This window comes from Gopherus evgoodei, unplaced genomic scaffold (assembly GCF_007399415.2).
Source record: "Gopherus evgoodei ecotype Sinaloan lineage unplaced genomic scaffold, rGopEvg1_v1.p scaffold_39_arrow_ctg1, whole genome shotgun sequence".
NCBI classification, from domain to species: Eukaryota; Metazoa; Chordata; order Testudines; family Testudinidae; genus Gopherus; species Gopherus evgoodei.
Genome location: NW_022060060.1, coordinates 798,918 through 943,096, shown reverse-complemented (window position 1 = coordinate 943,096; position 144,179 = coordinate 798,918). Strand labels below are relative to the sequence as shown.

Below are 144,179 nucleotides of genomic sequence, written 5' to 3'. Positions count from 1 at the left end.
ATTTCCCTTTTAAAAACAACCCAGGAAACTACAGACCAGTTAGTTTAACTTCTGTGCCAGGGAAGATAATGGAGCAGGTAATTACCATTGACATTAATTAGTTTTTGAAGCCTAGATGCTATTGAAAATCTCTCTGAGTGCCTAAATACCTTTAAAAATCTGGCCCTAAGGGCTCGGGTATCCTACACTTAACAGTAAGGCAACGTTTCCTGGGAAAGTTTACACTGAAGGGGAAGCAAGAGTCAGCAGGAGGACCAGCATGGTGGTTTCTTGCGGAGGGAGGCAGGAAAAGCAAAGCCAGGTCTTTTTCCCCACCTAATTCCCTGGGAACCGCTCCTAATGATCAACGGGGTTTTAGCTCTGTTTCCTTCTGATCTAGCCCGGGGGGGCAGACGTGGGGCGTGGAGTCACATTTGGAAGAGGATACAATAATAGGGGACTGTTTACACCCTAGACGCAGAAGCGCCGAGGGACACACCAGCACTGGGTAACTCCACATTCTCCATGAACACCCTTAAAAACAATCAAGAATTTCCACTTCCACGCAGCACGAGCCATCCCACGGTATCACTTACAGGGGGAGAATAGTTCTAACCTACCGCACAACTTCCGCCAGCGAGCCTCAACCCCCCTTAACAGTCTCTTTAATCGCTTATATCCTCCCTGGGAAACCCGCATGCAAATCCCTACCCCGGGAGGTTCCTGCTGAATACCAACCCCTGATTCTAGGAGCCTCAGTCTCCCCCCAGCCAGTGAACTTCTCGTTCCTACCTTCAGATGTCAAACCTGGGCCGTTACCTCTGGAATCATGATCTAACTATAGACACCTGAGTAAAGCGGCGCTCGGCCTGTGGACCAAAACCAGCCGCAAGTTCACAAAGGTGAAAGATTGCTGCAGCTCGCCCCCAAAAGGGAAGTGTCCTTTCAAGAGCGCAGAGAACAGCGGCTGCGTTCCCACTGGTTTCTTTGGAGGGACGTAGACTTGTTCTCCGTTGCTTTGCCTCCTTTGCAGTCATTTCCAAGTTGCAAACGAAGGGGAAGGTTTTACTGGCTCTTGCAATCAGTCAGCCAGTGACTCCATTCCCTCTGGTTTCTTTGTGGGAAATGGGGACCATAGATAGGAGAAAACTATCCTTTTAGGGAAAAAAAAAACCTAAGGCTCATAACTTTATCAAAACACAAAGGCAAGAAAACTGGCCCTATTCCTGCCAGCTGACCTAAATAGCTCTGCCTCCTGTAACATAATAGGTCAACAAATGCGGTAAATATATGTATGGGAAAAAATTAGGAGGTTCTTCAAAAATATGAGCACTTTTGTACGCGTCTGATTTTCCTTCCCTGTGTTATGTTGGAGGGCGGGGGGGGGGGGGGGAGAAATGTAGGGAAAGAAAGAGGAAGTGCCTTGAGTTTAGGCGCTAGGGGGCAGTAATGTTATTCACCAAAAAAACAAAGAGATGGTCTATGCAAAGCAGGAACCCGATAGTACATATGTGACTTTGCACTCTATGATTTTATAAAAATATGCTAATAAGTATGAATATAATATAACTATAATATGCTTCATGGAAAGGGTCTCTTGTAAGATATCATTACAAAGCTTATACTCTACTGAGCATGTTCATCCTATTTGTATGAATGTATCATTCTTGTATCTGAAACTAGAAATATGAAATATAACTCTGAGGGCCTATTGTAATTATGAAAAGCGTGGGCCATTAATGTGGGTTTGGAATCTTGATGGCTCCCATTAACCAAGGCAATTGACTGTAGAGGGCTCTGTTTACTTGTAAGTCTCCCTCTATAACAGGGTTTCTCAAACAGGGGTCACTGCTTGTGTAGAGAAAGCCCTTGGCTGGCCCGGCAGGTTTGCTTACCTGCCCCTTCCACAGGTCCAGCAGATCGCAGCTTCCATTGGCCCAAAGCAGCAATCTGCGGACAGTGGGAGCCGCGATCCGGTGGACCTGCGGACAAGGCAGGTAAACAAAGCCGCAGGGCCAGCCAGCGGTTTTCCCTACACAAGCAGTGACCCCTGTTTGAGAAACCCTGCAAAAGAGGGACTTGAGTGACATACAGGTGTGGGCACATGTGTGAATTTCACCCACAGTGAGAGGTCTTGGAGATTGTAGAAATGTCTCCCCAGTGGAAGGGGCAGGATGCCAGAGGTTCATAAACCTTTTTCCTGGTCTCCCTATCCATGAGTGAATGTCACCCTCACAGCTGCTAGCCTTCAGCTCCTTTTCATGTCTGACACAGAGGTGTGGAAATTTTCATGCAAATTCACCTCTCTGACTTCCCTGACTCAAATGGACACACACACACACCGCCGTCTGTTATAAATTACTGGACCTGCGCTGCCAACTCATACTTCCTTTGTGCTATATAATCTGGGGAAAATATGAAACAATTGCTGCTCATTTTAATTCCTTTCTTTACCCCGACTGCTTGTGAGTATCCAGTGCGGGCGGGGAGGACTGTGAGGAGGGTTATTACTCGAGGGGTGCCGGAAGGGGATGCACTTCTTCCAGAGTGACCTATTTATATGGGAGAAGCTGCAGTGCCATTGAGAAGGGAAATCAGGAAAGTAAAAGAAATACTTCTCTGGTGGTCTGTATTTACTGAGGAACAACAACTGCTGAGGGACAATCTCCACTCATTGTTATATCTGCTTGCTACAACCAACTCTCTGTGTAACTTTTCATGAGTGATGAACCCGAATATTTGGATGCTAATCCCTAAACTGTATCCTTAAATTTATTACTCTAAGTGTGAGTTGTTGCTGATTATGGACTATATGTATTGTATGACTTTCAAACCAAACTTTGTACTTTTGGATAATTTAAACCTTATTACACCCAGATGTACAGACACAGTTTCCTTAACCTGTATATTGTATAGTTTTGACATTAGCTTTAATACAGTTTTTAATCCGTGTCCCCTTTCTAGGTGTCCTCTCTGAAGTAAAGCTGGTTCAGTCTGGTCCTGGAACCGTGAAGCCCTCAGAATCTCTCCAGCTGACATGTGCCGCCTCTGGTTTCTCCATTGCCAGTAGCGGTTACGCTTGCCACTGGGTCCGACAGGCCCCTGGCAAAGGGCTGGAATGGCTGGGTTACATCAATGTGTATTACTCCACCTCCGGCTCCATCCCCTCCCTCCAGAGCCGAATCTCCATCACCACCGACGATTCCAAGAACGAACTGTTCCTGCAGCTCCGCTCGCTGACAGCTGCAGACAGCGGCCCCTATTACTGCGCCAGGCAGTGACACAGTGACACTAAGCCCAGCAGGGACCTGTACAAAAAGAGAAAGCAGATTCTCAGTGGTGTGGCTGATAGTTACATGCGCAGCCACCCCAAAAAACACCTCATGTATTGACTATGTAAGTGGCTTTGAAAGGGAGACAATGTAGGCAGTCGTGCCCACCTCTCTTCAGAACGGCTTTCCAAAGATCACTTCCCTTGTCCGTGTCCCTCTGCTCTTTTCATCCCTCTGCTGGATCCCTGTTCTCGCTGGCATCAAACTCACTTGTCTTCGGGAAAAGTTTCATTGTAAAGCTTTGCCCTATCAGTGGCGATAGAGGAGTAGCGATAAACGTCACCCAAGCATGTGCCCACAGAGAAATTCACCCAGAGAAAGTCTGAGAAATAAAATGAGTGTCTGGGGTTAAAGGATTTGTGGATCCCGGACTGACACTTTACTTTTCAGGGGGTGGGTAGGACAGGAACCTCCACGCTATAGAAACACAGTGAAACGCGGAGCAGGCAAGAGGATTGAAAAGCAGCTGTATCTGTCTTTCACACTCTGCCTGGTGAAGAATATTTGCCTTCCACCACTATTCAAAGCTTGTTACCTGCTTATACCCTGCACTTCTCACAGCTGCCATGTGGCGGCAGTGTTGGATCGATAATAAACCGCCGTCCTGCAGGGACATTCCTGAAATGGGAATAAATTCACGTTACCCCGAGAGGGTGTCTCTGGAGCTGGGGAATGAGCTTTTCTGAAAGGGCCGCGATCCTCTTTACCGCCTGGTTTCCGCTGGGCTTTGATATGCTGGAGCTAGAGAACCCCAGCACTGACTTTTGTGCGTACCCAGCGCTTGTATCCCCTGGCTCCAGAAAAAGTCTGTCCCCACTCAAAAGATACTAGTGTTCTTACGAGGTAGGAGTGGGATTTTTCAAGGGCACCTAAGAGAGATGGGTGCCCACATGGCATCCAAATCCAGTGGGAACAGGATATGGAATTTTCTTGGGGTTGTTTGAAAATCCCAGTCTAGAAGCTTCTCTCTTCACAGACACCATGAGAACAATCTCTGTCAGTGTGAGAAAGCAATTACAATGAGAAGAAACGCTGCTGATGGTGATTGTTTTAAATACTCTTCATCCCTGTGGATGTTACTAGAAATTATTTAAACAGTATGAGGAGGTGCTGCTGCTGCTGTGTATGTGTGTGTGATATTGGTCTGGCTGTGTATATCTCTTGTGGAGAGTGCTTTGTGCAGGTGCTGTATGTGTACCTCTGGTTGCTGTTGTTGGGATGCAGCTGTGTGTGTTAATACGAAGGGAGGCAGGGAGGACACCTGTGTAACAAAGTAGTCACCATCCTGCAGGAGAAAGGAGAGGAAGTCACCCCCAATGGGCAGGGCAGCTAACTGGGAGTCAGAAGATCTGTGTTCTAGTCTAGGCTTGGCACTAGAGATCAGGAGCCCTGGATTCCAGTCCTGACACTCATATTGCTGTGCTGCTTGGCTATGTTGTGTACATAGGGACGCTCGGGAAAATCCCCACTTAAGGGAATTCAGGTCACGTTTCTTCTGAATGAGAGCATCCACACGCAGAGCTTTAATGCATGTTCTCGTCACATCTTTAGTTAAATAACCTTAACTTTTCTGAACACCGTCATGTAGAAAGACCCTAGGGTCTTCTGTAAATCTCACCTTAGCTTCTAAGGGACTTGGATGTTTTGGAAAATACCACCCTAAACTAACTATAAAAATGGGACTAAGATGCATGCAGCACAAGATATGGCAGGGATTGTCAAAGCCTATGGGAATTAGGTGCCCAACTGCCCTTGACAGACCATTCCCTTATGCTCCATTCACACCCTCTCCAATTATTCTTTTTATCTCCTTATTCTCCTCCCAACGGAAGAATCTCATTCATTTCAAAGGGCCCAGTGTCCAGTCTTCGAAATACTGAGCCTGATTCTCCTCTCTCATACACAGGCGTAAGTCGGGACCAACTTCATTAAAGTCCAGGCAGTTCCACTGCTGTAAAACTGGTGTATGCAAGAGAAGAATCAGCCCCTTTATATTTTGCTCGTCATTTTTCTTTGTGCATTTTCCTCCTTTGTTTTCATGTTTGTTGTTAAAGTTTCAGCCTGAAATTTTCTAAGCCACCTAAAGGATTTGGACACCCACTTGTTTTCCAGAAGGGACTGAGCATTCAAAGCCTCTAGGCAGCTTCGTGAATCTCAACTTCTTTGTTTATCCTTGTCAGGGGAAGGATGTTCTGGTGCTGGTGACACTAGCTTGAGATATTGAAGAACAGGATTACATTTCATGTGACGAGGCCCAGATCTTCCTTGGATTCTGTACCATGGGGAAGATTTTCAGTAGAAAACTTAGAGCCAGATTTTCAAAGGCTTTTAGGTATCCAGAGGGATTTTTCTAAAGGCACCTAACTCCCATTGATTTCAAAAGATCTTAGGCTGCTCCATGCTTTTTCAAATACCACTAGGCACATATCTCCTTTTTTAATTGCCTAAATACATTTGAAAATCTGGCCCTTGATCTCTTTGGGACAGATGTTTACAAGGTATTTAGGCATCTAAAGATGGAGGTAGGAGCTTAGGTACTTTTGAAACTCCTGCTAGTTTCCTATCTTCATGCTCAGGTAACTAAATAGCCTTAAAATCTGGTCCTTTGTGCCTAGTTTTCCCTATCTGTATAAGGATAACATTATTTCGCTACCTCACAGAGATGATGTAAGATGAAATACATTGAAGTCTCTGATGAGCTCAGATACTACATTCATTGGGGCATATAAGTTCTATAGGTAAAATGCCCTATTCTCGTTCACCCCAATAAACCAGAATCCATGCCCAATTTTTACTTCTTTCTGTGTGGGACACTGGGTGAAATTAACTTTGGTGCAGAGAGCTAGTAAAAGTCCTGTGCATCACTTAAGCTCTCAAAATAGGGGTAAAGGAATAAATACTCTGCTGAATTAAGTAGACACTACTCCAGTGAATTTGTCCCTATGTGCATTGTGTTGTCCCTTTGCACTGGAGTCAGTTTCACCCATTGAGAGGTACACCCACAAGGAGGTGAGATTCTGGATTTACCCACCTGTTCCCCCGGTCCAGCCCCATTTGATGAGTTATACTCTGTTTGTGAAACCTCCATGCAAATTGCTTTTCTTTTTTAAAGAGAAACTCCAGAATCTCAGAACTTGAGTCTGTCCCAAGGAAATGAGCTGGTGATTTGTGGCAGAGAAGTCTCTCCAGTGAAGAAAAATATGAAACTATTATTGTTATGCATTTCCATCTCAGTCTTCCACACGTGTGAGTATTTGGGGGTTGACTATGGGAAATAATGACTTGGGCTGGGTTTCAGGGAATGAGGTGTCCAGTTCCCGTTCAGTCTCAGTGGGACCTTGGCTGTACATCTTTGAGAAAACCAGCCTTGATTGCTAGTTCATTACCTCTTTCATTAATGTATTTTCCCTTTCTTGCCAGGCCCCATCTTGGGGTTTAAGATGACCCAGTCCAGTTTAGGAGAGGTGACAGTCTCAGGGTCCCTCACTCTGACCTGTGCAGTCTCAGATTCTGCCCTCTCTACTGGTGGAGACTGGTGGCATTGGATCAGGCAGCCCCCAGGAAAAGGTCTGGTGTGGCTGGCATTGATAGACAGATATGGGAACACCCACTATCTCCCTGATATTCAAGATCAAACCACCATCACTGTGAACCCTTCCAAGGACGAGTTCTACCTGCGAGTGGACAGCCTGAGGCCACAAGACACAGCAACATATTACTGTGCTAGAAGCACCTACCGGATGTATAAACCACCATGATACATGGCAGCACAAAAAGGGGCCTCAGCCTTAGCCTCCAGACGAGATTTTATTTCAGAGTTACATACCTTTCAGAACCCAGCACTAAGTCACGTAGGGACTTTTGAGAATGTTTCCCTAAATCTTATGTGAAGTGAAGGGGATTTAAAATCCTAAATCCTAAAATCACTTTTGAAAAATGGGATGTAGGTTCCTAGGTCACTGAGTGCTCCTGAAAATCTCACCCCATGTCATTGCTGAAAATGGGATTTAGGCTTCTAATGTATTAGATGCTTTTGAGAACTTCAAATGACATTTATTTATGGGCAATCTCTTAACAGACACTCATTTCAGTCAACAGATTCCCTATTTACTTCAACGTCCATTGGTTTCAGCGGGCTAGATTCCTGCTTTAAATCCAGGTGCTGCAGAATGTGCTGCTTGGTCCAACAACTGAAAAGAAAAGAAAAGAAATTTCTGTGTATTTAAATATATAAATAATTCTCTCCTGGTGTAAATGGACATAACTCCAGTAATTTCTACTCCAGTTAATTTCTCTAGGTGGATGACAGACTGTTCATGTATATGTATAAGTTAACTGAAATTAATGCAAGAACAGAATCAGTCATAGCTGAAAGGGAAGGAAACAGAGGTGTTTCTAGTTTTGATCCAAGACAGTAAAAAATTGGCTATTTATACGACTTTCACTTGTATATTGAAAAAAAAATCCATTCTCTCTCTCTCTCTGCTTCTCTCTCACGTGCTCTCACACTGTCAAGGTTCCCTCCACCCCCAACCTTGCTTCAAGCAAAAGTAATCCTGAATTACAGGAGAATTTTACTGATTTCTGTGGCTCCCTGCAGTGCACATTGCTTGAGGCATTTGTACCTTCATATCATCCCCTTACCTTGAAGCACGGAGATATCTAAATGATCACAACCGTGTTTGAATTTCCAAGCAGATTTAGGGGAGTTAGGTGCCAGGTTTTCTGGGAGAACCCCCTGCCTGAAGTAATTGGAATGTTCAGTTCCTTGGAAAATCTTACTCTAGTGACAGTCACAAATAAAGTCAGTGCTTCAGTCAGGAGATGGGGAGCTTCATAACTGCCCTTTTCCTATTCTAATCACTTGACCCCACTCTCCCCTGAGAATTGGGGATAGAACCCTGGAGTGCTAACTTCCAGCCCTTTCTGCTTTATCCACTGTACACCAGTGTGCTTTCAAACCTGGGACAGAGCCCAGGCTCACAAAGTCCTCCTTCTGTAAGTCACTGGACCCAATTCCCTTCCCAGCTCTGGGATAGAACCCAGGAGTCCTGACTCCCAGAGTCACAGACACGCTGCACCCTAGTCTCTTCACAGAGCTGGGAATAGAAACCTGGATTCTTGGCTCCAATCTCTCCTGCTCTAACCCACTAAACTAGACTCTCTTCCCAAAAGTGAAAATAGAACCCAGGAGTCCACACTCTCCAGTACCCCCCCCCTTCTCTAATCACTGACTGCTCTGACTTGCTTTTAAATTCATTTCCTGAGCTACACAGATGCTTCCCCTGAAGAACAGAAGTGGGAGGAGAGAGATAGCAACAAAATAACACTTGATTGCTTTTATATCTTTCACTGAAGCACGTACACTTCTTGCAAATCAGGCATCTGCGTTTCTTGTTTAAATAGAAACTCTCAGAGGATTTTGTCCATCCGAATCTTGAATGGACAGTTTCATTACATAGACTCATAGGTCAGAAGGGACCAATCTGATCATCTAGTCTGACTTCCTGCACAAGGCAGGCCACAGAACCCCACCCATCCAATTTTATAACAACCCCTATCCCAGGATCGAGTTATTGAAATCTTCAAAAATGGTTTGAAGACCTCAAGCTGCAGAGAAACCACCAGCAAGCGACCCGTGCCCCACGCTGCAGGGGAAGGCAAAAAACCTCCAGGGCCCCTGCCAATCCGCCCTGGAGGAAAATTCCTTCCCGACCCCAAATATGGCGATCAGCTAAACCCTGAGCATGTGGGCAAGACTCACCAGCCAGCACCCAAGAAGGAATTCTCTGCAGTAACTCAGTTCCCATGCCATCCAACATCTCCCCGCAGATCATTGAGCAGACCTATCTGGTGGTAATCCAAGATCAATTCCCCAAATTAACAATCCTATCATAACATCCCCTCCATATACTTATCAAGCTTTGTCTTAAAGCCAGGAAAGTCTTTTGCCCCCACTACTTCCCTCGGAAGGCTGTTCCAGAATTTCACTCCCCTAATGGTTAGAAACCTTCGTCTAATTTCAAGTCTAAACTTCCTAATATCCAGTTTATACCCATTCGTCCTCGTGCCTACATTAGTACTAAACTTAAATAATTCCTCTCCCTCCCTAACGTTAACCCCCCTGATATATTTATATAGAGCAAGCATATCCCCCCGCAGCCTTCTTTTGGCCAGGCTAAACAAGCCAAGCTCTTTGAGTCTCCTTTCATAAGGCAGTTTTTCCATTCCTCGGATCATCCTTGTAGCCCGTCTCTGAACCTGTTCCAGTTTGAATTCATCCTTCTTGAACATGGGACACCAGAACTGCACACAGTATTCCAGATGGGGTCTCACCAACGCCTTGTATAACGGTACTAACACCTCCTTATCCTTGCAGGAAATACCCCGCCTGATGCATCCCAAAATCGCATTTGCTTTTTTAACAGCCGTATCACATTGGCGACTCATAGTCATCCTGCTATCAACCAGCACCCCAAGGTCCTTCTCCTCCTCCGTCGCTTCCAACTGATGCGCCCCCAACGTATATCCAAAATTCTTATTATTAATTCCTAAATGCATAACCTTGCACTTTTCACTATTGTATTTCATCCTATTTCTATTTCTTCTTGACTCTTCCCATAAAAGAACTATTAAAGCTTTGAATATTTCCCTTGACCTTGTCATCCTGTGGCCCTGTGAGTTTTGATGGGAGGCAGTGGGACGTAGGTATTTGTCTAACATCATTTTTGTGTGTGTGATGGATTCCTTCTTCCTTATGTATGGTTGCTTGTGCTTTCAATCCTCTCATCCCTGTTCTTCCCAGGTGTCCTTTCTCAGAAGCAATTGACACCGTCCTGGTTACAATCAGGATAGCAGGTTTAGAAACCCTCAGGATCACTCCGGCTGACTTGTGAAGTGGCTGATTCTTATGACTAGGGATGTATCTGTTGGACTCGACAGAGCCAACTGGAATGGATTGAATACATTAGTGGAGGTGGTGGTCCACATCCTTCCCGATCATTCCAGGACCGATTACTCATATCTAGGGACACTTCCAGAAATAGGTATTATCTCGTGTTGAATTCACTGACCACTGAAGACACCTCCTCTTATCACTGTGCTGTAAATACCACCCCACTGAGATTCATCCCATTTAAAAAAACATGTCACCAGGATGTTAAGGAATGGCAGTGTATTTCTCCACATTACACAGAGAGGGGACATGCTGTATTTTAAGCTTCTCTAACTAATTAAAACTGACTAGATAGATTTCAGGCTATTAATGAGATCTCTCTGTACATGTTTTTGATAGGAAAGAATGGATGGGTGGGTGGGTGGATGGATGGAGGATAGATGGTCAGTCACACCATTCTATTTTATTTTCAACTTTGGGTAGATGGATGGATGGTCATTTCATTATCTGAATTTAATATGCTGTGTGTGTGTGTGTGTGTGTGTGTGTGTGTGTGTGTGTGTGTGTGTGTGTGTGTGTGTGTGTGTGTGTTCTGACAAATAATTTCTATGATTGTACTTCAAGAAGAAATAGTTTCATGCTTTTTGACTGAAATATCCAAGAATTATATGATGGGCAGAACAGGAAAAAGAGGATCAGGTCTACATGCGGCCTAATTTGGTGTCACACCACAGGCTCAGCATTTCAAGCTTGTTCAAGCCGCAAACAGACAAAGATGGGCCTCCAGGTACATAGCACCGGCTCAATAAATATCTGTTCCCTACAACTCTGCCTGCTGCATCACTTACTGCTAACAAAACACACAAGAATGAAGGGTGGGATTTTCAAAAGCAACTAGGGGCCAGAGTTCAAAGTATTGAGGTACTTAGATGATTTTGAAAATTCTCACTGTGTGCCTAAATACCTTTACAAGTCTGGTCCCAAATATTTACAGGTGCAGATAGATACCTAGTAGCATTTACAACAGTAGGACTCAGGTACCTAACTCACTTAAGAACTTCTGTAAATCCCACTGGAGATCTGTGACAGAGCAGGGCAGATTTGACCTGGGAATGTTAAAAAATTTATTTCAATTAATCACTATTCTAACTGCACTGCTGTTGCAGGGAGGTTACATTGGGGATGAGAATTAATCTACCTGAGCTGTAACCTGAGTCAGGAGGGGAGTTGGGAAAAATCACACCTTCTGCCTGGGAGACTGAACAATGGAGAGGAGCAGTAGAGGGGAGGGGGAAGAGAGCTGCTGGAGGGATTTTTAGTTTTCAGTTTTTAGCTGGGTGGTGCAACGTAGGGAACCCCAAGCTGGGGTCTAAGCTCCCTGAACCCCCAGAAGGACTTGATTTCTGGGTCCTGGTTGTGCCTACAAGCTCTTCTGTAACCTGCATTCCTGTTCTCCAATAAACCTTCCATCTTACTGGCTGGCTGAGAGTCACCATAAATCCCAGGAAGAGGGGTGCAGGGCCCTGACTCCTCGACACTCCGTGACAACATCTATCAACATCTTTAGGCTCCTAAGTACCTTGTAGATATGTCTCAGTGATTTATGAGTTTAAATCTCATTGAAAGTCAAAGGAATTACTCCTAAATTACTCAGGTTCTTTATCAGGGGGTAGCTGTGTTAGCCTATATCCACAAAAACAACAAGGAGTCCAATGACACCTTAAAGACTAACAGATTTATTCGGGCATAAGCTTCGTGGGTAAAAAACCTCACTTCTTCAAATGCAACTGAAGAAGTGGTTTTTTTTAACCTACAAAAGCTTGTGCCCAAACAAATCTGTTAGTCTTTAAGGTGCCACCAGATTCCGTGTTATTTTTCAGGTTCTTTAGAAAATCCAACATGGAGAATTTTGTAGAAGTGCTGGTCATCCAATAAATCTCACTGAAACCAAGGGAAGCTGAAGGTGCCCAGTGCATTTGGGGCTGCATTTGTAAAGGTATCTAGGTGCCTAGTGGGATTTTCAAAACACAAACAGGTGCCTTTTCCCCATTGAAATCAAAGAGTGTTGGGTACCTAGGCGATTTTGAAGGCACCTCACAGGCACCATAGAAATCTAACTCTTCCTCTTTTTCAAAACTGACTTTGCAGAACATAATTGCCTCCATGTTTCTAAGGAAAAATGAAGGAAGGAAATAATTCTAGTGATAGGTTTAAATAGACCCACTTCTTTCTATTTGTAAAAGAATAAATATTGTCACTCAGTGGGACTGGAAAGGAAAGAAAAAAGAAAAACATAGGAAAAAGGAAAAGAAAAGACTGGACAGGAATGAATCAGCTGATTCAGACAATGTGATCTATAACAACAATAACACCTTTCATAGGGAACTTTTCATGATTTGTTATGGTAAAATGTAGATCTCTCAAAGTGCTTTACAAAAAGATAATTGTATAGATGGGGAAACTGAGGGACAGAGCAGTGAACAGTCAGCATTTATAATGGTGTGAAATATATTAAAAAGGTGGTTTTAATTCATAAAGGGGGTCACACTCAGAAGCTTGCTATGTGAAAGAGGTCACCAGTACAAAAGTTTCAGAACCCCTGCTCTAGGGGAAGAAACAGACGAGGCATTGCCAACAGCAGAATCTAAGAAGCCAACCGAGTTTCTCCCCCTACATCCCAGTCCCTTCCACCAAGGGATGTTAAACACTTCGCTTCCTCGTGCTGCACACTGAAATGTGCAGCCAGGGACTCACTGAGACAGTGGTAACGGTGACATGAATGGGGAGATACTCTGGGCCTGGTTTCCAAAAGATGCTCAGCGCCTGCATCTCTGAGTGACATCAGTCACAGCTGTGGGCGATTATCCACTTCTGGGAACCCGGCTCGCTCTGACTCTCATTGGACATCGAACAATTCACACTCCCAAACTCAGAAACTGGTGTAGGAAACGTTGCCCCATAGGACCCAAAGTCATAGGTGCTAAGCGGGCACTTCTCTGCCTGAAGTCAGTGAGAGCTGCCGGGACCCAGCACCTCCAAAATTCATCCCTCTCACTGCAATGCGTTATGAGAGGAAGGGTAGGTTTAGGGGAAATGCACTGGACTGGGTTAAGGAGATTTGGGTTCAGTTCTGGTCTCTGCCAGACACTGCCTGAGAAAACATACATAAGAACCACCGTACTGGGCCAGACCAAAGATTCATCAAGCCCAGTATCCTGTCTATCGACAGTGGCCAATGCCAGGTGCCCCAGAGGGAGTGAACCTAACAGGTAATGATCAAGTGAGCTCTCACCTGCCATCCATCTCCACCCTCTGATGAACAGAGGCTAGCAGCAGTATTGGAGGGGAGGGATGGCTCAGTGGTTTAGGTGTTGGCCTGCTGACCCTAGGGTTGTAGGTTCAGTTCTTGGGGGGCCATTTGGGGATTGGTCCTACCTTGAGCAAGGGGTTGGACTGGATGATCTCTTGAGGTCCCTTCCAACCCTAATAATCTATGATTCCTAGCTAATGGACTTAATCTCCATGAATTTATCCAGTTACCTTTTAAACCCTGTTATAGTCCTAACCTTCACAACCTCCTTAGTTAAGTGACCTTTCTATGGGCCACTCAATCTGAATAGTCCCTCCGAGATGTGCTGGCTAACTACTTTGTGGGTGTTACCCCAGGAGCAAAAATTTGAAATTCAGATATAGAATCAATACTTATAACTTCAAATTCAAAAATTATACATGTATACAGATAGCATAATCATAGCCAGCAAATCATAACCTTTTCATAGATGTCTTATATGCCACATTTTCTACAAGATAAGTTGCAAATATGTAATAGTGGTTGCAACAATGATCTCTACAGTCATAGTTAATCAGAAAACATTGCAGCCAGGCATAGACTTCAGCAGGCTTTGGATCATACCCTGTGACATGAAGTGGGTGTGTGGCTCTCCCACGGACCAGACAGCAATCCCTGGCCCAGCAGATTCCCCTGAGTCCCAGTCCCAGAGCCTCTCCTCTGGACTCCACAACCCACCTTCTCACAGCCACCTCCTCTCATTCCATGTGCGCTGAGCTGAGCACAGGGCCTCTCTGGGATGTAAAGGGGACACGTGTCCCCAAGGGGACAGCACCATGTACTGAGCATCACCCCCATCATCTCTAATACCCACCCTAGGGAAGCCGCATGCAAATCCCTGTCCAGGAGGTTCCTGGTTAAATTTTTGGTTCTAGGAGCCTCAGTCTCTCCCCAGACACTGAACTGCCCAGTCCTACCCCCTGGAGAGTTTGCCTCATTGCATGGAAATAAGAATGAAATCTCTGTTGCTTTTCCTTTCCCTGTTCTCCACCCCCAGCTGTGAGTGTTTCTGGGACACATGGGGGAATCAGGGACACACAGAGAGACATTCAGTGGCTAACTCGTTCCTCACTTTTTTCCCTTTCCCCAGGTGTCCTCTCCCAGGTGCGGCTGGTCCAGTCTGGCCCCGGAGTGGCGAGGGCTGGAGAGACCCTTGCACTGACCTGCACTGTCTCCGGGGTCTCTGTCACTGACGGCACTTACTACTGGCAATGGATCCGACAGGCTGTTGGGAAAGGGCTGGAATGGATGGGACTCCTACATCCAAATAGCGGGGGTACAAGTTACGCCCCGTCCCTCAAGGGCCGAGCCACCTTCTCAGCAGATTCCTCCAAGAACCAGGTCTCCCTGCAGCTTCTCTCACTGACAGCTGCAGACCCTGCCACCTGTTACTGCGCCCGATACACCAGGACACAGAGCAAGGCAGGGCTGGCACACAAAGGGGAAGCAGGGTGTTTAATAGCTCAGGTCTTGCATTATCTGCAGGCTTGGACAGAGCAGATTTATATTGATAAAGGTTGGTAAACCTGAATTTCATCAAACACAGAATCCCACCCCCCCCCTCGAAAACATACTTCCATCACCAGCATTGAAATTTACAAATTCTCAAAGTAAAATCATGCTGAAAACACACAATTCTGTGCAACTATATAACAATTAAAAATGGTTTCAAATAGACATCGATATTGGCTGTCAAAACTATTTTTAAAAAACCAAATCTGCAAAGCCTAATTATCTCCAAACTCTGCTTATCTACAGGCAAGTAATTTTCACAGGATCCAGGATATTACTTCCAACCCTAAATGTAAAGTAATGCACATTGGGAAAAATAACCCCAACTATATATACAACATGATGGGAGCTAATTTAGCTACAACTAATCAGGAAAAAGATCTTGGAGTCATCGTGGATACTTCTCTGAAGACGTCCACGCAGTGTGCAGAGGCAGTCAAAAAAGCAAACAGGATGTTAGGAATCATTAAAAATGGGAAAGAGAATAAAACAGAGAATATCTTATTGCCCTTATATAAATCCATGGTACGCCCACATCTTAAATACTGTGTAGAGACATGGTCTCCTCATCTCAAAAAAGATATACTGGCACTAGAAGAGACTCAGAGAAGGGGAACTAAAATGATTAGGAGGTTGGAATGGATCCCATATGAGGAGAGATTATAGAAGCTAGGACTTGTGAGCTTGGAAAAGAGGAGACTAAGGAGGGAATATGAACAAGGTATATAAAATCATGAGTGACGTAGAGAAAGTAAATAAGGAAAAGTTATTTACTTGTTCCCATAATACAAGAACTAGGGGGCAGTAAATGAAATTAATGGGCTGCAGGTTTAAAACAAATAAAAGGAAATTCTTCTTCACACAGCACACAGTCAATCTATGGAACTCTTTGCCTGAAGAGGTTGTGAACTCTAGGACTATAACAGCATTTAAAAGAGAACTAGATAAATTCATGGAGGTTAAGTCCATTAATGGCTATTAGCCAGGATGAGTAAGGAATCGTGTCCCTAGCCTCTGTTTGTCAGAGAGTGGAGATGAATGGCAGGAGAGAGGTCACTTGTTTAGGTTCACTCCCTCTGGAGCACCTGGCATTGGCCACTGTCAGCAGACAGGATATTGGGCTGGATGGACCTTTGGTCTGACCCAGTACAGCCGTTCTTATGTTCTAATATACATATTTCAAAGACAGCCCCTTTGTCAACTCTCTGTAGGTGGAGCTGCTCTGGCTCCTAACCCAGGAGGAGAGTCTCAAAGGGCATGAGGGGCTGGAATTATCAAAGATCTCGAAGCACCAACAATCTGGGTGAGATAGCCACAAACAGAGGCACTGGAAGTCATAATTGTCCTCGTGGCACAAAATCCCACCAGCCTCAGAATTGCAGCAACCCAGAGAGAGCTGTGCAGGGTCCAAATTGGTGATTCCTGGGTGCTGTGGCCATTTATCCCCTATAAACAAACACTCAAGGTGGAACAGTCTCAGGGATTTTCTTCTCTGTCTTGGCTGCCTTTTGGTGAGAATTTAGAGGAGACCCAGAGAGAGGGAAATAATACATTTTATGTGTCAAGATAAAGAGATTGGGGGTGGGTTTTGGTTAGGTTAAAGAATAAAGTAGTATTGGGCTTAGGGGATATGTATAGGTTTCTGGTTAGGGTGAGGGTCAGTATTCGAGTAAAAATTAGGATCTGGATTGGAGCTCGAGAGAGAGGACAAAGTTAGGATTAAGGGTAAAGTTAGAAATAAATGTAGGATTAGGCTAGGGCTATGATTAAGGTTATGGATATCATTAGCAGAAGGTTTTGGATAGCAGATGTAAAGTGATTCTTTGTCTTGATAGGAAGAAAATTGACAATATGGAATCAAAATAAGCGAAACTCTGATGTCCTTAGGACTAATTTTTTAACATTATTTAATTGCCTAACTCCCGATGAAATCAAGGGGAGGTAGGAGCTTCAACACCTTTAAGAATCCTCTGGCCCATTCAAATTTAGAAACCACATTGCCCATGTTCCCATGTCTCCCACCAGCTTCCTCAGCCATATAGAATGTCCCCTGGTAGTCACAGCAACACACAAATAGAAACTCAAGACATTTTAGGACACTTTCCATGGGTCAGTCTGTACAAAGACTTCCTCAGAATTTAAATGCGAAATTAGGAGCATGGTTAAAGTTAAATTAAAGAATAATTTAGGGTTTGGATTGGGATTAGGGGATAAATATAGGTTTGTGGTTAGAGTAACAGTTCAGTATTCCCTGTTTTTCTCAGAAATATCCTGAACCTAATTGTACCAGACATAGCTTGGAGTCATCGGATACTTTACAGGTCAGTGTAAGGGACTGTCTGGGTTTGAACACTGACATACCCCTATGCACAGAGCAAGTTTCACTCCCTCCAGCAGGCCCCCGCTGTCTCTCTCTCACACACAGATATCTCTGCTACAGGAGAAGCAGCGGACACTAAGGTGATGCATTTCCCCTGAGAGTGTGCTCTAGTCTAGAATGTCCCTGGGTTAATGCCGTCATGGCCTTTATCCTGTCAGAGCCCAGAAGATGCATCTGCCCTCTGTGCCCAGCTCTCTCCCCTTTCCCTGTGGGGATTTCTCACACTCTGGTGCCTGGAACCAGCCTGAGAGTCCCCGCAGCAGCAGTTCCTTCCCCATCAGACACTCCTAGGAGCGTCTCACGTCTCTGGACATCACCTCTCTCGTTTCTATTGTTCAGCTCTGCCCGGGGCATTCAGCACCAGGCGTGGCTGGATTCTAAACCCCCAGTGTAGAGACCCGATCCACAGCCCCTTGCCTCCCTTTGAAGAACTCCAATGAAGGTGAATTGACTTTGGGTCATGAGGGGATGCGTGACTCTGCTTCCCACCAGAGACTGCTGCCTCCGAGAGGCGTCCCTCCCTTTATACCTGCTGAGTGAACCCTGCATGCAAATCCCTGCCCAAAGAGGTTCCTGTTAGATACAAACCCTTGGTTCTAGGATCCTCAGTCCCTCCCAGGCACAGAACTGCCTGGTCCTGCCCCTGTGGAGTTTCCTCACTGTGTGAACACGAGAATGAAATTTCTGTTGCTTTTCCTTTCTCTGTTATCGGCCCCTAGCTGTGAGTGTCTATGGGACACTGGGGAAATAACGGACTGAGCTGCAGACTCCTCTGGTGGATAATATCTCTGCTGCTTTCAGATGTTCTTTCTCAGGTGCAGCTGATCGAGTCCAGCCCGGGAGCGGTGAAACCTGGAGAAACCCACCCTGACCTGCGCTGTCTTAGGTTCTCCATCACTAGCAGTTACTATTGGAGTTGGACCCAACAGCTTCCTGGGATAGGGCTGGAGTGGCTGGGAAGGGGATATTACAGCAGTTCCACATGGACAACAGTCTACAGGTCATCTGTCCAGAGCCGAATCACCATCTCTGTGGACTACTTCAAGAGCCAGGTCTCCCTGCAGATCCACTCTGTGACAGCTGCAGACACCAGCACCTATTACTGTGCTAGGCAGGGCTTCCCAGAGGATTCAGGGAGACTGGGGCAAAGCAATTTTGGGGGCCCTTTCCATAAAAAAAGTTGCAATACTATAGAATACTATATTCTCATGAGGGCATCTGTGGCCCCAGGGCAAATTAACTCACTTGCCCCATCCCCCACCCCCCACCCCTCGGCAGCCCTGGGGGAAAAAAAGCATTTAAAAAGCTTCCGCATCTCGGCACAAACCCAGTTTTGAGAAAACTTCTTTTCAACTAGCCTTTACAAGATATCACTGGTTCTCAGCATCAGCTAGTGCTAAAAGGCACTAAAGCTCATTAAAAGGGTTGGACAAATATTTTCCATCAAAACTTTTTTTGGATCGAAAACTAGGGGGGTTTTAAAAGCAGAAAAAAATAACAAAGTCTGCTTTCCTTCAAAATTTGTTGTGTTTTTTTTAATTGAAAAGCTGAAATTAGTCTGCCAAAACCTGAACATGGTTTGGGGTTTCAGAAGTGTGTGGCCAAATATTTGCTGCTTGCTGTGTTTGATTGTTTAAAGAAACAATAAAAAACACTTCTGCTTAAAAAAAAAACTTCTGAAGCACCTCAGCTTGTGACCAAATGCCTGAGCCCATCCAGTGAGAAATTTTTCCAGGTTTCTGATACTCTGCTGGCTTCCTTGACTCATATCTGTCTCCATAACTTTGGGTTCATTTAGCTTAGAACATAAGAATGGCCATACTAGGTCGGACCAAAGGTCCATCGAGCCCAGTAACTGTCTACCAACAATGGCCAATGCCAAGTGCCCCAGAGGGAGTGAACCTAACAGGTAATGATCAAGAGATCTCTCTCCTGCTGTCCATCTCCACCCTCTGATAAACAGAAGCTAGGGACACCATTCCTTACACATCCTGGCTAATAGCCATTAATGGACTTAACCTCCATGAATGTATCTGTTTCCTAGAGACTGGCTCCATGGGGTCCCTCACAAACTGGAAACCTTTACTGTAGGTTTGTCTTTAGTATAGCTTATGTACATACTCCACGAACTGCCGGGCTGGGAAAGGGTTGGAGTGGCTGGGACGGGGATATTACAGCCGTTCCACCTGGTAGACAGACTACGGCTCATCCTTCCAGAGCCAAATCACCATCTGCCCTGATTCCCTCAAGAACCAGATCTCCCTGCAGCTCCCTGGCAGCTGCAGACACCGCCAGCTATTACTGCGCCAGGCAGACACAGTGACACAGAGCAAGCAGGGACCCGTGCAACAAGGGGGCATGGATTCTGAGCAGACTTTCAGGTCTCTGTCTTGCTGTAATTTATCTGTCTAGAGAAAGGGAAACACAAACACGAGACATTTGCACTAGATGGAAATGAAGGGACATCTTCTGTTTCCCCTTTCCACTCCCCCCCTCCCCAAATAGACTCCTGTGCTAAACATTCCTGAGAATCGTGGCACGGTGACCTTAAAGAATAACAGCTATTGCTCCCTGGGGACTAACCTACAAATATCAATTACTCCGAATCAATATAAATCAGTTTAGTTAAATGGGTGCCACTTTTGTGTGTGCACGTTCTTATTTCAGTTTCAAATTCGTTCCAGCAGTTCAGCTTGGGAGCCAGGAAAATGCTGGAAGCAAGATTTATAATCAGTGCAAGAGTGTTCACACAGAGAAAGTCGAAACAGTTAATCTCAATGGGATTGGAATCACATCATCATCTCTGTGAGTGTAGAACGTGTGTACACACACACATACACAACGCGCGCACACACCAGATTTCATTCCTTCCAGCAGGGGGACCAGTGATACAAGCAAGAGAGAAAGCGAGAGAGAGTAAAAGTGATTATGTCCCTTGGTAGTCCCATCTGGTCTTAATAGCTATGAAAATTACTGAATTGTTCCCAATGTGATTGCAAATGAAGTGAAATTATTTCAATTTTACATTCAATGAGATGTGTCTGCCTAACTCCTTAGGTCTTTCTGGGAGGAAAAAGCCGGGAAAGGGTTGGAGTGGCTGGGCTTTATCTGCAGCTCTGCACAGGGAGGGACCACAGAGTATAACTCGGCTCTCAAGCCTCGGGTCACTATCACCAGGGACACCTCTAAAAACGAAGTTTATCTCCAGCTCGGCTCGCTGACAGCTGCAGACACCAGCACCTATTACTGCACCATACACAGTGACAGTGCAGAGCCGGGACTGGCACAAAACGGAAAAGCGGATTTTAATAGTCAGTCGACGTGAACAGCCAATCCGTGCTCTAGGGGAAGAAACAGACAAGGCATTGCTAACAGTGGGGTCTCAGGAGCCAACCCCTTTTCTCTCCCTACATCCCAGCCCCTCCTACCAAGGGATGTTAAACACTCCGCTTCCTTGTGCTGCGCACCGAAATGTGCAGCCAGGGACTCACTGAGACAGCGGTGACGGTGACATGAATGGTGAGATACTCTGGGCCTGCATCGCTGAGTGACATCAGTCTCAGCTGTGAGTGATTATCCACTTCTGGGAATCCGACTCGCTCTGACTCGCGTTGGGCACCGAACAATGCACACTCCCAAACTCAGAAGCCGGGTAGGACCAGGACATGTACACATGGATTTAAATTCACATTTTAGGTTCTACCAAAACTAATTTCTCCTGTAGACAAGGCCTATGATAAACTGGTGCACCTCTGTTTCTAAACCAGTGATGACTCCCTAGAACACTCAGATCTTGTCTAACCCCAAGTATGCTCTCTCATTTGGTAGAAAAGTGCCTGTCCGGGGTTTAGCTTCTATTCCTTGGCCTGCACTTGAACTAATTCTTTCTTTCTTTCTTTCTTTCTTTCTTTCTTTCTTTCTTTCTTTCTTTCTTTCTTCACAATTGAGTAAAAGGTGTCCTTGTATTGAAGCGTTGGTTATTAATTAGGAAAATGTATTAGGAAAATGTATGAAATTGATATAATTAAACAATGGCCTCAGGGAAATGACACTCTCATGGGAATGTCAGACGGGGAAGGAGCAGCATCTGAAAGTGGGGGAAGGGCTGGTTTAGGCAGCAGAGCCTGAAAAGCAGCTGTGATGAGAGGGATGGAAAAGGGAATGGAGAGAAGAGGTAGCTCCTGGGCTTTGTCAGAACACAGGCTGTGGTGGCAGGACACAGGGCAGAATCTGAACTGCAGGCTGGGGAGCCTTATTAGTAGGTGTGTTTCATATAGAAGAACTGCCTCGGGGTGACGGTGGGTGGGAGGAAGGGTAGGATTAGGGGAAAGGCGGGGGGCTGGGTTAAGGAGATTCGGGTCAGTTCTGGTCTCTGCCAGACACTGCCTGAGAGAAAGTGGGTAACTCAGCTCATCTCTCTCCCTGCCCGGTCCCCACCTACAAAAATCCCCCCTTCCCACCTGGGCATCCCACTCCCACATCCAGCCAGCGATGCGTGAGGCGTTTCCGCAGCAGCAGCTGCAGCTCTGGATGCGGCCAGACTGGGGCGCTGCTCCCAAGCAGAATGGAATCCTACCGCAGCCAGGCCCAGGCAGGGAGCGGAGCCGATTATGCAGCAGCCTGGGTGTGGAAAGCCAAAAATTCCTGTATCCCATCATATCATCCTCTGTTCCCAGGGCTCCGGGGGGCGGGACAAGTCTCATCAATGTCAGGAAAGGACAAAGAATTGCAGAGCCCTCTTTGCAAAATTAAAGGCAACATCATCATATTGATTTCATCTCAAAGGAACAACAACTTTATAATCAAATAACAAACAGCAGGTGCCCAAAGTTATGGTGTTCGCACCAGTAAAATAACCTGCTCTCGGATGTAGCACTGGATCTACAGGGTGAGAGCAATGGTCCATCTAGCTCAGTAGCCTCTCCTCTGACAGGGACCAAAGCCAAGTGCTGCCTAAGGAATGAACAGAAAAGGGCAATTTGTTGAGTGATCCATCCCGTGTAGTCTAGTCCCAGATTTTGGTAGCCAGATTTCTAGAGACAACGGGAGCATGGGAGTGTGTTCCTGGCCACCTTGGCTAATAGCCATGGATGCACTTAGCCTCATAACACAAGAATTAGGGGTCACCAAATGAAATGAATAGGCAACAGGTTTAAACCAAAGAAAAGGGAGCAGTAGCGGATTTAGAGTTACTGGGGCCCTGTGCTCAGCTTCATTTTTGGGGCCCTTCCTTGAGACCCAGCCAGGAAAAAGAACATTCTCTCTTATGTCCCCCCTGCCCCCATTTGTCATTCTCATTTTTTCATCCTCTTCCTCTAAGTAATCAAGTACATGAAAATGAAGTGAGGGACCTTGATTGATTGACCACTTAATGGTCTTTCCAAATATTGTTTGTACCGTTAGCTAACTATTGTAAAGTGTTTTGGATAAGAGCACTTTATAAAAACAATATTTAAAAAGTTGCAGTGCGGGATCTGGCCAGGATTTAGGGTGTGGGAGGGGGCTCAGGGCAGGGGGTGCAACATCTGGGAGGAAGTTAGGGTGCAGTTGCAGGCTGGTTCATTTCCCTGCCCGATTACACTGCTCTGAGAGACTCACAGAGCTAAAGAGCTCGGGTGGTTTCTGCTCCTTTTCAACGGTGATATTGGAGGGTCTGATCTTTATGCAAATCTCCCAGTCACGGTCCTCGTTTAAATAGCAGCTCCTGAGTTCTCCCAGGACCCACCTGCCCAGGGGCTGAAGGTAATTTCATTTTTGTCACTTTTTTCTCCGCTTTTCAAACGATGGAAAATGTGCTGTCACTCCTGGTGTTACTCGCCATCTCGCCTTGTAAGTCAGGAGGAGAATTTTGGGGGAAATGACCAAACCCTGAGGAAGATGGGGAAGGATTTAACTGTAACGTGTCCTGTCTTTGCAGGTGCCCGGTCCCAAATCCAGCTGGTCCAGTCCGGGCCTGGCGTGTTGAAGCCCGGAGAGCCCCTCTCACTGACCTGCACCGTGTCTGGTTACTCCATTTCTTCTGGCTTTGACTGGGCTTGGATCCGGCAGGCTCCTGGGAAAGGCTTGGAATATATGGGGCATATATACGGACCTAGCCAGGGCACCAGCTACGCCCCAGCTTTCCAGAGCCGAATCACCATCTCTGCAGACACCGCCAAGAACCAGTTCTCCCTGCAGCTCCGCTCGCTGACAGCTGCTGACACCGGCACCTATTACTGCGCCAGAGACACAGTGACACAGAGCAGAGCGGGACTGGCACAAAAAGGGGAAGCGGTTGCTATACAGACATTCAGGGCATTTAATGCTGTGATCTTCCTCTCAGACACACAGAGACAGGTACAGAGAAGGAGTGAGAATCTCTAGGAGTGAAGGTTTCATTAAGTTCACACAAGCAGTCGATACCCTGATATTGCAGAACAGCAGTGACAACAATGTCACTTCTCATTGCAGCACTAAGGGTTAAACAAGGAAATCACCAGCAAACCCTGACTCTCCCCGTGTGCTCTCATCCCCCGCTGCTTCCCTCCCACTCACCTGCCATTCACACCTCAGGGTTACTACTGAGCCTGGCTGGAAGAACTGGTGATGTCACCACGGACAGGGCCAGGACAGGGAAATGGGAATGTGTGAAACTTCACACAGTGATAGGAACTGCAAGGTGAGTGAGCAATGCACAGGGAGGTGCCCAGATGTGGAAACCTCTGTATCAGAACGTACAGACAGAATAGAATAGAAACTGGAAGTGCCACCACCCTGCCTTACAACCCGGCTTCGGGAGAGGAAATGTCGCACTTTCACACACGACCCTACTTAGCTTTCAGCCACTTTCCCTCACAGAGTCAATGTATTATTGTTCCTGGTGTACATAACTGGACATTAGGAGTCGTGGTTATTGTCAATATATTAGTGCCCACACTCCCCAGCTGAGAAGAGGTCACTGCCCTGGGCATCTGCTTTCTGTCCCTACCCTGAAGAGCTCACAGTCTGCACAGACAAAGGGGAAGGAGAAGCACAGCCTGGAGAAATGACTTCCCAGGGTGTGACGAACTGCGACTGTTCTTAACGTGGTCTGTGCAGGGGCGCCTCTAGACATTTCGTGGCCCCAAGCATAGCAGCATGCCGCAGGGGGGTGCTCTGCCAGTCGCCGCTGGTATGCCTGAGGAGGGTCCGCTGGTCCCGTGGCTCCTGCAGGAGGTCCACCGGAGCCGCCTGCCACCCTCCCAGTGACCGGTAGAGCACCCCCCGCCGCATACCGCCCCAAGCACGCGCTTGGCGTGCTGGGGCCTGGAGCCTCCCCTGGGTCTGTGAATGCTGAGTGAGGAATGTTGGCCTGGGAGGCCGGTCTGCATTGGGGGGTGGGAGACTGGCCTTGAGGGAAGATACCCGAGCATGTAACGTGAGAACCCAGGAAGATGTTAGAGGCCAGGTGACACCTCTGCCCAGGAAGCTGAACAAAGGCTGGGGGAGGAGACGCTGGAGAGTGAGAGAGTTTCAGGAGCAGGCTGGGGAATGGAGGGAAAGAGAGACAGGGCTCTGACCCCCCAAGGGGGCTGTGATGCTCCTGGGACCCCAAGGTGGCCCTAACTGGGGAGGATCCTGTTGTCTGTGCCTGCAAGACCTGTCTGGGACTGTGTTCCTGTCATCTAAATAAACCTTCTGTTTTACTGGCTGGCTGAGAGTCATAGTGATCGCAGGAAGCTGGGGATGCAGGACTCTGACTCCCCCACACTCTCTGACACAGGGTCACACAGCAGGGCCAGTTACACATCCACCCAGAGTAGCTGGACTGTTCATTCTTAGCTGAGGACCCCTCACCTCTATAATCACACAACAGCCCTGAAGATGCGTCTTCTCTCCATGCCCAGCCCCCTCCCCATTCACTGAAGGAATTTCTCCGTCTCTAGTGCCGGAAGCAAACACAGGTCAGGGCTGGTCTGGATCACACTGCACCCAAGAACCTCTCCCTATATTCACATAAGTGTTCTGATGCTTAGATCTGTTGGGTCTAAACTTTTGGTGAACTTTGGAGCCAAAACACACCCAGACTGGCCGTCTCTGCATATTCCTTTCTGAACCCTTTATCGAACAAAGCACTGACCTGCAAACTACTCATGACACCCCTTTATCAAGTAGCCATTAGCCTTTATCTCTATGCATTTACTTGTTAAACTTGCTTTTCCTGTAAAATCTTCATTGATTATGCATGACCATTATCTTTTATTAATCACTTTGTTTACTTCTGTGTATAAATATTGATGCTCACCCCTAATAAAGGGGCCACACTTATTCTAAGGCTTTTGGGTTAGTGTGAGCCCGTTGATCAACGCATTGGTGTCTGGTCTCTGACAGAATTGTGTGCCCATACCCACTCCGCACGAACTCGGGTGCTGGAGAGGTGAGTAAGGACTTGCTTTATTACCTAACAATTTGGGGGCTCGTCCGGGATACCTTCTGGTGCGGTACCTCTGTCCAGTGGTCAGACCACTCATATATGAATTGGCAAGGCGCCACAGGAGATTTCTCCCAGCCAATTCAATATTGAGGGGTCGTGTATTGGACAGCAGGGTAAACGCCAGTTGGAGGGCTCCTGTCAGACACCATGGGTCAAGGGACTAGCGTGCCTCTTGAGAGTCCGTTGGGGATTGTAAATAAGTTATGGAACGAAGGGAAACTCCCAGTACAGACAGGAATGTCTAGGAAGAAATTGTACACACTATGTGTAAGGAATTGGACTGGGTATACCGCGGTATTGGCCGACCCGGAGATGAGGTGGCCTTCGTATGGCTCTTTCGAACAGGCTGCCTTAAGAGGAGTAAAGAGCCAGATCGAAAAAGACCATCCGGGACAGTTATGTTACTGGTTTTGTTGGGACACAGCAGCAGAGCTGTGGAAATCTTTAAAAATTATGGCAGTCAGGTACTCTCCCGAGAGTGAACCCCCTCCAGGTTATTTCGATGAAGGGTGTAGACCACGGCGTGTTTTGACTCGTCAGCTGGTCCCCTCTGCACCTGCCCCTATTCCTCCGCAGGGGGACTCTCTCCTTGTAGCAGAGGAGAATCTGCAGGATACCAGATTGGAATTTCTGCAGAAGGATGAGGAGGAAATGGAGGGGCAAACCTCGGGAGGAGTAGTTACTAGGCTTATGTCCAAGCAGGTACGGCAGGGTGCATGCCCCCCCCCCCCCCGAGGAAAGTATAGTTAGAGAGATGCCTTTACAGGTGCACGATCAACCTTATATGGGCAATGATGGACAGTTGCAACATGCTAGTATTGTGGAATATAAAGGATGGCTAGAATGGGACTTGAAAGAGTGGGGACAGTTGTCAGGGTCTTTTGGGGAAAATCCCCGAAAGATCATAGAACTTCTAGAAAGATTGTTTTTAAGTTATAATCCTACTTATACGGATGTGGATCAGTTGTTAAGTAGAGTTTTGACCGGAGAGGAACGTAGTAGATTGTGGATGGCAGAAAGGACATGGGGAGATAGCAATGCAGTTAATCTTACTTGGATGGATAGGCGGGATCTGGCCGCTGGCTGGAATCCCCTAGACTGGACTCAGCCAAGGCTGACTCAGCTGCGAGCAGATCGAGAGCGATTGTTAGAGAGACTCAAGGAAATGGCTCGCCGCTCGCCTAATCAGGCTAAGTTCATGCAGATTCGGCAGGAATCTGATGAGCCGCCCAGAAAGTTCTGGTCGAGGCTATTGGAGGGGGCCCGAATGTTCACTCAGATGGATCCTGAGAGAGAAGCAGACCACCCTACTCTTATTTCATTTTTTGTGAATCAGTCGGTGCCCCCTGTAAGGGATTACTTCTTAAAGTTTCGCCCTGGTTGGGGAGGTGAGTCAGTCACTTCAGTGTTGGACGTAGCTGATTTTGCCTGGGAGAAAGAAAGGGAAAGTAGTAAAACGAAAGAGAAAAAGGAAGAATATAAGCTGATGGCTTTAGCTTTTCACGGCGGTGTTCGAGGCAAAGGCCGTGGCCGTGGCAGGGGATTCCAGGGTGCTCGGGGAAAGGGGTCCTGGCGACCCCAGCCATCAGGAAATTGTTTTCAGTGCGGACAGCCCGGTCACTTTAACCGTGAATGCCCCTGGGGACGCCCAGAGGGTCTGGTTGCATCCGCAGATGCTTACACAAGTGAGGAATACACCCCTGCACCACCAGCTCAGCCCATCCCCCAGGCCTGGATCAACTACGGGAAACAGCAGCAGCCGAAGCAAACTCAGCCTCCTCAATGACGGTACCCCGGGGGCGAAGGCAAACAATGTGATGGTCTTATTTCCTTAATGTCTTTAGCCGGCTCCTTTCTCACTTTCTCCCCTCCCAGCAAAGAGCCTCGTTTAACCCTTTCAGTCCAGGGACTGCCTGTCTCTTTCCTCATTGATACTGGGGCTACTTTCTCTCTTTTAAATCATGCCCCCTCTCCCTGGCTATCCTCTGAGATTAAAACTGCGACTGGGGTGGAGGGCAACCCACAGTCTCTGGGACTCACTTTGCCTTTGAATGTTATTTATGCTGATAAATGTTTTCCTCACCATTTTCTTTTTTCCCCAGCTTGTCCGATCCCTTTGATGGGCCGGGATTTACTCTGTAAGCTTGAGGCTACTTTAACCTGCACTCCTGAAGGGGTAGGATTATTGATGACAGTGTTAGGAGATTCGGCCCCTACTCAGGGTAATTGGGAAACACCCCCCTCTCTCTCCCCTGACCTCACTGACTTGCCTTCAACCCTCTGGGGAATTTCTGACACTGATGTTGGCCTGCTCCTTTCGGCAGAACCCGTAAGGATTCAGGTGAAGCCTTCCTTAAACCCACCCGTCAGTCCCTCAATACCCCCTGTCGCTGGAAGCCCGGGAGGGCATCCGCCCCATTATCGAGGGATTCATTGCACAAAAGCTAGTCCGCCCTCAGCGCACTCCCTGTAACACCCCTATACTGCCTGTCAAAAAGCCTCCTAAAAAGGACGGAGACCCTGTTCGTTGGCGCTTTGTACAGGATCTAGGAGTTGTTAATCAGTATGTGGTCCCTCTTCATGCAGTAGTTCCTGACCCAGCTACTATCATCAGCCAAATCCCCTGCGATGCTGAGTGGTTCACTGTTATTGACTTAAAATCAGCTTTTTTCAGCATTCCTGTGCACCCAGACTCTCAGTATCTCTTTGGTTTCACCTGGGAGGGACAAAGTTATGTCTGGCAACGACTTCCTCAAGGCTACAGAGACAGCCCCACGATTTTCAGCCAGTGCCTCCGCCACGACTTGGAAGGTTTCACCAGTCCGCAGGGATCCACATTGGTCCTATACGTAGATGACATCCTATTAGGTAATCGCGAAGAAGCTGCCCTCCGCATCGATGGTAAGGCACTTTTATTATACCTACACACCAGAGGCCACAAGGTAGACCCTAAAAAGATTCAGTGGGTCTCACAGAAGGTCCGATATCTGGGCTTCCTGTTAACCCCAGAGGGAAGACAGATGGACCCAGCCCGCATAAAGACTATTCACAACTGCCCTCTACCGAACACCAAGAAACAACTTCGAGGTTTCTTAGGATTAATTGGCTTCTGTCGCCCCTGGTTGCCATCCTGCGGGGAGTTAAGCAAACCGCTCCACCGACTCACTGCTAACCTTGCTCCTGACCCTTTGCAGTGGTCCCCGGACACTATTAAAGCCTTTCAGTTACTCAAGGACAGTGTGGCCTCCTCCATGTCTCTCCGCCCCCCCAGTTACAGCAAACCCTTTCACCTTTTTGTCCACGAGAGGGGCGGAATTGCTAGTGGTGTCCTTACCCAGCTGAGCGGGCCCCACCATTTCCCGCTTGCTTTTTACTCTCAGCAAATCGACCCTGTCGCTCAGGGAACCCCATCCTGCACCCGGACTCTGGCAGCAGCTGCCCTGCTGATCACAAAGGCAAAGAGCCTAACCCTGGGTCATTTTACCACGGTTTGGACCTCTCATGCCTTGTCAGCCTTTCTGCGTAGGGGCACAACCCAAGTCTTTTCGGCCCATCGTCAGCAACAGCTAGAGGCCGAACTCTTAGAGGACACTAACCTAATTTTTGAAAGGTGTGGACCCCTTAATCCAGCTACCTTGCTTCCTGACCTGCCAGTCCTCCAGGATCAGCACGACTGTGTGGAAGTAGTTTCCAGCATCTTACAGATAAGGGACAACCTGTTTGACGTGCCACTGGACAATCCCGATTGCATCCTCTTCTCGGACGGAAGCTCCTTCTATGTTGATGGCAAGCGTTTCACTGGTTATGCTGTCACCTCTGAATGGGACATTCAAGAGCCCGCCTCACTGCCAGGCAACTGGGGAGCCCAAGCCGCTGAACTCTATGCCCTGGCCCGAGCTTGCCAGTTGGCCGCTGGTAAGACCGTTACCATTTTTACTGATAGCAAATATGCTTTTGGAGTTGTGCATTGTCATATCCACCTCTGGAAGTTTCGAGGTTTCCAGACAGCTGCCGGTAAACCCATTCAGCACCTCCCCCTCATCCACAAGCTTTTGGACGCCCTCCAAAAACCCTCTGTCCTGGCTGTAGTTCACTGCCGGGCCCATACTAAAGATAGTAGCCCCGTTACCCATGGGAATGCCCTGGCTGACGCCTCCGCCAAGAAGGCTGCCACCTTACCTTTAGCCATGCCCATATTGGCTATTGCAACCTCCTCCTTTACTCCACCGCACCCCGTACCAGTACCCGCTGCTGAACTACAATCGTGGGAGAGCCTCGGGGCCACTCTGGTCAAAGGGACCTGGCTTATGCCAGATGGCCGAGCCTGCCTCCCTCGCTCCACATACCCCGTGGCAGTTCGCTGGCACCATGATAAAGGGGGTCACTATGGCACGCACGCCCTCGTGGACACTATCGCTCGCTTTTGGTATGCTCCAGGCATTCAACCCTATTGCCTATCAATAGTGAAAGCATGCAGCACATGTCAGCGTAATGGACCTGCTCCGCCTCTTAACAAAATTAAGGGTGGAAGACCTCCGCCTGCTGCTCCATTTCAACATCTCCAAATTGATTTTGCAGATATGCCAAAGGCTTTTGGGAAAAAGCACCTCCTTGTTTTGGTTTGCCCTCTGACTTCCTGGGTCGAAGCTTTTCCTACTGCTAATTGTACTGCTGCCACAGTGGCGAAGATTCTCCTTAGAGGTATTGTACCCCGTTTTGGCATCCCTCTTGTGCTCGACTCAGATCGCGGACCTCACTTTACTGGTCATGTCCTTGGCCGTTTAGAACAAGGACTGGGCATTTCACACTCCTTCCATACACCCTACCACCCCCAGTCTAGCGGGAAAGTTGAGCGTATGAATAGGGAACTTAAGTTTACATTGGCTAAATACTGTCAGGAAACAGGATTAAAGTGGCCTCAGGTACTTCCCTTGGTCCTGTTTCACCTTCGTACTCGCCCAACCCGCGCATTGGGATTATCCCCCTTTGAACTGCTCTATGGACACCCCCCTTTCAAAGGCGGGGCGCTACCACGTGCTGATGTTTCACTATTGGGAGGGGATCATATGACCGCGTGTCAGTTTCTCTCCCTACAGGCTCGCCTCCGTACCCTTTGGAAAGCCTCGCAGTTTTCCCAGACCATGCCGCTGGAGGAACAAATCCACCCGTTCCAACCAGGGGACTTCGTCTGGGCCAAAAAGTTCGTTCGTGACGACACCCTCCAGCCAAGGTTTACTGGACCCCACCAGGTTCTTTTGACAACCCAGACTGCAGTGTTCCTGGAAGGACGCAAATCTTGGATCCACCACTCCCACGTCAAGCCAGCCGTAGTGGACCACAGTGACGGACCAGCAGCTCTTGTCACCACTGAGGACACTGCCTTTGACCAGTGGACCAGCTTACCTCTCTCAGACATTAGACTTAAATTGACTCAAAAAAAATGAGAGGACCCTTTATTCTGACAACTGTATGGTTTTTATGCTTTTTTAGTTTATTTTCTGCTTATGAAGATAATGCTTTTATTAGATATTCCCACGAGGTTAAAACTCGTATTTTAGGAAATAGAAGTGATTGCTGGGTATGTACTCAATTTCCAGTAAATGCAGCACAGGGACTCCCCTTCACATCCATTCCCCTAACCACTGCTAATATGACTTGGATGCCACCGACTAGAATAAAAGATCCAGTCCAGCCCAATCTTACATGGGACAAAACAGGAGTGCCAATTAACAAATATCTCAGGGTAACCAATCAAACAGGATCACTGTGTTTTGTTAAAGAAAAAGGGTCAACTTTTGTGGGAACAAGTAAATGCAACATATATTTTAATGGCACCTCCTTTAGTAAAAATCTTGGCTTCAAGCCTTGCGCATCCCACTTATCCCATATGTGGATCCCTCACCCCGATCCAACCTTTTCAACTTTTTCATGGAGGGGCAGGTTTTCAGAGTCAGTTTTTAAAAAGCCCTGCTCAGATCTCGAGGGTGTCCAACTAATTGTTAAAGGATACACAATTGCCTTCTACAATTGCTCAAGCAGTACTACACTGCCCTTTGAGGACAACACTACCAAATTGTGCCTCTGCAGTTCACACAACGACCCCTCTGCATTACCAGGGGAACAGTGGTACAACGGGTGGTGGGTTACCTCCTACTTTGAGAAATGGAATACCCAAAACGCATTATATGGAACATACTGGGTGTGCGGGCCCAAGGCTTATTATTTTCTCTCCCCTGATTGGGCAGGGTCATGTTATTTGGCATGGCTAGCACCGCCTTCTCGCATCTCCCTCACTCCCCCTCATTTTCCCCACGTTCGTAACATCCGTGAAACTGACAGAGATATTAATCTCCGTGATGGTTTGTCCTGGCAGCGGTGGGCTGGTCACACTAGCTTGAAGGGTGCTATCATCCGTCTACAGGGACTATTTGAATCTTTGACCAATGAAACTGCAACCCTATTTGAAAATCAGGCCGGGGAAATGTCCCAGCTGCGCCAGTTAGCTTTGCAAAACAGAATGGCTTTAGATATGATGTTAGCAGCCCAGGGAGGAACTTGCGCCCTCATAAATGAAGAATGCTGTGTTTTTGTAAATGACACCTACTCTGACACTTTTCAACGTACGAAACACCTAAGGGAAATGGCTAAAAACTACTCCTCTGGCCAGCCACCTTATGATTGGTGGGGAGCCTTATGGAATTGGCTGCCCGGACTTGGGTGGGTTAAAAACCTCTTGGTGGGTGTTGTTGGGGCCATAGTAGTCCTTATAATACTGTGTTGCTGTATTCAGTGTGTCCCCTCCCTCATAAACTCATGTAAGTCAGTTTATTCTTTTCCCACTTCAGCTAAAAGCCTTACTCTCTTCGAATTGGCCCAGGCTGAAATTGCCAAGCGGCCCTTAAGATCTTGAAATAGGGTGTAGCTTTTTGATTAATAGTTATCTCAAAGCTACAAATGGAGGAATGTTGGGTCTAAACTTTTGGTGAACTTTGGAGCCAAAACACACCCAGACTGGCCGTCTCTGCATAATCCTTTCTGAACCCTTTATCGAACAAAGCACTGACCTGCAAACTACTCATGACACCCCTTTATCAAGTAGCCATTAGCCTTTATCTCTATGCATTTACTTGTTAAACTTGCTTTTCCTGTAAAATCTTGATTGATTATGCATGACCATTATCTTTTATTAATCACTTTGTTTACTTCTGTGTATAAATATTGATGCTCACCCCTAATAAAGGGGCCACACTTATTCTAAAGCTTTTGGGTTAGTGTGAGCCCGTTGATCAACGCATTGGTGTCTGGTCTCTGAAAGAATTGTGTGCCCATACCCACTCCGCACGAACTCGGGTGCTGGAGAGGTGAGTAAGGACTTGCTTTATTACCTAACAGATCCAAGCTATGCATCAGTTCCACTGGGACTCCATCTCCTGACTGATTGTACTGGGGGATCTGCCTGTCTCCCGCACGCAGAACCCTGAGCTACCACCATTACCTGGGAACAGCCATCACTTCAAGATTCGGGGAGCCATGAGATCCTCCTCTTCTTTGTCTCTCTCTCTCTCTCTCTGTTTTCCCTTCTACCTTAGGTATTAACCTTTAATAATGTATGTTCTGTGGGTTTAGCCCTCCTTGTGTAGTTATCACTTTTATTCAATAAATAACTTTTATGATTAAGTTGATTGCTTCTCTCTCTCCCTGAATTTTACTCCTTTGTGTTTTTACTCTGCAGCAACGCTTCTTTCACCTGAGCTAAAGATCCCTGCAGCGCCCAGAATACTGTGGGGTTTGCTCATCAAGTAGGTTACTACCAGTATGATAGTGACGTGAGAGTGGGGATAGGGACCTGCTGAATCTGGGACACATAAGGGTGGCAGTTTGAAAGTGCTTGCATAAGGGAGAAGTAGAGATCCATATGAAAACACGCGTGACACAAGCTGTACATTGATATAATTACAGAAGCCTCTTGCCCTCAAAGAGTAACCCAAATAAATGAGCATACTCAAAAGTAATGGGTAAATCTGGTAACACTGTCCCCGTAGGGACATCACCATGTACTGAGGGTCATCCCCTGTCATCTCTTATATTCACCCTGGGGAACCCGCATGCAAATCCCTGCCCCGGGGGTTCCTGGTTAAATACAAACCCCTGGTTCTAGGAGCCTCAGCCTCTCCCCAGACACAGAACTGCCCAGTCCTGCCCACCGGGGAGTGTCTCCATTAACAATCACCATGACACTGTCACTGCTCTTCTCCCTTTTCCTACTCACCGCCCCATCAGGTGAGTATTTCATGGGACCCTGAGAAACACCAAGGTGGGGAATGCACCGCTTCCAGGCAAGAGTCAGCTCCGTTCTTTTCCCCAGGTGTCCTCTCCCAGGTACAGCTGGTCCAGTCCGGCCCTGGAGCGATGAAGCCCGGGGAGACCCTCACGCTGAGCTGCGCTGTCTCGGGTCACTCCATCACCAGTGGTTACGGTTGGGACTGGATCCGGCAGCCCGCTGGAACAGGGCTGGAGTGGCTGGGACGGGGATATTACAGCGGTTCCACCTGGAACATGAACTATGCCTCGTCCTTCCAGAGCCGAATCACCATCTCCACCAACTCCTCCAAGAACCAGTTCTCCCTGCAGATCCGCTCGCTGACAGCTGCAGATACTGCCGTGTATTACTGCGCCAGGGGAGACACAGTGACACAGAGCAGAGCAGGGCTCGGACAGAAAGGTGAAGCAGAACCTACACAGTTTCATGCCTCTGTGACGCTAATTCCTATAGAAAAGCAGGAGACGCCCCTTTCCGCAAGATGGCTGTAAAGGGACAGCCTCTGTTTTCACTTGCACGTGGTGAAAATTCATGAAGACAGAAATAGAAATCAGTGAAGAGTGATCGCTCCATGAAAACGTGTTTGCACACAGGTGCTGAACTGATTTACATTCTGACGGTTTAATTCAGCCTGTGTAAATTCTCCCTGCTGACTTTCTCATCCCATCTTTCTGCTAAAAGTAAACAGGATGACTGCATGCAACACACATCCCCTGATCTTGTGTCCCTGTAGGAAAGAGTTTGATCTTCCACAATCAAAGCACGGGGGGATTTAGTAACCCTATAAACATTTTAAATCTCTCTGCCATGGTATCCCCGTCACCAGCCACATTCATCCTCACACCAGCCCCCATGTCCTTCCATCCAGTGCAGCTAATAAGGATACAGGAGCCCAAACACTCCCAAAACAGGGCTCATTCACCCCAGCTGATACACACACACAACTTTCCCCTGGTCTGGGGAGTGTCTATTCCCTTTCCAGCTGGGAATATGTATTGACTTTCCAGCCATTGCTTCTGTCTCTCTCCCTCTCTACCGAGCTCTCTTAAGGGCGCCGACTACCATGTTATCCGAGTGCCTTACAGTCTGTACTGAGCCTCACAGCACTTCTAGGAGGCTGGTAAGTCGGTATTGGGAACTGAGGCAGGGTCACACTGTGATCATGTATTTTTCTATCATAGGTAATTTTATGGCTCTCATCACCTCAGTATCTGAGCCTCACACTCTTATCAATGTATTTTTCCTCACCACATCCCTGTTTGGTGGGGGGTGATGTTAATCCCATTTGACAGAGGGGGAAGTGAGGACCAGCCATGCTAAGTGACTTTCTCAGGGACCCTCAGGGAGTCTGTGGCAGAGAAAGAAATGGACGCGGACACTGTAACATGGACAGGATTTCCACTGGGGGTTGGAGAGGACTGGACGCATCACAGAAATAATACATTACTGTCCATATAGTCAGATCAACTTCAAAGCTGGTGTGTCAGTGCAGGGGCAGTAGCAGAGATCGTGGTGCCAATTCAAAGTTATTTCACTGAGAGATCCCCGGCATACACCCTGCTTCCCCCCCTGCCCTCGAATGTGACCCATCCCCAGCCCTGGAATAGAAGATCTCTGAGACTATTTAAAGTCACAGAAACCCTTTGCCAACGTGTTGTTCTGGAAGAGAAGAGAACTGTCCACTTCCCTCCAGAAACTGCACCCCTTGTCCTTGGAAATATAAGTGTCAGATTTGGGAAGATGTCAAGGAGTTCTGGACTGCAAGTTCCCCTTAATAACATAATAGAGCCCGCTAACTGTCTGCCCAGATACTCCTGTGCATCCTATCAATAACCAATCAACAGGTGTCAATAATCAATAACTGTTGAGTTTGGGAAGCATCAGGGGAATTGTTTGGGGCTTTGAAACAAGGAAAGGTACGGAATAAGAACAATTGAAGTTCCTGGGCCCCAAATTCAACTTCTTCAGAGTGTCCTTTGGCTACATGAGTGAATGAATTGACACCAGAAACTGATGACAGATACAGCGGTGAGGTGTGAGAGTTCAATTCACTATGGAGTTTTGTATTTTCCTCCTCTGCCACAATTGAGCAAAGCGTGTGTGTGTGTATGTGTGTGTGTGTGTGTGTGTGTTACACATTCTGTCCAGGGTGCACACAGAGAGGCAGAGCCCGCCCCGCATCCTTTTTCTCATATCTCTCTCTCTCTCCCTCTCTCCTTCCTGGGACGCTCCCACGTTATGCAAATCCCCGCTCTGGGCTCTGTGTTGAAGTAGGGGCCCCGGGGCGCCCAGATCCGCAGTTCCCCAGGCCCCGAGCTGCACCTTGCGAGCTCTGTGTTGTCCCCGCCTAGCGCACAATGGACTCTCTGCTCCTCCCCCTGCTCCTCCTGGCTCTGGCCCCGGGTGAGTGTCGGCGGGAGACTGCGGGAGGCGGCGCTGCTTTGGGGGGAAGGTGGGTTTGAATCTGACCGATCCCTGCTTTCCCCAGGTGTCCGGTCCCAGCTCCGGCTCCAGGAGTCAGGCCCGGGGGTGCTGAAGCCCGGAGGGACCCTCACACTCACCTGCGCTGTCACCGGGGACACCGTCATCAGGTGGGGCACCGTCACCAGCAGCCATTACTGGAACTGGATACACCAGGCCCCGGGCCAAGGGCTGGAGTGGATGGGATACTGGTCTGGGAGCACAAGCTACGCCCCGTCTCTCCAAGGCCGAATCACCATCTCCGTGAATTCCTCCAACACCAAATATTATCTGCGGCTGAGCTCGCTGACAGCTGCAAACACCGGCACCTATTACTGCGCTAGAGACACAGTGACACAGAGCAATGCAGGGACCATACAAAAAGGGGGAGCGGATTTTAAACAGAGCAGTGAAGCCAGTTCAGCAGAGAGCGCTGGGTGTTGACCTGTCTCCTGCACACAGACTCTGTGTGTCCGTGTGTGCCTATCTGTATGTATGTCTGTGTGTGTGTGTGTGTCTCTTTCTGTCAGAGTGTGTGTATCTTTGTGTGTGTCTGTGCATGTGCTTGTATGTATGTATATGTATGTGTATCTGTCTGTGTGTGTGTCTCTCTCTTTCTCTCAGAGTGTGTGTGTGTGTGTTTGTCTGTCTGTGTGTGTATATCTCTCTGTGTGTCTATGTTTTCCTTTTGGGATCACATTGGCTGATGTTCTCCAGAAGAACATTTCCTCACCCACACTGCAGCTCTTGTTCCAGTGGGTAAATCGGCACCAAAGAGTCGAGACTTCTGTGTTGTCATCAAATCTCTCTGGCATTTACCTAGGGCAGGGGTCTCAAACTGGGGCCATAGTTGTGTAGGGAAAGCCCCTGGTGGGACCGGCCAGTTTGTTTACCTGCCCCATCTGCAGGTCCTGCCGATCACGGCTCCCACTGGCCGCAGTTCACTGCTCCAGGCCAATGGGAGTTGCTGGAAACAGCGTGGGCTGAGGGGTGTGCTGGCCACTGTTTCCCGTAGCCCCTATTGGCCTGGAACAGAAAACCATGGGCCAGACCTAAGACGGGGCAGGTAAACAAACCGGCCCAGCCCACCAGGGGCTTTCCCTGCACAAGCGGTGGCCCCAGTTCGAGAGCTACTGATCTTTAGGAACCTCTGTATCCCCCCAACCACAAAACTGCCCTGTTGTACCCGCTTCCCTCATACTATGAAAACAAGAATGAAAACTCTGTTGCTTTTCCTTTCCCTGCTCTCACCTGTGAGTGTCTCTGGGAAAGGAGGGAAATAGGGTCCGATCCATAAATATGTTCTGTGATTCATTCCTTCCTCTCTTTGTTTCCCTTTCCCCAGGTGTCCTCTTTCAGGTGCAGCTGGTCCAGACCGACCCTGGGATGGTGAAGCCCGGAGAGATCCTCAGTATCACCTGTAAAATCTCTGGAATCTCCATCAGCAGCTACTATTGGAGCTGGGCCCATCTGCCCAGGGAGGGCTCCAGGCACCAGCGCTCCAAGCATGTGCCTGGGGCAGTGAGCTGCCGGGGGCACCCTACCAGTCCCTGCAAGGATAGCAGTCAGGCCGCCTTTGGTGACCTGCCTGCAGGAGGTCCACTGGTCACCCAGAGGCAATTCGGCAGCTGAAGCCGCAGACAGGCGGACCTCCTGCAGGCGCACTGCAAAGACAACTTGCCTGCCGTGCTTGGGGCAGCAAAAAAGCTAGAGCTGCCCCTGTCTGCTATAGATGAATTTCTGGTTATGCGACCTTGATGTATATTCAAGTGAGGTGTCACTAGCATTGCAGCTCTTGACACTGGTGGATTTGCTTTATTGTAGCTGAGTTATTGCTTACCAAAATTGTGGAGTGGGTCATCTTGACTCTATGTCACAAATTGAATTTTTTTCACTAAAATATTATTTATTTTTGCAGTAAATAAAATATTTGACATATGAATAAATTGTCAGAAATGTAGAGAAATTAATTATAATTCATATTCCCTCCATACGTGCATGGGAATTGAAATATTTTATTTGTATTTTTGTTCATCTTTTTCATTTTTTTTATTTGATTTTTTTTCCTCCAATTTGGCACTCCACTTAACTTGGCACCCTAGGCGACCACCTTGTTCACCTATATGGACGGTCCATCCCTGCTCCCAGCGACTGATGTATAAAGTGCCCAGTGTGGCTGGCTCTCTCACTGTTCCCTGATTATTTTCATTCACTCCTTGAGCCCAGAGCTAATGATGGTTTCATGTGGTGACTGAGGTTTATTTACAATCTGACCCATTTTCTCTTCTCCCCCAGGGGCCCATTCACAACTGGTTCTAATCTGACCCAGTCAGGTCCAGCGCTGAAGAAGCCTGGAGAGTCCCATATGCTGCAATATGCCACCAGCGGGTTCGCTCGTAGCAGCTACTGGATCATACTGGAGCCCAGGAAGGACTGGAGTGGCTGGCTGCTTTTTATGATGAGGCAAACAGCACGCGCTACACTTCCTCCGTCCAGGGCCGATTCACAGCCTCCAAGGACAGCACCAACTTCTACCTGGTCACCTGAAAGTGGAGGACACCACCATGTATTATTGCTCCAGAGACACAGTGATTCTGAGCTCAGACAAAAACCTCCCCTTATCTCATTTTACCAGAGATTGAATTCACCCGGCCTTATATTCCTCTGAGCATCAGACATAGTCATGGAAAGATATATTCTCACCCCTTTTCCCATTCCAAACACACACAGAAACACATATATACAAACACATACAAACACGCATGTGCACTGACAAACAAACCCATACATAAACATACAGGCCCAGACAAGCCTAACCATACACTTGAGGAAACAAGCACTCCCGTCCTGTGGTGAGAACATATGCATCGAAATGTCAAGCAACAGCAACAGACCTTTGCTGACTCAGGTTCATGAATACATGGCCTAAGCCAGTGGTTCTCAACATGCTGCCGGTGGGCCCTTGTGGCCCAATCAGCACACAGCTGTCACCCATGTGACATCCACAGGGCCATAGAGTTACTATATATATTGTATGGATGTGGCCCACATAACACATAGCGAGCTGCATATGTGGCCCACAGTGGTAAATAGGTTGAGAACCACTGGCCTAAGACAATGTCCCTTGCTCTGAAAAGTTGTCTTTCTACTGACCTTCATAGGATATGCATATGGGCCTATAAAGTTTAACTGGCTTTTCCCCACACTACTCACCTTTTCCCACATTAACTGAGGTGCCAACCCAACATTTTTCAAATCCCTGTCCACAGAAGGCAGAGACGCAAAGGTCATAGTCTTTCTGCCTGGGAACATTTGATGAGACTCAAGGTCCCAAACATTTTATTCTCAATGTTCATACAGTTAAAAAGAAATTTTATGTGCCACAGAGAGACAAAAATCTGCCATGCAAACTACCATACCAATCTAAACTGTGGAATCACAAGAAACACTTTCAAATCCCACCTGATGGCCAACCAGATCTTCTCCCAAATACAAGGTTATCCACTGCAATTGACTATTGGCATTATTGCTTGGAAGGTTGTAAAATATTAGCTGACTCTCTTTGTTCTGCCGTATAAAGTAACTCACCATTAATAACCTCAGAATTAAATTCTATCCATCTACAGCTAAGATTTACTATTTAGGGCATAGAGCAGGGATCAGCAACCTTTGGCATGTGGTTCGCCAGGGTAAGCACCCTGGTGGGCCTGGCCAGTTTGTTTACCTGCTGCATCCATAGATTTGGCTGATCGCAGCTCCCACAGGCCATGGTTTGCTGCTTCTGGCCAATGGGGGCTGCTAGAAATGGCGTGGGATGAGGGATATGCTGGCTCCCACTTCCCGCAGCTCCCATTGGCCTGGAGCAGCTAACCGTGGCCAGTGGGAGCCACTATTGGCCAAACCTGTGGATGTGGGAGGTACACAAACCGGCCCGGCCAGCTAGGGTGCTTACCCAGGCGAGCAGCGTGCCAAAGGTTGCTGATCCCTGGCTTAGAGTTTATCTTAGGGAAGGATAAAGTTTAGAGTTAAGACCGGGACTACATTTTGGGTTAAAATAATGGTTTAGAGTAATAATTAGTGTTAGTCTGACAGGATGTAGAGATAGGGCATAAATTTGGGTTAAGAGTAGGAGTTAAAGATAAGTGCTTGAGGTTAGGGTTAGGGTTAAGTTTACACATTTTATTTTAGCTTTGACGTTTAGAGTTACAGTTTATTCTCGGAATTACAATTGGAGTAAGTTTTTAGGATTTAGGTGAACAATTCAGTTTGGGTGAGTCTTAAAATATAGGGTTAGAAATTACCTATATGGTGGTTAGGCTAAGGTTCAGGATGTACCATTAGGTTCAAAGTATAAATTAAAATTAAAGGTAGGGTAAAAGTCAAAAGATGGGGTTAGAGTTTACCCCTGAAGTTAGAGGTACTTTTAGCACTACTGTAAGGATTTAGGGTAAGGTTAGGTTTTACATTTCCTTTTAGGATTAGGTAAATGTTAAATTTGGGGTTAAAGTTCATCCTTAAATTTAGGGTTTGGGTTGGGATAAAGAAGATGCGAATTTGACCTCCTCAGAACGAGGTAGGAAGTGCAAAGCCAATCATGCTCTGATACTGGCAATTCAGGAGGTCGTATCAGAGAGGGAAAATCCAGCTCCTTCTCTGTGAGGCCTGGTCCACACTACGCAGTTAAATCGATTTAAAGCTGTACCCGTCCACACTACAATGCACTGTACATCGATTTAAAGGGCTCTTTAAATCGATTTCTGTACTCCTCCCCGACGAGAGGAGTAACGCTAAAATTGGTATTACCATCTCGATTTAGGGTTAATGTGACCACTAATCGAAGTTATTGGTCTCCGGGCGGTATCCCACAGTGCACCACTGGCCGCTCTGGACAGGTATCTGAATTCGGATGCACTGGCCAGATAGACAGGAAAAGCCCCGCGAACTTTTGAATTTCATTTCCTGTTTGGCCAGCGTGGAGCTCTCATCAGCACAGGTGACCACGCAGAGCTCATCAGCACAGGTAACAATGCAGTCTCCTGAGAATAGAACAAGAGCTCCAGCATGGACCGCACGGGAGGTACTGGATCTGATCGCTGTATGGGGAGAGGATTCTGTGCTAACAGAACTGCGTTCCAAAAGACAAAATGAAAAAACATTTGAAAAAATTTCCAAGGCCATGATGGGAAAAGGCCACAGCAGGGACTCAGTGCAGTGCAGAGTGAAAGTGAAGGAGCTCAGACAAGCCTGCCAGAAAACCAAAGCAGCAAAGGGAAGATCCGGGTCAGGGCCAAAAACCTGCTGCTTCTACTCTGCGCTGCATGCAATTTTAGGGGGCTGCGCCACCATTACCCCCCCTTGTCCGTGGATTCCGAGGTGGGGGTTGTAATCTCAAGCATGGCTGAGGATTCAGTGGAGGGGGAAGATGAGGAGGAGGAAGAGGACGACGACGACCTTGCAGAGAGCACACAGCACTCCGTTAGCCCCAACAGCCAGGAGCTTTTTGTGACCCAGACGGAATTACCCTCCCAGCCCTCCCAAGCCACTAGCCCAGACAGTGAAGCCATGGAAGCGACCTCTGGTGAGTGTACCTTTGTAAATATCAAACATGGTTTAAAAGCAAGTGTTTTTTAATGACTGATTTGCCATGAGGGCTTGGCATGCATTAGCAGGCAGTAAAGTTACTGGAAAAGTTTATTAACATGTCTGGGGATGGAGAGGAAATCCTCCAGGGACATCTCCATGAAGCGCTCCTGGAGGTACTCCAAAAACCTTTGCAGAAGGTTTCTGGGCAAGGCAGCCTTGTTCCGTCCACCATGGTAGGACACTTTACCACGCCAGGCATGTAGCAAGTAATCGGGTATCATTGCATGACAAAGCCTAGCTGCGTGTGGTCCCGGTGATTGCAGGCATTCAAGAAATATCCGTTCTTTATCTCGCTCTGTTATCCTCAGCAGAGTGATATCGTTCATGATAACCTGGTTGAAATTAAGGAATTTAAGTAATAGGACATTGAGATGGGGGAGGGGAGAAAGGATAGCTCTGAGCTTTTTAGCGTTTGGCCAGCAGGAATCTTCCCAGCTACCAGCCACGTGGTGGAGGGGGGAGGAGAAAGGGGGATGATTAACAGAGATCTTCCATGATACCAGCCCTGTGGTGAGGGGAGGGGTAAAGCAATTCTAGAGAATTGGATTGGGGAGGGGAGGGGTTGGCGTCTGCTGCTCCTTGTTAAGAGGAAAGAAGCAGCACAGGGAGAAGCTATATGCCTTATATGCCTTACCATGACAGCATGCAAGCTGAATTGTGATGCCCGGACCTGCGTCTGTGTTGATCTGTTACACCACAGCCGCAGGCACTAAATACTAAACGAATCCAAATGTGACCTTGTAGTGAAATCACATGTGCTATGTAAGGTGAATAGTGTTGTTCACTGTGAAAGAGTATAACCATTGTTCTGTGAAATGTATCTTTTATAGTCCTTCTCTCCCTATTTTCCCACACTCATGCAGCTGCACATTTTTCAAGCCTCCCGACTCCATCCCGAAGGCTAGCTCAGATAAGGCAGAGGAAGAAGAGGACGCGAGATGAAATGTTCTCAGAAATCATGGAAGTAACCCGCAATGAAAGAGCTCATCTGAGAGAATGGAAGGACGTGGTAGCAAAGTACAGGAAAGATGCCAGTGAACGTGAGGACAGGAGGGACCAACATGAGGACAGGAGAGACGCTCGAGATGAGAGGTGGCGGCAGGAAGATCAGAGGTGGCGGGATGCAACGCTGGGGCTGCTGTGTGATCAAACTGACATCCTCCCATGTCTGGTGGATCTTCAGGAGGAGCAGCGGGGTCACAGAGTGCCGCTGCAGCCCCTGTTTTGCCACCCTCAGTACTCACCATGTTCCATGTCTTCCTCACCCAGACATGTAAGAACGCGTGGGGGAAGGCTTTGTGCACCCACCCACTCCACCCCCGTGGACAGCCCAACCAAAAGGCTGTCATTACATTGAAATGTGCTTAATGGCCTTTTCCTTCCCTCCTATCCTCCTCCCAAACCACTCCTGGATACCTTGTTATTTCTCTTCCTCTTTTTAGAATTACATGCTTTTTAAACGAAGGGGGAGGGTGGATTGCTTACAGGGAATGACTTTTAATAAAGAATACATGCTTTTTAAACGATAGTAACTTTATTTCCATAAGCAAGCTGTAATCGAAGGGGGAGGGTGGGTTACTTACAGGAGGAGTCAATAAAAGGGGGAGGGTTCATGAAGGGGAAACAAACACAGCAGTCACACAGTACCCTGGCCCGTGATGAAACTCGTTTTCAAGGCTTCTCTGATGCGCACCGCTTCCTGGTGAGCTCTTCTAATCGCCCTGGTGTCTGGCTGTGCATAATCAGCGGCCAGGTGATTTGCCTCAGCCTCCCACCCCGCCATAAAGGTCTCCCCCTTACTTTCACAGAGATTGTGGAGCACACAGCAAGCAGCAATAACAAAGGGGACATTGGTTTGGCTGAGGTCTGAGCGAGTGAGTAACGTTCGCCAGCGCGCCTTTAAATGGCCAAATGCACATTCTACCACCATTCTGCACTTGCTCAGCCTGTAGCTGAACAGCTCCTGACCACTGTCCAGGCTGCCTGTGTATGGCTTCATGAGCCATGGCATCAAGGGGTAGGCTGGGTCCCCCAGGATAACGACAGGCATTTCAACATCCCCAACTTTTATGTTCTGGTCTGGGAAGTAATTCCCTTGCTGCAGCCATTTAAACAGAGTAGTGTTCCTGAAGATGTGAGCGTCATGAACCCTTCCTGGCCATCCCACGTGGATGTTGGTGAAACGTCCCTTGTGATCCACCAGTGCTTGCAGCACCATTGAAAAGTACCCCTTGCGGTTTATGTACTGGGTGCCCTGGTGCTCTAGTGCCAAGATAGGGATATGGGTTCCATCTATCGCCCCCCCCCCCGACAGTTAGGGAATCCCATTGCAGCAAAGCCATCCACTATGACCTGCACGTTTCTCAGTTCACAACCTTTCATAGCAGCAGCTTAATGATTACTTTGGCTACTTGCAACACAGCAGCCCCCACAGTAGATTTTCCCACTCCAAATTGATTCCCAACTGACCGGTAGCTGTCTGGCGTTGCAAGCTTCCAGAGGGCTATCGCCACTCACTTCTCCACTGTCAGGCTGCTCTCATCTTGGTATTATGGAGTTTCAGGGCAGGGGAAAGCAAGTCACAAAGTTCAAAGAAAGTGCTCTTACGCATGCAAAAGTTCCGCAATCACTGCAAATCGTCCCACACCTGCAAAACTATGCAGTTCCACCAGTCTGTGCTTGTTTCCCAGGCCCAAAATCGGCGTTGAATGAGTAGAACCTCCCCCATTACCAGCAGGAGCTCCAAGGAGCGGGGGCCCACGGTTAGGGAGAAATCAGTGTCCGTGTCCTCATCACTCTCGTCGCCGTGCTGCCGTAACTGCCTCCTCCTCACCTGCCTTTGCAGTTCATAGTTCACCATAGACAGCACGAGAATGTGCGAGGTGTTTACAATGTCCACGATTGCGCTATTGATCTGAGCAGGGTCCATGCTTGCTGTGCTATGGCGTTTACTTTCAGTTCACCCAGGAAAAAAGGCGCGAAATGATTGTCTGCTGCTTTCAGGAAGGGAGGGGTGAGGCTGTACCCAGAACCACCCGCGACAATGATTTTTGCCCCATCAGGCACTGGGATCTCAACCCAGAATTCCAAGGGGCAGGGGAGACTGCAGAAACTATGGGATAGCTACGGAATAGCTACCCACAGTGCAACGCTCCGGAAATCGATGCTAGCCTCGGACCATGGACGCTTACCGCCAAATTAATGTGCCTAGTGTGGAAGCGTGCAATCGACTTTATAATATCTGTTTTATAAAACCGGTTTAAGTTAATTTGAAATTACCCTGTAGTGTAGACGTAACCTGAGTCCCAGATAAAAAAAAACTAAGCTTGCTGCACAACAGAAGTTGTATGTCTTATAAACAGAGTGATATGCAAATAAAAGTGAGAGTCTCCTGTTTAAATCTGTCTCTCTCTCCTCCCAGGCTGCACCAGGGGAGACAATCTGCAGCCCACTGCCAATTGCCTGAGAAATTACCCTTGAACAGCAGGAAAAATTAGCCTTGTCTCCTAGTTTTCATTGCTGTGGTTTTGGAAGGTATTTTCTCCCCAGTAAATCTATTGAAGGGTGAGGGATTGGTCTATGAGTGACACTGCAATGGTTGTGATTGATTACAGAGCTTTATTTTGTTACCTCACAACTTTATTGGACAATGTGGTTAATGTGGCTCTGTCAGGTTTCCCTCCCCACTCTGGGGTACAGATGTGGGGACCTGCATGAAAGACCCCTAAGATTATTTCTACCAGCTTAGGTTAAAAACTTCCCCAAGGCATAAATCCTTTCCTTGTCCTTGGATGTTATTGCTGCCACCGCCAAATGATTTAGACAAAAATTCAGGAAAAGGGCCACTTGGAGTCCCTATTTCCCCAAAATATCCCCCAAGCCCCTTCACCCCCTTTCCTGGGGAGGCTTGAGAATAATCTACCAACCAATTTGTTACAATGTGAGCACAGACCAAACCCCTTGGTTTTTAGGACATTGAAAAACAATCGGGTTCTTAAAAGGAGAATTGTATTTAAAAAAAAGTAAAAGAACCACACCTGCAAAAATCAGGATGGAAGCTAATTTTACAGGGTAATAAATAGATTTAAAACACAGAGGATTCCCTTTCCCTTCTAGGCTCAGCTTCAAAGTTACAAAAACAGGAACAAAACTCCCTGTTAGCACAGAGAGAATTCAGATTAGAATTTACGTTCAGTGTTAGAATTGCATTCTGGGTAAATCAGGATTTGATGTGCTAAGTAAGGTATTCATGTAGTTTTCCGGTTAAGACACATATGAAGGTGGAGTTTATCCTCAGGGTCACGGTTAGGAGTGGGAGCCAGAGGAGGGATAAAGACAATAGCAGTTGGTCTCCTTATGGCCAAGCAGGAGGCTCCGACTGAGACAAGGGCGGTACCACGGAGACAAAGTGCCGCCTCTTCTCTGAACTGCGCACAAGGAACTGAGTTCGCGCTGGGAGATGCTGGGTGTCTCTTATAAGGAGGGGGATATGCAAATAACGGTCAGAGTTTCCTGTTTAAATCTGCCCCTCTCTGTCCAGACTGCACTTAAGAGACACAGTCCGCAGCCACCCGTGTCTGTGCAGTGACCAGCCAGTCCCTGAGAACGTTCCCCTCCAGCCCCCGGGGAAATGAGGCTCTGGTTGTACCTCGTTCTCACTGCAGCATGTCTGGAAGGTACGTTCTCCCTTTCCATGGACTGGATGTATTGGGGAGGCGGGGGATTACTGTGCTATTGCCCGAGGAACTCATGTTCCCCATAACCAATTGTTATTCGCAGGTGTCCGGTCGCAGGTCCAGCTGGTGGAGTCCGGAGGGGATGTGAAAAAGCCCGGAGACTCTCTCCGCCTCTCCTGCAAAGCCTCCGGCTTCACCTTCAGCAGCGCCTACATGAGCTGGGTCCGCCAGGCTCCCGGGAAGGGGCTGGAGTGGGTCGCCCGGATCAGCAGCGGCAGTGGGAGCAGCACATACTACGCTGATGCAGTCAAAGGCCGATTCACCATCTCCAGGGACAACCCCAACAACCTGCTGTATCTGCAGATGACCGGCCTGAAGCCCGAGGACACCGCCCGCTATTACTGTGCGAGACACACAGTGCGGGGAACCCCGACAGGGCTCGTACAAAAACCCGAGCGGCAGAACCGCCCTTCCGCCATGCGCCGCGCGGGGGCAGCACTTCCCCAGACAATCCGGCCCTGGGCACGGGCACGGGAGCTGCAACCAGAGTGAAGAACAGATCTGTCCTCAGGTTTCAGAGCTCAATATCCATCCATCGAATCATAGAATCCTGGGACTGGAAGGGACCTGGAGAAGTCATCTAGTCCCGTCCCCTGCACTCATGGCAGGATTCAGTGTTATCTAGGCACCACCCCTGACAGGTGAGGGAGATTCCACAACCTCCTTGGGAAATTTATTGCAGTGCTTAACCATCCTGATAGTTAGGGCGTTTTTCCTATTGTCAAACTTCGCTTGATGCAATTTAAGTCCATTGCTTCTTGTCCTATCCTTAGAGGTTAAAGAGAATAATTTGTTGCTTTCCTCGTTGTATTTCTCCTTTTATGTACTTTCAAACTGTTATCATGTCCCCCTCAGTCTTCTCATCTTCAGAATAAACAAACTCAGAGTTTTCAATCTTCCCTCACAGGTCATGTTTACTAGACTTTTAATTATTTTTGTTGCTCTTCTCTAGACTTTTTCTAATTTGTCCACCTCTTTCCTGAAATGTGGCACTCAGAACTGGACACAATATTTAAGTTGAGGCCTAATCAGTGTGGATTAGAGCAGGACAATTAAGTGGGTTGCTTACAACACTCCTGCTAATACAACCCAGAATGATGGTCACTTTTTTTAATAGTGTTACACTGTTGACTCATATCAAGCTTGTGATCCCCTATGACCCCCAGATCCCTTTCTGCAGTACTCCATCCCGGGCAGTCATTTCCAATTCTGTATGTGTGCAACCAGCGGTGGCTCCAGGCACCAGCGCTCCAAACGCATGCCTGGGGCGGCAAGCCGCTGGGAGTGCCCTGCCAGTCCCTGTGAGGGCAGCAGTCAGGCAGCTTTTGGCAGCCTGCTTGCGGGAGGTTCATCAGTCCTCCGGCTTCGGTGGCAATTCAGCATTGGGTATGCCAAAGCCACAGGACCGGCAGACCTCCCGCAGGCGCGCTGCAAAGGTAGCCTGCCTGACATGCTTGGGGTGGCAAAAAAAGCTAGATCTGCCCCTGTGCCTGCCCCCTGGGAAAGGGCTGGAATGGATGGGGTTTAACCGACATACAGTTAACGGGGGAACCACAGAGTATAACTCAGCTCTCACACCTTGTGTCACCGTCACCAGGGACACTCGGAAGAATGAAGTTTATCTCCAGCTCCGCTCGCTGACAGCTGCAAACATTAGCACCTGTTACTGCGCCAGAGAAACAGTGACACAGAGCAGAGCCGGGACTAGCACAAAAAGGGAAAGCGAATGTCTAAAGCACCAGCTGACTGGAACACACAGTCCCTGCTCAAGGGGATGAGACAGATGGGGAATTGCCCAGACTGGGGTCTCAGGAGCCAACCCCCTTTCTCCCCTACATCCCACCTTCTCCCAGCCCCTTCCACCAAGGGATTTTAAACACTCCGTTTCCTTGTGCTGCACACTGAAAAGTGCACCCAGAAACTCACCAAGACAGGAATGATGGTTTGGGCTACCTCATATTTTGGGCATTTATCCTGACACACCTTGACCCTAATCGCCAGAAGATGCTCAGGGCCTGTATCTCTCACTGGCCTCAGCTAGTGCTGTGGACAGGTGTCACACCTGGAGACCAGGCTGTCTGGATCCAGGCTCCCAAATTGGGAGATCACATCAGGACATCTTGTCCCACAGGCAGGGCTGGTGCAACCCATTAGGCAACCTAGGCAGTCGCCTAAGGCGCTGGCATTTGGGGTGTGGCATTTCGGGTCCTTCGGTGGCAACGACCATGGCGGCCGGATCTTCGGCTGCCCCGGTTGCCATCGGCATTTCAGCAGAGAGACCTGGGGGAGCGGGGCGAGGAGAGGGCCTCCTGCAGCAAGTAAGGGAGGGTGGCACACAGGGGAACCACTCCCCGCCCCAGCTCACCTCTGCTCCACCTCCTCCCCTGAGCACAACGCCCCGCTCTGCTTCTCTCCCTCCCAGGCTTGCGGCACCAAACAGCTGATTGGCGCCGCAAGCCTGGTAGGCGAGAGAAGTGGAGCGGTGAAAGCGTAATTGTGGGAGCAGGCAGAGCAGAGGTGAGCTGAGGCGGGGAGCTGTCATGGGGGGGACACCTGGGGGGGGCGGAGAGCTGCCACAGGACTTGGGGAGGGGGGCACAAGGTGGAAGTTTCCCCTAGGGCATGAAACATCCTTGCACCAGCCCTACCCATGGGAGGGCCGGCTCTTGGTTTTTTGCTGCCCCAAACAAAAAGAGTTTTGGTTGCCCCAGAGGGAGCAGAATCCCAGAGAGTGGGACATGGGCCCCGCATGGAAGTGCCCCCCCTCTATGGCCCCGCTGCTGCTGCTGCTTCTGGCCACCCTGCCGCAGTCCCTGGGTGGCTCTGGCTGCTTCACCTAACCCCAGCCGCAGCGCTGGGGGGTGGTCACTCTGTGGCACCTGCAGGTGGGTCCGTGTACCCTGTGGGGTGGCCACCAGCCCAAGTGTCCCCTGCTCGGAGTCTGCCCAGCCCAGCCAGAAGGTGCAGGTGCTGCTCCCCCTCGGTGCGAACTGCAGCAGCCCCAGGGCACTCCCAGCACATGACGTTCTGCTGCTGCCAGGGCTGGCTCTAAGTTTTATGGCCCAAAGGAAAAAAAAAAAAAAAGATAGCCAGAATGCTGCCCCTGAAAATGTGCCGCCCCAAGCACGTGCTGGGTTTTCTGGTGCCTAGAGCCGGCTCTGCTAACCGGTCCCCTGGAATCTCCCCATCCACTCCCCCAGCCCCTTTTCAAATGTGAGAGCAGCACATACTACAGCGACATAGCGACACAGACAAGGCCAATTCACCATCTCCAGGGACATTTCCAGCAACCTGCTGTATCTGCAATTGACCGGCCTGAGAGCCGAGGACACCGCCAGACACACACCCTGCACAGTGAGGGGACGCCGATCTGAGCTCAAACAAAAACCTCCTGTTGTGATTAGCAGAGAATGTCCCAGCTGGTTTGATGCTGACAGGCTGCGCTAGGAGCTCACAGGAGACAGTAATTTCCTCCCTTTGAAATGGGGGAACTGAACCCAGCTGTTCAGTCAGATCTAGAGCCATAGGAGGCGGAGATACCCGGGAACAGGGTGTCCCGCACTGGGCGTGGTGGGGATTCACTCAGTCCCAAATCTTCTATTACAGGTGTAAGCGGGGGATGGTCCCTCTAGTGTGGGGAACTTTCCTGGCTTATACACTATGCCAGTGAAGTGGGCAAGCAAAAGAGTCTGAGTCCTCGCTCCCACTTCCTTTACCCAGAGCCCTGCCTGACCTCGAGGGCCTCCCTTCCACTCTCCTGTGTGGCGGAGTCCTCGTAACCCCAACAAGGCTGGGCCCAGGATTCCTGGGGGGCGGGGCTCAACCCCCAACCTTGTTGTGGTCACTTAGGGCAGGGGCTAACATGTCCCCACTCTGGGGGACTCTCTCTGCTCTAGATGCTTCCCTAAACCACTGATCATCATGTACAAGTCAGAGCAACAACAGTCCCCTTACACAGACTCTGATATGGGTTAAAAGGAATTATTATCTGCCAAACAGAAGCCCAAATAGTCCCATGTTCACCTCTCAGTTCCCGTGTGGGGATAGAAAGCAGGAGTGGTGAAAACACAAACCCTGGCAGCTATAAAAATGAACAAGGCTGCTCCCCAAATCCCTGTTGGTCAATGCCAAAGAGCTGGGTTATGTCTGTTTATAGATTTATTTGACTCCCTGCCCTGTACATTGTCTCACCTCTATAGCCTCATCAATGAACGGGTCTCCAGCCAGTCTGAGAGCCTAGTACCATGGTGCATTATGGAGCCACTCACCCACCCTCACTGTCTGAGCATCATTCAGTGTAACTGTCTACGGGACATTCCCTGAGAACATTCCCTCTCTCTCTCTCCAGTGTGTGCGAAGGAGGGTGGGGATATGAAAGGGAACACGAGTAGTCATGGGAATGGAGATCTGTGTTTCAGCGTGAATGCTGATACTTGTCTGAAAGTCAGTGGGAATAGAAATATTTTGTTATTGTTTTTGTTGTTATCCCTCAATATTACATCCTGGGGATGGTTTAGAAACACGTAGCGTCCATGTCACACAAGTTCTTTAAACACAAACAGGAGAAAGCTTCTGTCTACACGTCATTGCTTATTAAAATTAACTAAGTAAATGATCTTGATGATGATGCTCAGCGGTGATAGATTTGGTGCTGCTTGTGGTCCTAGCACAGGGGTGGGCAAATTTTTTGGCCTGAGGGCCACATTGGGGTATGGACATTGTATGTTGGGCCATGAATGCTCTCAAAATTGGGGTGGGGGAGGGAGTGAGGGCTCCAGAGTGGGGCCAGAAATTAGGAATTCAGGGTGTGGGAGGGGGTGAGGGGCAGGTGAGTGAGGTGCCAGGTGAGGGGGTGAGGGCTCTGGCTGGGGGTACGGGCTCTGGGGTGGGACTGGGGATGAGGAGTTAGGGGTGTAGGAGGGTGCACTGGGCTGGAACCAAGGGGTTTTGAGAGAAGGAAGGGGATCAGGACAGGGGATTGGGGTGCAGGAAGGGGTTCAGGCTCTGTCTGGGGGTGCGGTCTCTGGGGTGGGGCTGGGGATGAGGGGTTTGGGGCGAAGGGGGGTGCTCTGGACTGGGATCAAGGAGTTTGGAGGGTGGGAGGGGGATCAAGGCTGGGGCTGCCCCGCTACACATACGAACCAGCCCCCAACCCTGCTCCCCAGCTGGAGCACCAGAATGGGGCAAGCCCCAGGCCCTGCTTCCCAGCAGGAGCTAATAGGCCTGATTAAAACAGCTGGTGGCTGCAGGGCCCGATTAACTTTTCGTGAGTCCGGCACCAAACATATCTGTGGGCCTCCATTGTGGAAATAGGGCATGTGATGGGGGGTGGGCCACAGAGTGAGGGGCCAGTTGGGGGCAATGAGACGCAGCGCAGGGGGAGTGGCTCCACTCAGCCCAGTACAAGGGCACTGTTTACAAACCCTAAACTGCTAGATGCAAACTGGCCCACTCAACCCTGAGCTGCCAGCATGCCCCTTCCACACTGCCCCTGGGCCCAGTGCCCTGCCCTTATGCCAGTGCCCCCTCACCCAGAGACCCACCCACAGATCCCCATGCCCAGCACCCCCTGCCTAGAGACCTCTCCTGCTGACATCTGACCACAACTACATAGCACCCTGCACACCATACCCCCTGCCCAGCTCCCCCACCCACAGATCTCCTACTGTCCAGCACCCACTTCACACTCCCACCATCACAGCTGTACAGCACCCCATATTCCTGAGGGAATTCTGCATCAAACTCTGTGCATAATATTTTAAAATTCTGCCTTTTTTCTTTACAATAAATAAATGTGGAAGCTCCACCATAGCAGTGGGGAGCACAGGCCACAGAGGTCGGAGATCCTTGCAGCCTCCCCCAGATCCCTGGGACAGGGACTTGGTGGTGAGGCTGAACCTGACCCTGACCCAGCACAAAGGCCAGGCCTGCCCCAGAAACACCCTAGGGCCTTGCCCTTTTTGTGTCAGGCACACCAGATATGGGCAGAGAGGCTCAGCCCAGCAGCAGAATCCCAGTGCAGAGGGACTTAGTGTGGGAGTATCCAGATGGGGGTAAGAGGGTTATGTGGGGGGGCAGTCTGGGTGCAGGCAGCTCAGTGGGGGATCTGGACACACAGGGAGGTGCCAGGTGCAGGGGCAATGGGAGTCTGCAGAGGGGACCAAGTGAAAGTGGTTGGAGCTCAGCGGCGGAGGGGGGGAGTCTGGGTGCAGGGGAGGTGGGATTGTTGTACTTAAAGTACTGCACAGGATCTTTTCAGGGGGAATAAGGCAACATCACATTCATTGGTAATACATGTATCAATCAACATTGTATCACATTCATATGATCTATATTACACTCATGCTCTCACATACATGCACAAACACTCTGTCTTGTTGTTGTTATGAACTAGTTGCCCCCCTTAACTTCACTAGCCAGGTGAGTTAGATGGGGGTTGGGGTGGAGCTGGGCTTCTGCCAATCTGGATCAATGCTCCCATGTTGACAAGACGTAGGGTCCTCTGCAAGACACCCCACATTTATAGCAGCTTCCCTGTCATGCAAATCTATATCAGATTCAAAATTTGTGTCCGTTGGTCCTCTGTGCTGCTTCCTTCTCAATGTTGTCCCAATACTGTTAAAAGAGGTTGTTTCCAAAAGAATCAGAGGGTAGCCATGTTAGTCTGGATCTGCAAAAGCAGCAAAGAGTCCTGTGGCACCTTATAGACTAACAGACATATTGGAGCAAGAGCTTTCGTGGATGAATACCCACTTCGTCGGATGCATGCACGAAAGCTCATGCCCCAATATGTCTGTTGGTCTGTAAGGAGCCACAGGACTCTTTGCTGCTTTTCCAAAAGAAGGTGCTGTTCAAAGAGGGTGATTCCAAAAGAAGGCGCTTGATTCTCAACCAGGGCCGGTGCAAGGATATTTTGCGCCCTAGGTGAAACTTCCACCTTGTGCCCTCTGCCCCCACCCCTCCCCTCAGAGCATTGCTTATTATAAACGTTGAAAAATGAATCCTGCATAATGTGGCATCGTTCATTAGAATTAATACATATTCGGCTTGAAAAATTATTAATTTCATTATTTAGCCTACATATTTAATGAAAATAATTGAATAACCTGACAGGGTGTGGGACTGGCTGGCTCTGGGCAGGGCAGGGGATGCGAAGCTGGTTGGAGATGGGGTGTGGGGTTGGCTGGAGACAGGGGATGCGGGACTGGCTGTGTGCCGGACAGGGGGTGTGGGGCTGGCTGCAAGCAGGGCAGGGGCTGCAGCAGGGGCTGGATGGAGACAGGTGGTGTGCGGCTGGCTATGGACAGGGCAAGGAGTGCAGCAGGGGCTGGCTGCATGCAGGGCAGGGAGTGAGGGGCTGGTTGTGGGCAGGGCAGGGGGTGTGGGGTGGCTGGAGACAGGAGGTGTGGGGCTGGCTGCGGGCAGGGTAGGGGGTGTGGGGTTGGCTGCAGGCAGGGGGTGAGGAGCTGGCTGGATACAGGGGTGTGGGGCTGGCTAGAGACAGGGCAGGGGATGTGAGGCTGGCTGTGGGCAGGGCAGGGGGTGCAGCAGGGGTGGTTGCGGGTAGGGCAGGGGGTGAGGGGCTGGATGGAGGCAGGGCATGGGGTTAGGGGTTGGCTGGAGGCAGGGGAAGGGGTGTGGGGCTCACTGGAGGCAGGGCAGGGGATGAGGGGTTGGCTGCAGTCAGGACAGGGGGGTCAGCTGCCATGGATGGAGCTGGAGCACAAAGAGCAGCTGCAGAAGGAAGAGCTGTTGGACAGAAGCTTCTGTGAGGAACCGGCTCTGTCCCATGGAGAGGTACCACTGCGGGATCTGCATTTTAAATAGTAGTGGGGACGCCCCTGCAGCCCCTTGCCCTCTCAACCTCCTGGGCACTGGCTCTCTGGGGCTCACTCCCTAGGGGCTCAGCCCTGCTCCTCTTGCCCCCAGTCCCTCCTTAGGCCTGGGGGCACGGAAAGCATGCAGCATATCTTTGTATTGTGTTAATGACTCCTGAACTGGGGGGGGGGGGCTATGTCTAATTGCTGCCACTATCTCTTCCTTTGCTGGGCAATTCGATGACAATTAACTTGGAATAGCCCAGAGGGCTCAGAGCAGAGAAGGAGGGAGGAGAGACCTTTAGGTTTCAGTTCTGTGCAAAGCCGGTTAACTTTTCTTTTCTGCTGCCTATGAACAAACCTAGTAGAGAAAAGAGTTTCTTCCCCACATCCCCTCCCCCAAAAAATCGGTTATGATTTTAATGGATCCAGAAGCAAAATAATTCTGTAATCAGAAAGACAAGTTTCCTGCTTTCCCTTCCACAAAGATCTATTTCCAACCCAGTAACTTATTATTTATTATCTGCAGTAACTATGTTCTCACGTTTGAATGATACACTGTAGTGGGGTCGGAGTTCTTTGGAAATCCCTCAGCCCTTTTGCGGTGTTGGGAGTGAATGCTAGACCCTCGGTTAATTACTTTTACCTTACTTCACATGCCCATCTTTTGGTCATTAATTTTTGAAGTTAAATTAGATTTTCAAAACCCAGCTTTAAAATGATGTTCATGCCGACAATTGCAATTTAATTGTCCAAACGGGAAATCGATGCCTTGAAATTATGGGATCTAATTTTAAAATTGTATTAAAAATGTGGCTTTATAAAGGGGAAATATTTTAAAAGGTTTTACCAGCATCCCCATTACTGTTACCCAGGATTCTGCTTCAAGCAGTAACACAGGAGGGAGAGGGCAACGGACAGATTAGTGTCCCGTGGTACTTCAAACAAAAAGACATTTACTCTTAAATTATCTCGTTGATGCCTAATTGAGGATCTAATAGCATGTATCAAGTACATCAAAACTTCGCTAATAAGCTTGTTAGCATTTCTAAGGGGGGCACTGAACATTCCTCAACCCTCCCCTCACCCCCACTATGCGCTGATTGGGCAGCTAGGCAGCTCCGGGGGAGCTGCAGCAGTGGTGTCTGCGGGAGGTCCACCAGAGCCGCGCGAGCAGCTGACCGTCCGTCCGCAGGCACAACTGCGGCAGCTCCACGGGAGCTACCCCTGCCGCCCCTTCCGAACACCCTGGGCTGCCGGCTTCCGCGGTGGCGCCCTGACCCAGGGGACGCCCTGACCCAAGGGACCCCCTGGGCTGCCGGCTGCCACTGGCAGCTCAGACTCCCTCTCTGTCCCAGCAGCAGCGGCTGCTCAACCATTTAAAAAAAAATTGGGGGGCGCTTTTTGGCAGCCCCAAATCTCGGCGCCCTAGGCAACCGCCTAGTTCGCCTAAATGGTTGCACCGGCCCTGCCTGCACTGCAGTACAGCCAGTGGGACTCAGGGAGACGCACCGGGACAGAGAGCCATGAAATACCCCTTTAAGGGTTAGCCCGGCTTTCCCCTTCTTCTCTCCTACCCCTGCCCCCTTGGAAACGAATCTGAGCCAGGAGAAATCCTTTCATTCAGGTACAATTTTTTAAAGATAATGACACGACCCTTCGATGCAGTGTCAGTGTCAGAATTAGCACCAGGGCCAGCTCCAGGGGTTTTACCGCCTCAAGTAGCCAAAAATAAAAATAAAAAGGCAGCGATCGTGATCTGTGGCAATTCAGCAGGAGATCCTTCGCTCTGATTGGCAGTGAGGGACCCTCCCCCAAATTCCTGTGAATATCTGAAAGTCCAGCCCCCTGCTTGCTAAGCTGCTGCCTGGAGCCAGCTCTGCTGGCTCTGCACAGACGCACAGGACGGGACAGTCTGACTCCCACACCCAGAGCCCTAGGGCGAGTTACTTAGATCATGGGCAGCAGGAGTGTGTCTCTTATAAAGTGGGGGCATGTAAATGAGGGAGACAATTTCCTGTTTAAATCTGTGCATCTCTCTGCCTAGGCTGCATCCGGAGACACAATCCGCAGCCCCTGGGTCTGTGCAGTGACCAGCCAGTCCCTGAGAACTTTCCCCTCTAGCACCAGAGAAAATGGGATTTTTGCTCATTGTGATTTTCGCTGTAGCAGCTTTGGAAGGTATTTTCCTGCTCTGAATAACTGTCAGAGTTAGAAGAATATTGTGTTACCGCTGTTTTTATACCGATATTAATGATCTGTCTTTATTCCCAGGTGTCCGGTCCCAGGTGCAGCTGGTGGAGTCGGGAGGGGATGTGAAAAAGCCCGGAGACTCTCTCCGCCTCTCCTGCAAAGCCTCTGGCTTCACCTTCAGCAGCGCCTACATGAGCTGGGTCCGGCAGGCTCCTGGCAAGGGACTAGAATGGGTCGCTGCTATAAGCTCCGGTGGGGGTAGTACATATTACCCTGATTCAGTGAAAGGCCGATTCACCATCTCCAGGGATGATCCCAAGAGTGAGCTGTATCTGCAAATGACCGGCCTGAAGCCCGAGGACACCGCCCGGTATCACTGTGTGAGAGACACGGTGAGGGGAAACCGGTCTGAGCTCAGCCTAAAACCTCTCCCTGCAGTAATCAGAGAAACAGTTTGGTCCTATTGATATCCAGCGGGGGTGGGGGGGCGAAGCCCGCCCACTTCTAAAGGGCCTCCTCCCAGCCTAAGGGGAGGACCCAGAGGTCTGGGACACCAAGTAATTACGGGAGACAACTAATGAAAAAACAGGATCGGGAGTGAGGTCATAGGGCTAAATGAAGGGAATCTGATGGGGACACCGAGCAGAGAACCCCGGACAAAGCCCACTGCTCCTTGAAGGCGTCAAGGGAGCCAGTGGATGCCGACCAGAGGAACTCTGCCCGGATGCATGAGCAGACAGAGGAACGGAAATAGGCCCTATAGTCGCAGGAAATCCCATTGGCCACCTCCTCTCCCTGGTGTTGTAGATGGCCAGTTTGGCCAGGGCCAAGAGGAGGTTGAGAAGGAGATCCCCTGACTTTGTGGGGCCACGGATGGGGAGCATGTAGATAAAAAGGTGAGGGGAAAAGTGCAACCAAAAATGCAAGAAAATATTCAGGAGGAGCTCCCCCCCCCCATCTCCGCAGTGACCAGCCAATAGTCTGAAAACAACGCGCAAAATGACACTTTGGCTTAATTTGGTTTTCTTTGTATAGGCTCTGGAAGGCAATTTATCCCCCATAATACACAGGAGGGGTCGGGTAGCGGGTGTTATTGCTGCTGCTATCGATGTGGTGTGTGAAACTTCTGTCTTCTGTCAGCTCACCCCGGCTGATGTACAAAGTGCTCAGTGTGGCTGGTTCTCCCACTGTTACCTGGGTATTTTCATTCACTCCTTGAAACCAAGACTAATGACCGGTTTCATGGGGTGACTGAGCTTTATTTACAATCTGCCTCTTTTCTCTTCTCCCCCAGGGGCCCAGTCCCAGGTGGTTCTGACCTAGGGCCAGCTCCAAGCACCAGCATCCCAAGCCGGTGCTTGGGGCGGCAAACTGCAAGGGGTGGCAGTCCCTGTGTTTTTGCCCCAAGCAGCGTGCTGAATTGCCGGGGGAGCAGCTTCTCTCTTCTGGCTGAAGACAGAAGCTGCCTCCAAATTTCCACCTCTGCAGAAATGCGCATGTCACCTTAACAGCACACTGCCCCCTCCATCTGCACTGGCAATTGGGGTGCTGCTTGGGGCGGCAAAAACAGTAGAACTGGCCCTGAGTGGAAGCTCAGAGAAAAACCTTCCCTGTGAGTGGGAACCTACACAAAACTGGGCACTCTATTGTCCCTCCTTTAATAACAACTGCATTCTTGCATCCATTGCTTTCACCAGGAAATAGGATGCGTTAAATAAAACAGGTATTTTAAGCACGCCAGTATCATTCTTCCTGTCGCCAGAGTGACAAGAATCTGCAGCTCCCTCACTGTCTCCACAGGATTGATCCCAAGTGGTTTTGCAATTCCAAACTTTACTCTCTGGCCAAGCAACTGGCACTGCGCAGAATCTTGCAATTAATCCAAGGCTTGGGGCATCTGGTGGAAAAAAACGCACTCACTCCTAGCAACGAGAGGTCACTGAGCAAAATTTAAAGAGAGGAAAACTCAATCTTATTAAAATACTCCTACAGACACCAGCAAAACTCCAAGTGTTGTGATTAGAGTTATGCCTAAAATTAGGGTTAGGGGTACAGATAAAGGGTATGGTTAAGGTGAGGAGCAGGGTTAAGGTTAGAGATATGGGTATGATTAGGGTTATGGTTAAGGCTAAGGGTAAGGCTCAGTATGGTTAAATATAAGTGGAAGGGCCCGGATTAGCTTTAGTGTCTGGGTCAGTGTTACATTAGATGTGAGATTTAGAGTTAGAGAGCCAGGGTTAAAGTTAGGCTTTGGGGTTAAATCAGGATTTGCAAGGATAGAGGAAGAATTAGCATTTTTAGGGTACAGGCAAATATTTCGTGTATGGATCAGTGTTCAGGTCCAGATTTGGAAAGAGGTTAAATTTAGGGCTAGGCACACTAGCAGGGTAAGGGTCTTGGTCAGATTTAAAGGAAAACTGGGCAATTTTATCTTCTCCAAGAAACAGAGTGTGCGGAACCCTAGGGCATATTATAAAGGATCTTGTCATTTTATCCTGCATAAACTTGAATTTTACATTGTTTGGAAATCCATTAACTTTCGGGGTGACCCCTGTTTTCCAGCCGAGGGAGCGAGAGAAGCCTGTTTTCTACTGTCTCCAGGTGACATGTTTCTCATTGACAAGGAGGCCAGAGGACTTCCGGTTCCCTGAGCTACCATCTGTTGATTTCCTGAGCCTTTGCACTGGGGCGAGTGAGAAGAAAATCAGGCCCTATAATTTCAGGGTAATCTTATAAACACTGCAGCAGCAAAGCTGGGACGGAGCTGTCTTTTTCTGTTCGCTCTCTGGGCACGCCCTGGGACTCCTCTATGACCCCCAAAATCTCAGAAAGGTGTCCCCTCCCCCTCCCCCTCCAAAAATGTCCCTCCATCTCCCCAGAACCCACCAATGTTCTCGCTCTCACCGACCTCTCCTCTGCTTCTGCCTCGTGTCCCCAGCCCCCTTTCCTACAACAGGGTGTGTGGTTTGAGGGGCGGAGCGGTGTTTATTAAATGTCCCTTTAACCGCAGTAACCACAACTCCCCCCCACACCCTTTCAGTGCCAGAGCCCCTCCTCCGGCGAGCAGAGGATTTCCATGCCCCGCGCTGTCCCCATGAGTCTGTCACCCTCTATTCACAGGCAGCCTGTCCGGCTCCCTCTGCAAGACACAAAACTCGGAGCCGGAGCCCCCTTCCCGACTCACCTATTGAGACTGAGGCCCAACACCCACTATCGGCTGAGTGCCCCCGGCCCTGCCACACCAGACCGCCCCCCACCCCCCGTCGTCCCTTTGCTGTGGGGTCTCCAGCCGAGACCAGTCTCCGGCTTGTCAGACTCTCCTGTGCGTGCGGGGTGGGGTGAAGCCATTGCTAATGTGGGGTTTCATTTACAATCTGCCTCTTTTCCCTTCTCTCCCAGGGGCCTGCAGGCAGGTGGCTCTGAACCCGTCGGGGCCAGCGCTGAAGAAGCCCGGAGAGTCCCACACGCTGCAATGTGCCACCAGCGGGTTCACTCTGAGCAGCGCCTGGAGGGACTGGGTCAGACAGGAGCCCGGGAAGGGGCTGGAGCGGCTGGCTGAATATTATGATGAGTCAAAAAAACAGCACAACGCCTCCTCCATCCAGGGCCGATTCACCGCCTCCAAGGACAGCACCAGCTTCTCCCTGCACATGACCAGCCTGAAGCCCGAGGACACCGCCGTGTATCACTGCGCGAGAGACGCGCACAGTCAGGGGAAGCCAGTCCGGGCTCGGACAAAAACCTTCCTGGCAGCTGCAGAAGAAGTTCTCCGCCTGGGGGCGCTAATGAGTCACAGACAGTGAGGAACCGCGTGATGGGAGCATCGGAGAGAAGGGGCCCGGGTAGAAATGCAGGTCCCGGATTATAGGTATTTCCAGGCCAGCAGCATTTCGAAATGCACCTTATTCATCCTTCACTCTGCAATTGCTCATTACGTCAGACACGGTCATGCAAAGAGTTCGTCTCACTCCCTTTTGTACTGCAAACATGCACAAAAAACCTGAAAGAAACACACACAAACACAGAGACACATCAATGCGCACAGAAACACACTAACACACACACAGCACGAATATACACAGAAATAAACCCATTCTTACAAACCCAGATATATATACCAACATATATGAACGCATAAACACTCCCACACTGTCACACAAACATACACACACAACCTCAGTTCTTCAAGCCCCCATACAAACACCTATACACATCAACACACACAATCACACAAACACTCACACATACAAGTACCCACACCTTCAAGCACTCACAGATATATGTATAATGCGAGCAAACACACACACACACACACACACACACAATGAAAAACCTCTCAGACAAGTTCTGAGTGTGTTTAAGGTGAAAATATTGGAATGAAAAGACTTAGCCAAAATCTGCTCTCACTGAAAGAATCAATTCCCTGAACTAATCAATGAAGAATCAATTCCCTGAACTAAATCCCAGATTTATACCGAGTAACAGAGAACAGAGTCTGACCTTGCACGGAGTGGGGAATATCCAACCAGTTTACAGCGATGGTCTCCTGCCCTCATCTACCCTTTACTGTGCTGTGCGTGGCAGGTGTCCGTAGAGCGCTTCCTCATCGTGCTAAGCACCAAACGGAGGCTCGGCCCAGCTGGGAATTGATTTCCAGTCCTGTCACTTATTTCCTAGGAGATCTCGGGCAAGTGGCTTCACTGCCGTGTTCCCCAGAGTCCCCATGTTCCCCAGTGTCCCCATGTGCACAGAAAAGGGGGGTGTGGAAATGCAGTTTATCTCCTCTGTAAAGCCCCTGAAGCCTGCGGATGAAAACCACGATACAGGAGCTAGGATTTACCGTCGTCATCATCTGCACTGGATTTGTTCGACCCCAGTCAGGCAGCAAAGACATTGTTTCATTGGGGGGTTAAGGTCAATGACCTAACTAATGTCGGTTTAATTCCTTAATCCCGTCAGTAATCCCCTCCAATGAGGCAGTTTGGGTATTTTATCCATAGCTATGAACCTGCCCAGGGCTCTTCTACGACTCTGATCGCTCCGAGTGATTTCTGCTTCCCCGTGAGGGAAGCTTTCACTGCACCATAATTAACTCTGTCTTGCCCCTTGCGAAGACATTTACAATTGCCACTTCGAGCAAGAGCCAACAACTTTGCAGCCTCGGGGTAATGAACACAGAGCCTCAAATTGCACTAAACTGGAGGGTTTCCGTGGGGCTGGGAAGGGTTTTGCGTCAGGCTGTAACAGAACGTAAGATGCTTTCCTAGTACTAGACATTTCTGGCAAGTTAATGACGTCACCCAAGTCCCAGTTGTCTCACGGGAAGGAATGTCCATTAACTGCTGCATCAGAGAATGACTAGAGACCTAATGAAGACACCGGAAGGATTCATTCCATTCATGTCAGTGACCTTTGCATCACACCCAGAGTAATAGATTTGTTTTCTTCTTAGATACACACACGTCCCCCCGCCCCTGTGACCCTCATATCTCAGCGATTTGTACATTCCATTGCATTTGTCCCCACTACACCCGGTGAGGTGGGAAAGGCCCGTTATCCCATTTCACAGCCTGAGAACTGAGGTGCACCTAGGGGAGCTGGGCGCCTCGGTGCTTCAGCAAATCCCGCTTCGTGCCTCAATACCCGGAAAAATTCGGCTCTAGGTGCCTTGTCCCGAATGACACAGAAAGTCTGGGACAGGGCAGGAACCGAGCCTGGCCATGCAGGGTCCCAGAGGAGTACCAAGCTGCCTGAATTATCCTCCCTCGCTTCCCTGCTCCACTTTTGGAATCCCCAGGCTGGGAAATTGCGTTCGCTCCATGAGACAGTTCTATGTGCCACGCGGCGGGGGGCAGGCAAATAAAGGGAGAGGTTCCCGGAGAGACAATGCGCAGCCCGCTGGCTCTGTGCAGTTACCAGCCAGACCCCCGACCAATTTCTCCTCTAACTCCAAGGAAAACACTCCCATACACACCTAGTTCTTCACTCCCCCATGCAGATACCGATACATGTAAATACACACATACAATCACACAAGCTCCCCTCCCCGCACAGACACGGGCATACGGTTCAGCCCTCACGCAAACATATACACACAGAAACAACGGCCCGAGGCCAAGGAAAGACCATGGATGGGCGCATGCCAGTCCCTCCAGTGATCTTTGGTTCGCACCCAGAGCAACAGGGTTCTTTTTTTGTTTTGTTTTTGTCTTGGATACACATATGTCCCCTCTCCCGCTCACCATGTCTGAGCACTTTGTATTTTTATTGCATTTATCTTAACTGCACCCGGATGAGGCACTAAAGTCCCGTTATCCCCATTTCACAGCCTGAGAGCTTGAGGCGCACCTATGGGAGTTGGGCGTGTCGGTGCATTGGAAAATCCCCCTCGATGCTTCAATACCCGGAACAATCGGGACCCCAGTGACTTGCCCCGGGAGACACAGGAAGTCTGTGACAGAGCAGTAAACGGTACCCAGGGCAGGCAGAGTCACAGGTGAGCCCCGGCCCATGAGTGATCCTTCCTCGCTTCCTTGTGCCCCTCTCTGGTCTGCAGGCAGGTGAATTGGGCTCTTTCAGTGCGGAAGTTTTATGTGTCACAAGGAGCGGGATATGCAAATCAGGGTGGTGGGGTCCTGTTTAAATCTGAGCCTCTCTCTGCGCACACTGCACCACGCAGCCCCTGGGTCTGTGCAGTGACCAGCCAGTCCCTGAGAACTTTCCCCTCCAGCACCCGGGAACATGAGACTTTGGCTCCTCTTAGTTTTCGCTGCTGCGGCTTTGGAAGGTATTTTCCTCCCCAGTCAACCCATATAAAATCCAAGGGATTATTATATGGACGGTGCTGCGATGGGTGTGATTTATAACCTACCTTTATTCTGTGGTCTCGGGGGCTTTATTGGAAAAATGTGGTTCATTGTCCCCTTTTTGACTTAAATGCGCTCGTTCAATCTGCTGCTGATTTTAGATTTTATTTACAAATTGCCTCTTTTCCCTTCTCCCCCAGGGGCCCGATCCCAGGTGGCTCTGACCCAGTCGGGGCCAGCGCTGAAGAAGCCCGGAGAGTCCCACACGCTGCAATGTGCCACCAGCGGGTTCACTCTGAGCAGCACCTGGATGGGCTGGATCAGACAGGAGCCCGGGAAGGGGCTGGAGTGGCTGGTCAGCTACTATGGTCCCTCAAACAAGTACTACGCCTCCTCCATCCAGGGCCGATTCACAGCCTCCAAGGACACCTCCAACTTCTACCTGCACATGACCAGCCTGAAAGGGGAGGACACCGCCGTGTATTACTGTGCGAGAGACACAGTGAGGGGAAGCGAGTCTGAGCTCAGACAAAAACCTTCCCGACAGCTGCAAAGGAAGTTCTCTGCCTGGGGTCGCTAGCGCGCCGCAGACTGCACAGAACAAGGTCATGGGAGCAACGGAGAGAAAGGGTCCGGGGAAGAAATGTCGGTCCCTGGATTATAAATAGTTGAGGAGAAATGGCATTTCTAAGTGAGTTTTAAAGAGTCACCCTGGAGTTGCTCTTTGCGTCAGACATTGCCCCGCTAAGAGCTCCTAGCAGCTGTGTTTCTATTCCAAACACACACACGCAAACACAGAGACACATCATTACACCTACATAGACACACAATCACAGACATACAATCATATAAGCACCCACACACACGCACATCCACACCTTCAAGCGCTTACACTAAGGTACACAAACAAAAACACACATGCAAATACACACCTGAAAAAGCCTGCAGACAATTTCTGAGTGTGTCAAAGGAGAAGAGACTGGATTTGAAAAGATTTAGCCAAATTCTGCTTTCAGTTACATTGGCCTAAATCCAGGGTCACTCCCCTGAACTAAACAGAATTATTCCGGATTTACACTGAGTAACTGACAACAGAATCAGACCTAACACGGAGTGGAAAATAGTCAGCCAGTTTACAGAGCTGGTCTACTGTCTTTTCTACCCTTTACTGCACTGTGCATTGCAGGTGTCCATAGTGGTAGCTGAAAATTACTTCCAGGTCTGCCACTTATTTCCTGGGTGATCTTGGACAGTCAATTCATTTCCATGTGCCTCAGTTTCTCCATGTGAAAAAAATATGATAACGCCGTTTATCTGCTTTGTAAAGAGCTCTGAAATCTACGGCTATATAGGAGCTAGGTTCTACTATCCTCCTCTGTACTGGGATTAGCTCGCCCTGATCATGCAGAAATGACACTGAATTTTTGACAGGTGAAGGTCCATGAGCTCACTAATATTGGGCAATACCCTTCATTCCTCAATCCCGCCAACAGTCTCACTATAATTAGTCAGATTTGGTATTTTACCCATACCCAGGAATCTGCCCAGAGCTCTTCTGCTAATCTGATTGCTCTGAGAGTTTTCTGCATCAAACACAATTGATGGCCCGATAAGGGGAGCACCCTCTGCACTGTAATTAGCTCCGGTTTAGCGAGAACTCCACTGCAACTGGTGAAACATTTACATTGATATTTTGAGCAACGGCCAAAAAGTTTCCAGCATCAGGTTTATGAACACAGGGCGTGACACAAATGATGTTGTACTCAGTGGGGTGGCTTCCACTGAGTTATAAAGGCCTTTCGCATCAGACCCTACAAGGATTAAAGTCTCTTCTCTTTTCGTAGACCAGACGTTTTTGCTCAAGTTCATCATGTCACCCAACCATCAGTTTTCTCATGGGAAGGAAAATCCATTAATTGCTGCATTGGGGAATGGCCCAAGGTCAAATGAAGATAATTGATTAACTCATTCCATTCATTTAAATGATCCTCGCATCACACCCAGAGTAATAGATTCTTTTCTCTTAGATACACATATATCTCTCTCTTCCCCAGTCACCATCATATACTTTCTATCTCATCTATCCTCCATGCACCCCAGAGAGGGAGGAAAGTTCAATCTCCCCCATTTCGCAGCCTGAGAACTGAGGTACACCTATGGGAGTTGGACACCATGGTGCTTCAGCAAATGTACATTGATGCCTCAGTACTTGGAAAAATCCAGCCACAGGTTACTTCCCCAGTGACACAGGAAGCCTGTGACAGAGCAGAGAACCCAGCCTGAGTGCCCTGAGCCCTGAATGTTCCTCTCTTGCTTCCTCTGGCCACTTTCTGAACCCCCAGGCAGGTACATTGGGCTCATTAAGTGAGGAAGTTTTAAGGGTCATATTGAGGGTGATATGGAAATAGGGGTGACACTTTCCTGTTTAAATCTGTGCCTCTTTTTGCTCAGGCTGCACCTGGAAACACAATCTGCAGCTCCTGGGTTTGTGCAGTTGTCAGACAAATCATCAGAGAACTTTCCTCTCCAGCACCAGGGGAAATGAGACTTTAGTTCCTTTTAGTTTTTGTTGCTGCAGCTTCGGAAAGTATTTTCTTCCCAATCCATTTACTGAAGGGTGAGAGATTTTTCTCTGTGTGATACTGCAATGGCTGTGATTGATAACAGCTTTATTCAGTACTCTCATGCTCTTTACTGGAGAATGTGGGTCATGTGGCTCATTGGTCCCTTTCTGAAGTAACTTTTCTCCTTCAATCCGCTGCTGATTTTAGATATTGGTAGAATCATAGAACTGGAAGGGACCTCGAGAGGTCATCAAGTCCAGTCCCTTGCACTCAGAGCAGGACCAGCATCATCTAGAACATCCCAGACAGGTGTTTGTCTAACCTGCTCTTAAAAATGTCCAGTGATAGAGATTCCACAGCCACCCTAAGTAATTTATTCCAGTGCTTAACCACTCTGATAGTTAGGAAATTTTTCTTAATATCCAACCTAAAAAGAGCTCTAGAAGTGATCCCGGCAATTACAGACCGGTAAGTCTAACGTCAGTACCGGGCAAATTAGTTGAACCAATAGTAAAGAATAAAATTGTCAGACACATAGAAGAATATAAATTGCTGGGCAAAAGTCAACATGGTTTCTGTAAAGGGAAATCATGTCTAACTAATCTATTAGAGTTCTTTGAAGGGGTCAACAAACATGTGGACAAGGGGAATCCAGTGGACATAGTGTACTTAGATTTCAAGAAAGCCTTTGACAAGGCCACTTAAAGGCTCTTACGTAAATTAAGTTGTCATGGGATAAGAGGGAAGACCCTTTCATGGACTGAGAACTGGTTAAAAAACAGGGAATAAAGGGTAGGAATAAATGGTAAATGGTAAATTTTCAGAATAGAGAGGGGTAACTAGTGGTGTCCACCAAGGGTCAGTCCTAAGATCAATCCTATTCAATTTATTCATAAATGATCTGAAGAAAGGGGTAAACAGTGAGGTGGCAAAGTTTGCAGATGATACTAAACTGATCAAGATAGTTAAGACCAAAGCAGACTGTGAAGAACTTTAAAAAGATCTCACAAAACCAACAAAATGGCAAATGAAATTTAATGTGGATAAATATAAAGTAATGCACATTGGAAAAAGTAACTACAACTATACATACAATATGATGGGGGCTAATTTACCTACAACTAATCAGGAAAGAGATCTTGCAGTCATCATGGATAGTTCTCTGAAGATGTCCACGTAGTGCACAACAGCAGTCAAAAAAGCAAACAGGATGTTAAGGTTAAAAAAGGAATAGAGAATATGACAGAGAATATATTATTGCCCTTATATAAATCCATGGTACACCCATAGCTTAAATTCTGCGTACAGATGTGGTCTCCTCATCTCAAAAAAGATATACTGGCACTAGAAAAGGTTCAGAGAAGGGCAACTAAAATGATTAGGGGTTTGGAGAGGGCCCCATATGAGGAAAGATTAAAGAGGCTAGGACTCTACAGCTTGGAAAAGAGGAGACTAAGGGGGGATACGATAGAGGTCTATAAAATCATGAGTGGTGTGGAGAAAGTCGGTAAGGAAAAGTTATTTACTTGTTCCCATAATATAAAGAACTAGGGGCCACCAAATGAAATTAATGGGCAGCAGATATAAAACAAATAAAAGGAAGTTCTTCTTCACACAGCACACAGTCAACTTGTAGAACTCCTTGCCTGAGGAGGTTGTGAAGGTCAGGACTATAACAGGGCTTAAAAGAGAATTAGATAAATTCATGGAGGTTAAGTCCATTAATGGCTATTAGCCAGGATGGGTAAGGAATCATATTCCCAACCTCTGTTTGTCAGAAGCTGGGAATGGGAGACAGAGAAAGATAACTTAATGATTACTTTTTTCAGAGGGTGGAGATGGATGGCAGGAGAAAGATCACTTGATCATTACCTGTTAGGTTCATTCCTGCTGGGACACCTGGCATTGGCCACTGTTGGCAGACAGGATACTGGGCTGGATGGACCTTTGGTCTGACCTAGTATGGCCATTCTTATGTTAAGGAGAATACATTTTCTGCCTCCTCCTTGTAACAACCTTTTAGGTACTTGAAAACTGTTATGTCCCCTCTAAGTCTTCTCTTTTCCAGACTAAACAAACCCAGTTCTTTTAATCTTCCCTCACAGGTCATGTTTTCTAGACCTTTAATCAATTATGTTGCTCTTCTCTGGACTTTCTCCAATTTTCCCACATCTTTCCTGAAATGTGATGCCCAGAACTGGACACAAGACTCCAGTTGAGGCCTAATCAGTGCGGAGTAGAGCGGAAGAATGACTTCTCGTATCTTGCTTACAACACTCCTACAAATACATCCCATAATGATGTTTGCTTTTTTTGCAACAGCGTTACACTGTTGACTCATATTTAGCTTGTGGTCCACTATGACTCCCCAGATCCCTGTCCACAGTACTCCTTCCTGTGCGATCATTTCCTATTCTGTATGTATGCAACTGATTGTTCCTTCCTAAGTGGAGTATTTTGCCTTTGTGCTAATTGAATTTCATCCTATTTACCTCAGACCACTTCTCCAGTTTGTCCAGATCATTTTGAATTTTCATCCCAACCTCCAAAGCACTTGCAACCCCTCCCAGCTTGGTATCATCTGCAAACTTTATACGTTTCTCTATGTCATGATTTAAATGGCTTATGAAGACATTGAAAAGAACCAGACCAAGAACTGATCCCTGTGGAACTGGTTAAAAGACAGGAAACAAAGGGTAGGAGTAAATGGTCAGTTTTCAGAATGGAGAGGGGTAAATAGTGGTGTCCCCCAGGGGTCTGTACTGGGACCAGTCCTATTCAATATATTCATAAATGATCTGGAAAAGGCGGGAAACAGTGAGGTGGCAAAATTTGCAGATGATACAAAATTACTAAAGACAGTGAAGCCCCAGGCAAACTGCAAAGTGCTACAAAAAGAACTCTCAGAACTGGGTGACTGGGCAACCAAATGGCAGACAAAATTAAATGTTGATAAATGCAAAGTAATGCACATTGGAAAACATAATGCCAATTGTACATAGAAAATTATGCCCAAATAAACTTGTTAGTCTTTAAGGTGCCACAGGATTCCTCATTGTTTTTATTTATTTATTTATTTTAAATATGGAAGTGTTATTTGCTCCTTCTCATAACACAAGAACTAGGGGTCAGCAAATGAAAGTAATACATACCAGGTTTCGAAGAAACAAAGGGAAATATTTCTGCACACGATGCACAGTCAACTTGTGAAACTCTTTGTCACAGGATGTTGTGAAGGCCAAGAGTATAACAGGGTTCAAAAAAGAACTAGATAAGTTCATGGAGGATAGGTCCATCAATGGCTATTAGCCAGGCTGGGCAGGGATGCTGTCCCTAACCTCTGTTTGCCAGAAGCTGGGAGTGGGAGACAGAGAGGATAACTCAGTGATTACTTTTTCTGTTCATTCCTTCTAGGGCACCTGGCATTGGCCATTGTGAGAAGACAGGTGTCACGAAGTCACAGGGTGATGTTCTGGAACTGCTCCCCACCAAGCCAGTCAGGACTTTGGGGAGCCTCCTCTCCCTTGGAGCAGACTTGTTCAGGGCAAGAAGCTCACATGGCTTCACCTCCTGGGTCTCTCCTTGGAGCATTCAGCATCCTCTGCCCCTCCGTGCGCTTCCCACAGCGAGTCCGCCTCAGTGGGGTCCTGGGGAAGCCACCGGGTCCTGCACCCCCACTTCACAGTCAGACGTGACTCTCAGCCAGCCAATAAAACAGAGGTTTATTCGATGACAGGAACAGGGTCTAAAACAGAGCTTGTAGATACAGCGAACTAGACCCCTCAGCCAGGTCCATTCTGGGGTGCAGTGAGCCAGACCCCCCACGTCTGCACTTCACTCATTGACCCCAGCCAGCTCCAGACTAACAACTCCCCCCCCCACCCCTCCTCTCTGCTCAGCTCCTTTCCTGGGCCAGGAGGGCACCTGATCCCTTTGTCTCCAACACCTTCATCTGGTACCTTTGCAGAGGAGGGGCCCAGGCCATCAGTTGCTAGGAGACAGAGTGCCAGGCATTTAGGTGCACTGGCCCTTTGCTCTGCAGCAATCACACACCCTGATTCCACCACCTAGATATTAAGAACTGCATAGGGGACACAGAGGCACCAACACAGTATTCAGAGCAACATTAAGAACATTCCCAATTCGTCACAACAGACCACTGGGCTAGATGGACCTTTGGTCTAACACAATATGGCCATTCTTATGTTCTTGTGGTCATATTTGAATGTGACCCTTATCAGATACCAAAGTAAAAATGAACACAATCCCCAGGACAGTTACAGATTCATAGAATTAAAGGCTGGAAAGGATTAGTATGATTCTCTAGTCTGACCACCTGCATAATACAGGCCATAAATCTTCTACCTGATTAAATGGGGTTCAGTTTAGCACGCTCTTTGGTTCAGCATGCTAGGATTCTGCTTTCTTCCCACACTGTCAGAGATACAGTCAAGCAGAAGGGCAGTGATCTCTCAGCTTTTGGCACTAGGACCCACCAAGTTTCTACGTTTTGTTTTTCTTTGTTGGTTTTTTTGGTTAGTTGAATAATTTTTTCAGCAAAAGCTGGCTGTTTCTGGCACAAGGGACATTTTCATAGGAGCAAAATAATCTTGGATTAAAGGAATAAATAACCTCCAAAATATTTATTTTCTGCTTTAAATGATAACATAAAAGGGGGGCTAGTGGGGAGGGGCTCCAGAGTCCCCTTCTCCATTCCCCACCAGGGAGAGCAATGAGAAAACAGCACAGCCTTGGGGAGGAGACTGAAGAGGGGCTCTGGGGGTTGGAAAACATAATTTTTTTCGGCTCTGTACCTACATACACGGCTCGTTTGTACATGGAACTTGCAGGTGCCCTTTGACTTTGCCTTTTCGAAAGTCTCCGAGTTCCACTTCAGCTCTGGGTCCATCAGGCTCCTGGGAAGCATCTGCAGTGGGTCTCCAGGGCACAGTACACACGAAATTGTTCTCATTACACTGATTCAGTGAAACAGCGGTTCGTTGTCTCCGGAGACAACCCCAGTAACCCTCTGTATTTGCAAAGGAGCAGCAGGAGAGCGGAACACACCGCCCGGTATCACTGCGTGAGAGACTAGACCAGAGTGACAAAGCCCGTCACCAAAACCGACAGCGGGTTAACATCGTGTTTGACTCTTAAAATGGTCACATTTAAGAAAAGACAGGAATCAACCCCAACAGCCAACACAAAGGCACTGATTTGTGCTCCGTTTTATTTTACAGAGTCCCCGTATGAATGGGAAGTGGAGTCTGAATGGGAACAGAAGTGTGAACAAGAATATAAATATCCATCGTGAACAACAATCTCCTTTAAGTGCTGCCTGAAGCATCGTCAGACACGGGTCCCACTGACTGGACGTTACATGGCCCCTCTGCATTGGACGGGCTCCAGGGTGGAGTCTCCCCTCCCCTTGCCATATCACTCTGCAATAAGTAGGCCCTAACTTTCTGGGTGAGGAAACACAGTTACTGCAGGGAGATGGTCATTCCTCCCAGGGGTCCGAAAGTGTCAGGAAAATCCAAGCCTCCTGTATCCGGCGCTGCACAGACACACAGGACGGGACGGTCTGACTCCTGCACCCGGAGCCCTAGGGCGAGTCAATCTGATCATGGGCAGAAGGTGTGTGTGTCTCTTATAAGAAGGGAAATATGCAAATGAAGAAGACACTTTCCTGTTTAAATCTGTTTCCTTTGTTTTCTGCTTCTTTGTCTGGTTAGTTGAATTATTTTCCATCTATGGTGGGTTTTCTGGTACAAGGAGCATTTTCCTAGGAGAAAAAATACCCTGGGTTAAATGAATGAATGAATAAATAAATAGCTCATCCAAAATATTCATTTTCTGGTTTTAATAATGACACAAAAATGGGGGTCAGTGAGAGAAGTAGAGGGGGCTGCAGAGTCCGCTTCTCCCATCCACTACCAGGGGGCAGCAATGACTCTCTCTTCTGTTGTTGTCTTTTAATACAATAAATGTGTTGGCTTGAAAGCAAGCTTTATTCTATTAAGTGAAAGGAAAAAGAGTCCTGCAAAGCAACATATAGTTATGTTAAGGCCCCTTCTTGCATCCTGTGCACCAGTCATCTCCCAGCTTTACAAGCACTGCGCTCTCGAGCATAGCAACAAATATTAGTGGTATTCAGCTTCAAACTGCTGCCTCAAGGCATCTCTGATCCTCATGGCCCTGCGCTGTGCCACTCTAATAGCCCTGGTCTCTGGCTATTCAAACTCAGCCTCTGGATGCTGAGCCTCAGTGGTCCAGCCCTGAGTGAAGCTTTCACCTTTCCCTTCATAAATATTATGGAGCGTACAGTACATGGCTATAAGCATAGCGATATTGTCATCGGCAAAGTCCAGCTTCCCATACAGGCATCGCCAGTAGGCTTTTAAAAGGCCAAATGCACACTCAGCACTCATTCTGCACTTGCTCAGCCTGTTGTTGAACCACACCACTCCTTGCTGCTGTCAAGTTGCCTTGTGTATGACTTCATAAGCCACGGCATTAAGGGGTAGGCGGGGTCTCCCAGGATCACAATGGGCATTTCAACTTCCCCTACGCTGATCTTCTGGTCCGGGCAGAACTTCCCTGCCTGCAGCTTCCTGAACAGCCAGTGTTCTGAAAGATGCGGCATCATGCCCCATTCTGGACTAGCCTGCGTTAATGTCTATGAAATGCCCATGGTGATCCACATGTGCCTGGAGAACCATAGAGAAATACCCCTTGTGATTAAGGTACTCAGTGGCTAGGTGGTCTGCTGCCAGAATTGGAATGTGTGTGCCATCCATCGTCCCTCCATAGTTAGGGAAGCCCATTTGTGCAAAGCCAGGCACAATGTCATGCACGTTGCCCAGAGTCACAGTCTTTTGGAGCAGGATGCGATTAATGGCGCTGCAGACTTCCATCAACACGACTCCAATGACTGACTTTCCCACTCCAAACTGGTTAGCGACTGATTGGTAGCAGTCTGGAGTAGCCAGCTTCCACAGTGCTATCTCCACGCACTTCTCCAGTGACAAGGCAGCTCTCATTCTCATGTCCTTGTGCCACAGGGCTGCGGTGAGCTCATTACACAGTCCCATGAATGTGGCTTTCCTCATCTGAAAGTTCTGCAGCCACTGCCCATCATCCCAGACATGCATGATGATATGATCCCCCCACTCAGTGCTTTTTTCCCCGAGCCCAAAAGCAGCGTTCCCCAGTGGTCAGCATGTCCGTGAATGCCACACGCAATCTAGTGTTGTAGCTACTACACATGGCAAGATCAATGTCACACTCCTCTTGCCTCTGTAGGTTAAGGAATAACTCCACCGCCACTCATGACGTGCATGTGTTAGTGAGAGTGAGCAGCGTACTGGTCAGCAGTTCGGGATCCATTCCTGCTGCCCAGAAGAGGCAGGGCATGCAGTACACAAACCATTGTTTGCTAATTGCAGACAGAAGCACAAGGATTGCTGGGATGTGAAGCAATGTATCAGAGGGCATTGGGGCTGGACCCAGGATGCTCTGCGACCCTCTCACACCTTCCCACAAGTCTTAGTGGCAGAAGAGGAAGAGATGCTCTGTAGGATAGCTGCCCAGAATGCACCGCTCCGAACACCGCTGCAAGTGCCACAAGTGTGAACATGCTATTGCACAGGCAGCTGTCAGTGTGAACACACAACAGCAGTTTTCCTTCGGCGCCCTCTGAGCGGTGCTGTAACTGCCGGTGCTGTAATTCTGCCAGTGTAGACATGCTCTTAGTGCATAACAGAAATGGCTTATCAAAATCGTGTTTGACTAAAACAGCATGTTTCTCTGTAAGGCTCATTGTGGAAGTAACAAGGTGATTGGATTTCTTTACAAACTCAAGGTAAAACTTGGTTAGATCAATAGTGGATTGGACCTGCTCTTGCAGCATAATTCCTGTATGTCTCCTCTGACTTTGCCGTACGATAATGAAATTAGCTAATTTATTTATGCAAGTTCTGACAAATGTTTGGAACCCAATTAATATCAAGTCAATGTAGATATTAATGTTCCCTATAGTGTTGGAATCTTGGCATTTAGCCATGTTAGCAATATGGTAGTGTGCCTCAGTTTCCCTTCTCATATAGCACATTAGGTCCACAATGTATTTTCTCCTGAGTAGTTTCAAGACTAGTTACAGGCACTAACTGTGAAATATCAGTATCACAAGGTCTTTTAACACAAACTGTGCTCCTATGTATCACTCCCATCATGTTCCAGGGTTTTTCCAAAAGATTAGGCACATTGTACATTTTTTAAGTGCTTGGTATCAGCAACACATTAGTCACAAGAGTTAACATTAGCATTGATATTAACATTAAATCCATTACAATTGGATATTTCCAGTTATTTCTGTCATGCCATGCCTTTGGGTCAATACCATTGGGGTTTTGGCATTTTAGGGTTAACAGGTGGCTTTTATTTGAAAGGTTTAAGTCTTTCCCTTCCTCCCTATTCTGGGGGGTCAAAATCTGAGCTCTTTTTTGTAACAGAATCCACTGTCTGGCTGAGTGTGTCCTCTTTGCTAATGGCTATGGGCAAGTCTTTCTCCCGGCTGTCTGTCAGGTAATTTGCATCAACACAGACACTAGTTTATTCACTAGTTTTCAGATTCTTAACTAATATCAGTTCCAAGGCTGGACTCTGTCTTAAAGAGATACTATCCATTCTCACTAGCATGTTAGACCCAAGGTTCTTTCTTCTTTCCATCACCAACCTCTGTTTCCACATGGAATCAGATGTTAAGTTGACTAAGAGACTAGAAGACATATCCAAGGTATTTAGAGATGAAAGTTTGCCTGCCATCCCCTGTATTCTCAAGAGATTAACTGCACAGCTGTCTTGATCTGCAGATTCAGCTACCCAGTCTTCATTCTGAACCTCTGACAAGGACTATTCACTCACAGAGTCAACATGGTGACATTCTTGGTCCAACAACATTGTTTCCCCAACAGGCTGGTCAAGCTCAGTCACTTGGTTATAGGGCTGTTCAAACTCCCTAACCATTTTTGTTTCACCTGAGACCTTTTAGGCTCTCCACGCTGGATTTTTCTAAAGCAAGGTTGTGGATCCATACACATCTGAAAACTATAATACCCACCTGCGGAACTGGGGAAACAGATTGCAGAGTGAGATGGGTACCCAGAAATCATCAACTATTGGACAAGCCCAACAAGGAAACTAACAGAACATCACTGGCCATAACCGACAGCCCCCCGCCCCCCCAGCTAAAACCTTTCCAGTACATCATCAACAATTTACAACCTATACAGGCAGAATCTCAAGTTCAGGAACATGCCACTCCAGCTACATTTCCTTCTGACTGCAACTGTTTCCTGAAGACACTGAGGAGCCTCTGGGTTTTGTATCAATCTCACTGGGAGCCAGGTCTGCAGGGATCTCATCGTATCTTTGTTTGCAGGTGTCCTATCCCAGGTCCAGCTGGTAGAGTCCAGAGGGGATGTGAAAAAGCCTGGAGACTCTCTCTGCCTCTCCTGCAAAGCCTCCAGGTTCACCCTCAGCATCTACTGGATGAGCTGGGTGAGACAGGCCCCTGGGAAGGGACTGGAGTGGATAGTGGAAATACACCCATCTTCAACTACGATCAGCTATGCACAGCCCTGCAAGGGATGCTTCGCCATCTCTAGGGACAACCCCAACAACCTGCTGTATCTGCAAATGACCGGCCTGAAGCCCGAGGACACCGCCCGGTATCACTGTGTGAGAGACACAATGAGGAGAAGCCGGGCTGAGCTCAGAAAAAAACTTGCCCTGTCGCTTTCAGAATCAGGTTGCTGCTGGCGGGGAACAGGGGATCAAACGCCAAAATCTGCAGAGGAGAAAGGAGAGAAAACCGGGGAATCTCCCAGTCCCTGCCTGTCACCTCCACTTCCCTGTTCCCGGGAATTTACCTAATTTAGATGTTCACACTCATATAAGAAGGCATGTTTGGGGGGTGCTTTCCCGCCCCGTCCCCCTGCCACTTACACACCGGGGGAGGTACCTTCTTCATCCACCCTATCCCACCCCACTGAGTCCAGCACCCCCACATTCCTGGCCTGCTGGGACTGATGTGACCTAAATTATATCTGACAAACAAATCTTTGGGAGAAGGAACATCTGTTTGCCCAGAGATGGGCTAAGGTTTCGGCTAACAGAGCTCAAAAGACGACTCCCAGGCCCAGCCACAACAATAAGAATAAATTATTATTAATTATTTATTATTATTCATGATAATAGTATAACTAAATACCAGTGATTCAGGACTCTGAGATTTTATTGTAGGTACTAGTATGCCCCAAATTGAGGCAATATATTAGCCCCTCACAATGTTTATTGTAGTTGCTTTCACAACCCCCCTGTGAGAGAGGGAAGTGCTGCTGTCCCCTTGTTAGAGATGAGGAACTATCCAGAACCATTATATAAAATATTTGCTAGTAAAGTTTGAGAATGCGCCAAAGATGATGAGGAGGAGGATGAAAATCATGATGATGATGATGATTGATAAGTGGCCTAGAAGCACTTGACTGTCATTACCAGGACTGCAGCTTCCTTTCTTCCTTTCTTTCTTTTATGCTACAATCCTTCACTCCCTCCTTCCTCTCCTTCAGCTCTGACAGCCTCTTTCCGGAGCACTTCAGGACCAAGTTCCCACTGTACAGGACTCCACACAAACACATGGTACCTGATGCGATCCAAGCCACTAACAAAAATCCCCTTGGATTTGATGGGATTTGTGTTGGAATGCTACACACGTTGACACAAATTTCCCCCTTCTTTCGGAATCTGAGGGCAAGGAATGAGATCACCCAGGGAAGGAGTTTGTGTGTCTTATAAGGAGTGGGATATACTAATCAGGGTGACAGTTTCCTGTTTAAAACTGTCTCCATCTCTGTCTAGGCTTCACCCAGAGAGACAATCCACAGCCCTTGGGCCTGTGCAGTTACCAGCCAATTCCCTGAGAACTTTCCCCTCCAGCACCTGGAACAAAGAGGCTCTGGCTCTATGTAGTGTCCCTTGCTGTGGCTTTGGAAGGTATTTCTTCCCCTCACACCCACTGGCGGGGCAGGGAAACAGTCTATTATTGCTCTGAATATCAATCGATGTATAATATCTTTCTGTTCCCAGGTGTCCGGTCCCAGGCGCTGGTGGAGTCCGGAGGAGGATGTGAAAAAGCCCGGAGACTCTCTCCGCCTCTCCTGCAAAGCCTCCGGGTTCACCTTCAGCAGCTACTGGATGGACTGGGTCGGGCAGGGTCCCAGGAAGGTGCTGCAGTGGGTTTCACTCATTTACAGTGATGAGAGCCAACAATATTACGCAGACTCAGTGAAAGGCCGATTCACCATCTCCAGGGACAACCCCAAAACCTGCTGTATCTGCAACTGACCGGGCTGAAGCCCGAGGACCCCGCCCGGGATCGCTGTGCGGGACACACAGTGCGGGACGCCGGGCTGAGCTCAGACAGAAACCCGCCCTCGCTGGCTAAGCACAAACTCTCCGCTGGGGGGCGCTGCAGTTCTACAGCTCGCAGCGCAGAGACCGTGAGCGAGAAAACTCCGGTCCGCAGCTGCCCGCCTGTGACCCCCCCCCACCCCCCCCACACACACAGATACAGACACGGACTGACCGCGCTGTTAGCAGAGACCAGCCCCAACTCCCCCTTCCCCCAGGACACTCTGTGCCCCTCGCTCCGCCCCTCAGCCCCCCCCCCCCCCCCAGATACAGACACGGACTGACCGCGCTGTTAGCAGAGACCAGCCCCAACTCCCCCTTTCCCCAGGACACTTTGTGCCCCTCACTCCGCCCCTCAGCCCCCCCCCCCCCCAGATACAGACACGGACTGACCGCGCTGTTAGCAGAGACCAGCCCCAACTCCCCCTTTCCCCAGGACACTCTGTGCCCCTCACTCCGCCCCTCAGCCCCCCCACCCCCCAGATACAGACACGGACTGACCGCGCTGTTAGCAGAGACCAGCCCCAACTCCCCCTTTCCCCAGGACACTCTGTGCCCCTCACTCCGCCCCTCAGCCCCCCCACCCCTCCCCCAGATACAGACACGGACTGACCGCGCTGTTAGCAGAGACCAGCCCCAACTCCCCCTTTCCCCAGGACACTCTGTGCCCCTCACTCCGCCCCTCAGCCCCCCCCCCCCCCCAGATACAGACACGGACTGACCGCGCTGTTAGCAGAGACCAGCCCCAACTCCCCCTTTCCCCAGGACACTCTGTGCCCCTCACTCCGCCCCTCCCCGCCTTCCGCACCCCACCTCCCACCATCCAGGCTGAGAGAACCGAGATTAAAGTGAAGCTGTTAAAGTAAAGCCAGGCGGAGGGTTTCCAAGCTGCCCTAGAGATCCGGACACCTCGTGCCTATTCTAACCCCTCGGGAGCTTCAGAAAACCGCAGCCTGGGCAGACAGGTTTGAATTCCGGATGGATCCTAGGAGCGCTGGACAGCCACCTGCCAGGGGCTTTCCATGTGTGTTCAGGGCTAGATCCACACTGTGAATTCAGCACCTACCTGCTGCCTTATGTGCCTAAATCAGACATGCCACTGAGCTTCCGGTCCACACTACAGCATTAAATCGATTTAACGCTGTACCCGTCCACACTACAAGGCACTTAAAATCGATTTCTGTACTCCTGCTCAATGAGAGGAGTAACCCTAAAATCGATATTACTATATCGATTTAGGGTTAGTGTGGACGGAAATCGAAGTTATTGGTCCCATTCTTTTACTGAGCTACCCAGAGTGCACCGCTCCGGAAATCGATGGTAGCCTGGGACCATAGCCCTTGTCCAGACTAACCCGTGGCATCGGCGGGTTAAAATCGATAGCTCAGGGATCGATATATCGCGTCTAGTCTGGACGCGGTGTATCGATCCCCGAGCGCGCTTACATCGATTCCGGAACTCCATCAATCCGAACGGAGTTCCGGAATCGACACGGAGAGCCGCGAACATCGATGCAGCGCCGTCCAGACTGGTGAGTACCTCGATTTTAGAAATTCGACTTCAGCTACGTTATTCTCGTAGCTGAAGTTGCGTATCTAAAATCGATTTTAATACCTAGTCTGGATGTGGCCATAGACTCTAGGACTGGAAGGGACCTCGAGAGGTCATCGAGTCCAGTCCACTGCCCTCATGGCAGGACCAAATACTGTCTAGACCATCCCTGATAGACATTTATCTAACCTACTCTTAAATATCTCCAGAGATGGAGATTCCACCACTTCCCTAGGCAATCTATTCCAGTGGGGAAAGAACTAGAGGGCACGGAGTGCGAGGAGAAAAATAAAGCTGAGCTTGCTATGGTGGCTGGCAGTGATCATTCCAGGCAGATGTAGGGAACAGACTGTGACACCCTTGTGCTGACTAGTACATCACATTGTGAATAACCCGTCCGGTGGGAGAAAATATTAGCCGGTGCTTAGGTATTTCTTTACGATTCAGTAACATGGGACAAATCTTCCCCGGCCTTATATATCCCATGGTGCCACTCACAGATCCAGTGAGCTGCTCTCTTCCTTAAGGACCCTCCAGCCCCACCGCTCAGATTTTACAAACCAGCCTCTGCAAAGGTTCTGCCACCCCTAAAGCAAACTGAGCCCGGCATCTGAGCGCACAGCCTCTCACCTGGGAGATAATACTCACTGCCTGACCGAGCTGAGTCCCGCACCAAGGCAGCTTTTGGGCTTCGAGCTTCAGAACAACAGAGGGGATCCTGACCACCAAATTCCACAAATTTTAAGGTGCTGGTATAATATACTAAATAATAATTCTGCCTGCTAGTCCAGCATTGCTAGACAGAGTTCAATATACTTTCTCCAATTTTCCTAGAAGAACTTTTCAGACCTTAGTAGTACTAACACCGACCATTAGAAACCCGCTTGGCTGCCTTTATCTACCCGTTGCTGCGCAGTGCATGGCGTGTGTCTGTAGATCGCTTTCCCATAGTGCTCAGCACCAAACAGAGACTCAGCATGGCTGGGAATTTATTTCCTGGTCTGCCACTTATTTCTTTGGTGATCTTGAGCAAATCATGTCATTTCCATGTGCCTCAGTTTCCCCTCGGGCAAAAATTGGGGATAATGCAGCTTCTGTCCTTTGTAAAATGCTCGGAAACGTCTGGAAGAAAACCACTGTACAGGAAATAGTTTTCATCTCGCCCAGCTCATGCGGGAATGACAGTCAGTCTTTGACAGGCTCAGGCACAGGCCCTCCCCATTATAGTCAGTCAGATTTGGTATTTTACCCACACCAATGAATCTGCCCAGGATTCTTCTACTAATCTGCTAGCTCCCAGAGTTTTCTGCTTCAGTCACAGCTCCTGATCTTCTCAAGGAAGCATCTTCTTCATCTAATTAGCTCCGTTCTAGTGATCAGTCCATTGCCACTTGTAAAGACATCTACAATTGACATTTCAAGAAACAACTAACAACTTTGCAGCCTCAGGGTTATGAACACAGGGCCTGACACAGCTCACGTTGCTCTCAACGGGAGGGTTTCCCTGGGGTTGGGAAGGGTTTTGCGTCAGGCTCTAAAATAATGTGAGATATTTTCCTTATACTACACATTTTTTGCCCAAGTTAATCAAGTCCCTCAACCAGCTGTTTTCCCATGGGAAGGAATATCCAGCAGTTGCTGCATCAGGGAAGGGCCCAAGGTCAAATGAAGGCAAGGCAGGCCGCATTCATTCCATTCATGTCAGTGATCTTTGCAGCACACCCAGAGTAACAGATTTTTTTGTTTTAGATACACATCTGTCCACCCTCCCTCAGTCACCATCCTATCTGAGCACCTCATACTTTTTATCGCCGCTATCCTCAGTACACCTCGGTGAGGCAGGACCAGCCACACATCCAGGTCAATATACAACAGAAGCTGCCCAGCACATACCTTGGAGGCCTTAAGAGTTCTGTCCATGGGCAGGTCCCTTCATGCCTTGCTGAGTCACAAGGCGTATCTGCCTTCTCTCAGTGGGTCAGTTGTGTGGCTGATGGTCCTTAATGGGCCATCAAGCAGGCTAGGCAGTGATGATGCCAAACTGTTTGTGGTACTATCCAGAAGCATAGCACAAGTTTGAAATACAGACACACATACATCTCTAAAACTCATAATACAAAGATGATAGAAACATATAAACAAAATTATCATATCTGGCAAATGATAACATTTCTGCAGATATCTTACATGGCATATCTGGCTGCGACCTGTGTCCTAGTAAGGGATAGCTATTGTCACATAATTAGGGTGAACTGCAAAGAAAGGGGTAGACAATCCCCATAAAGCTGGTGGATATTCCCATACTTATACCTTTATATACAAAAATGATACATACATATAGACAGTATAATTATAATCAGCAAACCATAACCTTTTATAGACACCTCACTTGATACCCTTTGTACAATATTTCCTGCAAATATATAACAGTGGTTGCAACAACGATCCATATGGTCATATTCTAATCAGATAACATCACAATAAGTGTTCAGGTTAGGGGTTGAATTTATCATTAGTGTTAGAACTTGATTTGGAAGTTAGGGAAGAGGATACAGAAGATGTGAATTTGACCTACATAAATTCAGCTTGGAATCTCACGTGATTGTGCTAGGAGCCCTGCTGTGAAAAGGGTGATCCTAGTCCTTCTCTCTCAACCTCCCCAGTCTGTTTGCGCTAGGAAATGCCAGGTGTCTCTTATAAGGAGAGGGATATGCAAATGACTGTCAGAGTTTAATGTTTAAATCTGTCCCTCTCTCTGCCCAAGCTGTACCAGGAGAGACAATCTACAGCCCCCAGCCAACCCCCTGAGAACTTTTCCTGCCAACACCAGGGACAACGAGGCTTTGGTGACATCTTGTTCTCATTGCAGCAGCTCTGGAAGGTATTTTCTCCCCTTCCATGTATTGGGGAAGAGGAGGGATTACTGTGCTATTGCCCAAGATATAGGGGAGGCTCTAGGTATTTTGCCACCCCAAGCACTGCAGGCAGGCTGTCTTAGGTGGCTTACCTGCAGGAGGTCCCTGGTCCCGTGGATTCAGCGGCCCATGTCATCGTATCTTTCCCCAATCTGAACCTTAGAGTCCAGAAGTTGGGGTACTAGCATGAATTCCTCTAAGCTTAACTACCAGCTTAGATCTGATAAGCTGCCACCAATCAGGAATTTGAGTGCCTGATACACTCTGGTCCCCCCAAAACCTTCCCTGGGGACCCCCAAGACCCAGACCCCCTAGATCTTAACACAAGAAAAGTAAACCCCTTTCCTACCAATGGCCTGGTCAAAAGGTTTAATGGAACTTTGGGGGTCATGATACGTAAATTCGTCAATGAACACTCCAGTAATTTGGACCTAGTGTTGCAGCAGTTGCTGTTTGCCTACAGGGCTGTATCACATCCCAGTTTAGGGTTTTCACCGTTTGAACTTGTGTATGGCCATGAGGTTAAGGGGCCATTACAGTTGGTGAAGCAGCAACGGGAGGGGTTTATGCCTTCTCCAGGAACTAACATTCTAGACTTTGTGAGATGTTCTCCAGAGACTTGATTTGAACCTGCAGTTTACTCCATCACTGCTACAAGCCTAAACTAAGAACTTTGCCATTTCTGTATGTAATTGATTCCATGTAACCAGTTCTAGCTCTCATCTCTATCTTTTTCCTTTTATGAATAAATCTTTAGATTTTAGATTCTAAAAAAAAAAAAAAATCAGACAGGTCTTAAAAGCAGAACTTTTACTAAAAAGAAAAAAAAAGTAAAAAGTCTATCTCTGCAATTTAGATGGTAAAAAGTTACAGGATCTGTCAGCTTAAGGAATTGGAGAAACAGCCTCCTCCAATAGAAATACAATTTAAACTACTTCCAGCCAAATACACATTTGCAAATAAAGGAAAACAAATAAAAAGACTATACCACCTTTCTACCTTTATACTTACAAAATTGGAATGTAAGCAGAGTCAGGATAAGCTCTACCCTGACATCTGGTGGAAAGAATTTCAGAGAGTGTATTTGCATAGGCATGCCTACCCTATCCCAGACTGCTGAGCGGTGGGACTGCTTGGTGACAAATGACTCACCCTCAGTTGGGTGGTACTTGCTAGACAAGGGACATGGGTTCCAAAACCCAGAGAAGAGAGGCTGAAGTGAAGTGAAGTGAAGTGAAGTGAAGTGAAGTGAAGTGAAGTGAAGTGAAGTGAAGTGAAGTGAAGTGAAGTGAAGTCTCGTCTCCTTGTAGAGCCAGAAGCACTAGTTGCATCTCCTCCTCCTTCTTTCTCCACTGTGGAATGTCAGAGTTGATTTTTTATTCCCTTAAGAATTTAAATACAGGTTACTGAGGTGAAATCACTTTGGGCTAATGGTGCACTAGCACTGGGGCTCCCCTACTATGAGCTGGAATCACTAAGAGCTGAAAATCACTAAAAAGCTAAAATTACTGAGCTGAGAGCACTGAGTATGGTGCTAACTAGTGGGGAGCCCAAAGCTATACTGTGGAACAGAGCTGCTGGCGGAGTGGAGCAGTTTGTGGGGATGGCTGGAGCGGATCACGGGACAGCTGGTGGCAGCGGAGCGGCTGGCAGAGCGGAGTAGCTGTGAGAGGGGTGGAGCGCCCACAGAGCGAGCAGAGCCGAGCAGTTTGCAGGGACAACTGGAGCAGCTCACAGGACAGCTGGTGGAGCAGAGCAGCTGGCGGAGCGGAGCAGTTCTGAGGACGGCTGGAGGAGCAGAGTGGAGCGGCTGGTAAAGCGGAGCAGTTCGTGGAGAAGGCGGGAGCAGAACCCACGGAGAGGCAGGGCAGTTGGCCCCAGACCACGTAAGGTGCCCCTTTCTACCAGGCTGGGGGGGGGAGACCTCTGCAGATAGACTCTCGAACTTTGGGGCTGCACTGACCCAGGACAGAGACTTTTGGGACTGTGGGTGATTTGGGGGTTGCTGGACTCAAGAGCCCAGGAAAGAGGACACAGCCCAATTTTCTGGGGTGGGTCTTTGCTCACGGTTTGGTCTATGAACTCTAGTTGAGGTGTTTTTCCCAATTTAGTGTTTGTTGTTTATCTCATGTATTAAACCTTTCCTGCTACACCGAGACTCTGTGCTTGCGAGAGGGGAAGCATTGCCTCTTTGAGGCGCCTAGGGGTGTGTGTAAGATTTTCCCAGGTCACTGGGTGGGGGCTCGAGCTGGTTTGGCATTGGGTTATTGAAACAGAACCCCTGGATACTGAACCCGGCCCTTGTTGCTGCCAACTCAGAGGTGCAGAAGGGTTACATTTGGGGGGCTCGTCCGGGATATCCTAGGTCAGTACCCCTCGCAAGCACATTTTGAGTGATCCATTGAATTGGGAAAACCCCTAATTACCTTGTTGTTTTTGATCTGTTGTATTGGGAAAAGATTAGAGTTTGTATAATGGCCCTACACTTGTTAGAGGATTGGTGCAAGGGGATGAATATTGACCCCAGGAACTGTCTTCTGGTAACAGGGGTGCTGGAGGCAGTCGATGAGGGCTCAATAGAACCTATCTTAAGGTCATCCACTGAGTACCTGTGTAAGTGCAAAATGCGTGGGAGCATTTTTGTGAGGGAAGAGGGCGCTTTTGCTGTATTGTGTGAGCTGCCCTCAGCTGTGGACCCTCTACAGGTTCCAGGCACGATAGCAGTGGATGATGGTGAGTGGAAGGTAATAACCACTGGGAGCCAGCCCTCACCAGCCCCTACTGCTGATGTAGAGTTTTTAAAGAAAATGTCAGACTTTTTGGGGAAAGAGGGAAAAACTTTGGCTGATATGCCGGGTCTGTTGGGCCTTAAGCCGAGAGCCCCACAACAGGAGACTGCTCCTTCACCTGATGAGTGGGTCAAGGCTTTGGGGCAAGCATTAGGGAAGGTCATGCCACCCCACCCCGAGTCAAGCCCCTATCGTAAACTGAGGTTGTTTTCTGGAGGTCCCACCCCAATACCTGGGGAGGAAGCATTTGAACCCTGGCTGGAGCACACCACAGAGATGCTGCAGGAGTGGGCGGTGCCTGAGGCTGAAAAGAGAAGGCGACTAGTAGAGTGTCTCAGGGGGCCAGCTCTAGATGTGATTCGCACCCTGAAGCTCGGTAACCCTGGGGTCAAGGTGAGGGACTGCCTAGAGGCCCTGGACCATGCATTTGGGAGAACTGAGAGTTCAGAGGATGTTTATTGCAAATTCCTCAATGCCAGGCAACAAAAGGGAGAGAAGGTTTCTGCCTATGTCCAAAGATTGGAGAAATTATTACAGAGAGCCATCATGAGGGGAGCAGTAGCCGTTGAGCAAATGGACCGAACTAGATTGGCTCAGATTGTGAGAGGAATTCAATATCAGAACCCAATCCTTCTCCACCTTAGATTAAGGGAACGGCAAGATAATCCACCAAGTTACTCTCGCCTGATAAAAGAGGTCCGAGAAGAAGAAGAGAGGCAGGCAGCTGGCGAGGTTTGGGAGGTGCAGCAACACCAAGCAACTAGCACCACATCCACACGGACACCCAAGGCACTAATGGTGAATCCTCAAGAGAAACTGACTCAGCGAGTGCAGGCCTTGACACAGAAAGTGACTGAACTAGAGAGTACCCTCGATTCAGCAAAGACTTCAAGGTGCAAGGAACCCTCTGCTACCATGGTCCAGAGGACTACGTTTAGAACATCTGCACCCCCTCGACAGCAAGGGAAAGGACAATCCTTCTTCTGCTACCAGTGTAGCCAGAGTGGGCACATTGCTGCAAGGTGTCAGAATGCAGAGAATCCCATGCTGGTATATCAAAAGCTGAGGACCACCTGGGGAAAGCCGGGAAACGGCCCGAGGGCCTGGGAAGGGAGCCGCCTAGGCCTGCAGGATGCGGAGGCTCCCCTGGAAGGAACCATGCAGCTCGAATCCCCCCAGGATTGATAGGACCCCGAGCGGAGGTCACTGTAAAGGTTGAAGGGACAGAATGTAGAGCAGTGCTTGACACTGGATCCCAGGTGACTATCATATTCCAGTCTTTCTACCAGCAGATGCTTGGGCATCTGCCTATACAGCCCCTGACAGGGCTTGGCCTATGTGGCCTCAGCATGGATGAATACCCTTATCAGGGCTATGTCATAGTACACCTGGAATTCCCAGAAGAGATTGCTGGGGTAAGACAGAAGGTGGACACTGCTGCTTTAATATGCCCTGACCCCAAAGGAGCCTCTGATGTGTCTGTGCTAATTGGGACCAACTCCAGCCTCTTTAGGATACTGGCCGATTACTGCAGACAGCGAGCAGGAGACCAATATCTGAACACCTTGGTGATACACACACACTGTGCCGTGGCTTACAGAAAAATTGAGGACACAAGAAAAGTGATGCCTGATTTGCCAGTAGGAGCACTGAGGTATGCGGGCCCGGTCCCTTTAGTGGTGCCTGCCATATCAGAAAAGGAGGTGATTGTCAGGAGTACCTGCCTAAAAGGCAGTAAGGGAACATTAGCTGTGGTAGAGCAGCCAACCAAGGGAGGGCTCCCAGAAGGAGTGCTGGTTCTCAGTGGAGTCATAACCCTACCTGTTGAAGCCCAGGAGGAGGTGACGATACTGGTTGCTAATGAAACATGCCGTGATGTGTTTGTAAAACCAGGGCAGAAGATTGCAGACATTTTTGAGCCTGAAAGCGTTGTGAGACCCCAGTGTGAAGCTGAAGTTCCAATGATAGATCCTGCGAAGTTTGACTTCGGGGACTCACCGCTGTCTGAGGAGTGGAAGGATCGCCTGAGGAAGAAGCTTTGCGAGAGATCCAAGGTGTTCTCACTACATGAGTGGGACGTGGGATGTGCAAAGGGAGTGGAACACCATATCAGACTACAAGATCCCCGACCCTTCAGGGAGAGGTCTAGGAGGATTGCCCTCTCCGAGATGGAAGACGTGCGCCATCATCTTCAAGAGCTGATCGCGAATGGTATCATCACAGAGGCCATGTCTACATCTAAAATTTTGCAGCGCTGGTTGTTACAGCTGTATTAGTACAGCTGTATAGGGCCAGCGCTGCAGAGTGGCCACACTTACAGCAACCAGCGCTGCAAGTGGTGTTAGATGTGGCCACACTGCAGCGCTGTTGGGCGGCTTCAAGGGGGGGTCGGGGAACGCGAGAGCAAACCGGGAAAGGAGACCAGCTTCACCGCGGTTTGCTCTCGCGTTCCCCGAATCCCCCTGCAAACCGCAGGGAAGGAGACCAGCTTGCTCGGGGTTCGGGGAACGAGAGAGCAAACCGGGAAAGGAGACCAGCTTCGCCGCGGTTTGCTCTCGCATTCCCGAACCCCCTGCAAACCGCAGGGAAGGAGACCTGCTTGCTCGGGGAACGGGAGAGCAAACCGCGGCGAAGCTGGTCTCCTTTCCCGGTTTGCTCTCGCGTTCCCGAACCCCCCTGCAAACCGCAGGGAAGGAGACCTGCTTGTTCGGGGTTCTGGGAACGCGAGAGCAAACCGGGAAAGGAGACCAGCTTCGCCGCGGTTTGCTCTCGCATTCCCGAACCCCCTGCAAACCGCAGGGAAGGAGACCTGCTTGCTCGGGGAACGCGAGAGCAAACCGGGAAAGGAGACCAGCTTCGCCGCGGTTTGCTCTCGCGTTCCCGAACCCCCTGCAAACCGCAGGGAAGGAGACCTGCTTGCTCGGGGAACGGGAGAGCAAACCGCGGCGAAGCTGGTCTCCTTTCCCGGTTTGCTCTCGCGTTCCCGAACCCCCCTGCAAACCGCAGGGAAGGAGACCTGCTTGCTCGGGGTTCCCGGAACGCGAGAGCAAGCTGGGGAAGGAGACCAGCTTGATTACCAGAGGCTTCCTCCTTCCACGGAGGTCAAGAAAAGCGCTGGTAAGTGTTTACATTGGATCACCAGTGCTGGATCACCAGCGCTGGATCCTCTACACCCGAGACAAAACGGGAGTACGGCCAGCGCTGCAAACAGGGAGTTGCAGCGCTGGTGATGCCCTGCAGATGTGTACACCTTCAAAGTTGCAGCGCTGTAACTCCCTCACCAGCGCTGCAACTTTCTGATGTAGACAAGGACAGAGTCACGAAGCCCCTATGCCTCACCCATTGTGGTCGTTCGTAAGAAGAGTGGAAAAATCCGGATGTGTATTGACTACCACACCCTAAACAGGCGCACTACAGTTGATCAATACACCATGCCTCGAGTACAAGATGCCTTGGACTGTTTGCTGGGTAGTCAGTGGTTCTCTGTGTTGGATCTTCGGAGTGGATACTACCAGATCCCTCTGGGAGAAGAGGATAAGGAGAAGACAGCCTTCATCTGCCTGTTAGGGTTCTACCAGTTTGAACACATGCCACAAGGGATTTCTGGGGCCCCTGCCACGTTTCAACGACTTATGGAAAAAGTCGTGGGAGACATGAATTTACTGCAGGTGTTAGTTTACTTGGATGACCTGATTGTGTTTGGAAGAACCCTGGAGGAACATGAAGAAAGACTTCTTAAAGTGCTCGATAGGTTGGAGGCATACGGTTTGAAGTTTTCAATTGATAAATGCCAGTTCTGCCAAACCTCAGTGAAGTATGTAGGTCACATCGTGTCCCAAGAGGGTGTGAGTACTGACCCCAATAAAATAGACGCACTCACTACCTGGCCACGTCCCATTAACTACAGAGAACTCAAGACGTTTCTTGGATTTAGTGGCTACTACCGCAGATTTGTGAAGAACTATGCTATGATTGTAAAACCTCTGAATGATCTTACCAGGGGATACCAGTCCAACAAGAACAAATCTAAGACCCAGAATAAGCAGAGGCCTCCAAAGCCTCCTTTGCAGAGACACTATGGCCCCTTCGAACCATTTTGGGCCGCGGTGGGAAGAAAGATGTGAGAGAGCTTTTCGGGAAATCATTACTCGCTTAACTCATGCTCCCATCCTAGTCTTTGCTGACCCAAGCAAACCGTTTATCCTGCATACGGATGCCAGTTTGGAGGGTCTGGGAGCAGTACTGTATCAGGAAGTGGAAGGCAAACGCAAACCGGTAGCCTTTGCCAGCCGAGGACTGTCTGACAGTGAAACTCGCTACCCCATCCACAAGCTGGAGTTCTTGGCCTTGAAATGGGCCATCACTGAGAAATTTCGAGACTACTTGTACGGTGCTCAGTTCCAGGTGTGGACAGACAACAACCCACTGACCTATGTGTTAACAAGTGCTAAATTGGATGCTACAGGCCAGAGATGGGTGGCTGCCTTGGCTAGCTATGAGTTCAGCATTCAATACCGATCGGGGAGGAGCAATGTAGATGCAGATGCCTTGTCCAGACATCCGCAGGCACCTGACGTTGCTGTGATACCCACGGATGGCGTGAGAGCTATCTGCAGTGTGAGTCGCCGAGAGCCGGAGGCCCCTGAGAGCCTTCATGGATGTGTTGCTGAAGTTTTGGGCCTGCCTCCTGAATGCGTGCCTTCTGCTTCAGTGAACTATAGTGCTTTGGACCAATCTCCCTTGCCCATGCTCAATGCAGCTGACTGGTAGGAAGCCCAGCTGCAAGATATTGACATTTGTGATACACTACTTGCCAAAAGAGAGGGGCGAGGCCCAGCTGAGGTTGTCCCACCTACCCCAGAGGGTAAACTACTATTGAGAGAATGGACCAAACTGAAATTGATTCAGAGAGTGCTACACCGCGTGACCACAGACCCTCTACAAAAGCAACGGAATCAACTAGTGCTGCCAAAAGAGTACAGAGCCCTGGCCATGAGGGCCCTGCATGATGACTTTGGACATTTAGGGATGGAGAGGACGCTGGAACTTATCCGTAGTAGGTTCTATTGGCCTCGGATGGCCGAAGATGTTCGCAGAAAATGTGACACCTGCGCTCGATGTGTTCAAAGGAAAACTTTGCCCACAAGGGCCGCATATCTGAAGAACATCACCAGCAACAAACCTCTGGAGCTGGTTTGCATTGATTTCTTGTCCTTAGAAGTAGACAAGAGGAATATTGGGAACATTCTAGTAGTGACCGACCATTATACGCGATATGCGCAGGCATACCCCACACGTGATCAGAAGGCCACTACCGTCGCTCGAGTACTGTGGGAAAAATATTTCTCAGTTTATGGATTTCCAGCCCGGATACACTCGGATCAGGGACAAGACTTTGAGAGTCACCTTCTGAAGGAGGTGCTGAGGATAGCAGGAATTAAAAAGTCAAGGACAACACCTTACCACCCACAAGGTGACCCTCAGCCAGAGAGGTTCAACCGAACCCTGTTAGATATGTTAGGGACTTTGCGGCCCGAGCAGAAGGCAACCTGGAGCCAACATGTCTCATTTCTAGTGCACGCCTACAACGCCACAAAGAACGACGCTACGGGAGTCACCCCATATCTCTTAATGTTTGGGCGAGAACCAAGATTACCCATAGACCTGTGCTTTGGTGTATCCGAGGATGGAGATACCTATGACACTCACCAGCAATATCTATCCCGACTACGAGAAAAGCTGCAGGATGCTTATCACTTAGCTACATCTGCAGCTCAGAAGAATGCAGGCCGCAACAAACATCGATATGATGCTAGGGTACATCTGCAAGAGCTCCAGCCAGGGGACAGAGTCCTGCTGCGAAATTTGGGTATTGCTGGCAAACACAAGATAGCTGACAGGTGGAAGGCAATACCTTACCTAGTGATGGAAAAGCTAGGAGACCTGCCGGTTTATAAGATCAAACCTGAAGAGGGTACAGGGCAGACCAAGACCGTGCACAGAAACCTTTTGCTCCCTGTGGGGGAATTGGTAGGCAGCCCTTATGAGATTGGCCACAACCGGGCAACTGGGCAGAACGAAGGTGCTGTGCCAAAGCCGCCTTCCAACGTGGACAGCCGGCTCCCTGCAGCTAACCTACCCCTACTCAGCACATCTGAGAGTGAGTCTGAGGAGGAAGACACAACCATGGTGTATCCTGGGATGAAGACAAGATTTCAGTCTTGATCCACTGAATCAGAAGAGAGCACATCCTCTTCCACCCTAAACCCTATGGCAGAAGTATTTAGGCCCATTCCTGACATCCCTGAGACACTGGTTGGACCCCCGTGTAATGACTTACACAGACTATTGGACAGTGGTGACATACAGATGGAGGATGTCCAGAGCACCTGCGACCCTCCACTGTTAGAACTAGAAATGCAGGGGCCTATGCCAGTACCCGAGGGGAACTCACAGGAAACCTCCCCATCCATCACTCAAGAGGATGTCCCCTCTACCATAGCAACAGAGATTCTCAATAGGCGAGACAGGGTAATAAAACCAGTGAAACGGTTAACTTACAATGCACCTGGGGTGATTAGTGAGGAGCCTATACATTTAGCACACAGGTTTGTGAAAGCTAAAGTGGGCTATCTAATGCCTTTTGGAGGGGACCAATAAGTTGATATAGTAGGGATGTGATTTGTCGGGATGACAAATTCTTGGCTGAGGGGAGGACGTAAGCAGAGTCAGGATAAGCTCTACCCTGACATCTGGTGGAAAGAATTTCAGAGAGGTATTTGCATAGGCACGCCCACCCTATCCCAGACTGCCAAGCTGTGGGACTGCTTGGTGACAAATTGCTCACCCTCAGTTGGGTGGTACTGGCTAGACAAGGGACATGGGTTCCAAAACCCAGTGAATTGAGAGAGGCTGGGGACAGGTATCTGTGCCTGTTGGTGCAGTCTCCTTCTGGAGCCAGAAGCACCAGTTGCACCCCCTCTTCTCTCCACTGTGGGATGTCAGAGTTGATTTTTTATTCTCTTAAGAATTTAAAAACAGGTTACTGAGCTGAAATCACTTTGGGCTAATGTAAAAGCAGCAAAGAATCCTGTGGCACCTTATAGACTAACAGACGTTTTGGAGCATGAGCTTTTGTGGGTGAATACCCACTTCCTCAGATGCATGTGACATGCATCTGAGGAAGTGGGTATTCACCCATGAAAGCTCATGCTCCAAAACGTCTGTTAGTCTATAAGGTGCCACAGGATTCTTTGCTGCTTTTACAGATCCAGACTAACACGGCTACTCTCTGATATTTGGGCTAATGGTGCACTAGCACTGGGGCTCCCCTACTATGAGCTGGAATCACTAAGAGCTGAAAATCACTAAAAAGCTAAAATCACTGAGCTGAGCGCACTGAGTACTGTGCTAACTAGTGGGGAGCCCAAAGCTATACTGTGGAACAGAGCTGCTGGCGGAGTGGAGCAGTTTGTGGGGATGGCTGGAGCGGATCACGGGACAGCTGGTGGCAGCGGAGCGGCTGGCAGAGTGGAGTAGTTGTGAGGGGGTGGAGTGGCCCGCAGAGCGAGCAGAGCCGAGCAGTTTGCAGGGACAACTGGAGCAGCTCACAGGACAGCTGGTGGAGCAGAGCAGCTGGCGGAGCGGAGCAGTTCTGAGGACGGCTGGAGGAGCAGAGTGGAGCGGCTGGTAAAGCGGAGCAGTTCGTGGAGAAGGCGGGAGCAGAACCCACGGAGAGGCAGGGCAGTTGGCCCCAGACCACATAAGGTGCCCCTTTCTACCAGGCTGGGGGGGGGAGACCTCTGCAGATAGACTCTCGAACTTTGGGGCTGCACTGACCCAGGACAGAGACTTTTGGGACTGTGGGTGATTTGGGGGTTGCTGGACTCAAGAGCCCAGGAAAGAGGACACAGCCCAATTTCCTGGGGTGGGTCTTTGCTCACGGTTTGGTCTATGAACTCTAGTTGAGGTGTTTTTCCCAATTTAGTGTTTGTTGTTTATCTCATGTATTAAATCTTTTCTGCTACACCGAGGCTCTGTGCTTGCGAGAGGGGAAGCATTGCCTCTTTGAGGCGCCTAGGGGTGTGTGTAAGATTTTCCCAGGTCACTGGGTGGGGGCTCGAGCTGGTTTGGAATTGGGTTATTGAAACGGAACCCCTGGATACTGAACCCGGTCCTTGTTGCTGCCAACTCAGAGGGGCAGAAGGGTTACAGGAATAGAAGATTAGAGAGCCTGTAGGTATGTGTGGTCACTCTCAGAGCCCAGAGAGAACAACGCAAAACCCAAAAAACACAAACAAAGGCTTCCCTCCACCGAGATTTGAAAGTATTTTGTCTCCTGATTGGTCCTCTGGTCAGGTGTTGCAGGTCACTATTTGTTAACCCTTTACAGGTGAAAGAGACATTAACCCTTAGCTATCCGTTTATGATAGCCCAGCTGCGGGAGGTCCGCTGAAGCCACGGGACAAGCGGACCCTCTGCAGGCATGCTGCCAAAGGCAATCTGCCTGCCGCCCTTGCAGCGACTGGCAGAGCACCCCCCATGGCTTGCCGCCCCAGGCAGGTGCTTGGCGTGCTGGTGCCTAGAGCCGCCCCTGCCGAGAAACTCCCTCTAACGTCTTTATTCTCAGGTGTCCGGTCCCAGGGGTTGGCGGAGTCTGGAGGGGATGTGAAAAAGCCCGGAGACTCTCTCTCCCTCTCTTGCAAAGCTTCCAGGTTCACCTTCAGCAGCTACTGGATGCGCTGGGTCCATCAGGGTCCCGGGAGGGACTAGAGTGGGTCACTCATATCAGGAGTGGCAGTGGGAGCAGCACATACTACAGCGACACAGACAACGGCCAATTCACCATCTCCAGGGACAATTCCAACAACCTGCTGTATCTGCAATTGACCGGCCTGAGAGCCAAGGACACCTCCAGACACACACCCTGCACAGTGAGGGGAAGCCAGTCTGAGCTCACACAAAAACCTCCTGTTGCAATTAGCAGAGAAAGTCCCAGCTGGTTTGATGCTGACAGGCTGTGCGCTGGGAGCTCACAGGAAACAGTAATTTCCTCCCTTTGAAATGGGGGAACTGAACCCAGCTGTTCAGTCAGATCTAGAGCCACAGGAGGCGGAGATACCAGGAAAGGGGTGTCCCACACTGGGCATGGTGGGGATTCCCTCGGTCCCAAATCTTCTATTACAGATGTAAGCGGGGGATGGTAACGCTAGTGTGGGGAACTTTCCTGACTTACACTATGCCGGTGAAGTGGGCTAGCAAAAGGGTCTGAGTCCTCACTCCCACTCCCTTTACCCAAAGCCCTGCCTGACCTGGAGGGCTCCCCTTCCACCTCCTGTGTGGCAGAGTCCTCATAACCCTGATACGGTTGGGCCCAGGATCCCTAGGGAGCTCGACCCCCAACCTTGTTGTAATCACTCAGGACAGGGGCGAGGGTGTCCCCACTCTGGGGGGCTCTCTCTGCTCTGGACTCTTCCCTGACCCACTGTTCATCACGTACAGTTCAAAGCAAATACAAGTTATTAAATAGCAATCAATGTAAAAAATAAGGAAAACCTGGGAAAGGTGAAAGGAAAAGTGTCACCCCGCTCTGTGGCCCAGGGCTGTCACAACCAGCATCTCTGGGATGTCAGGGAAGTTCAGTCTGTTCCTCACACATCCCAGGCCCCTGCCCAGGCCCTGGCTGTGCTGCAGGGATATTGCGGATCAGATACTTGCTCTGGTGATGACCACACACCCTCAGGCTCTAGGTGGCACGACCCTTTCTTCAGGGTTGCCTCCACCCTGTCAGAGTTATGATCCCCCTTAAAATCTGGCCTGCAGAGCTTCTTGGCTGAGGCGTCTCCCTGTGCTGGGCCCACTGCCCAGGGCCCCTTCACTCTCCCCAGCTGTTCAATGCACCTAGCACCAGCTCCTCCACTCTGGCTCAGCCCCAGCTCCACTCTGCTTGAGCACAGCTGCTGCTGCTGCTGCTCTGCCTCTGGCTCCCTGGGCTGCTTCTCTAGTCCCTTTGGCTCTAGTTGCTGCAGCTCGGCTCCCAGCACAGGTCTGCTCCCTGGGCTTCTTCTGTGACTCTGCTCCCAGCGCTGACCTGCTCCCTGGGCTGCTTTTCTGGCCCCTCTGGCTGGCCCGACTGCTCTCCTGAGCTCAGCTCAAGCCCTCTCTTTCTCCTTAGCTCAGCCCCACTCTGTCTGACTCAGGCAATTCCAGCTCCCACAGAGGATGGGATGCCCTGGCCTCCTGGCTCCCTGATTAGCCTGCCCGCCCTGTCAATCAGGCTGACCTAGAGCACTGGGCTCTCCCCATTGTTCCTGGGGACTGTCAGACTTGGGGTCCTGATTTCCCAATGTCAGGGACTCTAACCCCGACGGCAAAGTTCGTTGTCTGACCGCAAGAGAGACAGGCAACACCAGCAAGGTCCGATCAAAAGCTCTTTATTGACAAGTGCACGCATCAATAGAGAGCAGCTCGTCTCCAGAGAGAACCAGCCCCCTCTTACATCTTAGTATAAGCCTATATAGACAGTTTCATTGCGTTATAAATTATTTACTGGAGCAACCCACCCCCTTAACAACTAGAAACTAGACACCTTTAGTATACATGCATGCCTAAAGTTAGAAATGTAGGGGAGTTAAAAACAAACAAAGAACAAAACCAGGGAGTGAAAACAAGGAGGCTGGGAAACTAGGGCTCTTATCACTTCTTCGAAGGAGCTGCCCGAACACAGCACATCTGGTACTATGCCAGGAATGCAGCTTCTCTTTTATCTCACTTTTTCCCAGCGCTTGTGAGACATGCTGCTGCTTTTCAGTGTTTTCCACTCAGGGATTACCCACAAACCTCTGTTAGCCTGACTTTGGTCAGGTTGGCATACCTGGTTTTGTCTGCTATATCTTTATTCAGGCCTAACAATCCCCCCTTTGTCCCTAGAGGACCATAATGGGACTCTTGGGACACATATTCATTTAACAATTGTACGCGGGAGGCTAGTAAACCATGACCCAAGGTCTGAGTGGAGGTCCTTAAAACTAAAAGTGTGATCAAGAGATATAGCATGGAAAACAACAGAACATTCTTAATAGCTTGTAAATCCTTGTCAATTAAGCCAGAGTGATTAACAGAAAAGCAACATTTTTCCCCGATGCGAGCACAAGCTTTTCCCTAATTTAGCATTTATGGCATTTAGCACACATTTATTTTGCAAAGTTACTTTTGCTACTTCATCAGTCTTTTGTTGCAACTTTTGGAAAGCGTCTATTAATGCATTAGCTGTTTTTTTTTTAAGCTCTGCAGAAATATTTACAACTGCTCTCTTGAGCTTAGCCACCCACAATCCAGGAATGAGTGCACGGACAAAAGAGTGGAATTCTGTTTGTCTGACAACTAAGGGATTGGGGCACTGACTATAAATCAGTTAGGTATACCAAGTGGTCTAATTTTCCAGATGTTTCGGTGAATAATCCAGTTTCATGTGCATCCTCCCCATGGACCCGTCAGGATTCGGTATGTGGAAGCCCACACCCCCCGGTCCAAATGCTTGGAAGGAGCACTGTAAATGTTTACACTTCCACCCAGAAAGTCTTTAGTATATCTTCATGACCACAGATTAGATGGTACTTCTGATGTTTCTGTAAGGGCAGTGGGCCAAGTCTGGTACTCAAGATCACTCCGAATGGCCATTAGCTGGTCATTCAGGAAATTCGGAATCTCCAAACATACTAGATCCCACTGCAATGCCTTTCCAGCCTCAGTGATATTTAATACCATCTTTCCTTGGTGTAGTACTATATTACATTTGTTATTTAACTATTTTAGGTACTTTTAAAAGGCATTGACATTAATAGCATAGGAGGGGGTTACATTATTAGTCACTGGAATGGTTTCAATACAGGTAAAATTTCCAGTGGCAGAACAAACTCTTCGGGTACTTGTTATTTAAAATCCAATACATGCTGAAGAATTTATCCAGAACACAGGGCACAGCCTGTAGAATAAACCCCAAAATCCAATCAATACCACATTCCCAAGCATGGCTCCCACAAATTTTTTCTGCCAGTGTACAATTCTTTGTTTCTTCACCAGGGTCAGTTCTTAATGTCCTTTCTAGTCAGGAATTCCTGGACTTTGGCAATTTCAGTGGAGTGAGTGTTTCTTCTTCTTTCCCAAAACCGTCGTGGTGCAGCATCATATAGGGCAGAGGTTACTAGCACATAACCCTGTAATGGCTTTGCTTTTTGTAGAAAAATTCAAAGGCACAATAGATCTGTCGGTGGACAAGGGAGAGGTTACTAGCACGTCACTTTGTACTTTTTCCCTACTGTCCAGAAGACACAGTGGAGCTAGAAGGAGAAATAGGCTAATCATCAGTAGGAGAATTCTCCCGAGTTGGAGGGGTCTTTTTGCAGTGAGAATCATGAGTCCAAACAGTCAGTCTTTGGCACTTCACAGCGGTGTTGGTAGTCATTAGGACTTAAGGGCCTTTCCAGCATGGAGCCAAGGCAGTCTTTTGTTGGTGGACCTTTACATTAATCTCGTCTCCTGGTTGTAAGGAGTGGCAGGGCTGCTAGGGTCTTTGGGTAGCGCTTCCTTACCTGTGAGAAAAGAAACTTAACACATTTTATTAGTGCCTGGCAGTGTTTTTCAGATCTCATAGCTGCATGGGCAAATTCAAGCTCTCCTTTTCCTGGTTGTTAACCAAGTCTTAACTGTGAGCAGTGTCCTTGAATGGAGTCAGTGTGTTATCTATAGCCTGAGCTTGCTATTTTATTTTATTTTATTTTTTCAGTTAATTTATTTTGTTCTTTGTCCTTCTTTCCTTCTTGGCTTCTTTTAACCTGCAAAGGAAACTTTTACTTTTTACTTATACACATTTTTCCAACAATGAATACCTACACACTGTCATTATACAGTACATTAGTCTTATTATTTAATGTATGCCACATATACCCTTTCACTAAAATAACTTTATTACAGAACTTTGGAGCAACAGGCCAGGACAAGCACACCCACTTTGAGGAGTTTACTTAATACAACCTGTAGTGCAATAGCTTCCCACCATCCCCAGCCCTCTGGCTAGAAATCTGAGGTAGCCAGAAGGATCCCATGTACAATATGGGGAGTGGGTTAACTTTTCATGTCTTTGCTTTCAAAGACTGTTGGTATGCAAATTTTAACAACAATTTTTGCAATTAACAATTTGGCCAATGAAGTTTCTTTTTCTTACTTAAGGAAATGCGTTAGACTTTAATATATTACATTGTCCTGATTTATTTAAACACTTTGTATTCCAAGTTGAACAAAACAAGTATGTGCATTTTAATTTAACCTTTTTTGCCTGATTCCAAACCAGACCATCCCATGAAAACACTAAACACAACAATTTCGGCCACAAGACAAACACCACAAGACAGAACATAGAACACAAAACATAATTCCTATTGTGCCAGTAAATGCATGGTACGTTGAATGCTGTTCAGCTGGCATCAGTTTTCTCTGATTATCTGAAAGACAAAAAAAACAGAGGTCTACCCCTTCTGGGTAGTTAATTATTGCTTAAAATAGACAAATACCCTTGTTGATTTCAGGAAAAACAGAGGATTTATCCCATATTTTATGTGTTTCATAGGCAGCCCAGGTTTCAGTGGCTCCTACCTTATCAGTTAGATAATTTGCATTAATACAGATGCTTTCTGGCTTGCTTTTTACTTTTAACTGTTGCTTTCAAACACTGAAAGAAAACATCACTACTTATAGTGCCCTTACAGCCTAATAAAATTTCAATTACATAGCACTATATACATTTTTTAGCTAATTTAACTAAATTCTAAATGATTGCAATTAACAATTTCTTTGCCTCAATTTATTTACAAACATTTCAAAGACACCAAGAACTTTCCTCTTTAGCATTTTTACAAAGTTCAACTGCTGTTTTCTTTAGCAACTACAGAGTTAACTTCTCACTCTCCCTTAAATCACTTGCTTGTCTCCCAACAGCCACTTTTATTAACTCAAATCACCATTCCAAGTAAGTCCTGGGTATTTGAAATCCCCATGCTTACACTTACTTACTCCTTCCTTCCACTACACCCTTAACATTTTCCAACCTGTTTTCCAATCTCTCTGTCTGTTGCCTGCCCGCCTGGGCCCAATCCTGCTTTTCTCACTGAATCGTCCCTTCCATAGGCACTTGTTCCACTACCAGTTTAGCTAGGAGGGTGGGCTTCTCAACTAGCCCCCACCCCTCCTGGTCTCTTCCCTTAAACTTTCTCACTCACAAGACTACCCGAGTCCTCCTTCATGAGGCTTGCCACCTAGACGAAGACACATGGCCCTTGGGCAAAGGCCATTTACTTAACATATAAGTTAAAGGACTATTCTTAGAGGGTTTACCCAGAGACTCATTCATCTGTTTGACTCTTAAACAGCAAAGAGAATTACACAGAGAGCAGAGGGAATTACAGTCTAAGCCAGACTTTCCCACTTCTATACACTGACCGCTACAGGGGACGGGACAGAAGGATCTCAGTTCCACCTCAGAGCTCTCTCGCACACATGGCTTCCACTCCGAGGAATTATGAACGAGAGGTTCAGTTCCGCCCACACTCCTAACACCCAAATGAACAGAGCAAAAAAACCCAACAGTAACTGGTTAAATAGAACAGAACCAGAACCAGATAGTGTTTTCTTATCCTATTAGGACTCACTTTTACTCATGCAGTTCTCAGCATATAACACTAACGGTACCAAGCAAAACAAACACAAAATAACAAGGGTAAAACAAATAGATGGTGTAAATTCTGCAGGGCTTCCCTCTTCTTAATTGCTCACCAAACTGTGACAAATTTCTGTTACCAATCTATCCCTCGTGTCAGGTGATCAGGCTGACACTACAGGATCGTTGGGGGAAGATAAAGAAAACACACCATATAACTGAATTTTAAAGCTTCATTAATAAAATAATAAAACAACAACGGAGAGTGTTGGGAACGCTCCCACATCACTCAGGAAAATATTAATGCCCCAAGCCCGAAGCTCCTTTTATACTCACACACGTACGTTCAGACTGGCCACTTCTGTGTATAATGTTCAGAGGAGGGGGAGAGGTGGAAGGGAGATTATCCTGTTTACAGCTTGTCCAGAATTTCCAATATGCTTCTTCTCTTGGGAGGGCTGTTCTCTTACACCCTGGAATCTCCTGTGGCGTCTCTTTCAGAGATTCCAGTCCAGGTCGGCTGCCTGTGGCTTCTTTGGTGTCACCAAGCCACACCGACTCCAGGGTCACAAAGGCACACTGTTGGATCTTACTGGACAGTTAAGCTTTGCAAATGTAATTTTAGTTCTGTAACTTGTATTTCCTTTGCTTCGCCTCTGTCTATATTTTTTCCTTCACAGCCAGCTGGGGCCGAAAGCAGCCTCTCCCTTCACCAAGCACAGTCCGCGCCGATTCCTGACCCTGAACGCAGAGCAACCCCCTCCTTCCATCCCGGGACCAAGATGATTTTTAAATTAACCCGTTTCTTATGCCTTTTTTTTTTTTTTCCTCTTTCCCATTAAACATTTTAGTAGCAATGCTAACTACTTTAGACAAACTTTTTCCTTGCGTACCATCTGGATGCTCTCTAAATCTCTTTGCAATATTCTTTGCACATTGTGACATGAAAACCATTTTAACCATCTCCTTTCCATGATTAGTTTCAGGATTTAAATTCCCATGCTTTTTAACTTCACAAATTAGTCGAGCACAAAAGTCAGAGAGGTGCTTATCTGGATGCTGAACACAAGCAGTCACCTTGCTCCAATTTGGAGTAACCTCCCCTGCATCTCTAATACCATTTAAAACAGCTTTTAAAAATTCATCCAACTTTGTCTTTTGAGCTGGATTATTGGGATTCCAGTTAGGGTCAGTAATTAGCCAAGGTGCATTCAAATGAGCTGCAGATTTTTCTTTTACTTTTTGTTTTTTATCTTTTGTCATGAGAGTATCTAATAACTGATTTACATTTGCCCAAGTGGGCACATGAGTGAAAAAGATTGTGCAGAACATTCTTTCCACTGCCTCAGGATTGTTTCATAAGTGAGGCATAGTGCACTGCCAGTTAAACAAACTTGAAGTTGCAAACAGGATATGGGTAAAACCATCTCATGTTCCCCAGCAACCAGTAGAACCAGATAAGTTCTCAACGAGGCTTATCATATCAGGGGTGTCTCAGAAACATTCTCCCTTATGGAGTTAAGTAACCTAGTGGGGTCCACAAGGGCAAGGACGAGGGCTGCTGTAATATTGGGGGTGTTTGAAAAGCAGTCCCTGACCAAGTTTGCAAAAGGCTGGCTGGAGGCTGCACAGAGGGGGTGAGGCTGCCTGATTCTTCTGAAGATGAGGGACCATCACTCTGAGCTCCCCCTTGATTCTCCTCTGTCCCTGAACTGTCCCTAACCTGCTTTTGAATCTTTGCACTCCATCAGGTGGGGAAAAACAGGAACAAAATTGTCCTCCTCCCGGTGCAGCTCTGGGGCATATGGTGGGGGATTTTTTTTACAAGAGCTCTCCATACAAACAGCTTCAAAAGCTATCCATCCCTCCATGGGTTCATAATTATACCATACAAACAAGTAATCCATTTGTCCCGGCCTAAGATCAACCAAAATATCCCTTAAGGAGTTCATCCTATCTGTGGAAAAGGTTTCACCCTCTGGCCAGTCTCTAGTCGGGGACAAATGAAAGGTAAATGATGGCCATTGGATCCAACACAGATTTCTCATCTTAAATTTAATTAGACCAGCTGTCTCAGAAATCTCTTTCCAATCTCTAAGTATCAGAGACAACGGGGCGTCCCCCGGGCACTTATTGCCAACTTGTCTCATTTTAATGAAGGGACTCTAACCCCTCTTTCCCAGGTCGAGGTAAAGGGACTCTAACCCCCACCTCCCCGAGTCGAGCGCTCGCTTACCTCTCCAGGGACTTGAACACCTGGACTGGGACTCAAACCCAGACAACTTGGATCCTGCGCAAACCTGGACTGGGACTCTAACCCAGACCTGGACTGGGACTCTAACCCAGACCTAAGTAGTCAGGGACTCTAACCCCGACAACCTGGACCCTACTCAACGGGTAGGTGGACATTGCTGGATTTCTACGAGCTTCAGCTGGTTCACAGAACACGCCTTATCGCCAACGCAGAGATCAGATCACCAGGTAAGGCTCCTCTAAACTGGAGGATGCGGTCTGCATTGCCTCAGGGTCCGATCCCCCGCCGGAGAGTCAGACGGGTCCCGGCGGAGTCGCCAAAGATGTCAGGGACTCTAACCCCGACGGCAAAGTTCGTTGTCTGACCGCAAGAGAGACAGGCAACACCAGCAAGGTCCGATCAAAAGCTCTTTATTGACAAGTGCACGCATCAATAGAGAGCAGCTCGTCTCCAGAGAGAACCAGCCCCCTCTTACATCTTAGTATAAGCCTATATAGACAGTTTCATTGCGTTATAAATTATTTACTGGAGCAACCCACCCCCTTAACAACTAGAAACTAGACACCTTTAGTATACATGCATGCCTAAAGTTAGAAATGTAGGGGAGTTAAAAACAAACAAAGAACAAAACCAGGGAGTGAAAACAAGGAGGCTGGGAAACTAGGGCTCTTATCACTTCTTCGAAGGAGCTGCCCGAACACAGCACATCTGGTACTATGCCAGGAATGCAGCTTCTCTTTTATCTCACTTTTTCCCAGCGCTTGTGAGACATGCTGCTGCTTTTCAGTGTTTTCCACTCAGGGATTACCCACAAACCTCTGTTAGCCTGACTTTGGTCAGGTTGGCATACCTGGTTTTGTCTGCTATATCTTTATTCAGGCCTAACACCAACCACCCTTCCCCTTTCTTTTGATACTGGGAGCCAGTAACCAAAACACCTCCAATGAGTTTTAGCAAAGGGATAACAGTCCCCTTACACAGACACTGATATGGGTAACAGGAATTATTATCTGCCAAACAGAAGCCCAAATAGTCCCATGTTCACCTCTCAGTTCCCACATGTGGCTAGAAAGCAGAAGCAGTGAAAACACAAACCCTGGCAGCTATAAAAGGGAACAAGGCTGTTCCCCAAATCCCCGTTGGTCAATGCCAGAGAGCTGGGTCATGTCTGTTTATAGATTTATTCAACTCCCTGCCCTGTACATTGTCTCACCTCTGTTAGCCTCACCAATGAGCTGGTCTCCAGCCAGCTTGAGAGCCTAGTACCATGGTGCATTATGGAGCCACTCGCTCACTCACCCTCATTAGCTGAGCATCATTCAGTGTAACTGTCTATGGGACATTCCCTGAGAACATTCCCTCTCTCTCTCTCTCCAGTGTGTGTGAAGGAGGGTGGGGATATGAAAGGGAACACGAGTGGTCGTGGGAATGGAGATCTGTGTCTCAGCGTGAATGCTGATACTTGTCTGAAAGTCAGTGGGAATGGAAATATTTTGTTATTGTTTTTGTTGTTATCCCTCAATATTACGTCCTGGGGATGGTTTAGAAACACGTAGCGTTCATCTCACACAAGTTCTTTAAACACAACCAGGAGAAAGCTTCTGTCTACACGTCATTGCTTATTAATAATTAACTAAGTAAATGATCTTGATGATGATGCTCAGCAGTGATAGATTTGGTGCTGCTTGTGGTCCTAGCACAGGGGTGGGCAAACTTTTTGGCCCGAGGGCCACATTGGGGTACGGAAATTGTATGTTGGGCCATGAATGCTCTCAAAATTGGGGTTGGGGTGGGGGAGGGGTGAGGGCTCTGGTTGGAGGTGTGGTCTCCAGAGTGGGGCCAGAAATTAGGAATTCAGAGTGTGGGAGGGGGTGAGGGGCAGGGGAGTGAGGTGCCAGGTGGTGAGGGGTGAGGGCTCTGGCTGAGGGTACGGGCTCTGGGGTGGGACTGGGGATGAGGAGTTAGGGGTGTAGGAGGGTGCTCCAGACTGGAACCGAAGAGTTTTGAGGGAAGGAAGGGGATCAGGACAGGGGATTGGGGTGCAGGAAGGCATTCAGGCTTTGGCTGGGGGTACGGGCTCTGGGGTGGGACTGGGGATGAGGAGTTAGGGGTGTAGGAGGGTGCTCCAGACTGGAACCGAAGAGTTTTGAGGGAAGGAAGGGGATCAGGACAGGGGATTGGGGTGCAGGAAGGCATTCAGGCTTTGGCTGGGAGTGCGGGCTCTGGGGTGGGGCTGGGGATGAGGGGTTTGGGGCGGAGGAGGGTGCTCCGGACTGGGATCGAGTGGTTCGAAGGGTGGGAGGGGGATCAAGGTTGGGGCTTCCCCGCTATACATAGGAACCAGCCCCTGACCCTGCTCCCCAGCGGGAGCTAATGGGCCAGATTAAAACAGTTGGTGGCTGCAGGGCCCGTGTAACTTTTTGTGGGCCCGGCACCAAACATATATGTGGGGCCCCACTGCGGAAATAGGGCATATGATGGGGAGCAGGACGCAGAGCGAGGGGCCAGTTGGGGGCAATGAGGCGCAGTGCAGTGAGAATGGCCCCACTCAGCCCAGCACAAGGGCAATATTTACAAACCCCAAACTGCTAGACACACACTGACCCACCCAGCCCTGAGCTGCCAGCATTCCCCTTCTACCCCACTGCCCCCGGACCCAGTGCCCTGCCCTTATGCCAGTACCCCCTCACCCAGAGACCCCCCCACAGATCCCCATGCCCCGCACTCCCTGCCTAGAGACCTCTCCTGCTGACATCCCACCACAACTACACAGCACCTGCACACCATACCCCCTGCCCAGCTCCCCCACCCACAGACCCCCTACTGTCCAGCACCCACTTCACACTCCCACCATCACAGCTGTATAGCACCCCATATTTCTGAGGGAATTCTGCATCAAATTCTGTGCACAATATATTAAAATTCTGCAATTTTATTTTTTACAATAAATAAATGTGGAAGCTCCACCATAGCAGTGGGGAGCACAGGCCACGGATGTGGGAGATCCCTGCAGCCTCCCCCAGACCCCTGGGACAGGGACTTGGTGGTGAGGCTGAACCTGACCCTGACCCAGCACAAAGACTAGGCCTGCCCCAGAAACACCATGGGGCCCTGCCCCTTTTATGCCAGGCACACCAGATATGGGCAGAGAGGTTCAGCCCAGCAGCAGAATCCCAGTGCAGAGGGACTTAGTGTGGGGGTATCCAGGTGGGGGTAAGAGGGTTCTGTGGGGGGCAGTCTGGGTGCAGGCAGCTCAGTGGGGGATCTGGATGCACAGGGAGGTGCCAGGTGCAGGGGCAATGGGAGTCTGCAGAGGGGACCAAGTGAAAGTGGTTGGAGCTCAGCGGTGGAGGGGGGGAGTCTGGGTGCAGGGGAGGTGGGATTGTTGTACTTTTCAGGGGGAATAAGGCAACATCACATTCATTGGTAATACATGTATCAATCAACATTGTATCACATGCATATGATCTATATTACACTCATGCACTCACATACACACACAAACACTCAGTCTTGCTGTTGTTACTAACTAGTTGCTCCCCTTATCTTCACTAGCCAGGTGAGTTAGATGGGGGGTGGGGTGGAGCCGGGCTTCTGCCAATCTGGATCAATGCTCCCCTGTTGACAAGACCCAGGGTCCTCTGCAAGACACCCCACATTTATAGCAGCTTCCCTGTCATGCAAATCTGTACCAGATTCAAAATTTGTGTCCATTGGTCCTTTGTGCTGCTTCCTTCTTGGTGTTATCCCAATACTGTTAAAAGAGGTTGTTTCCAAAAGAACCAGAGGGGTAGCCATGTTAGTCTGGATCTGCAAAAGCAGCAAAGAGTCCTGTGGCACCTTGTAGACTAACAGACATATTGGAACATGAGCTTTCGTGGGTGAATATCCACTTTGTCAGATGCATGCACGAAAGCTCATGCCCCAATAAGTCTGTAAGTCTATAAGGTACCACACAGGACTCTTTGCTGCTTTTCCGAAAGAAGGTGCTGTTCAAAGAGGGTGATTCCAAAAGAAGGTGCTTGATTCTCAACCCTCACCCCAGCCCCAAGGCCATCAATATGTCTGCTCTTCTTGAGTGAGCCCATTTGACAAGTTTGATTATCCTTGGGTCTGGCTTCCATCCCCTCTCCAACTAGCTGTCTAGGGGTGCTCGCCTTCCTCGCCTTGCTCATTCACACCTCATTCATTCAACATGCCAATTGATTAAGGGAGTGTGGGGAGAGGGAATCTTATTCTACTCTTAGCAAAAAGTCATTTTTCTTCTACTTTAACTATCCTTAGGGGCTATAACGTTATACCAGGACTTAGCACAACGTTTTCTATAAGTTTTTCTACATAGGGATCTGATACAACGTTCCTATAACAAAGGACTTGATACAAAGTTGTACGAAAATAGCTTAATACAGGGTTATACAAAGAGGCATAATACAAAGTCATATGAAAGTTATGTGAAGATGCTTAAAACAGAGATTTATCTACAGGGTTCATTTGGGTGGGGATCTAGGTGTAGGTGGTTGGGGGTCAGTGACAGGGTGTCTGGGGGCACATTGAGGTGGTAAAGATGCAGGGGAGGTGAGGCTTGTCAGGGTGAGGGTTTGATGAGCCCCAGCTACTGCCAAGGGGATCCTCATGCTGGGCCCCCCTTTCCTCTATCCCATGGATCGGTAACCTTCAGCACATGGCCCATCATGGTAAGCTCCCTGGAGGGCCAGGCTGGTTTGTTTACTTGCCGCGTCCACAGGTTCAGCCAATTGCAGCTCCCACTGGCTGTGGTTTACTGCTCCAGGCCAATGGGGGCTGCGAGAAGCCACACAACAAACATATCCCTCGTCCTGCAGCCCCCATTGGCCTGGAGCCAATCAGATCGGTGGAGCCTGTGGATGCAGCAGGTAAATAAACTGGCCTGGCCCGCCAGGGGGCTTACCCTGGGTCTGTGTGCCGAAGGTTGCCGATCCCAGTCTAATCCCCTTCTCTTCCCCATCCCATGCCCCTTCCACCCCACTCCATCTCCTCCTGATCCCACTCCCTTCCTTCCCCTGCCTTTGTCCCCCTGCCCTGCCTGCCCCACCGCGGGCACTCACTGTTGTACAAGACGAAGGATGGCTCCTTGCACACAGAAGGGAGCCCAACCAGCACTAGGACCCAGAAGCTGGTGTCCAGCTGCAAAGTCCCCGGAGTAGAGCAGCACCTGCTTTTTCAGCCTGACTCCGCAGCTCTGCAGTCAGAGAAAGTCTGCTCCTTCCAGCCCCTCCCCTAGGCCCCGCCCCGCCCCTTCTCTGCCTCCTCTCCCCAGGTGAGCATGCTGCGGCTCTGCTCCTCCCCCACCCTCCTGCCCGCAAAGGAACAGCTGATCGACAGCAGGGAGGGGGAAGGCGGGACGCTTAGGGTGGAGTGTGGGACCGGCTCCATGGTAAATCCACTACTGGGTGGCTGGATCCTTCCCACGGGCTGTAGTTTGCCCACCCCTGTCCTAGCGCCTGTTCTGTTCATTCCCTCTGGGGCACCTGGCACTGGCCATTGTCAGGAGACAGGACACTGGGCTAGATGGACCTTCGTTCTGACCCAGTGTGGCCATTCTGATGTTTTTAATTACAATCTAGGCTCGCATAGTCCTAGGCACGGTACAAACACAGACCATAAAACCTGTCTCAGTCCCACCGAGTTTACAACCCCAGTGTAAATGGAAAGTGGCGTGTGACTGGGAACAGAAACAGAAACACGAATATAAATATCAGCCGCGCAGAATAATCTTCCTTCACTGCATCCTGGATCCTCCCTCGACTCCCCCCTAAAGAAAATCTCCCAGACACGCCACTCTCGGCCCACTAATGTCAGGGAGGCTCCATTGCAAAACCTTAACTCTGCCCTCAGACTCCCCCTCCCCCCGCACAGCTTCTCCCACCTGCACCCACAGGCGGGCCCCAGACCCGGCCTGAAGCACGAGCCAGGCTTGCTCAGATCACTTCCCTAGTGTCACGGATCATTTCAATGGAGCCGGTCACTGCCGGGAAGGGAATGGGGCCTCCGTCCCCAATCCCTCCCCGCGCCACGGGGAATCTTCCCTCTCCAGCAGGTGGCCCAGCCCAGTGGATCCCTGCGAAACGACCCCTCCCCGGACACTGACCCCCCTGACCGGACATAGCATGGCCCCTGTGCGCCTGGAACGGGGCTCCAGAGCTGAATTCCCCAAGCCCCAATATCACCTCACAATAGCCAGGCCCTCAGTTCCCCGGTGGGGAAATACAGTCACTGCAGGGAGCTGGTCATTCCTCCCAGGGGTCCGAAAGTGTTATCAGGCCCCAGCGCCCTGTGCCCGGCGCTGCACAGACACATAGGACGGGACACTCTGACTCCTGCACCGGGAGCCCTAGGGCGAGTCACTCAGATCACTGGCAGCAGCAGTGTGTGTCTCTTATAAAGCAGGGACATGCAAATGAGGGAGACACTTTCCTGTTTAAATCTGTGCCTCCCTCTGCCCAGGCTGCACCCGGAGACACAATCCGCACCCCTGGGTCTGAGCAGTTATCAGCCAGTCCCTGAGAACTTTCCTCTCCAGCACCAGGGAAAATGGGATTTTTCCTCCTTGTAATTTTCGTTGTAGCCGCTTTGGAAGGTATTTCCTCACCTGAATAACGGGCAGTGTCAAGAATCTTGTGTTATCGCTGTTTTTATATCTATATTTACAACTTGTCTTTATTCCCAGGTGTCCGGTCCCAGGCGCTGGTGGAGTCCGGAGGGGATGTGAAAAAGCCCGGAGACTCTCTCCGCCTCTCCTGCAAAGCCTCCGGCTTCACCTTCAGCAGCGCCTACCGGATGAGCTGGGTCCGCCAGGCTCCTGGCAAGGGACTAGAATGGGTCGCTTATATAAGCATGTATGGGAGTCCTACATACTACCTCGATTCAGTGAAAGGCCGATTCACCATCTCCAGGGATGATCCCAAGAGTGAGCTGTATCTGCAACTGACCGGCCTGAAGCCCGAGGACACCGCCCGCTATTACTGTGCGGGAGACACAGTGACACGAAACCGGTTTGTGACCCTACAAAAACCCAGGCTGCGGAACCGCCCTTCTCCCGGCAGCCGCGCGGGGGCAGCAGTGACACACACCCCGCTCCGGGCTCACACAGGAGACCCGGCACCCGGGTGAATGTAACACAAACCTCCCGGCAGTTTTAACCCTTCCGTTCCCGGGCAACGTGTCTCCCCTTCCTGCCCAGAGCCCCGCTGGGTGCAGAGATCCCCTCGCTTCACTGTGAACCCCAATCCGGAGTGAGTCCTGTTCTGAGTCGCTCTCCCCTCGCTGACCTGGCGCATTGGCTCCCCCGGGGCCCGTCTCGGTGTCAGACTCACAGGACAGCGTCTGTCAGTATAAACGGGACAAGCGCATTGGGGTTCGCATCAGACCCAACGGATGGAGCGAATTGCTCCGGGGGCCAAATCCTCCGCTGGTGTAAAGTCACCGCAAGAGCTTCCGTTAGACTCGAGTTACTCCGGATTTACACCAGGGAGGCTCTGGCCCTTTCAGCAAACTGGGATGTTTCGCTGATTAACGCAGCGGAAGGTGATTAGTTCATTATAACCGATGTGAGGTCCCTCACTGGGGCATCTCGGCCCTTCACAAGCGGTTATCGCCTTTCTCCCCACAGCGCCGCCGGGAGGCCGGGAACTATCCCAGCCCCTGGTTCAGAGAGGGGAGACTGAGGCACGGAGAGATAGAGGCTGGATACGGAAATGGGCCATTCAGAGTCCGGGCGGGGCTGTGGGCAGAGGTCACCCAGCGCCTGAACAAACCCCGCTCCGCTGAGCCTGGGAATGTGGCACCGCCGGGACTTTCCCAAGCGGCTCGTGGATTGTTTTCACCCCACTGACATGTGGAAATCACCGTCCGGACTCTCCGCTGGTGTCAGGGGGTGGAGGTGAATGAGCCCCACTCTAGCGAGCAGGTAAATGTGGGCACTGCTGGGACTTTCAAAGGAGACTCACGTTTTGTTTTGTTTTGTTTTTTCATCCATGTGACATTTGGAAATCACAGTCTTGGTGTAACCGTGCAGCTAAGGATCCAGCCCACAATAAAGTTCCACAATGACAAAGAGTCACCATGGAGATAACAGACCCCTCCCCTCAGCCCTTGATGACATCAGCAGTGTTTTCCCAGTAATTGAAATTTGGGAGGGAGGGTTTGAATTTACAGGGGGGCCAGGGCCAATGAGGTATGAGACAGTGAAGGTGAGGGGGGCTGTGTGACACCATAGTAAAAACTGAAAATGTTTCATGACCATTTTATTAGATTTAATTCATGTTTTAAAATCATCATACGAAGTAAAGTTGGCTACTCAAGCCTTCCATAAAGCATAACATTTACGTCCTTCTTCTTATAGTTTTGCACAACTCTGTTCATGAACTTCTTGAATGGAATGCGTTCATCTTTGGTGGCTTCTCGTGTGTCTGGTACTTCCATTACCTTGGTTGATCTGCTCATTAGTTCATTCACATCATCAGGCAGAAGGCGACTTCTTTCTGAATGCAAAATTCTATTCAATGATGAAAAAGAAAGCTCAACTGTAGCTGCTGTGACTGGGAGTAGCAAGAGATGAATTCCTACTTCTTTCATCCCAGGAAACATGGCATAAAAATCGGCTCACATCACTAGTAATGATAAAAAAAGAAGTTGAAATCAAATATCATTCATTGGTCCTATCATATTCCACTCTGTGTTCAAATTCTCTGTTCTGTCCTGAGCACATGGCAGCCTCATTGCTGGTAGTGTCCCACTCCACTCAGCTGTTGGTGTTTTATAGGACAGGGGTCTGTAAAAGTTACATAGAGGTTGAGTAGAATCTAGAAGTCGTAGTTGTAGATTTTTAATAATCAGGTCTGTGTAATTTTTCAGTAGCTTTAACAAACACTTCTTGTCCTCTTCCCTTAATGATTCAATATAAATGACTTTATTACTCAACATCTGGACTGAAGTCTTTGCTTCTTCCAGTACTTTTTCAATGGATAGCTCTCTGATTGACCCAAATGTAGCTTCTGTGACTGGACAAAGATCTGCTACTATTGTAGCAGATGCCTGGATGGCATTGCATAATGACCCAAGTGGTTTCAACAGTAGACTTACAAGAGAGAGAATGGCAATAGTCTTCTCTGAACATAGTAGCAAAAGTTATCCACCAGCCTCACTACTTAGATCCATCCCATCTTGGTAGATACTTTCCAAAGCCAGTAATAACAGCTGGAGTAATTTTAAGACAACAGTCAAGGATCGCTCATGAGAAAGCCAGTGGGTTTTCCCAGGCTGGACTGATTTGAACTTCAGTCTCAGAGTATTTTCTAAGATAATCAGTCTTTTTGAACTCTTACTGAAAAAATAATATAATCAAGACAATAAATTTATAGCTTTTTTATGTCTTTTAAGGAGTCTGCAGCTTGTACTAGTGCTACTTAGAATAGATGGCTTCTGTGGTGTGTATAGGAGTGTCATGGTATAATCCCCACTCTGAATCTTAGCATCCAAAAGACGGGGTACCAGCATTAATTCCTCTAAACTCAATCCCAGTTTAGAACGTGTAGCGCTGCCACCAACCAGGAATTCCAGTGCCTGGTACACTCTGGTCCCCCCCAAAACCTTGTCCGGGGACCCCCAAGACCCAGACCCTCTGGATCTCAACACAAGGAAAGTAAACCCTTTTCCCTACCTTTGCCTCTCCCAGGATCCCCTCCCTGGGTTACCCTGGAAGATCACTGTGTGATTCAAACTCCTTGAATCACAAAACAGAGAGGACAATTCACCTTCCTCCCTCCTTCTCTTTCCCCCTCCCAGACTCTTCCTGAGAGAAAGTAATCCTGGCACAGAGAGAAATCAGCCTCTTTCCCCCTCTTCCCTCCTTTCTCCCCACCAATTCCCTGGTGAATCCAGACCCAGTCCCCTGGGGTCTCACCAGAATAAAAAAACAATTAGGTTCTTAAACAAGAAAAGCTTTTAATTAAAGAAAGAAAAAACAGTAAAAATTATCTTTGTAAATTTTAAAAAAATGGAATAGGTACAGGGTCTTTCAGCTATAGACACTGGGAACATCCTCTCAGCCTAAGTATACAAGTACAAATTAAAATCCTTTTAGCAAAAATACAAATTTGAACTCCTTTCAGCCAAATACACAATTAAACTTCTTCCAGCCAAATACACATTTGCAAATAAAGAAAACAACCATAAGCCTAACTCGCTTTATCTACCTAGTACTCACTAGTCTGAACTTATAAGAGCCTGTATTGGAGAGATTGGAGAGAAACCTGGTTGCACATCTGGTCCCTCTGAGCCTCCAGAGTGAACAACAACCAAAAACTAACAGCGCACACAGAAACTTCCCTCCCTCAAGATTTGAAAGTCTCCTGTCCTCTGATTGGTCCTCGGGTCAGGTGACAGCCAGGCTCACTGTTCTTGTTAACCCTTTCCAGGCAGAGATATGAAGCACTTCTGTTCTATTAACTCTTACTTATCTGTTTATGACAAGGAGAGATAAGGATTACACTGTTCTCTGAGCAAAGCTTGTGCTCCACCATGTCTTCCAGAAAAGTTTGCAGCTCCATCAAATGCACAAGCAGCCATGTGTTTGGGGTTCGATTGACAAGAATTTAACTCTTCTAAGATGCGGATTGTCACAGACGCAGCTGATGTGTTTTCTATCACTTGAACATCTAGAAATGCACCTACTGGCCTACTCCTGACATCAAGTTAATGCACACAAACACTGAATACTTGATGCCCATTTCCATTGGTGCATACATGGCTGATGAATGCAATTTTTTGAATGTGTTAAGAGAGTCCTTCACTTTTTCAACTGTTGAATCTTTCACTGTTGAACCACATGCTTCTAGCTCAGGGTGGGCAAACTTTTTGGCTGAGGACCACATTGGGGTTGCGAAACAGTATGGAGGGCCAGGTACCCAGCCTGCACCCTGCCCCTTATATGCCCCCTCCTACTTCCTGCTCCTTAACTGCCCCCCTAAGATCCCCTACCCATCCACCCCCTCGCTCCTTATCTCTTGACCATCCTCTCCCAGGACTCTTGACTCTAACTGCCCTCCTGGACCCCCTGCCCCTAACCACTCCCCTGGAACCTCCCCATCCATCCCCCAGTCCCTTTCCAAATGTGACCCTGTGAACATGGGTGGAGGACTCAGAAGGAACAGGGGCAGTCACACAGCTAGAGAGAGGCGGTGGTTTCCCTTTGAAAGCACCACTTCTCTCCCATCGACTGTGTGGCTGCCTGGTGCTCCTACTCAGTCATCCACCTGTCACGGAGTTTGGGAAAGTCCGGTCTTACACCCCTCTTCCTGGGACTCACAGTGACTCTCAGCTAGCCAGTAAAACAGAAGATTTATTGGACAACAGCAATGCAGATTACAGCAGAGATTGGAGGCACAGCCAGGACCCCTCAATCAAGCCCCTCTGGGGTCAGGAAGCTTAGACCCCTGAATTCCAACCACCCAGCCCAAAATCGAAACTAAAACTCCACTCCCTCCAGCTGGCCCCTTCCTTTGTCCACTTTCCCAGGCAAAGGTGTTGACACCCCTCCCTGGCTCAGGTTACATGCTGAGCACTTGTCCCTCACCTAAAGACATACCAGGCTCTCCCATCCCCCACACAGATAGCCCCTACTCCATAACATCTCTCCCCCTTTTGAGACTGAACTGAGCGGGGTCACTCTGCCCAGTGACCTGGGGAAGTTCAGGGCCCCCTCTCTGGGACAACGCGTCCGCTATCAGGTTGGCACTTCCCTTCACATGGACCACGTCCATGTCATAGTCCTGCAGGAGCAGGCTCCACCTCAGGAGCTTGGTGTTGGCTCCTTTCATCTGGTGCAGCCAGGTCAGGGGAGAGTGGTCGGTGTACACGGTGAAGTGTCGCCCAAAGAGATATGGCTTCAGTTTCTTAAGGGCCCACACCATGGCCAGGCATTCCTTCTCGATGGCCGCGTAGCTTTGTTCCCGGGGTAGCAGCTTCTAACTCAGGTACACGATGGGGTGTCTCTCCCCCTTTTCATCCTCCTGCATTAACACCGCCCCTAGTCCCGTGTCTGAGGCATCGGTGAACACCATAAAGGGTTTGTCAAAATCTGGGTTTGCCAGAACTGAGCCACTAACCAGAGCCTCCTTCAGCGCCTGGAGAGCCTGCTGGCACTGCTCAGTCCAGACCACATTGTCTGGCTTCCCCTTCTTGCACAGCTCAGTGAGGGGGGGGGCTATGGAAATGGGGCACGAACCTTCGATAGTACCCCGCCATCCCAATAAAGGCCTGGACCTGCTTTCTGGTTTGGGAAGCAGGCCAGTCTCTGATCACCTCCACCTTGGCTGGTTCTGGCTTCAGGCAGCTGCTCCCCACCCGATGGCCCAGGTAAGATACTTCAGCCATCCCCACCTTGCACTTCTCAGCCTTTACTGTTAACCCAGCCTTTCGGAGTCGGTCCAGGACTTGTTTAACCTGGGACACGTGGTCCTCCCAGGTCTGGCTAAAGACACAGATGCTGTCAATATACACCAAGGCAAAACTCTCCATCCCCCTCAGTAGCTGATCCACCAGGCGCTGGAAGGTGGCCGGCGCTCCCTTGAGGCCGAAGGGCAGGGTCAGAAACTCATAGAGCCCCAGAGGGGTGATAAAGGCCGATTTCAGCCTGGCATCTGTGTCCAGCGGCACTTGCCAGTAGCCCTTTGGTAAGATCCATAGTGGTGAGGTAACGAGCACCTCCCAGTTTGTCTAGGAGCTCGTCAGGCCTGGGCATGGGGTAGGCATCAGATACGGTGATGGCATTGAGCTTTCGATAGTCCACACAGAACCGGATTGACCCATCCTTCTTGGGGACCAGCACCACTGGCGAGGCCCAAGGGCTGGAAGACGGCTGGATCACCCCCAAAGCCAGCATGTCCCTGACCTCTCTTTCAAGATCCTGGGCAGTTTTCCCGGTGACCCGAAAAGGGGAGCATCTTATCGGGGGATGTGACCCTCGTTTCCACTGGTGGACAGTCAAATTAGTGCGTCCAGGCTGGTTGGAAAACAGCTGTCGGTACAGATGCAGCACCCCTCTGATCTCAGCGTGCTGGGCCAGGGTCAGCTGATCAGAGAGGGGAATTGCCTCCAAGGGGGAACCAGACTTTGTCCCAGGGAATAGATCCACTAAAGGGTCATCTTCCTGCTTCTCCCAGTGTCCACACACAGCCAACACCACATTCCCTCTGTCATAGTATGGCTTCATCATATTCACATGGTACACCCGGCGATTATGAGCCCGGTTAGAGAGCTCCACCACATAGTTTACCTCATTTAATTGCTTGACAACCTTGAAGGGCCCTTCCCAGTCAGCCTGGAGTTTGTTTTTCCTCACGGGGATGAGACCCATCACCTGATTCCCAGTGGCGAAGGCATGGGCCCGCGCCATGCAATCATACCAGACCTTCTGTTTCCTCTGGGCTCGTGCCAGATTCTCCCTGGCCAGGCCCATGAGCTCGGCCAGTCTTTCCCGGAAGGTCAGGATATACTCCACCACTGACTCTCCTTCGGGAGTGGCCTTCCCCTCCTATTCGTCTCTCATCAGGTCCAGGGGCCCCCTTACCCGCCTTCCATATAACAGTTCAAAAGGCGAAAACCCGGTAGATTCCTGGGGTACCTCCCTGTATGCGAACAGCAGGTGAGGTAAGTACTTGTCCCAATCCTGCGGGTGCTGGTTCATAAATGTTTTTAGCATCATCTTTAGCGTCCCGTTGAATCTTTCCACCAGCCCGTTGGACTGGGGGTGATACGCTGAGGCCCAGTTGTGCTGGACCCCACATTTCTACCATAAGGACCAGAGCAGAGCCGACATGAAGTTGGACCCCTGGTCCGTTAAGACTTCCTTGGTGAACCCCACCTGGCTGAAAATTGTCAGCAGCACATCTGCCACTGTGTCTGCTTCGATAGCCACCGCCTTGGGATAGCGAGTGGCGAAATCTACCACCACCAGAATGTATTTCTTTCCCGACTGGGTCACCTTGCTGAAAGGTCCCACTATGTCCATGGCCACCTTCTGGAAAGGCTCTTCTGTGATGGGTAAAGGCCTCAAAGCCACTTTCCCCTTGTCCTGGGCCTTCCCCACCCTCTGACAGGGGTCACAGGATTGGCAGTACTGTCGGACATGGGTAAAGACCCCAGGCCAGTAAAAGTTCTGTAGCAGCCTCTGCCTGGTGCGCCGGATTCTCTGGTGCCCTGTGAGAGGGATGTCATGGGCCAGGTACAGTAGCTTTTGGTGAAACTTCTGGGGAACCACCAGCTGCCTCCTGATCCCCCATGACTCTACTTCCCCTGGGGGAGCCCATTCTCGGTACAGGAACCCCTTCTCCCACAGGAACCTCTCCTTGCAACCTCTCCTCATGGTCTGTACCGCACTAAGGTCAGCCCGGTCCTTGGGCTTCCGCAAGGAGAGATCTTTCTGCAACTCGGCCTGGACCTCAGCAGTTGGGACAGGAATGGGGACCGGCTCTCTCTCACTGGCTGGGTCTGAGGCCGCAGCCTCTTCGAGTCGTGTCCCTGGGCGTTCCCTCCCCACCAGGTTAGGGTCCTGCGCCTCGGGCAGAGTACCTTCCCTGTTGTCGGGGTGCAGTGCCCTGTGCCAACTCTCACTACGGGTCACAACCAGGGCACTCCGGGCATTGCTTGGCCAGACTTCCAGGTCCCCCCCATTAACACCTCCATGGGCAAATACTGGTGTACCTCCACATCCTTGGGGCCTTCCTTGGCCCCCCACTTCAGGTGTACCCTCGCCACGGGTACCTTGAATGGGGTCCCGCCCACACCCATCAAGGTCAGGTAGGTGTCGGGCACCATCCGATCTGATGCCACCACCTCGGGCTGGGACAGCGTCACCTCTGCGCCCATGTCCCCGTACCCAGTGACCTCCCTCCCATCTACCTCCAGGGAAACAAGGCACTCTCTCCGGAGGGGCAGCCCCACGCCCACCCTGTAAACCGAAAATGCAGAGCCTTGAGCATCCAGCCCCACAGAGGAGCTGACCTGGGGCCCTCCTCCCTCCTTCACAGGTGGTACGTGGCCAGCCCCCTTTCCTGCGAATGCTGCCCCTCGTCCAGCTGGGTTTCTACCAAGTTAACCCGGTGTGGGGTCAGTCTGCTCAGTCTGTCCTTGAGCCTGGGGCACTGGGACCTTATGTGGCTCCTCTGGCCACATTGATAGCAGCTCATGTCCCGTTGGTCCCCTCAAACTGGTCGGTTGTCCCTGACACTGGACGTTCCCCTTGGGAGGGGGTTCTCCCTATTCCCCCTGTGGGAGGTCCCAGGATGACTCTCTCTGCATCGCAGGGGGTCTGTTTCTTTGGGACTCCTCCCTGCCACCCCCTGACCGGCTCTTCACACAGTCATCAGCCAGCCACCCTGCATGTCATGGGTTCTCTGGCTTTTGGTCCCTCAACCACAGCCTCAGGTCGGATGGGCACCGCTCATACAGTTGCTCCAGTACCGGCAGTTTAACCAGGTCCCCCGTCGTCTGGGCCCCATCTGCCCACTTGCTGGCATATCCCTCCATGCGGACGGCTAGCTGCAGATAGGAGTCCTCAGGGGTTTTATCCTGACTCTGAAACCTCTCCCGGTACATCTCAGGAGTCAGCCCAAACTCGCGCAGCAGGGCCTGCTTGAATAGTTCGTAGTTCCCTTTCTCCTCCTCTCCCAGCTGGCGGTACAATGCCAGTAAGGGGATGAGAACCTGGAGCCTGTCTGCCAGAGCTACCTGCTGCAGCTCGCAGGCCGTCTCAAAGGCATCAGGAAGTCGTCCATGTCCTCGCCCTCCTTACGCTGAGCCAGGATGCACTTATCAAAGCTCCGCGCAGTCCTAGGCTCCCCCTCACTCACCGCAGCTGGGGCCCGCTGCCCCTCTGCCTTGCCAGTTACAGCTCATGATGATCCTGTCTCTCTTTCTCCTCCTGGTAATGTTCTCTCTGTTTCTCATGATCCTCCAGCTCTCTGTTTTAGCTCTCTCTCCCATTCCAGCCGCTTCCGCTCCACGGATGCCGAGCGTTGCCGGGAGGATCCCCTGCTGGGGGGTGAGCTTTGCCGGGAGGATCCCCTGCTGGCCGAGGGGGTCACGGTGCCCTCAGTAGCCGCTGGGTTCCTCCCCACCCTTCCCCTAGGCATAGGAAGGTGGGGTCTCGGGAAGCCCTCAGCCGCCGGCTGACCACTCCCAGCGGGGACAGACATTGGTGCCTGCGCTGCATCTGCCCGGCTGCTTCCCTCAGAGACAGAGATCAGTTCATTCAAGCGATCTCCCTCCTCCAGCTGGGCAATCAGCTGGTCCTTGGTGCGTCTCCCCGGGCGCAGCCCCCTCTGCTTGCACAGCTCCAGCAGGTCGCACTTGCGCAGCTTGGCATACATCTTCCTGCTGGCCACTCACAGGCCGGGGTGCTCACCGCTCCCCACGGTTTCCAGGGGGACCCCTAGTGCACCAGCCCTTCTTGAGGTCACCACCTCTCTGCCAGGGTTGAGCTGCAGACTCCTCCGTCCCTGGGACAGCTCACTGCAATCCCCCGGGGGACCCTGTTACTGCAAAGTCCTTCTCACTGGGCACACACTCCCAGGGGTTAATCACCCCTAAAATCGTCTCTTCATTTTACTGCTCCCCAGTCACTTACTGCAGGAAGCGCCGTCCACGGGGTGCAGTATCTCCCGCCGCTGCCACCAGTTGTCACACAGTGTGGGGGAGTCCGGTCCTGCACCCCTCTTCCTGGGACCCACAGTGACTCTCAGCCAGCCAGTAAAACAGAAGATTTATTGGACAACAGGAATGCAGGTTACAGCGAAGCTTGGAGGCACAGCCAGGACCCCTCAATCAAGCCCCTCTGGGGGTCCAGGAAGCTTAGACCCCTGAATGCCAACCACCCAGCCCAAAACCGAAACTAAAATCCACACTCTAGGCACCAGCCCTCCAAGCATGTGCTTGGGGCAGCACTTTTGAAGGGGCGGCACTCCGCTCCCCCTTTTTTATTTTTATTTTTTTGCTTGGGGCATCATTGCCGGGAGCCGGCCCTGGCGCAGCCACTCGCCTGAGCCGGATCCGCGCCCACTGCCCAGCCCGACGGCGCCCTGCAGACCCCACTCGGACACCGGCGCCGCAGGGAGTGGCAGCAGCAGCAGGACTCCTCCTCCCTCAGTCCCCGGCTCCTCACACGCCCCGGGAGCCCCTCTCACGCCCGCCACAGCCTGGGCTTGGCTCCCCCTCCGTCCCCGGCTCCTCACACGCCCCGGGAGCCCCTCTCACGGCCGCCACAGCCTGGGCTTGGCTCCCCCTCCGTCCCCGGCTCCTCACACGCCCCAGGAGCCCCTCTCACGGCCGCCGCAGCCTGGGCTTGGCTCCCCCTCCGTCCCCGGCTCCTCACACGCCCCGGGAGCTCCTCACACAGCCAAGCCCGGGCTGCGGCGGCGGCGACGAGAGGGGCTCCCAGAGTCAGGGCCACCTGGGCGCGGAGGGTGGGGTGGTAAGTGGGACAATTTTCCTCAGGCTCAGGGCCCCGCAGGGTATGTCAGAGGCTCCCCCCGCCTCTGTCTTCCGCCATCCCCCGGTGTCTCAGCTGGTGAGGGGTCAGAGCTGCGAGCTGCAGCAGAGCGGCGGGAACTCAGGTCCGGCTGGAGACACCGTGCCGCTGCAGCGCTGTCGGGGAGAGGGGGTAAGCGGCATGGTAAGGGGCCAGGCAGGAGCCAGGTACTCCCCAACCCCATCCCCCACAGCCCCGACCCCCAGATCCGAGCCCAGCCCCTCTGAGCTGGGTACCCCCCGGCCCCATCCCCCCACACCCAGCCCTGACCCCCATCTCTGAGTCCAGTCCCTCTGAGCTGGGCACTCTCCCAAACCCATCCTCCCCACCCAGCCCTGACCCTCAGCTCCAAGCCTAGCCTCTCTGAGCTGGGCACACACCCCCATCCCCATCCCCATCCCCATCCCCCCCACAGCCCTGACTCCCAGCTCTGAGACCAGCCCCTCTGAGCCAGACACTCCCCTGACCCCATTCCCCCCACAGCCCTGACCCCCAGCTCCAAGCTCAGACCCTCTCAGCTGGGTAACCCCAACCCCATCCCCCACAGCCCTGACTCTCAGCTCCGAGCCCAGCCCCTCTGATCTGGGCATCCCTCTACCCCATCCCCTGCACCCCAGACCTCCAGCTCTGAGACCAGCCCCTCTGAGCCAGACAACCCCCAACCCCATCTCCCCACAGTCCTGAACCCAGCCCCTGTGAGCTGGGTACCCCCTAACCCAGAGCCCAGATCCCCCCCCCAGCCCTGGGCAACAGCAGCACCACTCCCAGGCCGTGACAGCCCATTGGCACCAACCATCACCCATCAACTTCCCATTATGTAATTGCAAATGTAGACAGACCAGTAAAGCATTTAATGTTTTTAAATCATGTATTTGGTGTATTTTCAAATTATTACAAATTAATTTTTGAATGTATTTCACTAGTTATTTTTTACATTTCCAAATATGTGTTACTGTAGTATTGCAACTTTTTTTTTATGGAAGGGGCCCCGAAATTGCATTGCCCCAGGCCTCCCGAATCCTCTGGGCGGCCCTGCCCAGAGTGAGTGAGGAGCCAGGGAGGGAGGGAAACAGGGTCCCCTGGAGCCGAGCTCTGGCTGCGGTGGCGGTGTGAGGAGGTGAGTGGCCAGCTGGGCTCATCGGTGCTGAGCAGGTAGCCCTGAAGCCGGAGAGCCTCGCCTTCCCTCCTGCCGGGGCTGGGCTAGGGCACCGTGAGGCTGAAGAGCAGTAGGTCTGGGGGGCTCTCCAGGTCCTCGGCTGCCAGCATGTCGGGGGTGAGGGCGGTGAGCGCGAACTGATCCACCTCGGCCACCCGCAGTGCTGCGAAGCCCCAGGGAGGGGGCCGTGTTCTCTGCACCTCCCCGCAGCCCGCGCTGCCACCTGGAAGTACTCCCACTCCGCACCGCCCAGCAGCTCCACCGCATGGGGACAGAGTCGGAGCTGGCCGTGTGCTGGTAGCGGATCCCACGTTTGGGGGGAGCCCAGTGCTGGGGCAGCAGAGGGTGCGGGTGGGGTCCATTGGTGGGCAGGAGGGGGAGCTCATGTCTGGGAGGAGGGACAGCCAATTTTTTTTTTTTTTTTGCTTGGGGCAGCAAAAAACCTAGAGCCGGCCCAGCTCACACACACAGATACAGACACGGACTGACCGCACTGTTAGCAGAGACCAGCCCGCAACTTCCCCTTTCCCCCAGTACACTCTGTGCCCCTCACTCTGCTCCTCAGCCCCCCCACCCCCCAGATACAGACACGGACTGACCGCACTGTTAGCAGAGACCAGCCCGCAACTTCCCCTTTCCCCCAGGACACTCTGTGCCCCTCACTCTGCTCCTCACCGCATTTCCTCACCCTACCCCCCCATTCCTGTTATAATCCTTCAGGCGCTTCAGAAAACCGCAGCCTCTGGGATTCAGGAGAAACAAGTCCCTGCTCTAATGAGTCTTTAATTACTTATAGCAAGTGCAACAGCCTTGCAATGCCCATGGCCCCTTGGGAGCTTAGCCCTTAATGTGTACATTTCTTCACAAACCCCTAAAAATTCATCTTAAATAACGACACTCACATGGCAGAAAACATACACGAGGGAAAAGGAATAGAGAGAGCAGAACACAAGGACAAAAATAAAGCTGAACTTGCTAATGTCTCTAGCAGTGGCCATTCCAAACAGGAGTAGGGAACAGACCGTGACACCCTTATGCTGACTGGCACCTTACACTGTGTATAACCCGCCTCCTGGACACAAATATTAGCAGGTGTTCAGGTATTTCTATATGATTCAGTAACATGGGACATATTTTCACCCATCCTTATGTAGCCCACAGACCCAGTGAGCTACTATCTCCCTGAAGGACCCTTCACTCTCCCAACCTCACCTATTAAATTTTACAAAGCAATCTCTGAAAAGCTTCTCCCACCCCCCGAAGGAAGCTGAGGCTGGCATGTGAGTGCACTGCCTCTCATCTGGGAGATAATATTCACAGCCTGACTGAGCAGGATTCTGCATCAGAGTCTCTTCACTTAGGACTCTCATAACAACATAGGGGACCCTAACCCCCAAATTGCCACTAATTTAAGGTGCTGGTAGAATAATAATAAATATTAATTTTGTCTTCTAGTCCAGCATTGCTAGAAAGAGTTGGATAGATTTATTTCAATTCTTCTAGAAAAGTGGTTCTCAAACTGGGGCCATTGCTTGTGTAGGGAAAGCCCCTGGTGGGCTGGGCCGGTTTGTTTACCTGCCCCATCCACAGGTCCATCCGATCACAGCTCCCACTGGCTGCGGTTCACTGCTCCAGGCCAATAGGGGCTGCGGACAGTGGTGTGGGCTGAGGGATGTGCTGGCCACTGATTCCCTTGGCCCCCATTGGCCTGGAACAGTGATCCATGGCTAGTGGGAGCCATGATCAGCCAGACCTGCAGATAGCAGGGCAGCCCAGAGAGCGGAGCAAGAGAGGCAATTTGCCCCAGGCCCCGGGCCCAGCAGGGACCCCCAATAGAGTTTTTCGGGGCCCCTGGAGCGGGGTCCTTAGTTCACTCCAGGGGCCCCGGAAAACTCTTGCGGGGCCCAGGCCCCCGGAGCTTCTTCCACTCCCGGTCTTTGCTGGCGGGGGTTCCTTCTGCTCCTGGGCAGAAGGACCCCTGCCGGCAAGTTACTGCTGAAGCGGGACCTGCCGCTGAAGTGCAGCCGGGTCTTCGGAGGTAATTCAGTGGTGGGAGGCCCTTCCATTCCAGGACCTGCCGCTGATGTGCCCCAAAGACCTGCAGCGGAGACCCCTACCGCTGAATTACTGCTGAAGTGGGGCCCCCTGCTGCCAAAGACCCCAGGCCTCATGGGTCTTTGGGGCACTTTGGTGGTGAGTGCTAGAATGGAAGGACCCCCGCTGCCGAATTACCACCAAAGTGGGGCCCCCTGCTGCCAAAGATCCCAGGCCCCCAGAATTTTCTGGGTGGCCCTGGCATACGGGGCAGGTAAACAAACTGGCCCAGCCCAACAGGGGCTTTCTCTACACAAGCAGCATCCCCAGTTTAAGAACCACGGACCTAGCTATTCTGTAATGGCTTTCCTTCATAGATCTCAATGCACTGACAAAGGAGGTTCAATATAATTTCCCCCACATTTCAAGGACATGCACATTGAGGCACTGGGAGTGTTATTTCTTGCCCAAGATCACCCATCATACTAGTAGCAGAGCCAGGAATAAACTGCTGGATTCTCAAGTACCAGGCTAATGTGCCCCCACAAGATCACACTGCTCCAAGGATCTCACAAGAGCAGAGGGACGAGCAGACAGAACTTAGTGGAAGCTTTAAGCTGTCATGAGGTAAGAGGGAAGATACTCTCCTGGATTGGTAACTGGTTAAAAAATGGGAAACAAAGGGCAAGAATAAATGGTCAGTTTTCAGAATGGAGAGAGGTAAATAGTTGTGTGCCCCAGGGTCTGTATTTGGCCCAGTCCTATTCAACGTATTCATCAGTGATCTGGGGAAAGGGGTAAACAGTGAGGAGGCAAAATTGGTAGATGATACAAAACTACTCAAGATAGTTAAGTCCCAGGCAGACTAGGAAGAGCTTCAGAAGGATCTCTCAGAACTGGGTGACTGGGCAACAAAATGGCAGATGAAATTCAATATTGATAAAATGCAGGGTAATGCACCTTGGAAAACATCATCCCACCTATAGAATGGTGGGGTCTAAATTAACTGTTACTGCTCAAGAAAGAGATCTTGGAGTCATCATGGACAGTTCTTTGAAAACATCAACTCCATGTGGAGTGTCAACGAAAAAAGACAAACAAAAAGTTGGGAATCATTAAGAAAGGGACAGATGATAAGACTGAAAACACCATATTGCCTCTATATAAATCCATGGTACGCCCCCACCTTGAATACTGCATGCAGATGTGGTTGCCCCTGTAGTAAAAGGAGTTCCTGAGATATAAACCTTGGTATCAGAGGCCCGTATGAGGCTTAGACTTGAACTAAGGTAATGGTCAAGACCTTGCTAACGTAAAGCAAAGTGAAGCTGTGAGCCAGAGGCAGGCCCTGCTCACAGAAGCTGGCAAGGAAAGGGCTGATGCTGCAGAAAGAGACAGACTTAAAAGGTTCTGAACAGCAGAGATCAGAACATTCACATACTTGTACACTCCACACAGATAACAAGGAACAGGCTGACCCACCCCAATGACAGGGCCAAAAGGGTAATAGGATGGATAGAGTTGTTTTGTTCAAACCAACATGTACAAGGTGAGAGGCAGCACCTTGCTATGTAGAGGGGTTGCACCTCAATACATCAGGAGTGATGTGTAACTTGTGTGACATAGTTCCTCCTCTACCTTGGTAGGTCTTGTGCTTCTTGTGTAGAGACGCTGACAATGTGAGGGGAAGCCAGCCTGGGCTCAGACACAAACCTTCCTGGTAGCTGCAGCAGAAGCCCAGAATAGTCCCATGTTCACCTCTCTGTTCCCGTGTGTGGATAGAAAGTAGGAGAGGTGAAAACACAAATCCTGGCAGCTACGTAAGGGAACAAGGCTATTCCCCAAATCCCTGTTTGTCAATGCCAGAGAGCTGGGTCATGTCTGTTTATAGATTTATTTAACTCTCTGCCCTGTACATAGTCTCACTTCGATTAACCTCATCAATGAACTGGTCTCCAGCCAGTCTGAGAGCCTAGTACCATGGTGCATTATGGAGCCACCCACCCTCATCGTCTGAGCATCATTCAGTATAACTGTCTATGAGACATTCCCTGAGAACATTCTCTCTCTCTCTCTCCAATGTGTGTGAATGAGTGTGGGGATATGAAAGGGAACATGAGTAGTCATGGGAATGGAGATCTGTGTCTCAGCATGAATTCTGATACTTGTCTGAAAGTCAGTGTGAATGGAAATATTTGTGGGTTGTTTGTTTGTTTTTTGTTATCCCTCAATATTACATCCTGGGGATGGTTTTAAAACACGTAGTGTTCAAGTCACACAACTTCTTTAAACACAACAAGGAGAAAGCTTCTGTCGGCATTTGATTGCTTATTAGTAATTAACTAAGTAAATGATCTTGGTGATGATGCTCAGCGGTGATAGATTTGGTGCTGGTTGTGGTCCTGGCTCCCAGAGTCTCCAGAAGCTGGGAATGGGCCACAGGGGATGGGTCACTCAGTGATTCCCTGTTCTGTTCATTCTCTCTGGGACACCTGCCATTGGCCACTGTGGGAAGACAGGACACAGGGCTAGATGGATCTTTGGTCTGGCCCAGTCTGGCCCCTCTTATACTCTTAATTATAGTTTAGGCTCCCATAGTTCTAGCCCACGGTGCAGACACAGACCATAAAACCTCCCTCAGTCCCACCGAGTTTACAATCCCAGTGGAAATGGAAAGTGGCGTGTGACTGGGAACAGGAATAGAAACACGAATATAAATATCAGTCACGCAGAATCATCTTCCTTCTCTGTAGCCTTGAATCCTCCCTCGACTCCCCCCTAAAGAAAATCTCCCAGACACGCAGCTCTCGGCCCACTAATGTCAGGGAGGCTCCACTGCAAAACCTTAACTCTGCCCTCAGACTCCCCGCCACCATGCTTCTCCCTCCTGCACCCACAGGCGGGCCCCAGACCCGTCCCGAAGCATGAGCCAGGCTTGCTCAGATCACGTCCCTAGTGTCACGGATCATTCCAATGGAGCCGGTCACTGCCGGGAAGGGAATGGGGCCTCCGTCCCCAAACCCTCCCCGCGCCACGGGGAATCTTCCCTCTCCAGCAGGTGGCCCAGCCCAGTGGATCCCTGCGACACGACCCCTCCCTGGACACTGACCCCCCTGACCAGACATTGCATGGCCCCTGTGAGCCTGGAACGGGGCTCCAGAGCTGAGTCCCCGCCAGCCCCAATATCACCTCACAATAGCCAGGCCCTCAGTTCCCAGGTGGTGAAATAAAGTCAATGCAGGGAGCTGGTCATTCCACCCAAGGGTCCGAAAGTGTTATCAGGACCCCAGCGCCCTGTGCCTGGGGCTGCACGGACACATAGGACGGGACCCTCTGACTCCTGCACCTGGAGCCCTAGGGCGAGTCACTCAGATCACTGGCAGCAGGAGTGTGTGTCTCTTATAAAGCGGGGACATGCAAATGAGGGAGACACTTTCCTGTTTAAATCTGTGCCTCTCTCTGCCCAGGCTGCACCCGGAGACACAATCCGCACCCCTGGGTCTGAGCAGTTATCAGCCAGTCCCTGAGAACTTTCCTCTCCAGCACCCGGGAAAATGGGATTTTTCCTCCTTGTAATTTTCGTTGTAGCCGCTTTGGAAGGTATTTTCGTCCTCTGAATAACTGGCAGAGTTAGAAGAATATTGTGTTACCCCTGTTTTTATATCGATATTTACAACCTGTTTTTATTCCCAGGTGTCCGGTCCCAGGCGCTGGTGGAGTCCGGAGGGGATGTGAAAAAGCCCGGAGACTCTCTCCGCCTCTCCTGCAAAGCCTCCGGCTTCACCTTCAGCGATTACTACATGAGCTGGGTCCGGCAGGCTCCTGGCAAGGGGCTAGAATGGGTCGCTGCTATAAGCACGGGTGGGAGTAGTACATATTACCCTGATTCCGTCAAAGGCCGATTCACCATCTCCAGGGATGATCCCAAGAGTGAGCTGTATCTGCAACTGACCGGCCTGAAGCCCGAGGACACCGCCCGCTATTACTGTGCGAGAGACACAGTGACACGAAACCGGTTTGTGACCCTACAAAAACCCAGGCTGCGGAACCGCCCTTCTCCCGGCAGCCGCGCGGGGGCAGCAGTGACACACACCCCGCTCCGGGCTCACACAGGAGACCCGGCACCCGGGTGAATGTAACACAAACCTCCCGGCAGTTTTAACCCTTCCGTTCCCGGGCAGCGTGTCTCCCCTTCCTGCCCAGAGCCCCGCTGGGTGCAGAGATCCCCTCGCTTCACTGTGAACCCCAATCCGGAGTGAGTCCTGTTCTGAGCGGCTCTCCTCTCGCTGACCTGGCAAGGTGGCTCCCGCGGGGCCCGTCTCGGTGTCAGACTCACAGGACAGCGTCTGTCAGTATAAACGGGACAAGCGCATTGGGGTTCGCATCAGACCCAAAGGATGGAGCGAATTGCCCCTGGGGCCAAATCCTCCGCTGGTGTAAAGTCACCGCAGCTGCTTTCACTAGACTCGAGTTACTCCGGATTTACACCAGGGAGGCTCTGACCCTTTCAGCAAACTGGGATGTTTAGCGGATTAACGCAGCGGAAGGTGATTAGTTCATTATAATCGATGTGAGGCCCCTCACCGTGGCATCTCGGCCCTTCACAAGCGGTTATCGCCTTTCTCCCCACAGCGCCGCCGGGAGGCCGGGAACTATCCCAGCCCCTGGTTCAGAGAGGGGAGACTGAGGCACAGAGAGATGGAGGCTGGAGATGGAAATGGCCCATTCAGAGTCCGGGCGGGGCTGCGGGCAGAGATCACCCAGCGCCTGAACAAACCCCGCTCCGCTGAGCCTGGGAATGTGGCACCGCCGGGACTTTCCCAAGCGGCTCGTGGATTGTTTTCACCCCACTGACATGTGGAAATCACTACCCGGACTCTCCACTGGTGTCAGGGGGTGGAGGTGAATGAGCCCCACTCTAGCGAGCGGGTAAATGTGGGCACTGCTGGGACTTTCAAAAGAGACTCACGTTTTGTTTTGTTTTTTAATCCAAGTGACATTTGGAAATCACAGCCTTAACGTAAAGGGTGCAGCTAAGGATCCAGCCCACAATAAAGTTCCACAATGTCAAGGAGTCACCTTCGAGATAACAGACCCCGCCCCCAGGATCGTCCTTAGGATTTATGGGGCCCTACGCAGTATTATTAAACTGGTGCCCCTATGCCGGATGGCAGCCCAAGCTCACAGCCTGCTGGGGGAGGGGAGGAGGGACTTGACAGCAAAGGATAATGAGATGCCGGGCCTGCCTCATGCTGGCGGAGTTTCCCGCAGAGACTTTCATGCCCTCTCCCTCATGCAGAATGGACATGAAGAATACCTAATTAAAAGCACTAAAATTTGGGAATAAAAAATGTCAGTCACAGGTTTTTTGATATGCCCTGAAGTTTGTCAGAGATTTATTTGCAAAAACTTCATAGTAAGGGTGAGTCAGCTGTCCTGCTGAATACAACATTACATATAATGGAATACATGATGCAGCTCTTCTCTGTTTTACATTTTCTTCATCAGTATTTATAAACTGAATTTATATTTTAAATGTACTCAAATCTTAAGCCAGCATTCCAGATTACTACATATTTAACTCACTGAAACAAAGACATTCTTTTAAATTAATCAGAGAGGTTTAGTGTGTTCATAACAATGTTCATTGCTTTTAGAAAAAGGGAACAGTAATTTACTTTGTTTGATCTCCATAACAAGAGACATGGTTATGAAATTTCACCAACTTTAAAAAAATGTTTCCAAAGATTTTAGGTATGACAAAGATTTTGTCTTACTAAGGTACTGATTTTGCTGGAAGGTTCTTTTAAAACTAGTTTGTTGGATAGTCAGAAGTAAAGAAAGGGAACTCTTTGTCCAGCTATCTGGAAGGGAAGGACTGTTGTCCCTTTAAGGGCTCTCTTCAGTGGGGAGTGGGGGGAGAGGGGGTGAAGGGATGGACAGAAAGAACAGGAAGACTTGGAAGCACTTTTTTTTTAAGTATAGTAATTAAAATGTGTATTTTAGATAAGGGAGGTCTTTTGAAGGATTTATTAAAAAAACTATGTCTGAAGATCCACACATTTAAGGCTAAAGATGATTGTGCATCTAAAACTCTATGCAAGAATTTTTTAGAAATGTGATTTTATAATCTTCACCAGCTCACTAATGAAATATTTTTAAAGCAAATTTTAAACTAAGGTCCTATAGACTGACATGTTCTGTGTATATTACATTAATGCACAACTGTTTTTGTCAGTAAAGTCAGAAACTGACAGTATAAAAATTTATTTGGGCATAAGCTTTGGTGGACATCTGATGAAATGGGTTCTAGTCCACAAAAGCTTATGCCCAAATAATTTGTTAGTCTTTGAGGTGACACAAGGACTCGTCCTTGTTTTTGCTGATCAGACTAACAGGACTACCCCTCTGAAACCTGTCAGTATATACCTTGGGGTTGGCAAATGCCTGTTAAATGGCTTTATTACCCCTTGAATGTCTCTTTAACAGTTTCAATGTTGTGCTAATAGGTCTGGCAGGCTGGAGGTTTTTTCACTTTTAACTACTAGATTCCCTCCCAAGGAAGACTCACCAGGCTAGAGCAGCCATCTGTGGGAGCCTGCAGGAAGGGTCAGAACAGGGATAGGAAAACAAGCGGGTGGACACTAAGACCCAGTGGTGCCCCAAAGTTTCAGGTGCCCTACGCAGCTGCCTATGTTGCCTATGCCTAAGGACGGCCCTGCCCGCCCCTCAGCCCTTGATGACATCACCAGTGTTTTCCCAGTAATTTAAATTTGGGAGGGAGGGTTTGAATTTACAGAGGGGTCAGGGCCAATAGGGGATAGGACCGTGAGGATGAAGAGGGGCTGTACGGGGCTGTATGACACCATAATAAGAACTGAAAATGTTTCATGGCCATTTTATTAGATTTAACTCATGTTTTAAAATCATCACACAGATTAAAGTTGGCTGCTCAAGCCTTGTATGAAGTGCTACATCTCCATCCTTCTTGGTTTCTTGTAATAGTTTTGCTCAACTCTGTTAATGAACTTCTTGGATGGAATGTGTTCATCTATTGTGGCTTCTCCTGTGCCTGGTCTTACATTCCTTCAACTGATATACTCATTAGTTCATTCACATCATCAGGCAGAAGGCGACTTCTTTCCGAACACAAAATTCTATTCAATGATGAAAAAGAAAGCTCAACTGTAGCTGTTGTGACTGGGAGTAGCAAGAGATGAATTCCTACTTCTTTCATCCCAGGAAATATGGCATAAAGATCGGCTCACGCCACTAGTGATGATAAAAAAAGAAGTTGAAGTCAAATGTTCATTCATTCATCGTACAATATTCCATCCACTCTGTGTTCAATTTCTCTATTCTGTCCTGAGCACATTCCAGCCTCATTGCTGGCAGTGTCTCACTCCACTCAGCTGTTGGTGTTTTATAGGACAGGGGTCTGTAAAAGTTACATAGAGGTTGAGTAGAATCTAGAAGTCACTGTTGTAGATTTTTAATAATCAGGTCTGTGTAATTTTTCAGTAGTCTTAACAAACACTTCTTGTCCTCTTCCCTTAATGATTCAATATAAATGACTTCATTACTCAACTTCTGGACTGAAGTCTTTGCTTCTTCCAGTACTTTTTCAATGGATAGCTCTCTGATTGATCCAAATGTAGCTTCTATGACTGGACAAAGATCTGCTACTATTGTAGCAGATGCCTGGATGGCATTGTTTAATGACACAAGTGGTTTCAACAGTAGACTTACAAGAGAGAGAATGGCAATAGTCTTCTTGTAACGTAGTAGCAAAAATGATCCATCAGCCTCACTACTTAGATCCATCTCATTTTGGTAGATACTTTCCAAAGCCAGTAATAACAGCTAGAGTAATTTTAAGACAACAGTCAAGAGTGGCTCATGAGAAAGCCAGAGGGTTTTCCCAGGTTGGACTGATTGAACTTCAGTCCCAGAGTATTTTCTATATTTTCTAAGATATTCAGTCTTTTCGGACTCTTACTGAAAAAAGAATATAATGAAGACAATAAATTTATAGCTTTTTAAAATGTCTTTAGAAGAGTCTGCAGTTTGTACTATTGCTACTTAGAATAGATGGCTTCTGCGGTGTGTATAGGAGAGACTAGGGTTACACTTTTCTCTGAGCAAAGCTTGTGCTCCACCATGTCTTCGAGAGAAGTTTGCAGCTCCATCAAATGCACAAGCAGCATGTGTCTGGGGTCCTATTGACAAGCATTTAACTCTTCTAAGATGTGGGTTGTCACAGATCCAGCCGATGTGTCTTCTATAACTTGAACGTCTAGAAATGCATCTACTGACCTACCCCTGACATCAAGCTAATGTACACAAACACTGAATACTTGATGCCCATTTCCATCGGTGCAATCATCAGCCATGTATGCAATTTTTTTGGAATGTGTTGAGAGAGTTCTTCACTTTTTCAACTGTTGAGTCTTTCACTGTTGAACCACATGCTTCAAGCCCAGGGTGGGCAAACTTTTTGGCTGAGGACCACATTGAGGTTGTGAAACAGTATGGAGGGCCGGGTAGGGAAGGCTATGCTTCCCCAAACAACCTGCCCCCTACCCCTTATCTGCACCCTCCTAGTTCCTGCTCCTTGACTGCCCCCCTAAGATCTCCTTGCCATCCACCCCCCCCACTCCTTATCCCTTGACCATCCCCCCAGGACCTCTGTCTCTAACTGCCCTCCTGGACCCCCTGCCCCTAACCACTCCCCTAGAACCTCCCCATCCATTCTCCAGCCCCTTTCCGAATGTGGCCCTGTGAACATGGGTGGAGGACTCAGGAGGAACAGGAGCAGTCACGCAGCTGGAGAGAGGTGGCGGTTTCCCTGTCAAAGCAGCACTTCTGTCCTGTCGACTGCGCGGCTGCCCGGTGCTTCTACGGAGTCCTCCACCAGGTTCCCTATGCTTCAACCACCCGCACTGCATGCCTGCTCCCCTGACCCTGCAGGCGGGTGCACCAGTGCTGAGCTGCCCAGGAGCCCAGCTCTGGGGTCCCCTGTTGTTGGGGGGGGCCCATGCCAGGGCACTCTGTATTCATTGTCAAATCTGCCCAGAGCCATGCCACCCAACTGGAGCCATCCACACAGCCACACTGCTGGCACAGCGAGCTGAGGCTGGGGGTGGGGGGAGAGACAGCAGGGGGCTAGCCTCCCCGGTTGGGAGTTCAGAAGCCAGGCAGGATGGCCTTGTGGGCTGTAGTTTGCCCACCTCCGTTCTAGCCAGTCAGTTGAGATTCTTGCAGAAAGATAATGATAAAGTCAGAAAGAGTGTTCAACTTCAGGATGAACAAGTGACAATGCCCTTAACACTGGCCTCCAGTTTGGTAGCGTGTGGTATGTCTTGCTTAAATAGAAAGTACGATGTCACAGTTGTGTTTGTTCGCATGAACTGCGTTGTATTTCCAGCATTCTTAACAACCTCATTAACACTCACCGGTGTTGTCCTTGGTCAGTGGAGACTCAGAGTTCAGAGGTGCTTTCACATGAGGTCACCTCCCAGCTGGGGGCCAAGAAAGCACTTTCTTCGTTCCTCCAGCTGCTCACTCTTTGGTCTGGCCACTGTTTTTCATTGTGCCGCTGTTCAGTCCATTGCTCTGTTGCCAATGGCCCTGCACCGTCACCTTCTGCTGCCGCCTGCCACTGTGACCTTGGTGAGTTGGTCTCTTGAGGCTCCACCAGCTCTCAGTGATTTCAGCTGAGCTCTCGGTGGGGGAACCTCGCTGCTAATGCAGACTGGGCGTCTCTTCCACAGACACACTGCCCCACAGCAGGTCTAAGCACTGTGGTAAACTCAGGACAGACAGCTGCAAGGAGGGTGGGGTAGAAATTAGTCTCAGAGGGTTAAAAGGCCCTCCTCCCTATCAACTGAGGAGTGGTAACTACAGGTCAATCAGGTTCAGCTGAGAAGGGGTTACCAGAGTATGAATTAGAATCAGCTGTGAGGGAGCTACCTCAGGTCAAATAGGATCAGCTGATTCCAACTAAGGGCTGCCTGAGACCTTTTTAAACCCTCCCCTGTTGGGAGAAGAGGGGGAGAGAGAGAAGGAGTCTTGTGGCCAGTAGGTTGGGAGCAGCAGGGTAGCAAGCCTCAGTAGGTGGGGAGGCTGCATCCTCTCCCATAAGGGAAAAAAAACAAGCTAAAAAGACTAGTGGAGAGAAGGAACGGACTGTCCCTGTGCCACCAAGAGGGACTATTTTACCTAAGCCTGTCTCGCCAGGGCTAAAAGCAGCAGAAGTTGAGGAATCTGAGAAGGTGCCTTGCCAAAGCACTGAGTGATTCCAGCTGTAGTGGTCACTTAACAGAACAAAAGAAGGTTGCAGAGTAGCAGCCTTAGTCTGTATCCACAAAAAGAACAGGAGTACTTGTGGCACCTTAGAGACTATCACATTTATTTGAGCATAAGCTTTCGTGGGCTACAGCCCACTTCTTCGGGTGCATGGGAATAGAACATATATTGAGGAGATATATATACACAGACAGAGAGCAGAACAAAAGACTGTCTATGGAGCTTAATCAGCTCTGTCTTTAAACACTGGAGAGGGGCAGGTCAAACAGTACTTCTCAGGACCGGCTCTAGGCACCAGAAAAACAAGCAGGTGCTTGGGACGGCACATTTCCAGGAGCGGCATTCCGGCCAACAGCTTCAAAAATTCCAGCATCAACCCCCAGCTCTCGTCAGGCAACAAAGTGCCACCAACTCCCTGGATGTGTTGGGCAGCAGCCCACCAGCCTACAGCTACAAAGTCAGCCTGACCCCAGAGTTCACCAAGAGCCACTTCATGTTCCTAAAGCTGGAGTCCCCCAAGGAACAGCGAGAAAGCCACCGAGAACTTATCAGGGTCAGGAAGGAAGCCTAGAGTGGCCAGTAACACTGTCAGTGCCACCAGCCAGGTAACCTGCGCTGAAGTACAGCCGGTGGGGCTCAGCAAGGTGCACCGGGACAGAGTGCCATGAAATACCCCCCCCAAGGGTTATCTCGGCTTTCCCCCTTCTTCTCTCCCACCCTCGCCCCCTTGGAAATTAATCTGAGCCAGGAGAAATCCTTTCATTCAGGCACAGCATTTTAGAGGTAACGGCCAGACCCTTTGATCAAGTGACAGCAGGACCACTCCAGGCACCAGCTCCTCAAGCAGGTTCTTGGGGCGGCCAAGGGGAAGGGGCGGCACATCGGGCTCTTTGGGGGCAGGTCTCTCGGTCCCTCTCAGAGGGAAGGACCTGCCGCAGAATTGCAGCCGAAGTGCCAATCGCAGCTTTTTTTTTCTCCCACCCCTTGGGGTGGTAAACCCCCGGAGCTGGCCCTGAGTGGCAGTGTCGGAATTAGCACCCGTCAGACAGCAGGCAATTCTCCAGTGCTCCTTACCCACGTCAGTTAATGATTTGGGGGACGTCGGGCTCATTTTAAATGGGCGAAAGGAGCAGAACGCTCAGAAGCAGCAGCCCAGCTCCTAGTAAGACTGAAATACGGAGCGTGCCCAGGAAAGCCAGGGGCTGTCTCAGGAGAGAACTGTCCCCTTTGGAGGGCTCTCGCTCAGCCTCCGATCGTGGCTGCACAACCCCGGAGCCTCCTTTCAAGAGACTCAGGTGTGACGCCCGGGCCGCAAAGCACTCGGTGATTTAAGCCTCTTGAAATGCCACTCTCTGGCCTGTATTCCCCCCCCCCCGCACATATCTCAGGGGCACGAGTTACTCAGGTGCTCTGGTGGCCCACGGGGATTTTCAGCTCCTCTGTCTCAATAAGAAATTCAGGCAGATACACCCGACTCAGGCAGATTCAGGTGCAGTCGTTGCCCAATGCTGCATCAGTCCCGCACCCAGTAAAAAACAAACAAACAAATAAAAAACAGAACAACAACAACATTGTAAAGTGCAAACGTGTAAAAGCCACACACACAAGGGGCTGGGTGGGGGTGGCTGTTTTTTTTTCTTGGGGCAGCAAAAAACCAAGAGCTGGCACTGCTCCCAGGGGTCTGAAAGTGTCAGGAGCATCCCAACGCCCTGTGCCCGGCGCTGCACAGACACACAGGACGGGACATTCTGACTCCTGCACCAGGAGCCTTAGGGTGAGTTACTCAGATCACTGGTAGCAGGAGTGTGTATCTCTTATAAAGCGGAGACATGCAAATGAGAGAGACACTTTCCTGTTTAAATCTGTGCCTCTCTCTGCCCAGGCTGCAGGCGAAGACACAATCCGCAGCCCCTGGGTCTGTGCAGTGACCAGCCAGTCCCTGAGAACTTTCCCCTCCAGCACCAGGGAAAATGGGATTTTTGCTCCTTGTGATTTTCGTTGTAGCCGCTTTGGAAGGTATTTTCCTCCTCTGAATAACTGGCAGAGTTAGAAGAATATTGCGTTACCGCTGTTTTTATACCGATATTAATGACTTGTCTTTATTCCCAGGTGTCCGGTCCCAGGTGCAGCTGGTGGAGTCCGGAGGGGATGTGAAAAAGCCCGGAGACTCTCTCCGCCTCTCCTGCAAAGCCTCCGGCTTCACCTTCAGCAGCGCCTACATGAGCTGGGTCCGACAGGCTCCTGGCAAAGGACTGGAATGGGTCGCTTATATACCCCGGTGGGAGTAGTACATACTACCTTGATTCAGTCAAAGGCCGATTCACCATCTCCAGGGATAATCCCAAGAGTGAGCTGTATCTGCAAATGACCGGCCTGAAGCCCGAGGACACCGCCCGCTATCACTGTGCGAGAGACACAGTGACACGAAACCGGTTTGTGATCCTACAAAAACCCAGGCTGCGGAACCGCCCTTCTCCCGGCAGCCGCGCGGGGGCAGCAGTGACACACACACCGCTCCGGGCTCACACAGGAGACCCGGCACCCGGGTGAATGTAACACAAACCTCCCGGCAGTTTTAACCCTTCCGTTCCCGGGCAACGTGTCTCCCCTTCCTGCCCAGAGCCCCGCTGGGTGCAGAGATCCCCTCGCTTCACTGTGAACCCCAATCCGGAGTGAGTCCTGTTCTGAGTCGCTCTCCCCTCGCTGACCTGACGCGTTAGCTCCCCCGGGGCCCGTCTCGGTGTCAGACTCACAGGACAGCGTCTGTCAGTATAAACGGGACAAGCGCACTGGGGTTCGCATCAGACCCAACGGATGGAGCGAATTGCCCCTGGGGCCAAATCCTCCGCTGGTGTAAAGTCACTGCAGCTGCTTTCATCAGACTCGAGTTACTCCGGATTTACACCAGGGAGGCTCTGACCCTTTCAGCAAACTGGGATGTTTCGCGGATTAACGCAGCGGAAGGTGATTAGTTCATTATAACCGGTGTGAGGTCCCTCACTGTGGCATCTCGGCCCTTCACAAGCGGTTATCGCCTTTCTCCCCATAGCGCCGCCGGGAGGCCGGGAACTATCCCAGCCCCTGGTTCAGAGAGGGGAGACTGAGGCACGGAGAGATGGAGGCTGGAGATGGAAATGGGCCATTCAGAGTCCGGGCGGGGCTGTGGGCAGAGATCACCCAGCGCCTGAACAAACCCCGCTCCGCTGAGCCTGGGGATGTGGCACCGCCGGGACTTTCCCAAGCGGCTGGTGGATTGTTTTCACCCCACTGACGCCCGGACTCTCCGCGGGTGTCAGGGGGTGGAGCTGAGACATCCTGACCCACAGTAAAGTTCCACAATGTCACAGAGTCACCATGGAGATAACAGACCCCGCCCCTCGAACCATGATGACATCACTCCACCCAGGGCTGGCACTGAGGGCATTAGGGACAGTCACGTGACTAAGGGTTGTAGACAGGAACACGGTTGGATTTAAGGGGGTAGCTCAGGAAGAGGCGGCTGCTGAGGGAGAAGCAGAGGCCCGTTGGTGGGGGGCCAGGGGGGCACTAGGGTCACAGAACGCAGCTCCCACTGAGTGAGATTTGGCCCAGGACTCCCCAAAGGCTTGTGTGACATTCCCGCCCTGCATTAGCTACCAGCCAGGTGTCACTGTCAGGGCTCCCAGGCTACAAAAAGCTGAACCTGCTTCCTCTTGGACTCAGAGAGTTTCTAAGATTCTGGTCCTGCTGCCAAATACTCCTGTCTCCACAGTCTAACCCAAAGGAAGGGAGGAATGAGAGAAGCTTTTCCCTGAGCCCAGAACACGCTCTATCAGGCCAGGGAAGGATGTCTTGGGATTTGAGATCATTTTACTTCTCCCATAGGTAAAAGCACAGACATGATCCCCCAGCCCAGGCGCTTCACAACACAGACTAAGGGGCCCTCTGAGTTCTCTTCTTCAAGACTGAGAGTGAAGCAAAGGGCAGGAACTTGTGTCTGATAAGGAAGGGAATATGCAAATAGATTGAGAAGTGTCTTGTTCAAATCTGTGCCTCTCTCTGCCCAGGCAGCACCCGGAGACACTGTCCGCAGTCCCCTGGGTCTGTCTGAGCAGTGACCGGCCAATCATCCTGAGAAACTTCCCATCCAGCAGCAGGGAAACTGAGATTTTGGTTCCATTTCATTTTCATTCTATAATGATTCAACCTGTAATTGCTCCGTTTCACGCACTGCCATGCTAAGAGCTATTCTCACCCCTTTTTCTACTCCAAACACACAAACAAACAAAAAACTCACAAACACAGAGGACCATCTAAATACGTACGTGAAGACTTAGAATCAAAGTACCAGAAGGGACCTCTAGAGGTCATTATATCCAGTTCCCGGCACTCATGGCAGGACCAGCACCATCTAAACCAGGGGTCCCCAACGCAGTGCCCATGGGCACCATGGTGCCCATAGTGGCATCTAAATGCGCCCGAGTCCTGGCCGTCGGTCGAGCATCCGACTAAGTGCTGCCGAATTTCTGCTGCATTTTGGTGGCGACGTCTCTCGATGGTGCTGCTTGCCGCCAATAAGCGACGTCATCAAGAGGCTTTACTGCTGAAATGCTGCAGAAATTCGGTAGCATTTTGGCGGATGCTCAACTGCCGCCATGGTCCTTCATCCAGCGCATGACAGACAAAAAGGTTGGGGACCACTGGTCTAAATCAAGCAGTGTCATCCAGAGGTGTCACCACCAAAATCCCACAGAATTTCAGCAGCATTTCGGCGGGCGCTCGACCACCGTCCAGGATGCAGGTACATTTAGATATCCCTGCGGGCACCATGATGCACGAGGGCACCGTGTTGGGGACTCCTGCAGTAAATCAATCCCTGCTAGATCAATCCCTACCTGGCAATCCAGCAGGTAGTGAAGACCTGCCCTGAGAGGGAAAGCCACTGGTCCGTCTCAGGAATGTTATGCCATTGTGTACGCTCTGGAGAAGTTATGCCCATACATTTGGAGCCACAGAGTCCACCTGCAGACTGACCATGCTGCGCTAAAGTGGCTTCACACAGTCAAAGAGACTAAGGGCACGTCTATATTACCCACCAGCTTGGGTGGTCTGAGTGGGGTGCTGTGTAGTTGTGATGGTGGGGCTGTGGGGAAGTGCATTGAGAAATAGTGGTGTGGTTGTGTGGGGGGTGCTGGGCAGGGGTGGAGGTGTGCGTGCCACTGTGCATTTGTGGTGGAGGGTCTGTGGTGGGGGCATAGCAGTTTGGGGGATGCTGGGCATAGGGAGTCGGGGGCTGTGTGACGTGTCATGGCCAGCAGGGGAAGGGGCATGCTGGCAGTACAGGGCTGGGTGGGCCAGTGTATGCCTGGCAACTGCCAATTTCTGTACAGTGCCCTCGCACTGGTCTGGAGGGAGCGGGGCTGGCCCCACCATGCTATGCCCCATTGGCCCTGGCTGGCCCCTCGCTCTGCAGACTCACCTCTCCATGCCATGCTCCTTTGCCCCCATGGGGGCCCACACATATGTTTAGTGTGTGGCCCATAAAAGGTTAATCCGGCCTGTCACTGACCCAATGTTTACATGGGCGGGGACTCTGGAGACCCCTTCCACAGGATGGGATAATTTGATGTATCGGGGGGTCGCCGTGTTAGTCTGTACCCACAAAAACAACGAGGAATCCAGTGGCATCTTAAAGACTAACAGATTTATTTGGGCCTAAACTTTCGTGAGTAACCCTCACATACACACTTCTTCAGATGCATGGAGTGAAAAATACAGATACGGGCATAAAAATACTGGCACCTGAAGAGAAGGGAGTTACCTTACAAATGGAGAACCAGAGTTGTGGGGTAACTCCCTTCTCTTCCTGTGTCAGTATAACAATGCCTGCATCTGTAATTTTCACTCCATGCATCAGAAGAAGAGGGTTTTTTACCCATGAAAACTTTTATCCAAATAAATCTGTTAGTTTTTTAAGTTCCACTGGACTCCTTGTTATAAGTTGATGACAATCAGGCCCTAAATTCATAACCAGGGAATTGGGCTCACACCCTGTCACGGAGTCACCGGGCGATGCTCTGGAACTGCTCCCCACCAAGCCAGTCAGGACTTCGGGGAGCCTCCTCTCCCTTGGAGCAGACTTGTTCAGGGCAAGAAGCTCACACGGCCTCACCTCCTGGGTCTCTCCTTGGAGCATTCAGCATCCTCTGCCCCTCCGTGCGCTTCCCACAGTGAGTCCACCCCAGCGGGGTCCTGGGGAAGCCACCGGGTTCTGCACCCCCACTTTGCAGTCAGACGTGACTCTCAGCCAGCCAGTAAAACAGAGGTTTATTCAATGACAGGAACAGGGTCTAAAACAGAGCTTGTAGATACAGCAAACCGGACCCCTCGGCTGGGTCCATTCTGGGGGGCAGTGAGCCAGACCCCAGGTCTGCCCTCCACCCTTGACCCCAGCCAGTTCCAGACTAACAACCCCTCCCAGCCCCTCCTCTCTGCTCAGCTCCTTTCCAGGGCCAGGAGGTCACCTGATCCCTTTGTCTCCAACACCTTCAGCTGGCACCTCTGCAGGGGAGGGGCCCAGGCCACCAGTTGCTAGGAGACAGAGGGTCAGGCATTTAGGTGCACTGGCCCTTTGCTCTGCCTGATACTTAAGAACTGCCATGGGGACACTGAGGCACCAACACAGTACTCAGAGAAAACATTAAGAACTTTCCCAGTTCATCACATCTCTCCCTCCTTCGAGACTGAACTGAGCGAGGTCACTTCAGCCAGTGACCTGGGGAAGTTCAAACCCACCAACATTCCCATGGATGCCCCAGCATCTCTCCCGTTCCTTGGTGTGAGTTACACCAGGACAGTCCAGTCTCGCGCCCTTCCTTAGGTCAGGTGTGCTTGATGGCACTTGCAGGCCACAGGTGGGAAGGTTTATGCAGCCCACATCCTTTGCCACCCCAGTACCCCTGGGGTTCAAGCTGGGATTGGGTCTTTCCCCAGCCCTCCGGTCTGTGATTCGGGCTCTCTTGGTTAAGAGCCCCCATCTTGGCCTTGGCCAGCTCTGGGCTTGGGCAGCCACTTCCCACTTTGTGGCCCAGACACAACACCTCTGCCGTCCCCCCTTGCACTTTCCAGCTTTTACCGTCAGTCCCACCTCCTTGAGGAAGCCCAGCCCCCTCTTCACCTGGGACACCTGTTCCTCCCAGGTCTGGCTAAAGGTGCACATGTTATCAGTGTCTGCCAGGGCCAAGTTCTCCATCGCCCTCTGCTTGTCTAGAATCTCCCCAGGCCTAGGCATGGGGTCGGCACGAGATACTGTGATGGCTTTAAGCTTTTGATAGCCCCCATAAAACCAGATAATCTTGTCTCCCTTGGGGATCAGCCCCATGGGTGAGGCCCATAGGCTGTAAAACGGCTGGATCCCATCTAAAGCCAGCAGGTCCTTGACCTCTCTCTCCAGGTTCTGGGCTGCTTTCCCAGTGACTCTGAATGGGGAACACCTGATGGGGAGATTGTCTCCCACCTCAGGGAAGAGATCCCCCGGGGGGTCTTCCCCCTTCTCATCCCAATCCTCCTCTTCAGGTTCAGGGGTCCCCTCACTCTCCTCCCATCCAGCAGCTCGAACGGGAAGAACCCTGTGGATTCCTGGGGCACCACCAGCTGCCTTCCGATTCCCCCCAGTTCTACTTCCCCTTGGGGTGCCCATTCCCGGTACAGGAACCCCTTCTCCTGCAGGACTCTGTCCGTGCAGCCTTCCCCAAGGGAGTTTGCAGCGCTGTGGCCAGCAAGTTCCCTCAGCTTCTCCAAGGAGGGATCCCTCTGCAGCTCAGTCTGGGATTCAGCAGCTGGGGCAGGGAGTGGGACCTGCTCCCTCTCGCTGGCTGGGCCTGGGGTCACAGCCCCCCGGAGCCCTGTCCCTGGTAGCTCCCTTCCTGCTGTGTAATTACTTCCCAGCTGCATGTCTGGACCAGGCAAACCTGTTTGGCAGCTGACCTGGCCTGCCTGGGTGTCCCCCCACTCAGCTGGGGTCTCAGCTCCCCCCGTGCTCAACGCTGCCCTTGCTGTCCCAGTGGGGGCAGGCAGTGAGCTCTCTGCTCTGGTCACAGCATCAGAGCCAGCGTGAGCCCCCTCTCCGGTGTGCAGGGGGGCGGGGAGCATCTCTCCCTCCCACTCAGCCCCAGGGGGCTGGTTACAGGTAGGCAGGTATCCTGAGCCCAGCAGCCCCTCCCCCCTGCCAGCCAGGTTATTTGCATTTTCACTGACCATTTCCATCCTAGCCAATTGGTTCCCTGGATTTGAATTCAAACCCTCGGCCGTTACAGGAACGGGGCCTGGATCCTGTCCCATGGGGAGACAGTCACCCCCCAACAGGGCCTCCCAGCCGATATCCTGGAGAACCCCAACTACCAGCCAGCCCAACTCCTTCTGGGTCTGTACAGGGATCTGGGCCATAGGCAGGGCGAGGGGCTTCACCCCAGGGACCTTCACCCAGGTCCCACAGTCCCTCAGCATCTGGGGCTGCACCACCACAGTTCTCTCTGTCCCAGGGTCTCGCCCCCGCAGGCGTGTTTCCCCACTGACCCCTGGCAGCCCCGTATGTCTCTCTGCTCCACCATCACCAGTCCACGCTGCTGCTGCTTCTCCTGCAGCTTTTCTTCAGGCTCTTGCTCTCTCTCACGGTCCTCTCGCTCTCTCGGGCTCTGCTCCCATCCCATCCGTCTCCAATCTCCTGATGGGGAACCCAATCGTGAAGACCCTCGTCTGATTGGGGACCAGACTCCCGGGGATGCCTGGCTGATGCTCCAGCTGCTCTCAGATCCTCTTGTAGCCCCATCTGGGCCAGGAATCTGCTCCTCAGAGCGGTCCTTCTCCTCCAACTGCACGATTAACTGTGCCTTGGTGAATTTCCCCGTGCGTAACCCTCTCTTTTTGCACAGGATCACAATGTCCTTCTCAAGGAGATGGTGATAGACCATCACTTCACCGTTCCCAAGTGGCTCTGGACTCACAGGCCTGTGTGCTCTTGGCTCCCCCACGGTTTCCAGGAAGAACCCCTGGTGTGCCAGCCCTTCTCGTGATCACCACATCTTTGCCAGGGTCGAGCGGCAGACTCCTCCACCCCTGGGACTGCTCCTGCAATCCCCCGGGGAACCCTGCTACTGCAAAAATCCTTCTCTCTCCCAGGGTCGAGCGGCAAGCTCCTCCGCCCCTGAGACTGCTCGCTGCAGTCCTCAGGGGGACCCAGTTACTCCAACAGTCCTTCTCGCTGGTCACACACTCCCAGAGGTTAACCGCCCCCTGAAACCGTGCCTCTCTGAGCCTTCAGCACGCCTGGTTCTCTTTATCCCTCCTTTGTTTTACTGCTCCCCAGGCACTTACTGCAAGCAGCGCCATTCACGGGGTGCAGTATATCCCACCTCTGCCACCAGTTGTCACCGAGTCACCGGGCGATGCTCCGGAACTGCTCCCCACCAAGCCAGTCAGGACTTTGGGTAGCCTCCTCTCCCTTGGAGCAGACTTGTTCAGGGCAAGAAGCTCACACGGCTTCACCTCCTGGGTCTCTCCTTGGAGCATTCAGCATCCTCTGCCCCTCCGTGTGCTTCCCACAGCGAGTCCACCCCAGCGGGGTCCTGGGGAAGCCACCGGGTTCTGCACCCCCACTTTGCAGTCAGACGTGACTCTCAGCCAGCCAGTAAAACAGAGGTTTATTCGATGACAGGAACAGGGTCTAAAACAGAGCTTGTAGATACAGCGAACCGGACCCCTCGGCTGGGTCCATTCTGGGGGGCAGTGAGCCAGACCCCCAGGTCTGCCCTCCACCCTTGACCCCAGCCAGCTCCAGACTAACCATCCCTTCCAGACCCTCCTCTCTGCTCAGCCCCTTTCCCGGGCCAAGAGGTCACTTGATCTCTTTGTCTCCAACACCTTCAGCTGGCACCTTTGCAGAGGAGGGGCCCAGGCCATCAGTTGCTAAGAGACAGAGGGTCAGTCATTTAGGTGCACTGTCCCTTTGCTCTGCCAGATACTGAAGAACTGCCATGGGGACACTGAGGCACCAACACAGTATTCAGAGCAAACATTAAGAACATTCCCAGTTCGTCACACACCCGGCAGCTGATTCTTTGCCCACATAGCACTGGGGCTGGGTGCTGTACAGATGCACAGGGAGAGGCAATCTGGCTTCTCTCTCAGCCCTGGAGGAAGCAATTCACAGCCTGCAAGGGAGGAGTTTGGGTTCCTTATAAGAAGGTGGGTATGCATATAGGAGTGAGAGTTTCCTGTTTAAATCTGTGCCTCTCTCTGCCCAGGCAGCATCTGGAGAGACAATCGCGGCCCTTGGGTCTGAGCAGTTACCCGCCAGTCCCTGAGAACTTTCCCTTCCAGTACCAGGCAAAATGAGACCTTGGATCGCAATTGTTTTCACTGTAGCAGCTTTGGAAGGTATTTTGTTCCCTCCACTTAAATGGCAGAGCCCGAAGACTATAACATTATGGCTGTTTTTATACCGATACTTGTAACATGCCTTTGGGTACGTTTACACTACGGGATTATTCCGAGTTTACATAAACCGGTTTTATAAAACAGATTGTGTAAAGTCAAGTGCACGTGGCCTCACTAAGCACATTAATTCAGCGGTGTGCATCCATGGTCTGAGGCTAGTGTCAATTTCCGGAGCGTTGCACTGTGGGTAGCTATTCCATAGCTATCCCATAGTTCCCGCAGTCTCCCCCCGCCCCTTGGAATTCTGGGTTGAGAGCCCAGTGGCTGATGGGGCAAAAATCATTGTCGCGGGTGGTTCTGGGTAAATGTCGTTAGTCATTCCTTCCTCCAGGAAAGCAACGGCAGACAATCATTTCGCTCCCTTTTTCCCTGGATTGCCCTGGCAGACGCCATAGCACGGCTACCATGGAGCCCGTTCAGCTTTTTTTTTTTTTTACAGTCACCCTGTGTGTATTAGATGCCGCGGACAGAGGTGATACTCCAGCGCTACACAGCAGCATTCATTTGCTTTTTCATG

The 144,179-nt window shown here is 49.9% G+C and overlaps 1 protein-coding gene, 1 pseudogene and 4 gene segments (V, D, J or C); all 6 read left to right on the top strand.

Annotated features, from left to right (window-relative positions):
- Window positions 1-3,260, top strand: part of LOC115642218 (immunoglobulin alpha-2 heavy chain-like) — a 5,926-nt gene extending 2,666 nt beyond the window's left edge. The window contains exons 3-4 of the mRNA XM_030545698.1: window positions 1,890-1,976; window positions 3,078-3,260. Coding sequence (XP_030401558.1) covers window positions 1,890-1,976; window positions 3,078-3,260 — 270 coding nt within the window. The remainder of the gene's footprint in view (window positions 1-1,889; window positions 1,977-3,077) is intronic.
- A 33,261-nt stretch (window positions 3,261-36,521) lies between these two features.
- On the top strand, window positions 36,522-39,226 carry LOC115642217. The segment is given in 4 exon segments: window positions 36,522-36,622; window positions 36,708-37,030; window positions 38,039-38,200; window positions 39,080-39,226. Coding segments are annotated over 4 exon segments (678 nt in total).
- Window positions 39,227-46,830: 7,604 nt separating this feature from the next.
- Window positions 46,831-93,936, top strand: LOC115642216. The segment is given in 5 exon segments: window positions 46,831-46,998; window positions 47,102-47,330; window positions 76,106-76,178; window positions 89,630-89,645; window positions 93,794-93,936. Coding segments are annotated over 5 exon segments (507 nt in total).
- A 14,699-nt stretch (window positions 93,937-108,635) lies between these two features.
- LOC115642215 lies at window positions 108,636-109,277 on the top strand. The segment is given in 2 exon segments: window positions 108,636-108,744; window positions 108,835-109,277. Coding segments are annotated over 2 exon segments (489 nt in total).
- Window positions 109,278-126,349: 17,072 nt separating this feature from the next.
- LOC115642214 lies at window positions 126,350-127,014 on the top strand. The segment is given in 2 exon segments: window positions 126,350-126,481; window positions 126,575-127,014. Coding segments are annotated over 2 exon segments (486 nt in total).
- An 8,076-nt stretch (window positions 127,015-135,090) lies between these two features.
- Window positions 135,091-135,739, top strand: LOC115642213 (annotated as a pseudogene).
- The last annotated feature ends 8,440 nt before the right edge of the window (window positions 135,740-144,179 follow it).